The sequence below is a fragment of the Vicia villosa genome, unplaced genomic scaffold (genome assembly GCF_029867415.1).
Source record: "Vicia villosa cultivar HV-30 ecotype Madison, WI unplaced genomic scaffold, Vvil1.0 ctg.002996F_1_1, whole genome shotgun sequence".
NCBI lineage: Eukaryota > Viridiplantae > Streptophyta > Magnoliopsida > Fabales > Fabaceae > Vicia > Vicia villosa.
In genome coordinates, this window is record NW_026706086.1 from 150540 (window position 1) to 294718 (window position 144179).

Genomic DNA, 144179 nt, shown 5'->3' on the forward strand with positions numbered 1-144179 from the left:
CAAATTTTCATAAGGGTGGATACAGATTTTGAAATATGGATTTCCTCGTATCAGTGAGAATCCCTAATAGTCACCCTACAACCTAGTGTAAGGTGGGAATTCCAAACAGTCACCATACAACCCACAATGCAAAATGATTCAAACAAAGGATATAACCTAGTGTAGTATAAGTTGTTTCTAGTGGATGTAACCTAATGGATTTTAACTAGAATCGTTTAAGAAATTACATTGCATACATCAAAAGCAGAAAGAAAGAAAAAACAATGAATGAGAAACTTACAAAATGTGACAGTTGGAGTTGCTTGTCTTGAATGAAAAGGAGTAGAAGTTGATGAAGTTGCTTAGTTTTAATATATGAGAGTAAATATTGAGAGAAAATGTTGAAAAATTGTTGGATCCGGATTTGTGAGAGCTCTGGTGTTTGATAAATGGTTTCCCCGTCGTCTTTTCTAGAGTGACCAATTTTTTGTAACAGTGAAATGTACTCCACATAACCCTTTAATATTCATTCGTCTTCAGCTCAAACTTGTTGAACTAACTGTTTCCTTCGTTGTCAATTGAGGGTGAAGAGTACTCAAGTTTGACAACTTTTTTATTGTTCGAGTGTTCTAGGAGATTCTTCAATATGAATTTCAGATCATCAAGAGAGATGTGCTCAGTTACCTAAAATTCAAGTAAGGAACTTGCGTCGTTGAAGTAGATAAATGGGACATTCCAATATATGATCATTCGAGTGTAATATGATTTTGTTAAAAATATGATATGAAAGACTCAAATTTATACATGTTATAGGCACATATGGACCTTAAAATTCAATCTTGTCCTAGGGAATATTTTGGAGATGTACTTCTGAATACACCCTATTTCGTTGTGTGAAATTTATGAAATTAAGGTGCATACAAAAATGCATTTCTAGATGCACCCGACACTGTTCATATAGAACCAATTTCAGAAACATAGTATGTTTTAGAATATATAATCGATAAATATTTTGGAAGTTGAAACAGAGATGGAAACCTATGGAAATGTATATATTTGACATTATTAATATTAATATAATATTATATATAAAGCATATCTAACCAGATAAATACATCGTTGAATAAAAACTAAAATTAATTGAAACACGTGTCACCAGCTAAATCTATATCTATGGGTGGTTTCGCCTTTGACTTTTGTTTATTTAATTATTTTTCAATCTCACTCAACTTGGTGAATTCTTGCATCCATTCCAAAAAATGATTCGGCCGAGTCTCAACTTCTCTTGTTGAGTGAGTTGTCCACTCTGGTGATGCCAATGGTATAGGGCATCCTGGTTCCAAATAGACTTGAACAAAGTGTCACAATTTTGAATTCCTTCCAATACACAAAATACAATCATTAGAGTTTTTAGGCGAGGTAGGGTGCAATGGAAAAATGTTTATGAGGAACTGTATATTGTCATATCAATACACACCTTATTATACTCACTTGCTATAAGATGACTCATTTCATGGAAGCGCGTTCATTTTTCTTCTGGTGTCGGTCTGCTAATGCAGGGAATAAGAGATTCGTGGATTGAATTAAAATTTTCGTTTTTTTCTGTATATGCGTGTGAATGATTCTTTATGGCCCTTCAATTCTTTGATAAGTTATTTGCAGACAAATGTATGATCCTCATCTCCTTTACCAAGAAAAGCAGAAACAACTCAAAAATCGCAGTTAACGTTACCCTCAACATTGACCATCCGTTCAATGAATTTGTGCATAAAAACTGGCATCTCGTTGATGGATTGGAATTTTGGTAAAGGTGATTAAGGAGGTGGTTTGTTAATGCAAACTCTTTTGAAAACACTTTTTTGAGATTTTAAAGTTGGATAATCTTGTTTTTTTGTCAACATGTTCAAAATATGAAGGAGGCCACATCGTTGAATTGTCACTCGGTGTTGGTTTGCCCTTCTTAGGAGCACCTTTTGTTTTTAGTGATTGAGACGGTGGTTTCAAATATGTGATTTCTAAATAAGAAATCTTCCTCATTTTCTCTTTGATGTGGAGTTTCATAAATTCATTGGCTTTCAAAAATCTCTCTTGTATCACTTCCCATTCAGTCAAGATAGAGATATTCTATTTACCGTCCATCATCACACCATGATCATCAAACTTGAATCTTTTCTAGGAAGTACAAATCTCATCCATTCGTATTAGGCTATCATGTTTCACCTTCTTTGAAATTAGACAAGCACATGGGAGACCATACATTTTCCTAAGTGTGCAACCACACTTTGAGCTATCTGAACCTACATTCTTAGCTCGTTTGGCTATGTGAAAAATAAAATTCAATCATGCTCGTGATATATTGTCGACCAACTGTGAATAGAGATTGTTGTCGTTGAATATGTGTTCCAAAAATATGATGTTGCGACCAAATAATATTTCTATATAATTATGATGATTTTGGATCATTTGATTCACATTGTCTCAATCTCTACACAAATTACCCTTATTATTTCTCAACCAATTCTTCAATGTAGCATGGACAGACTCAACTTGGTTAGTTGTTATATTTCTAAGGCGTCTAACCTGATCGGTCCAAGCACAAACAATTTTTTCCTTCACCTAGTCTAGAATTGTACTTTCTACATATTTCAAAAAAAATTGATATTTCTCACATACCTTCCTAAAAAGTATAGCATCATCGGCATATAACTTTGACCATTTTTCCGTCTTCGTCATTTATTAGTTTGGTTCCTCTCACGGGTTTAACTAGAATTCTCACATTCTTTGTGATGTGATACCTACAAAGTAATGCATATGAAGTAGGAAACACCTTTGTAACTGAATTCATTAATGTGGTATCACGGTCGGTGACAATGGCCTTCGGCATGTTTTCTTTATCATTCAACATTGTCTGGCGCACTTCTAAAGCCCAAGTAACGTTTTCCTCTTTTCTCTCCCCAAAAATGCAAACCCAACAAAATATTTTTCTCAGTAGAGGTAACACCTACAATTTCTAATAGTGGAAGCTTATACTTGTTGGTCTTATACGTTGAATCAATGGTGAGTATAGTGGGAATCGTGTTAAACAACTTCATGGAATCAATATGAGTCCAAAATATATCTCAAACGATTACTATATCCTCGCACGCTCGGTGCCTAGATACATAATCGTTATCATCCAGAAGATTCAATAGTAGTTGCATTTTAGTTATAACACCCCTTAACGCCTTGTTGTTAAGGATACATATATTGTATACTTGCTTGATATTTGAAATATTTCTGCTTCCTTTATGTTTCAAAGTTGCAAGTATATTTTTAGGATGCACCATATTCAATGTCACGTCCGAAACGATTTCCTTCTCTTCAAGCATAAGGCGACATACAATGGGATGGTCGGCTACCTTGTCACACATGTCATGGTTATGTAAACCGCAAATCACATTAAATCTCCAATTATTATTTTCCAAAAGATAACCATGTAACTTAAAGGGCCACTCATATTTCCTCGAGTCGGTGTCATCTCGTTTGAACTTCTAAAGAGGAGTTTTGTACTTATCACTTCTTTTGCATCTCAGTGTAACAAATGCAATTCTTCTATCTGAACCATTATCGGATCTTCCGATTAAAACATCAAACTCTAATTTGGATGCCTTTGTGCGAATCATTGAAGCATATGATCACGAACCTCAAACTCGTGTCCATTTGTAAATTGGTTGCGAACATCTACCTCCTTGAAATCAACACGTTTGATATCCATAGACACAATAGGTTTGGGGATAACATCAGGGTGCACAATATCTAAGGAAAACAATAACAGAAAATAAATAAAAAAACCGCTCGAAATACATGATCTTTACCTTAAATTTCAACTTCTTTTGCTCCTTTTGATGTGATGAAACACAATAATGAAATTCTAGAGTGCAAAACTTGATTAAGAATTGAAGAATTTTTATAAGGGTTTTAAGAGAAAATAGATGTCTGATCATGAAAAAGAATAGCATGCAGAGTCCTTGTTATATAAGGCGTTTTTTCACCATTTAAGGTGGGATGAGCAATTCCTTATATTTTAATATCTTAGTTTCTAAGGCCCAAATGTATGAAGCCCATCACAATAAATTGAAGGTCCAATTTGATTTAACAAAGTCCACCAGGCAATATAACAACCTTAACATAACAATCAAAGGACTTTTTTAGTCCACCTTCTAAAATACCAAGAGTTTACTGGAAGGATCATTCTAGTACTATATTTTTTTGTTAAAATGCAATATCTAGATTACTCAATAGTTTATTTTGTCAAATTTGAGCATATAGTAAAGTGATTTGAGATATAATTAAATGTCTCGTTACTGTATAGTGTAATAAGTTTGATGTTATTTAGTTTTAGAGCTAGTTAAGCCCAATTACAGCTAGAAAAAAAATATTAAAAAATATAATTTAAAAGATTATAATCTCAAAGGATTATAATTTAGAGTAATCACAATGTCAAAATTATTAATTTAAATTATTTAATAACCTTTTTATTATTCTATAGTTATTAGTTTTGTATTTATTGGTAAAAAAATTATTTAGTGCGTTTTATCTGCATATTTATCTTTTCATTCTTTTGCTCCAAAAGATATTTCTAAACGAATATTTTTGAAAATGATAAAATTGAATGAACAGAGTGTCTAAAAAGAAAACACATTGAGAGTATTAAAAAATTGCTTTCATTTAATAATTGTAGGTTAGGATTGATATGATATGGAGTTTTTAGATAAAATATAAAAAATTTATTTATTAATTTATTTTTCAAATATTTTGAAAAGCTCTTATGATTTTCGAATTTTTTACAAACAACTGATTTTATGAGCAGTGAATATCTACTTTTACTGAACTTTTTATATTTGTACTAGATTTTAAGTATAAATTCATACATTATTACCGTCTTTTTAGAAATGTCTGATAAAAATTCATATTTTCATTGTATTTTTATTAGGTATTTAAAAAAAATTATAAAAATATATATGTTATTCTGTTAATTTAAAGCCGGTAAAAATGTATGGTTTCTGCTGGATTTGATTTTTGAAAAAAAGAGGAATGGTTTTTATCAGATATTTTGAAAATTTTGATAAAAAATATATGGTTTTTATCATATATTTTGAAAAAATCATTAAAAATGTATGGTTTCTTTCGCATTTCTTGAAAAAATAAAAAATATGCATGTATTTATGCTAGTGATTTTGGAAAAACTGATAATGAAGATTGTTTTTTATCAATCGGAAATTTCAAAAAGCATGAAATTTTCTAGATTTTTAAAAATTCAGTAGTTTAAATTTTATCGCTTCTTTTTTAGTGAGGACCAGAGGAACGGATGACACAATTGCTTGTAAGCAGTGTAATAGGGCCGAAGCTGTTACAGCGAGGGTTTGTAACACTCTAAACCTCCAACATTTAATTTATAAAATAATCAAAATGATTTTTCTCAAAAAGGGTGTCATATTTTTTCTACATAAACACATTACTCAAATTATGATCAATAGCAGCGGAAATTAAATAATTAAAACCCAATTTCATTGTCTCATCAAAATGATATTCACTTTAACTCAAATGAATATCAGTTTAGATAACTTAAAAACTCGCAGAATAAAATAAGCAAACGTTCCCAACCCAAGTGTTACAGTATCAGAGTGACACAAAGGTGACTAAACAACACATAAACGAACAACAAAGAAGGCCACTAGCCATCTTCCACACAAGCAGCATCTAAGGCTCCTCAGTCTCTACCTGAGTAACTGAACCATAGGCGTAAATCCAACACAAGAAACAACCAGGGGGTGAGAATACATTCATAAATGTTAATGGTGCATAAAACAGCGTAGATAGCCCAATAATATCATTCATCAATCACATAGATTAATTCACAATAATAATCAATCACAAGTGCGTTTATGTGATACAATGTAATTCTTCTCTCCTACTCTAATGCATGTGGTACCAAGGTTTGGATGTCAGAGTTATGTTACTGATTAATCCAGCGTCTCAGGTTACTCTTTGAACCTGATTCCTCTCTTAACCCGAGACCTGTCATTGGTTCCTCTCTGAACCAGTGACCCTCACTGGACCAAAGTCATACCTATCTATAATATACATGATGCGTGAAATGCAACAAATCATATTAATACAATAATCATCATATGTTCTTCTCTTAATCCACAACATCAATATAAGGCCACCACAGTAGTTTCTCTCTGAATTGCACACCTCAACATGATATATATATATATATATATATATATATATATATATATATATATATATATATATATATATATATATATATATATATATATATATATATATATATATATATATAATTACAACTTAACATAATACATTTAATTATATAATTACTCAACAATACTTACCAACAGGGTAAAAATAATCATTACACAATCATTAACATTCAATAGGATCAACTCATAACGCAACAGAACTCGTAAATAACTCTTACAAATTTTATTCAAAATTTAAGGGTTGCATGGCGTACTTTCTTAACTCAAAACAACTCTAAAACAAAATAAACTAAACTGTAACTCGTTAGATAACTCTCAACTTACTCTAAACATAACGACTTTAACTCTAAACACATCAATAACTCAAATACGACTTATTTGATTCTCAAACATAACCTTAATACATCCTATAACTCAAACTCCTTAAATTACTCTAAGGATTTTCGTACAACTCTACCTTTATTCTAAAATTATCTCACTGCCATTTAGCAAGGGCTTCCCAAAACCCTCGCTTGAACTCTGACAACCATCAAAGGTTTTCAAAATGAACAAGAAAGCTCTAAAACACGAAAAACGATACATAGGATACTAAATTGAAAATGACTTGAAATTCGCCGAACAGGACCATGAATTTGCTGCCGCGCACGCCACCGTGATGCCGTTTTCGGAGATCCCGTAATCACGTGTCGCGGCTACGACACCGCCGGCCTCTAATTTTCAAAGTTTTTTTATTTTTTAACTTTTCGATCTTTATCTCGACTTTTTTCGAGTTTTTGAGATGTTTTAATTTTCTTTTCCCTATTGAACAAATCAAAACAAAAAATCGCCTATTGGAATCACAACGACCACAACAAACATAAATAAATATAACTATGAACAATATAACTCAAACATCACAAATTCAACAATTGACTCTTTCCTTACTCTAAGGTGTCATATATTATTTATTCATAACTCACTCTCTCCTTAACATAAGGTATCAACATATAATTCGAATCTCAATCAACAAGGTATACACAAAATCAAATTATATTAACCGCCCTAGAAAGGTTTTGCATAAACCTTCTTTTGACTCAAACATTATCAAAGAGAAAAGAAAAGGAAGAGGAAAGGAGTGTAAGAAAACCTCTTTATCCATCTACTTAAAACACACATACATGAACAATTTCCACCCCTTTACCTCGAATTTACAGCAAGATTGAAGTTTTGGCTATGGGGTTCTGTCTCTGCTCCTTCTAAAAGCTCATTCTAGGGTTTCTCTCTTTTGCCTCTTTACCACCAAAAACATGTATTGTCTCAATTCTCTCCCAACCCCTCTATTTAAAACAAAAACCTAGTTTTTATTTTAAATAATTCTAACTTTCTCCCCAACTATCCTTTATTCCACCTTGTTACTCTATTTTTAATTCATTTCTAATTTTCTCCCCATAACTATAAATTCTCTATTTTCTTTATCATTTTTAATTAATTTAAATATTATTCTTAGTTAAAACTCAACCATCCACTAATTAATTAATACTTAATTAATTAAATAAAAGCACATCAAAACTCAAATTATTATTTAAATTAATATTAAAAATATTAAAATTAAAACATGGGTGTTATAAGGCTCGTGCGACGTGAGATGACATCGAGGATTCGCATATCCAGACGAAAATAGTAGCCCCAATCGATTCTCAATTGAGGCGAATGGTGGTCTATCAGTTTCGTGCACCATGCAGTGTTGACGTAGAGGATTTAGAGATGTTGGTGGTGGATCAGAGACTTTAGTGATCATCTAGTTGGTGAGGATGTACAAACAGTTGTTGAGAATGACTTGCAGATGGTGATCGATACAGAGGTGTCACATCGTTCTGAGACGGAGGATCTGACTACTACAGAGGTCACTCTACAGATGGCTACTAAGGTGCCTACTACGTGTGATATGGAGGTTAATCTTCCGGTTGAGACAGAGTTTACTGCTCCGGCTTCGACAGAGTTGTTTGTACACAAGGATGAAGGGTTTTTTGGATATGATGATCATGTAAAATTTAGATTATAACAGGGAAAGGCATGTATATGATATGCAGGTCATGTGGCTTTATTTATTGTTGATATGTTAAAAATAAATTATGCTTATGACTTGGTTTGTTAAAGGATCAACTGCCGTTGGAGGTGCCCACCCACAGGGAAGCTGGAGAATTTCTTAGATGCCCTGATTATATGGGAGGTCAGGGTGATTGTCAGATAGTGCAGTCTCATTTCACTAGTGGACTGTTCACTGACAATGCTCGACGGTAAGCTATTGATAACCTTTGTGGCATAAGGAGACATCTTCCTTCAATCTTCCATTTAGTGAGATGATGATCACCTTGGATGATGTCTCATCTCTATTCCATTTTCTCCTGGAAATTAATTTCTTCATCTCTCCTGTCATTAGCTAGTAGCTAGCACATATTAGTGTTGTACAAGACTTTGGAGTTATTGAGGAGCAGGTTGTTAGAACAAGATTTGTTGCTACAATAAGTCTCTATGTTTTGACGATAACAATACATATATTTTGTATGTAACAATTTAGTTTCTAATAGTTTCTTGAGTGTGCAAATATTATGTTCCAAGAGATTCTGGATTTTTGTCCATGAAGAATTATCATAAACAAGCAAAGCGCCTAAGAAACACCATTTGCATCTGTTTCTGAAGAAACAACAGCAGTTCTGAAAAATACTGAATGTTCATCAAAAAGTGGAGTTACGGTGTGCTTCTCAGATAAATTGTTGCTTCAAGAAGTCACTAGTAATCATAAGAAAGAACTCTGTTAGAGCTTCTGCTCCAAGATCAGAATTCAGCGAGCGAGCTTTCAAGTCAAGTTCAAAAGTCAAGATTCTGAGTACATCAAGTGTTATGACTCTTATAGGATTCTGATACGAAGTCTGAAGAGACCAATCTGAAGACGCAGTTCTGAAAACTCTGAAAACTTGAAGCTCTGAAGATTCATGTTTCTGAAGACAAAGAGTACTGAAGACCAGGTGCTGAAGACGTGGTTCTGAAGACTTTGAAGACTTGAAGTTCTGAAAACTCAAAAGCTTGTTTTCCTTCTTCCAACTCATGTTGTCAGCCTCTGAAGTTCAAGAAGAATATAAGATAAAGCTATAAAGTACGATGTACAAGGTACAGATGAATGTTTCGTTCCATTACCATAAAAGGACGGACAAGACATACTGCAGCGTTCACATCTATGCTTGATTATATTCGTTGTGAACTAGTCGTTGGAAATCAAAAGGACCTTATTGCCCTCCAATGTCTCTTTTGAGAAACTATAAAAAGAAGACCAAATCATCCAACAATGTTGACGACAACTAAAAAGGTTGTTGTTGCAATTATCACGATGCTAACTTTCATACTGTCATAATGGTTGTTGTCATTGCAGTTGTTACTTGTTGCTTGGATTGAATGTAATTCAACCAACACAGATGGATAAGAATCAACGTATACAGAAAAAGAACAAACATTCATAAGTCATTGATTATGAAGCATCTATCAAAAGAGAAGCTGAAGCTCACGCCAATTCAAAATTCTATTGAGCCAATTAGTTGATGTTGATGCCTAAGTTGATATGCAGAAGCCAATCTGAACAAAGAAGATGAAGAAAGAAGTTTATACAAGATGCTACTCACTCTAATCATATACATCTTGATAAAAATTAGAAGAAGCAAGGAGTTGTTGCTCGTGACTTGCTGATTGGTAAAATAGCAAGTGTACTATTTTGCCTCTTGTAATAATAGGGAAAATTCCCCGAATATCGATCTCAGGGACTGCGTAGGAATAATGAGTTCAATTCAAGGTTCAATTAAACAAAAACTTCAATTGGGTTTTGTTTGGTAATTATCACTTAGCGAAAAGTAGAATAATCAGTAAATAAAATTGACTCTGTAACAAATATGAGTAACATGCTAGGGATAGTGGATGATTGACTCTGTAACAACTCTGGAATTTCTATTGCAGCAACTTATTTTCAATAATCAATTACCGATTCTTAAGGTTGTTTTATCTTAAGTCCTTCGTGAAAAAAACATTTGATCCTTCATCCTAAACCCTAAGTCCTTAGAAATCTACAATGAAATCAAGCAATTAAGTTATCAAGAATATCCGGTTGCTATAAGGTATTTCTAGTCCTAGGTAATATCTATTATAGCATATTCTCATGAAATCATTATCAATGGTGGTCTAACCTAAATGATAATCATACATCAATTCCAATTTGTCTGAAAGGAAAGGCATTAGAAACATCAAGAGAATAAATTAACAACGAGAAAACATGAAAGTTATAGCAATTACAAACTCAGAGTCATTACAAAGTAAAATCAGAGCCACCCCCTAGCATTGGGGGGTTTAGCTACTAATAGTATTCAAAGAAAACAAAATAATGAATAGAGACATTACAAGAAATTGGAGGAGATTGAATCTTCAATTGCTTCCGTTCATGAATATCTTCTTCTCTCTCAAACCCTTGCTTTCTCCAATCTTCTATTTTATTATTTTCTCTCGTATGTCAAAAGTCCTCTTCTCCTTACACAAACTTCGTTTAAGTATCTTCAGCATCAGTCTCAATGTCAGCAAAATGTCCAAAGTACCCTTAATACAAGACAGAGTAAAACAGATCAAAAAGTGAAGTTTTTGTCTGCATCCATCTACATGGGCCGTGTTGATTTACACGGGTGCCCGTGTCGATTTTCTGACTCACATGGCTTTGTGTTTTGCATCAGGCCCATCAACACGGCCAGTGTTGATTCACACGGGTGCCAGTGTTAATTCACACGGCCAGTGTTGATTCACACGGGTGCCCGTGTCGATTTTCTGACTCACGTGGCTTTGTGTTTTGCATCAGGCCCATCAACACGGCTAGTGTTGATTCACACGGGTGCCAGTGTTAATTCACACGGCCAGTGTTGATTCACACGGGTGCCCGTGTTGATCCACTGACTTCAGCATTTTTCATGAATTCCTGAAGCTTTTGAACACGGGCCATGTTGATTCACATGGGGGCCCGTGTTGACCTCCAGATTCTTCAAAAACTTCCATCTCTCAGCCTTCCAGAGTCCCCAAAGTTTGACCATTATTTCCTATGATCACACGCATCAACCTGAAACACTAACACTACCAAACGAAGGCATAAAGAGGATCTTTTAACATAAACTCTAAACAAAATTCAATGCAATACCATAAATTAATAAACATGATAAACTTAACTTAAAAGCAATAACAACAACCAAATGTGTTACCAAAATGATGAATTTGTGCCGGATGAAAGACATAAACTTAATAGAAATGGTGACCGATCACTTGCTCAACAAAGAAGATGAAAAAGAAGAAGAAGAAGAACACTACAAGATGCTATTCAACATACAAATTATATATATCTTTGTAGAACAATGTAATGAACACAAGAGCTGTTGCTCAAATTGTGTTATAGTTTTAGAATTCTTCATGTAAATTGTTTTAACATAAGAGTTCTTGCTCAGAATTATGTTAAACAATATGTGCTTAATTTATTGTGTAATCTGCTTAAGAGAAGCAATCATGTAAACACGTATCTTATCAACTGTATGTTGATGGTTCCTTGAGAGATCGAGTGAAGTTCAGAAGCTTAAGAAGACAATGGCAGTAAGTCATTATGGAAATCCTCTTAGAAGACCGAGTGAAGGTCAGAACTCTAATGGGGTAAATGAATGTTATATCCATCGAGATCACTGAACGGTTCATTTCTTGGTGGTTGGTCACTTGCGGTTGCTTGTGCATTGTTGTTAGTCACTTACGGTTGCTTGTGCATTGTATTGTGAGTCACTGGCGGTTTCCTGTGCAATTGTAATCAGTCTGGTTATAGTGGATTAAGACCTTGAGTTCAAGGCGAAATCACCTCGGAAGGGTGAACTGGATTAGCTTGAGAATTTCTCAAGTGAACCAGGATATATCGAGTGTTGTTTGCTTCTGTTTATTATATTTTGATCATAACTTAGTCAGAATCTATAATAAGAATCAAGTTTCGAAGAAAGCTTAATGCTTCTGAGAAACGTTAAGCTTCTGATAAATAAGAATTGAAAGCTTCTGATAAACAAAAGCTTCCTAAGCTTCCGCGTAAGAATCTAAAGAAAGGAAAATTTATTGAAAACCCAATTCAAACCCCTCTTTCTTGTGTTTTTCTCCACCTTCACAGGTGATATAGGGCTTTAAGGTTGAAAGGGGTGCTCACTTTCGCCTATTTTGGCTCCAGGATAGGTATGTCGACCTAGTGCATCAATCTATGCATGAGACAGACGCTATAATATACATGTTACATCTTGTAGGATGTACTGTCTTAGCTTATAAGTCTCATGTATATATTGATGTGAAGTACATATGGTTGTTTAGTAGCCTTCCCCATGTCAGTTGGGTTTGGTGATGTCCTGCACTGATTTTTTTATATGATTCACTTAAAGAGACGATTGCCTTTAGACTAGGCATCTTGGCGATTATATGAATCTATTTCAGGTATAAATTTTTTTGTTACTTATTAATTTGGTTCTTATTTATGACATTTTTTTTATTTGTCTATGGTTCTTGTACAATGTTGGATATGCAAGCATTTTGGCTCCATTTATGAGCGGCGGGTTCTTCCTACCACTCATGGCTCTATAGGGGTCAAGAGATGGAAGTCCGGGATTACACACCCATGAGGTGTTATGGAGTACAAGACATCCCACGACCAATGTAACACCCTAACCCCGAAAACTCTTTATTTATAAAAGATAAAAAAATTATTTCTCCAAAATAGGTGTTTCACATGCTCGACAAACATACTCTTCCAAAATAAAACATAAAACAGTGGCAGAACTCAATGATAAACTTACATCATTTGTCTCAATAAAATTAAAATACTAGATTAATCAAATAATCCCAACTGTAACTCAAAAATTATGATAAAACGTCTCAAACCTAGTGTTACAGATCAGAGCACCAAAAAAACTAAATAGCACAAAAAACGATAGGGGTGAGAATAAATTCACAAATGTTAACAGTGTAATAAACAACATCGATAGTTACCAACATCAAACACACATATTAATTCACACCCACAATAATTACAATTCAATTAAGAAATGCTATGTAATCCTCCTCCAAATGCATGTGGTACCAAGTTTGAATATCATAATTATGTTACTGAATTATCCATGTCTTTAATTCCTCTTCGAACCTAGTTTCTCTTAGAACCTGAGACCATCATTGGTTCCTCTCGGAATCGTGACCTCGTTTACCTATCTCTGATATACATGAATGAATGAATCCAAATTATGAATTGTTGTAACTCGATAATACCAATTGATCCTCCGGTTACCGCTACTTCTTCGACATAACCACTTTCTCCAAAGCTTTCACTCGGTTGAATCTAATTGTGAATTATCGTGACTTGAGACTCCCAAACAATCCTCCGGTTACCGTTACTCCTTTGACAGAACCACCTTCTTCGAAGCTTTCAATCGGCTTAATCTGAATTGCAAAGTCTTGTGCGAAACCCCCAAATCAATACCTTGATCTTGGAGGACAAACCCTCACATTTATTCTTAATGAAACCTGTTAGGTTTTATCTAGTTGGCTGAATTTTGTTAAAACAAATTTTTAATAGTATGTTGGACAAAATTCCGTGACATGTTAGTACGATATCACAACCTGTATTGTTTCTATTTTTAGAAGATCTGTATGTTACAATTCATAAGATTTGATTTACGTTTTGTATGGAACAAGTTGCGCATATGAAGATTGGATTCCCTGAATATTTGTTTCAAGCAAGAAATATTTGATGATTTGGTTCTCAAGATTGGATGTCAAAACATTAATATTTTGCACCAGAATATTTGATTTGATATGATTTGATTAGCAGATTATTTTGGCTATATTTATTATCCAAGCCCAAGCGCTTCTCTAGTTGTAAAAAGGAAGTCTCTAAACCTAAGTAGATCACGAGCCGCATATGTAAAAGTGTCAATTATTAGGGCATTGTCTGTTCATTGTTTATTATGAACCACTCTTGTATTGTTTGGTACTATGGATGGACTGTTAGTTGAGTTGTAATTGTGAACTACTCATAAGCTTTTAAACAATAGTTGATTCTGTTTATTGGAGTGTTTATCCTCTTTGCTTGTCATTATTATTTATCAAATGTTGTATGATTGAAGGGAAGTGAGAGGGGTCTCATATTTAGGAGTGTCTTAGATTGAAATAGAACGGGTAGTGATTAGGTGCGAAGTTTATAAAATCAGAGGTTGTTTAGAACTTCAAACAAATACTATTATAATGGATTTCCTTCCTATCTTGGATTCCCCCCAAATGTAGGCGACGTTGCACCGAACTATGTTAACAATTGACTTGTGTTATTTACTCCCTATAATTTACTTTACATTGTCAATTGTTACTTTTGTTGTTATGATGTCTTGACATTGCATTCGACATCCTGGTGCCTTGACAACGTATGTGACGATTGTTCTTTCATGTTGTGCCATAATTTCAATTGGTATCAGAGCAGGCACCCTGTTCTGTTTTAGGTGAGCTCCAAGGAAGTTATTTCCTGGTACTATGGAATGAGATGGTATGTGTTTTGGTGTAGTTTGCTATTTTTTTTATTATTTGCCCTTAAGGGCAGTAATACTTTAGGGGGAGCATGATGTTTATGAGTGTGGTAATTTTTTCTCTTGATCTGGTGTTTATGGGGAGTTTGCTCTTGATCTGGTGCTTAGGGGAAGCATGATGTTCGATCAATTGTGAAATGATCAACTGTTCAGGGGGAGATGTTTGTGCTTGATGTCATACCTAATGTCTTGACATCCTGACTATTATAATTTATTTTTCTCTGAAGAAGGTTTTATTTGTGAGGGTTTATTTCTCTCCGTTGTTCTGTGAGGCTGAGTTCTAAATCTTTTCAGCTACGTATGCCTCTGATGTGAAGTGGTGTAGTTCCAATTTCTTTTGCGCATTATTTTTGAAGATGTTCTTATGAGATAATGTTGATGTTTTATCCCTCTTGTTCCTGGATGTTTGTGTTATAAGTTGGCAGTTGCAAGATGTTTTTTTCTTTGCAAAGGCTGTTTTAGCCAAAATTTGTCAAAAGGGGAGATTATTAGGTTTTGTTTTGTTGGATGCATTTTGTTAAAACAAGTTTTCAGCAAGATGTTGGACAAAATATCATGACACGTTGGTACGACATCACAGCCTGTATTGTTTATATTTTTATAAGATTTGTATCTTGCTATTCAGAAGATTTGATTTCCGTTTCGTGTGGACCAAGATGCACATATGAAGTATTGGATTCTTTGAAGATTTGTTTCAAACAAGAAATATCTTATGATTAGGTTTTCAATTTTAGATGTCAAAACATTAATATTTTTCACCAGAAGATTTGATTTGACATAGTTTAATTTGCAGATTATTTTGGCCAGATTTATTATCCAAGCCAAAGTGTTTCTCTGGCAATAAAAAGGAAGTCTCTAAATCTAATAAGAGCGCGAGCCACATATGTAAAAGTTTCAATTATTAAGGCTTCGTCTATTCATTGTTTATTGTGAGTCACTCTTGTATCGTTTGATGCTAGGGTTGGAATGTTAGTTGAGTTGTAATTGTGAATCACTCATAAGCTTTTAAGTAGTAGTTAATTATGTTTATTGGAGTGTGTCTCCTCTTTGATTGTCATTGTTGTTTATCACATGTTGTGTGATTGAAGGGAAGTGAGAGGGGTCTCATATCTAGGTGTGTCTTAGATAGAAATAGCACGAGTAGTGATTAAGTGCGAAATTTGTAAAACTAGAGGTTGTTTAGAACTTCAAACTAATACTATTATAGTGGATTTCCTTCATGGCATTGATGCCCCCAGATGTGGGTGACATTGCACCGAAATAGGTTAACTATTGACTTGTGTTATTTACTCCCTCTAATTTACTTTAAATGGTTAACTGTTACTTTTGTTGTTATGATGTCTTAGCATTTCATTCGACATCCTGGTGTCCTAACATCGTATACAACATATGTTCTTTCATGTTGTGCCAGGATTTCAAAACCCCCAAAGATTCTCAACCCAGTTTACAATTCAACAACCTAAATTGGACGTTATCAACATAATTTAGCTGGCATCCAAACAAAGAATGATTATGTGTAATTTTTTGTGCGTATGCATAGATGTGAGGTTGAAGATGAATATCAATCTTTGTATGTTTATGGTTTCATCTTCTTGAAATGATGCATGTATGAAGTATTTATATGTGTTCAAGTATGAGGCAGAAATAGAAACTAGAAGTTTAGAAAAGAATGCAATTTTTCAAGAAATATGCAACATATGTTGACACATACGAGTCATGTGCTGACACATATTAATGCATGTGTTAACCTATATTAGGTTATGTGTTGGTTCATGAGAAACAAAAGCTACAGGCTTTAAAATTGAGCAGTATATGTGGACACTTAAGTCGTATGTGTCGACTCATAGAAGAAAATTTTCTTCTATGTGTCGACACATGCAAACAAAAGTTACAGTATGTATCGACTCATGCAAACAGGGCCTACAGACTTTAATAACGATCCACATGTGTTGACTCATAGTATGTATGTGTCGACACATAAACATGTTTTTCACATAAAACATGATTGGACATCATGCAAAATATCTAATAGGAAGGCGCACTCATAAAATTCAATAAGGAGAAGCCTCTTTTATATAGGAAAAAATTTGGCTCAAAACAGAAATGATTCATGGCCCATTTTAATGACTTATTCGATTCATCGTAGTTGGTAATCGATTAAGGGCTTTCAAAATACGACAACCCTAATCCAAAAAAGAAAACACTAAAACGGCTTTACGGTGTAATCAAATAAAAACTTTTCTAATTGATTAAGAGATCCTTTGTCTTGCTAATTGATTTAACTAAGTTCTTAATCAATTAGGCGGTGTAAATATGTTTCCCATTGATTAGAAATACTTCTTAACCAATTTCATATAAGCCTTGGTAGGTTTTAAATAAGTTTTATGATTTCAAAAAGGGTTTCGAAAAACTTTTATGGGTGTGTGTGTGTGTGTGTGATTTCCTCAATAATTCCAGACTTAATCTCAACCTTTTACATTTTAACTAGTCACTCTAAGATGCTAAGCGCAAAATCATACGAGGTTTCATCCTTTTACAACTTCATATTTTCAAGTTCTCTTGCTTGATACAATGTCTTAGCACTTCAATTAAAACTTGAATCTTCTGACTAATGAGACTTGAGGTATATTCTTGATCAGATGCCATCATCAGAAGTTATTAGGAAGATCCTAAAGTCCCACATTGATTTGAGATAGAGCATTAAAAGAGTTTATATAGAGTGACACTCCTCACCTTATTAACCGGTTTTGTAAGGGTGAGTTAGGTCAAACTCTAATATGGTATCAGTGCCTATCGATCGGACCATGGGCCGCCCACCGTTAATATCCATGCACCAAGCCCAAAAAGAATTCTGGGTATGAGGGGGTGTATTAGGAAGATCCTAAAGTCCCACATTGATTGGAGATAAAGCATTGAAAGAGTTTATATAGAGTGGCACTCCTCACCTTACTAATCGGTTTTGTAAGGGTGAGTTAGGTCAAACTCTACTAGAAGCTTTACTTGACTGTTGAAATTAACTCCCCCATGTTATAGATAATTCTCAACATCCAAAAGTTACTTGACTAATGGAATTGTTATCTTCATAATTGCTTCAACAGTTATCATTATCAAAACCAACTAATGATTATATCTCCAAGGCATAAAACCACAAATTTGATTTTGGATGGCATTTGATTGTCTCCTAATGGTCTCCCAGAGGTTCCTAAGAAAACCATTGACGTCTTAGTTGGTGAAGGAATTTCCGATTACCAAGTAATCAGGATTTGTCATCAAGTTGGAAGTAGAGTGGAAACGTCGGAGGACATTTCTCATAAGCGGTGTCAAATGATCTAGTAAGATATTTTCTTTAAGGTGTTGTTGATGATGAAGACGATAATGACAAACTATGATACGCCTATGGTGGAGGCCGTACCTACAAATATTTCGACGATCAAGTCAATTATAGTTATAAATGTGAGATTTGAGATTTGAAAATAGTGTGTACCTTAGTTTTAGTTGTTCTTTAGACTTTATAGTTGAATTATAAGGTTTATAGGTCGTTAGAATTTTATTTTGGGCAACTATATCAGAAAACATATGTTAGAGGATCTAGTTGTCCTTGTTATATAACACTCTAGAAGAATCAACCAGCCCTGATAAGAGGATCCTCTAGGACATGTCCACATTCTGGTCCGCCTTGTATCCTGAAACTTTAGCGGTATGTTTTCCTTCAAATTAGACCTAAACTCATACCAAAACAATTAGGTTAAGAGCATCATTGTCTTTTATATTTTATATTATTTTTGTATTTCTTGTATTCACAAAAACGTGATGAAGAAGATAAGATAATGGTAGAGGAAGCTTCTTCGAGTTTGAATGTCTTTCTTTTATTTCAAGCTTCGTTGTTGATTCAATGGCGTTAATGTCGTTCGATTGGAAAACTTTAGGCCCTGGAATCTTATTTGGGGGAAACTCCATCAAAAAATAGATATTAGAGGATATAGTTGTTTTTAGTCAGAAAGAGTCAATCAACTCTAATCAAGTGTGCCAATAGGGCATCTTGACCTTCTGGTCCACCTTGTTTCTTAAAACTTTAGCAACCTGTTTTCCTCCAAATTGAACCTAAACCCATACCAAAACAATTATATTAGAGCATTCTAGTCTTTTATATTTTATATTGTTTTTTTATCTCTAATACTCACAACTTTTGTTATTAATTCTTATGGAACCCTAACTTCTCTCTTCTTTGAGTCTTCTCCAAAACTCTAGTACTCTTTGTCACTAGTCCAATATCCACACCAAAAAAAATTATGAATCTCTTTTTATTGTTAAGAGAGTGAACCTATAAAAAAATGAAAAGGTAATAATGTGAATGGTGAAACTTGCATGTATAGGGAGCATGAAATTAGGTGTGATGATGAAAATTTCAGAGCAAGAACATGACAAAGATGTAATACAACATATTTTTATAATAAAATACTAATAGTGGATTACACATCAATACCACACCCTGCTCTCCATGTTCACCATTTATACTATCTTATCTTGTTTGGTCTACACACATAGAAATCTATTGTATACATAATTTGTTGTAACTAAAAAGTCAAGGTTGCTTAAGATAGAGACATATATATGCTACAATATGTTTCTTAACATTTTCTTTAGTGCTCTTTCTTTTTCATGGGACCATTTTCTTTTTCTTAAAAACATGTCTTACATGTAAATGGCCAACACTACACAACACTACACTCTTCATCTTGTAAACACTACATATGTTTTTGTGTATTGCAATTTTGTTCTTTTTCATATAACTTCAAATTTTTTGCACTCTTTTCTGGTTTTCAACTAAGCAATTATTATTATTGGTGGGTTTTCATTTCATTTTCATACAATGTCGTCTAACACCAATTGATTGTTACACTGTTGGGTGAAAGTGATGTTTCCATCTAAATTTTTTTCCCTCCCTTTCTCCTCAAATTCATCATATAGTATATAGTTTTTGTTAAACCTTTGTTATTCCTTAGACACTGTGATTACCTCGTTGACAATTGATACATATGTGTAATAATCATTTTCTGTTCATTAACTAACTACTTTGAATTTTCAGCTTAAATAATGATATTATCAAAAATGTGTTCTAATCTATTGTATTTTATTTAACATGAAATTTTGCATATAGTATAATATATTGACCGATTAATCTAGAAGACCAATTTCATTGTCTATTGGCGATGACCCAAATTCTAGTTGAAGATTCTGCATGGATTAGTTCAACACAAAAATTAACTTCAAGACGACTAATCTAAAAGACCAATTTCTCTATCTCCTGGCAATGGCCCAAATCCAGATAAAACAGGGTTTGTATAGATTAGTCCAACACAAAAATAGTTAACCCTAACAGAATTCGAATTTCAAACTTTGAGAGGAGCATACGTTTGAGTATAAATCTTCACCAGCTGGTCAACCTCGAGTATTGACTATTAGTCTCTAGATATTGTGATAAAACTATGATTTACCTTAAATAATTAACTAACCATGTTAATTATTTTGAGCTTAACATGAGGAATAAAAGTGGCCTACAATACATGAAGACTTTGCACCTTTTTCCCTATAAAGTATAAACACATTTGTTAACTTCTTCACTAAAATCATTGCTTTTCTGTTACTGCATAGCTGTCAGATGTGAAACTTTCCTTCTCCTAATTATTTATTTATTATATCATAGTAATAATAATAATAATCATCTCTCACCACTATTTTACTTGTGTTGTATCCATTTTTAGGTAATGTAGTATGAGTTGGTATAGCATGATATTTTAGCAGCCTTTTTCTCTTCTTTTTATAATAATATCTTTATTTATTATTAGTGAAGATTTTATGAGATTATCAAAGATTCATACCAAAATCTTACTCATGATTACTTTTCAATGGTTATGTAGCATGCTAAGAAGGGTTTCTAATTAACAATAATTTTACTATCAAAATATCAAGAGAAACTTTAGGCTTTAATCCTCAAAAGATGTCATCAATATACTCATTTCTCATGTTTCTACCTATAAAGTTCATTGCAACTTTTTCTTTTCTTATTTTCTCTAAAGAGTTTCGTGGCGAAATTCAGGGCAAATAATTTATAGGAAAGTAAAAATTTGTAGATTTGAACTTGCGCCTCAGTCTCGTCCCAGTCTCGCAGCTAGTTATTATTTGAGTTGAATTTACTAGTAAAAAATTGTAGATTTAAACTCGTGCGTCTGCAACTACTTACCATCTGAGTCGAACTTACGGAACCGTGTGTATATCCTTACTATAAATACTAATGTGATGATGAGATACATAGATATTCATGTTAAGGAATGTTGTGAAAACTAATGTGAAAAGAATAGGAGTGGTTGGAAATAATTGCTCACACTTGTCCCACAAAGCACTATTCATGTGATGACTTAAAGATTTGGATTAACAAAACAACCTAGACTAGATGAGATATAATCCATTCTTAAACATTGATGTCACTTTTTATGTTTTAAAAGCAAAGCACTTATTTAACATTCTTGTTCTGCTTATTCAGACAGCAAGGCCCATTATTCTTTTTTATTTCTTTAAGTTTGCTTCTTCTGACAAGGTATGTATAGTATTCAATAAGTTAAGCATCAAGATCATATAGACATAGCAACAACATAACTAGAAAGAAAGAAAAAAAAGTGTACTAATAGGTTTAATATTATCATCATACATACATACATACATATACATATACCTTTGTCTTTACATTATTAGTTATAAAAGCTAACTGTGGTGACCATCATGTTTCTGTGAAGCATATTACCTCTTCTTTCCTTTGAATTATCTTTTGTTTTTCTCTTAACAAAGATAGAACAGGTTTTCATAGAGGTATGAGTGATTTAAACGGCGAAAGATCGAAGACGTGGAACATATACACGGCTTCGAATCCAGGTCCGTCGCATTCACAGACAGGAGGAGGAGGGGTTGATGAGGAAGGTCCATGGAAAAGCTTTGGAACATCAATGAGTGCAATATCTTTTGGATTTGTTGCCACTGCGATTTTGATTTCGATGTTTCTAATAATGGCTATATTTGAACATTTGTTTAAACCAACTCAACAGTTTTCTTCTACACCTGAATCTATGTTGCCAACTTATCAGGAACAGCAGCACTCACTGCCAACCACAAAACAACGAAACGCGCAATCGGTGAGTCTCTTTATCATATATTTCATCATGTTTTAACATATATAACACACATTGTATAATGTAAGTGTGTGTTTGTTGCAGGTTTCATCATCTTCTTATGCTTGTGATTTATCAGTGTTGATGCCAGGGGAGCAATATCCTACCTACATTGCTCAACCTGCTCCTCTGCCATGTCCAAGAGAAGGAGCTTATTGGCCTTCTCATCAACATCATTTTGTATTTAATAATTAGTACTAATTTTTCTAACCTATAAATATTGTTGATGGATTTATCTGTAAACATTACAGACATTAAGAGATTATTATATATCTGAAGTCTGTTGTTTTCAAGTTGGATGCTCTTTAAATTTGTGAAACTTCAACATAGTTTTCTTTTCAAATTCAATAAGCATCCATCAGTTTATTGTTAGACTTCACTTGACAGATTGTGTTTTCTTTTTACTCATATCCTAATCTCAGTTGTAAGTCTTGTTTTGTGTGAGAATAGTGTCGAAGTCATGCTTTGAAATCGAAGTTGAAATCACTGAGAGTCGATGCTTGTTTTGACACTTGAATTCAACCAGAAGTAAGAATATTGCCCAAAGTTAAACATTAAGGTTGCTTCTAAAACATAAACAGTGAATCGAATAAAAGATACGACGTGAATTTTTAACATATTAAATTGATATATATTAGCGTTTACAACAGAATTTCTCTAGGTGATCAAATGAAAACAATAGGAAGATGATTCACCAGAGACCAGTGGAATTAATTCAGCTAGTCAATTTTCTGCACTGTAACAATCTACATTTCAAGTGGAATTCCAATAGGGGGAAAGCTCTTGCACTTATGCTTATCCCTTCGCATTTTCTTCATCAAACAAATCCCCTCATTGTATGAATCTTTTCGTGAAATTCACGTTTCGTATAATGGCTGTCAACCTACCCGATTAGGAAAACTAAAACCAATTTATCTTGATGTCAAATACCCTTCGGAAAAATGAACACTTAGTTCTGCTGATGAATGCGAGAAAGACCGAATGAATAACAAAGTCGGCTACTGATCATCCAACATGTCGTCGTCATCGTCTGGTAATATCATAGTCAACAAAGAATACTTAACCCGTAAAGAGATTTTTCCCTTCTCAACCAAAAGTCTTGCTCCAGTAACAACCCAATAGCCAGGAGTCTCCTGCGGTCCTCTGGTCATCTCAGTTGTGTCAACAAATTTTAGAAGCCGGGGAGCTTGGACAGGAACAGGAGGGCCGCCTGGATACACAGCTGAATTTATATTAACATCTGCTGGACGTGGAGGCGGCTTCTGAAAAGCTCCTGTGAAATGTTGGCTAATAAGAGTCGATATGAGTCCTGACTTGGCTCCGAGCCCAGGCGAGCCATCCCACTCGGGATGTTTTACCTCCCTAGCTCCCAACACGGTTGAGAATTTAAGTCTTAGGAAGAGTATATTTTTAAAGCCGTAATTCTCGACTTGCAATTGTGCTCCGGTTACTATTGAAAGATCCTCCTCGGATTCCACAGGAGCAGTGCACACATGAGAGAAATTCTTCCATTGAACCTTCTCATAGAATCTCTTATCGTATGACTTCCGTTGAAGATTTTCATTTGAATCGTCTTCAAGCTGGAAGATTTTTGGAAGAGATGAAAGGTGTTGCATATGGATGGCCAGCCGATTGCTTTTCTTACCTTCAAGATAGAGACGGAGACCTGTCACTGGCCTCTTTCCTACATCAACCTGTTATAACATCAAAAGTATTTCTGGCTTTAGAACAAATGTTACAAAACATAGAGAACCATATCAATCAATGACTATAAACATTAGAATGTTCAAGATTTAGTTATTTTCCTCCGACGCAAACCGAAGGACGTGAGCATGATTTTTTGTCATCAGACAAGGCACTGCCAGTTTGCCACTGAATACCTAAATGTGCAGAATACAGAAGAATAATCATTTACCGGTATGGTGTTCACATAGAGCCTTGGCCCCATGAAGCTAAATTGTAAAGATGCAGAGTTCCGTTGCTTCCATTGCGGACCAAGAGGAAGTTCACTGAATACAGGTGCCCACTGCCTTGGCAGCTGGAATTCCAAGAATTGGTGGAGCTCTTCAATTGGTGGCTTATCTGCAAGTATCAATGCAGAATGATGAAACATTTCAAACTGGTTCATATAATTTGCATACAATCAGCATAAGAATTGGGAAGTTCGAACGGAGAGAATGGAATAGTTATAAATAAAATTAGCATAATCAGGTTATTCACATAGAATGCACGCAAATAAAAGTAGCAATTTTGCTCACATCGTAAATAAAGATTTATGGCATGGCTCAAGAATCCACTCCCCGGAACACCGTTTAATAGAGAGGTTATTGGAATAAAGGACATTGAGATCACATCAGGCTCCAACTGAACGGTCTGTAACCATTCATTATGCGATAGAGTTTTGTCATCACTTCCACCTCTTCTCTTGCAAAAGCTTACAATATCCTGCAAAAAACAAAAATAACATAAGAGTGACCGCTATTGTAAAGATAAATATTAAAAATTTATTCCAGCGTAAACGGTGTAAGCACACCTCCTTATGTGAATAAGAACTTGATGGACTAATATTAGCAAAAGTTAGCCTCTGCGTCCTGGTTCCAAACTGTAAGGAGAAAAAAAATTAATAAGGTATTGGATAACATACAGAAAGGTGAAAGAAAGAAGAATAACAATGAACTTCAATATTGGGATTCTAAACATACTGTGAAAAAGAAAAGCATAAATTGCACACACCTTGTTATTTGGGAAAACTTGATCGGAAGCTACGTTATATTGGCCATTAGTATCCAGAAACCTTTTATCTGCCATTTCTTTCAACTTTTTCTGAACATCAGCAGGTTGGAGAGTTGATGAGTGTTGCTGCTTCAAATATATTACATCTTTTCCTCCCATCTTCATACCAACAATAATATGGGTGCCAAAGGTATCGATAAACCTGAGTTGATTGTGAAAAGCAATAGTTGGCGAGAGTCTCAAGTCCAAATAGGATTAAAAAATAGATGGGAGCTGGGTAGATTTAATCCTGATTGAATTAGATAACCTCTAAGACAATCAATTAAAGTTGCACTCTTTAGTGTTGAGCATATGACTCATAGGCAGTGTCTAGAGGGGAAGGGCGAGGAAGCCGGACGAGTGTAGAGGGTATTGATGTAAATTTGGACGGTAATATTATATATATGACTTGTAACACTGTTAACCTAATTCATTCAAGTAATAATACAAATATTGCAGACGTAGGCCCATTTGGCTGAACTACGTAAACAAAAAATTGTGTTTATTGTCTTGTGATTTTTCATCACTATTCTCTTTAGTTACTAGTTGCTATTCTAACATTTAGTTAGCCTCAATGTAATTGATGCATTCAGTCAATACAAAGATTTGAAACTGTAAAGTATAAACTAAATTAAGATTGAATCGAAGATTACAGACCCAAATCATACCTAATTTAACTAGAACCATTTGTCAAGGTCATATTCTAAATTTAAATGCAAGAAAATCAACTGAAACCAAATAACAAATACGGCAACATAAGTTTTATTTATCAAATGAAAATTGGATTGTAGTTAGGACATGCCAACAATGCCCAGCCTAATTATTATCATAAGCCCGCCTCAGATACTTAGTGAAAAGAAGGTTGATAAGATAAAGCAGAAGTAAAATTATGTTGGCTAAACAACATTGAATTTCACCACATTAAATCGTAAAACAATCACCACATTAAATCGTAAAACAATATTGCATTCTGTTTCCATTTATCAAGATTACATTAACAAAGCTCAACTCACCTTGCTAATGCAGGTGGATCCCAAGCTGATGGTACGGCTTTTCTAACATGATCGCAAAGTACCATCTGAGACTTCTCTAATGCAACAGTGTAAAGTGTAATTAACACCCCATCAAAAGCAAGGGTCTTGGTATGCGCTGCATCTTTCTGCCAACTCCCAGAAAATTCAAACATTGAATTGAAAAGCCCCGAGGGGATTTTGCCGGTCAAAGACAACTCCTGATTGAACTGCTCTGTCATCTATAAAGAAGCAACGCACCAAGAGATGAAAATAAACTAGTATAATGATGCATGACAATATTCATGAGTCGCGAAATATTTCTACTCAACGCAACGGCTAAAAATTTCATTCAGAAACTTTACCTGTTGAAAAGACAGAACATCAGACCTGAACCTAGTGCGTTCCCCTTTATCACATTTTATTAACTTCGAAACATTCGGTAACGAAACTCCACCAGGTAAAACAACCTCTCTTACATCAAGTTCATCAATCTCAATCAAACGCGATTCAACAGAATCCCCTTTACAAAACTTGAGCCTTATATCAGAAGATATATCATATCCGCGCCCAATCGATCCAATCGCAATCTCAGCCGCTCTACGAGCCTGGTCTTCTCTAGGTGCCATAACAACTCAGCATAACACTCTCACTAAAATCAAAAACAAATTCCAAAATTCAGCACATCTCAATTCAAAAAATTTGAAACTTAACCAACACATAAATTCATAAAAAAAATCATCAATTTCACTATCTAAAAAACACAATCATTCACATAAACTTGAACTAATAACAGGTAAAACCAAAATGAATAATAACAATAATAAATTAATAACACTGATAAATTTTCCTAAAAATGATTTATAATAACCCTACAAAAAAAAGAGAACTTGGTTACTATAGATAGAAATTCCATACCCCACTGTAACAACACATGCAAAAACAAACATGTACTTCAAAAAAAAGCACTTTTAGTCAAAACTTCTAATTAAGTAAAATTTGCAGATTTAAGCAAAAAAAACATACACGGTGCATGAGAGCGAAGCTGAGGTAAACACTGTTTGAGGATGGATCAAGTGCTTTGTTTTTGTCTGAAATTTCCAAACCCTAATGGAAAAATTTGATTTTTAAGGGAAAAAAATTGAACTAGATGGAGAGAGAAAATTGAAGTATGTGAAGAGAGACAATAATAAATAACACTGCAAAAAAAAAAAGTAAACAGAAGATTTATTTTTATTTTATTTTAAAAATTAAATTAAATTGAACTTTTTTTAATGAATTGTGAAATTTTTTTTTGTATATTTTTATTTTAAAATTTTTTATTGAAAATGCTAATATGTTTGGAAATAAATAAAGTAGTGATGATAAGATAAAGATGAGAAATCTTGAGTTGACTTTTTCAAAATTGATGAGTAATAAATTAATAATGAGGAGCACTACCAAGCACTCACATAATTATATATTTTTAGATTGGTAAGCTTTTTTAGAAACATAAAAGTTTAATGATGAAGTAGAAAATAGAAAATGAGACTGAGTGTTAGAATTGAGTTGCAGTCTCTGCAAATGACGATATTCGGAGAATATCGAATTCGATTTTTAAAAAAATAATATTGGGTTAGTACACGTGCCTCCGTAGCATAACCGGATTAGTCGATCTACTATGTAAGTCGGAATCGGTGCGAAAGAAAAAAAAATGAAAATTACATTATGCAGTAACTATTACCATTTATTTTTAAAAGGAAATAAAAGAAAAAAGAGATAAAGAAAAAAAAGAAAAGAAAAAAAAAAAAGTACATGTATATTTTGAATGTGACAAGCCCATTGTTTATGGTACATGGTTTTATCCAAAAATTAAGGTGTTGTGTAATTAATGAGGTAAGGCAGAAAGAGTGTCAGAGAAAAATAATAATAGCTCTTTGTTGATATTTAAAAAAATAGTTTTGGAGTACCTTAATTTTTTTTATAAATAATAAATGGGTGTGTAGCAAATTAATTATTTATTACAATTTTAATATTTTGTTCATATCACTTATGCAATTATTTTTAATATATTTTATGAGTAGTTTTAATTTATTTTTAAGATTATAGTATTATTTATGTAAAAGTAATGAAAATCATTCAAATACCATTCACATTATAAACCTTTATATGGTATCAACCACTCCATAGCTTAAGAGCTTCATAATCCAAGAATAACAATTCCTCATCATGCTTTCCACAACATCCTCCAACAATGGCAACACATTTTAGATTGGCAATGTCATCGTTCTCAACACTTAAAACTAAATCAAACTCAAGAGAGCAACAACTACCCAGCATGGCATATCCAAATGAATGACTATTCATACAATATAACTTCACTTACTTCATCAATGATACAAAATTGTGCCTTACTAGACAAGGCAAGATCAACTCATAATACCTGCTTTTATCCCATCTTTTGATCATAGGATCATCATATATTAGGCAATGTGAAGACTCCAAAACAAGCTTGGGATACTATCAAAAAGATATTTTCTAGCAAGATTTGTGTAAAAAATATCATATTTCACTCCTTTTTTATTAGTGTTGTCTTTGTAAGAAGATCAGACACGATCTTGAGAGTTGTAAAGTATCGGTGCAGAACGAATACTCGGAGCACCATTTTTAGATCTGGGAGATTGTAAGTCAAATTAGAGTAAAGATTTTGCAAGACTTCAGTGTTAGATACTATGTACAAGTCAACGAGGATTCAAATTGAAGATTTTTATTTTCAGCATTATTCGAATTGTAATTGAATTAAACAACTCTATCAAATTTGTCAAAATTACAGTGGAAGAATAACAAATTTTCAATGGAAACCATTGGAGACTGAATTGCTCGTTTCATTTATTTTTAATTGAAAATTTCTTTACCCACCTCCCTATGAGGGTCAGCCCCAGCGAAAACCTCACTTTACCCCTGCTTCGAAAATGCATTTCCGAAGTTTTTTTTTTTTAATTTTTCAGACTTCGGAAGTGCATCTCCGAAAATACCAAATGGGGGGTGTTTTCGGAGATGCACTTCCGAAAACACCTTTTTTCAGATTTTGGGGGGTTTCGGAAATGCACTTCCGAATTATGTAGAAACTGTTTTTTTTTATGTTTTTGGAAACTCTCTCGTATTTTTAATTAAAGGAAGACGGCAAATAAAATAAGCGACATATAAACAGAAAATACTAATATGATAAAAATAGTAATATATACAAGTCGATCCGATCCAAATCCAAATAATAATAGTGTGCGAAAGATACAATCTGAAAACAAAAAAAAAATAAACCCAACCACTACTGGGTATGCCTAACCCTCTCTCTCTGGGACCTCCTCTGCCGCCTGTATGCCGCCGCACGGTCCACATCAGTGACGATCATCTCCATCACGATGACTGCCTCTGGACCGCCCTGATGAACGACACCTCGATCCAACGCGTCCCGCCCAAGCATCTCTATCCGCTGGCAGATCGGCAGGAGATCAATGGCGTGGTCATCCTCGGCCTGCTGGTTCTCCAGGATCTCCTCGTGTGCTGGCCTAGGAGCGCCGGGAGCGTCGGGTGTCAGCAGAGGATGTGACACCCGATAGAACCATGTGACGTATCCCTCCACATGGTGCCAGTCCTGGGTGACCCGAATGCGACGATACTCCTCCGGTACCACATGATGCTCCCAATCCTCAAATATGGCAGTGAGCTGCACTCGGGTCACTGTGTCGGGAGCAGCCTCAAAAAGTGACCTGGGTATCATCTGCACAAATCCAAACTGCCGCATGCACCACTCAGGGAGATACCGGACCATGATGCTGGTCCCGCATGCCAACCAGCCAGAATATAAAGATATGCCGTCAAAGGGGACAACCTGAGTGTAGTCGCTGAATGGCCTCCAGGTGACGTCATCGTGCATCGTGCGGTCCAGGTACCCACGGTATGATCCCACCGCATTGTTCCCCCTCTGGAGAACGTATCTGGCGGCCCTGGGCATGGCGTCAATGTACTCAGGATCAATGTGAAAGTCGTGGATCCGGGAGAAATAAGAGATGATCCAGCTCTGAAACACAAACACGATAATGTAACGTACCGTAAGTAAATACAAAACATAAGTAAATACGAAACATAAGTAAATACAAAACACAAATACGAAACATAAATAAATACGAAACAATTAAAATGAAACGTACCGTGAGTAGTGTGCAGGATCCGGTCAACTGCCTCGTCCTCCAGTTGGAGGCCTCATTCAGCTTCTGGTATAGGTATGCCAGAGTAGCTGCCCCCCAGTTCCACTGGTGAACGGTGGTCAAGTCCATGAAGTAGCGGAGGTAGGTCACGTCGACGTACCTCGCACTCTTGTCCACAAAGATCGCAGCGCTTACCACATGCATGTACCAGCACCGGAGAGCGCAGCCACGGTGATAATATGTAAATAGGTCGTCACCCGCATCCTCGGCTTCGGCCGCCACCAGGTGGTGCTCGAAATAGCGACTCAGTGTGGTGAACCGGATATGAGGCCCAGATGTCGTGATGCACTCATAGTCAGCAACTTCGGGCTCCATACCCAAATAGAGCGCCATCCACTGACTGGCTTCGACCCTCTAGATCCGGGAGTGGGTCAACAGCGCCCCCCTGATCGGCAGGTGGAGAAGACACTGCACATTATGCAAGGTGATCATCATCTCCCTAACCGGTAAGTGGAAAGAAGACGTCTCCTTGTGCCACCGCTCCACAAAGACCCCCTGCATGTCGTGGCTGATGGTGGAATACCCCGTCATGCAGAGCCCACTAAGCCCTGAAGCTCTCACCGCGTCGTTAAACCACTCGGCAGTCGGTTTAAACAGACTGAAAACCTTCTGGGCGTGGTTCACCATTTTCAACGGCTCTCTCTCCTGTTACAAAAAAACAAATAAAAAAGTATGTTAAATAGACCGTTAAGAAAATATTGAATAAACGTCTAAATTATAAACGGTTAAATAATGTAGTCGGGCAAATTATAAAAAATACCTCTCCCTCCCAGATACGTCGAGCGACGTGCTCGCGGTAGGTAAGCAGCATGGAAGTGTCACTGGGCCCTCCCGGGTAGCCCTCCTCCTGCTCATCCTCCTCCCCGAGTGGAGGGTCAACATCCGGTACCTCCTCCGCCTCGTGGTATGACACTGCCACCTCTTCCTCCTCTCGCTGGCGGGAAGAAGATACCCGAGCCAGACGACTCCTCGATCCAGATGTAGAGGTACTCTCGTCCATCTCCACGGGAACTCGCACACGTCGTCCCCGGCCCTGCCCCCGTCCCTGTGTCGACGCCAGCTGCACCGCCGCCCGCTCGCGTCTAGCCGACGCAGTCTGGGTCTCTCTACCATGTCTGATGCGTGCTAGGTTGTCTGACATGTTCCTGAAAACAATTGAAATCGATTAATATGCGAGACAACATAAAGAACTAAAAAAAAATTGCACTTCTGATACAATTCGAAAGTTCATTTCCGAAACTGGGAATGGAGGTGTTTTCGGAAATGAACTTCCGAAACACCCCTGCAAGGAAGTTTTCTGCAACTTCCATGGCAGACCGCCAAAACAAAGTTCAAAACTATGTTTACACATTCTAAACAACCTAAATATCAGTACCAACCTAACCTAATACATTTTTTGCTATTTGTAAACACCCTAATATGAATTTTAATCATAGATCTAAAACTCAAAATGCTTACCGATTGATGAGATTGGAGGGCTTTTGAATGTAGTATAGGAAGCTTATTGGAGCCTTTGATGTAGCCTTGGAAGTGTTTGCACAAAATTTCTCTGGGGTTGTGTTTGATGTTGAATTAGGGTAAATGAATGGGGGAGGGGGGCTGTTTTGCTTAATCTGCAAAACGCGCAATATTTCGGAAATGAACTTCCGAAATGGTGTTTTCGGAAATGCATTTCTGAAATAAGTCGAATTTTAAAATAAAAAAAAAGGCGCTTTCGGAGATGCATCTCCGAAAACACCTTTTTCTTGCATTTCGGAAATGCATTTCCGAAGTCAGGGGCATATGTGGTTTTTCACCAAAGGTGACCTAGAAGGTTGAGAGGTGGACAAAGAATTTTCCTTTTAATTTTGTACATTGATTGAGTGTTATGTGTATTCCATCCAAAAGCATATATTTTGTACATGTGTTTTAGATCGTGCAAACAATTTTTAAACTCTTGATCTTTTTTAAATGAACAAATATTTTAATCGGCAAGTTTGTATTATGATAGTCTTGTCCAACCGTAACTTATAATATTAGATTGGTTGATGTTGAACATGTGGCTCCATACACAAGATATGAGTGAAATTATGGAGGTTTGAAAATCTAATGTTTAAAACAAAATTGTTTTAGAAATTAGAGTTTGAAAATATTTTATCAAAAACGTTTGAATAAATATGCAACTGAAATTAAAAGAAAAGAAATTAAATGAAAAATAAAGGAGATAAGGGAAGAGAAAATGACATCAAAAAATTGTAGAAATTCGGTCTAATGAAGTAATTCACTCCTCTTCCCAAGAACTGATATTGAGAATATCTACTATTGCTTGAGAGATTGTAAAAGTTTAAGCCACAAATCCATTTATAAAAGGAAATGAAGTTTCAAGCTAACTTCCAATAATACAACTAATTGTGGTTTAGTCTCTAAAATAAATCATGAACAGACGTTAAGCGAATAGTCTTCACACCAAACAGATATTTTGAACGAGTTCTTCTCAAACCGAATCAGAGTTTTGAGTTGGCTATCCTCCGAACAGAATCATAGTTTTCTACGGGATCAAACTGAGATTTTTACCGAACTGATCTCAAAAACCGAGTGAGATTTTACACCAGGTTGATCTCAGACCAATAAAAAATTTGACTGGGATGAGCTCAAGAGTCGTTGTGAAGATTTTTCATCGGTCAATCTTCACGAACCCAAAAGAGAGCTTTTCTTCAATGGTGGAGCTCACGAACCAAACCAACCGAGAGGAACCATGCGAAACTAAACCAAATCAATTAGAAATCTAAATCACAAAGTAGAGAGAAGCAAACAAATGATATACATGACCAATACTAGAATCAACTTTAAGAGGATCAATCAAAGTCATATATGATTTAATTTCAACTTTTAAAGACACAAAGTGAGAGACGGCGTGCTGATAACAATTTAGTGACTAAACAAAATGATTTTTCTTCTTCAAGAGAACCAATCGTCAAACTCAAAGCAAACACATTGTCAATGGAAATCAATAGTAGAAGCATATGTGAGGAGTTTAAAGAGAATCATAACAAACTCTAAATATCATATTAATAATAGAAATTACATAGTAGTAGAAAAGAAGAAAAAAACTAAGACTTTAATAATTAAATAGATCTTTTATGAATTTAAAAAGTAAATTTCCTCTTATAACGAAGACTAAAGGAAGTAATTTATAAAAATAAAATTATAAATGAAAATATAAAAATATAAATAATCTAAGTGTGTGTTTGGAGAAATGAGAAAACACACTAACAAGCTATGGTGAAAGAGAAGCTACAAATAAAAAGACATATTCCTCATTCCTACGATAAGTGATTTATTTGGAAGAAAAAAAATGGTGTCCCAAAATGAATATTCATTTCAATTTTCAATATATTTTTTTCAATTTTATTTTCTAATAAATAAAAATTTATCATTTCTAATACATAATAAGAGAGTATTATAGTAAAAACTTTATTTCTCTTACTTTTATATATTTTTCTTAATATAAAATGATGAGTTTAGCCACTTTATTGTGAGACGGGTGGGACGGACAGAGTATTATCTAACAAATCCAAGAGAATTTTCTCTAACCCAAATGGATTTGTTCTAATGGCCAAAGTTAAATAAAAGACTAACTTAATTGATATTAGTTAAATTGAAAGAGTATTTTGCTATTTTTAAATTTTTTAAAAACCAGACTGATATATAACAAATTTGGAGATGAACAAGCCTATTCACTCTTAAAACAATGACCAAAAATTAAAGAATATATTTTGGCATCAAGCAGCATATTCAACTCCTAACCAGTCGTGTGATAATAAACAATTAATGATTTACTTATGATGTCAGCATAAAGTTAAGATCCACTTGTTTATTACCAATACTAGCAATTTACTGCTAGTTCTATCTTAAGTTAGATGCGAATTTCGTGAAAAACATCACATGACAACACGTTCCAAGGTACATCAACCGACAATAATGGTTAAAACTTTCCCTTCAATTATTTAATTTTTGTCACTTCGTATAAAACTACTATGTTTTATCAGTTAAAAAACCTTGGAAAAATGAAACTCCAAAATCTCAAATTCTAATCTACCTCTTGACATGACATGTTGTTGACACTACACGACAAGATAGTGAGTCATCATTATGTCAAAAAAGATGTTCACTTCCTTGCTCAATCAAACAACTTAGTCAAATGTTTTCATTATATACATACATACACCTATGTAGGTTGAGGTTCACACTCTTACCCTTTACATCACAAAAATGAATGGTTATTCAAAGATTGGTAGTACTAGCCACAAATCAAGATCTATAGATTTTTCAGATTTTTTCTCATTTTCTCAGACACCAAAACCAACCAAGATTAGCAACACTCTTGAAACAATTAAACATGTTGAAGAACCTAATGATAACGAGGATATCAAGAAGAGGGAAGTAGATGAAGGAGAGAGATTTGGAGTGATATTAGGTAGGAGCTGTTCAGTTTCTTCTTCTTCATCTTCTTGTGCTGCATCTGGGTTTCATGCAACAGTGAAGAGAGCATTTTCAATAAAAAGATCTTCTTCATCAGTTTCAGAGAGGTACTGTAGAATCCATGATCAGAACATGGTAACAGAAGCATCAGATGAGTTAGTCATCATAGATGATGCAATCAAGAAGAAGAAGAAACATAAAGGAGGCAAGATCCTTAAAGTCTGTAAGCGTTTGTTTGGATTCTAGTAATACTAGTTCTGTAATAATAATTGTATTACTATTATTGTAATCTTGAATCATAATGAGATTTGAAAGTCAATTTATTAACTAACTGTTTCATTCCACTTTTTAAAAAAGTTGCTTATAATTGTTTTAGATATATGAGGGATATCACATGAGAATGAGAATGTCATATTTATATGAGAATGTGAGAATGAATCTGAACCATTGGATTTTAAAATAAATGATAGAGATTATGAGTGAATCTTTTTTTTCTCTCTCCTACATCATTTATTTTAAATGTAGGAGAGAAAAAAAATTCATCCATAATCTCCACCATTTATTTTAAAATCAAATGATTCAGATTCATTCTCATATTCTCATATAAATATGTCATTCTCATATGATACGCCCTCTTAGTTATAGTATATTTTATGACGAGCTATTTATTATGGTCCTACAAAACTCGAAGGATTAGTCTCTGCTGTCGCATGCAGAGTATACCGGGTTTATACCAAAATGAAAAGTTGCTAAAAATAGTACTAAAATGAAAAGAAATATGATTTTCCACAATAAATTACCTGTCCGTTTAATTTGGAGAGAAGTTATTAGAAATTGAATTGAGAAGAAAAAACAAAGAAAATAGAAGGAAGGTTATAACAGAAATATACTAATAATAAATAGGAAAAGGCGAAAGCAAAGAAATAGCATAACTAAATTTAATCAATTTCTATGATCTTTAGATATCTAATCTGTATCCTTTTCTTTCACCCCAAAATCACTCTCCATTTTTATACTTTTTAACCGCAAACAAAAACAAACAACAATACATGGAGAAAATGGAGGATGAATCTCCCAGGAATAAAGTCAAATTCCTCTGCAGTTATGGCGGGAAGGTTCTTCCCCGACCCTCCGATGGAGTCCTTAAGTATGTAGGCGGCGAGACTCGCGTCATTTGTATTCCTCGCGATGTAACTTTCGCAGGTATGATTATTCTATTCTATTAGAATGACAAAAGAAAATGTTTTTTTTTTTATAGTTAGAGATATTATAATGATAATGTGATAATGTAATAATGTAGTAATGTATGTAATCAGATATGATGAAGAAGGTGAGTGGCGTGGTTGATGGCGAGGTGGTGTTGAAGTACCAGGTGATTCCTGAAGAACTTGATACATTGGTGACTGTTAGAACAGAAGATGATCTGAAGCATATGATTACGGAACTTGATCGGCACGAGAGTGGTGGATCGCCATTGCTGCGCGCGTTTCTGTTTCCATTGAAGCCGTTGATAGTTGACAACCAGAGTCAAATGCAAATGCAACAAGTAGTATCGCATCCACCTCCTATTGAACCATATTTTTTAGAACAGCGTTACCTTGATGCCATCAATGGAATCGTACGCCAAAGCCCCGGCTCCAAATTTGCGGCTTTCTCTGCGTGTTCTTCACCAAAATCAACCTCCCCGGAAGGATGTACACCCGGGGAATCGCCATTCCACCATCAAGGTATGCCGCAGTTACCGAAGGGTATGGTTTCGATGCAAAGAGTGAGAAGCTCTCCGAGTTTATCCAGCCTTACAAGCACCTACAATAATACGCAACCGTTACAGCAGCCGCCGCAACCGCATAATCATGGTATTAGTAGAAGTAGGAGTAGTCATTATCAACACCAGCACCACCCTCTTGTTGGACTTAAACCAATACAAGAAGTAGGGATGGGAATGGGGATGGGAAGAGTATCTCCATCTCAGATGAGTATGAACATGATGACAGATAATATGAGTAGTAGCAGTAGCAGCAGTAGGGGTATGAATTACTATTACACCAATGCAAATAGACCCCATAAAGCTTATCCATACCATGATGATTCAGTTGGTCATGTTGTGGTTGAAAGAGTTCAATCAGTCCCCCGGAGTCCCAGACCGTACTTAGGTGAATGACACTATTACTTCATTCCTCTCCCACTCTTTTCTCAATTACATTTTTTCATTCTTTAGTATATATATATGTACATTAGAACTAAAGTGTGGTGAGCTCTTGTAAATCAGTAATTGTAAATAGTAATGTTTTACATTTTACATTTTACAAATTAATAGATTAGATTGTTGACTTCCATACTATCATTATTGGGTTCAAGAATTGGATGCTTATGTTGAGAATCTAAGCTACTTGATTCATTCCTGATTAACATGCAAACGATCATTCATGTTTTAGGAAGCAAAAGAGTAGTATCATTTCACCTGAAATATGCAGGGTTGTATCTTCTTAGGTTTAGGAAAATTTATCTTATTTTTTCTCATATCAAATTACAACATTTTCAGTCTGTAAACTCCATCCACAATACCTTGTAATTCACAGACAAAATTTCCCAAAGATACAGAAACGTGTGCGTCAATGAGCACCTATAATAAACAAATAAAGTCTACTTATATTAAGAGAACAACCGCTCGCACTCAATTGACAAAAATCCCTAGAATTTAGAACAGGAGAAGCATAAAATTAAAATATTCCTATTCAATAATCTCTATAACTCATTTAGAGTCGGTAAAATCAGCATCAATCACATCTCCGTCAGGCCCCTTGCCTGAAGATTCTGAAGGTCCAGACTCGCTACCAGGTGGTGTAGGTCCTGCTTGGCCTGCAGCTCCAGGTTGGTTATATAGAGACTGGCCAAGCTGCATGACTTCCTGGTTGAGGGCAGCCAAGGCATCTTTAATTGTTTGAGTTGAACCGCCGGTAATAGCTTCTTTAAGTTCTACAAGTTTAGCTTCCACCTTTTCTTTAACAGGGGCAGGAACCTTCTCTCCTAGCTCTTTCAATTGCTTCTCAGTCTGGTAGACAACAGAGTCGGCCTGGTTCTTGGTGTCTATTGCATCCCTCTTTTCTTTGTCTTCTTTTGAAAATCTCTCTGCTTCGCTGACCATTCTCTCAACCTGCAAATCATTCAAGAGATAAGCATCAGAACAGTTATCCATTATAATCATATAAGGAGGAGTCATTCACAAAATCATCCAGTAATGGTAACAGAAGATACCTCATCACCAGGCAAAGTGCTGGCACCGGTAATGGTGATATCTTGTTTCTTCCCTGTGCCCTTGTCTATGGCAGCAACCGATAGGATACCATTTGCATCAATGTCAAATTTCACCTCAATTTGAGGAACCCCACGAGGAGCGGGAGGGATACCGTCTAAGCGGAAGCTACCAAGAGATTTATTATCCCTAACAAATTCTCTCTCACCCTGAAGGACATTGATTTCTACACTTGTCTGCCCATCAGCAGCAGTAGAGAAAACCTCTGATTTTGAGGTGGGAAGAGTAGTGTTTCTTGGAATAATCTTGGTCATCACACCACCAAGAGTTTCCAAACCCAATGACAGTGGAGAAACATCCAATAGCACAATGTCACTGACATCTCCAGCCAAAACACCAGCCTAAAATCAACCAAAATTAAACATGAGGGTAGTGATAAAAATAATAATCAACAATTACAAAATAATACCAAACAAATATTTCAATAGCATTTCAATCAAACAAATGTTGTTTCCCACTTTACAGCTTAATTTAAATTGGAAAAACTGCAACATTGGACTATGAAAAAGGCTAGTCCTACCTGAACAGCAGCACCAAGGGCAACCACTTCATCTGGATTAACAGTCACATTTGGGTCCTTTCCAATCAGCTTCTTAACAAGCTCCTGAACAGCAGGAATACGTGTTGATCCACCAACAAGAATCACCTCATCAATATCCTTAATCGAGAGCTTTGCATCCCTCAATGAATTTTCAACTGGTGTCCTAAGTCTGAAACACAATTCATACAAATATTACTATATATGAATAGTTTAAGCTAGAATATCTGTTTGTTACAATCAAGCTCAGGGACAGGGTATTTCAAATTAAAGGGTGAAAATAGATTCAGTAAGTTATTGTTACCTGTCAAGAAGATCTGAACATAATTCTTCAAATTTAGCCCTGGTAAGCGTAGTCTCAATATGTTTGGGGCCATCTGCTGTGGCAGTTATGAATGGCAAACTGAAAACACAAATACCAATAGCTCAGTAATTCGCATAAATGTTACAAAGCACACTCGAAAACTACAAGAACTGGGTACAAATTGCTCCTTGACAAAGCAAATACCTGATGTTTGTTTGACTCAATGATGAAAGCTCCATTTTAGCCTTCTCAGCTGTCTCGGTAAGACGCTGAAGAGCTTGTTTGTCTTTCAAAAGGTCAATACCTTCATCTCTCTTGAAGTCACCAGCCAGCCAATCAACAACTCTCTATAACCACAACATGATAATAAAGAACAATCAGCAAACATATAAGGATGTACATCACCCGTTAACCAACTTATAACAATGAATAATCCAAAAAGTAAGTAAGAACAAGTCCAACCTTATCAAAATCATCACCACCCAAGTGTGTATCACCAGAAGTAGACAGCACCTCAAACACTCCGTCACCAACCTCAAGCACTGAAACAAAATCAAACACCAATAAACACACATATCCCAAACCCTATCAAATCAAAAACTCTATGAAAGAGAATCTTCCAATTACCTGAAACATCAAAAGTACCACCTCCAAGGTCAAACACCAAAATAGTCTCATTGTTTTTCCTTTCAAAACCATAAGCCAACGACGCAGCAGTTGGTTCATTGATAATTCTAAGAACTTCAAGACCAGCAATCCTCCCAGCATCCTTCGTAGCAGTCCTTTGTGAATCATTGAAGTACGCCGGCACCGTAACCACAGCCTTTGTTACTTTATCATTCAAAAACTTCGAAGCATCATCCACAAGCTTCCTCAAAACCTATATAAACATTTCAATTATCATCAAATACATAATCACATAACTAACATATGATAAACAATTCATGGAATAACAGTTTGAAGCTAGAATTGAAAGCTACCTGAGCAGAAATTTCTTCGGCTGCGAAAGATTTACCGATGGCAGGACAATCGAGCTTAACGTTACCGTTATCGTCTCTGATAACTCTGTAAGAGACCTGCTTTGACTCTTCGTCAACCTCAGACATCTTCCTTCCAATAAACCTCTTGACGGAGAAAAACGTGTTCTCGGGATTCACAACCGCCTGCCTCTTGGCAATTTGACCGACCAACCTATCACCGTTCTTGGTGTAAGCAACAACAGACGGAGTCGTTCTCTGACCTTCCGCGTTGGTGATAATAGTAGGTTTTCCACCTTCCATGGCGGCGACGGCGGAGTTCGTGGTTCCCAAATCGATACCGACGACTTTCTCATTGACGACTCTGAGAGTGAAACCTTTCTTAAAAGTTTTGGAACTCAATTTAGGGAATGCGGCGCGGGTGAAAGGAGAGAAGTTTGAATTGAGTCGGTTACCGAAGAATAGGGTTTTGGAATTACCGGAAACGGAAGAGGGTTTTTTGAGGGAAGAGAAAGAAGCGGTTCCGAGACCGTGTATTTGAGCAGAGGAAGCCATGAAACCCTAACCCTAATTTGGAGGATAAGTAGCGAGAAGTAGAGTGGATGAGGGTGAAGAGAGAGTAACTAGTAAGTAACGAAAAATGAAGAAAACGGGTTTATGAGATGAGGGTTGGTTTATGATGTTATAGGGAGTTACACGTATTCTAGAATCATCTCATGCTTTCTGGTTTGTTTGTGACCTTTAGATTAAATTTTAATCCATGGTTCTTATTTGATGTAGAGGGCAATTTGTTTCTTGTTCCATCACTCGATATTATTTTTGTGTCAAAGAAATTATAATATTTTTCACTCCTTTTGTAACCAATTATTATTGGTAATGTTATTTAAAGTATTATTTACATTTATTATTAGTAATATTAGTAGATAGGAGTATAAAATTCTTGTTGGAAGATAATTAATGATATATGCATTTGAATATGGAAATCTTCTTTATGTTTTTTTAAGAAAGATAAGCGAGGTTAAAGTTAAATAAGAAGATGACACAAAAAAAATAGGAACTAATCAGAAAAAAAATCTAGTTTAGTTTAGAAGAAAATGTTTGTTTCAAAGTCAAAATATAATGGAGCAGAGACTTCTCCCTTAAAGAACATTAGTGAGAGGGATAGCTTAAGTTTCTCAAGGACAGACAACCAAAGGATATTTTTAGTCTAGCATGAAACAGGGGACTTCTGAGGTAAATCAATTGTGGTAGTGTTAGATGACACCCAAGTGAACCAAACTCCTGTAACAAGTGAGGCAATTCTTATATGTGGAGGCAACAGTCTATACACTTCTCATTCCTTACAGGAATTTGAAACCTCTACTTCAGATGGTTCAAACTTTGTAGATGCTACCAATGAGTAAGAGAATTATATAGTTAGGTCTTGGGCCAATTTCGCACACCAGGAGGATTCAGGGGATCTTTCAAAAGGAACAGAATACTTTCAAGACATTCAATCTCAAATGGATATCTCAAAGTCTCGGAAAAAAAAAAACTCAAACAAAAGACCTGGCCCAAGAGTGTTTATGTTACCAGATCCAAAGCTGGTACTTTTAGGCATGTTTTATGAAATGCCTCTATTGGAATGCAATAGGCCTAGTTAATGCCTCGACCATATTAGCTTTAAAGTCCATGATTGTGCAAAAAAAAAAAAAGTCCATGACTAGTGCTCAAAAGCCCGACTTTTGCTTTATTGTTGAACCTTGGACAAGGTTTGAGAACTTTCCTCCAAGATTCTTTAACTATCAAAAATGGTGTAACTACGATTTATACTTCCACAGTTATGTCAAGAGAAAAGTCGTGTGGGGTGAACTTTCTAACCTGCTTGGATATCAATTGATGTCATGGTGTTTTGTTGGTAATTTTAACTCCATCTCAGTTTCTCATGACAATAGAATGAGTCACACTCCTAATAGAACTCTCATGTTGGATTTCTCAATATGGGTCAACCACAGTAGTCTAGTGGACCTTTAAAGCAAAATGGCTTATTTAGTTGGTCTAATGGCATAAGTGGAAAGGTATTAGTGGAGAAAAGAATTGATAGAATCATTTGTAATCAATTAGAATATGAAAATATTGTTGAAAGACAATGATATACATTTTTTTCACACAATTAGAATATGAAGACTTATTCATTAGTGTTGTCTTTGTAAGAAAATAAGGCACGGTTTTGAGAGTTGCAAAGATAAAGCTAAACAAGAAGGTGACAGAGACAAGATAGGAACTAATGAGAAAAAAATCTAGTTAGTTTAGAAGAAAATGTTTGTGTCAAAGCCAAAACACAATGGAGCGGAGACTTCTCCCTTAAACCACATCAGTGAGAGGGATAGCTTAAGCCTCTCAGGGACAATCAGCCAAATGATATTTTTTAGTCTAACAAGAAACAAGGGACTTTTGAGGTAAATTAATTGTGGTAGTGTCAGATGACACCCAAGTGAACCAAACTCGTGTAATAAGATAGGCAATTCCTATAAGTTGGAGCATCTGTCTAGACATTTCTCATTCCTTACAAGAATCTGAACCCTCTACTTCATATGGTTCAAAATTTGTAGATGCTACCAATGAGCAAGAAATTTTATAGTTAATTCTAAATAGGAACCTAACACCAATGAGATTGTAGTTTTATTGGCTAGGTCTTAAGCCAATTTGGCATACCAGGAGGATTCAAAGGATCCTTCAAAAGGAAAAGAATACTTTTAATCCATTTCTATCACATATATCTTCAATATGGGCACAATATCTCGGTGGTGAAAAAGCTATTCTCCTTTTTGCCACAATTTTTGGTTCAGCTGGTTCTTATTTTCAACTTTGCACAGGATTTGCCATTTTGCCTATTTGTGCAGACTATATCATTTGTTGCCTTCAATAAGGTTTGTTAACTATTACTGAATAGCATATGCTGAAATTTATAATATTGCTACAGAATATCAATTGATTACCTGTATTTTAAATTGTTTTATTTCAAACATCATCTATTGGAATCTTTTTTTGCAAAAACATCAAATTAATCTACACCTTGGACTACGCATCTGATTTATGCATTTCTTGCAGGTGATTACCGCACAATACTTTGTTTGGTTCTTTAGTTTGTTGCCTCTAATACTCCCATGGAGCAAAATGAAGCTAAAATCGGGTGGATTGTCTTGCATTCTTCTGTGGATCGGAGCTTAGACCCATTGGTTAATGTGGGGCTACCTTCTCGAGTTCAAGGGTAAAAAGTCTTCTTACAACTTTGGATAGCAGGCTTAATGTTTCTTGCAGCCAACATACTCATTTTGGTCATGATTATTCGTCAACATAAATATTCTTCTGTTTTCAAAGCTATAGACTTAACCCATTCCAAACATACAGCTAAGCTCGAGTGAGTGACCGCGACTATTGCAAACAAGTTTCTATTTTCAACCTTGCCATTGTTACACATCGCCCTTAACGTGCTTTAGTTTTGAAAGGTAAGTTATGCAAGGTCATTGCTATAGCAACCGATGATTATGTTGAAACATGTGCTTTTTTTTTAATTGAATAATATGTGAATCAATATATTCTTATTCTTTGGTAACACTGGATACCTTTTTTTTGCAGTACATAATCTTTAAAAAATGAATTTATTTTTATTGCTTTCATAGCTTTCTGTTATTTATCCGCACTTGTAGAATTGTAACACCGTAAACCATTTATTAATAAATACATGGTTAATAATGTGGATGTTGGTGTAACCCACTTAGGTATAACATGAACAAATATCAAATCTGTCAAAATGGTATGACAGGTATAATAGTGCTCATTTACTGGTTTGTGCCGCTATCAGATAACAAACTTAATCAAAAAGTTGTTGAACTAGCTACATACACATTATCAATGGTTTATCATCAATAATTTGCGAAATAGTGGTCTTGACAACTGGATTTGAAAAATTGAAAATGCTAAATTGCTCCTTGCAACTTTTCCATGACCAAGCAGCTGAGAGGGAAAAGGTTATTGTAAGTTCAAAAATAAAAGATGAGTAACAAACTGGAAAACATTAATTATCTACTTCTGACGGAATATTTTACACAATCTGTGTAATGAAACCCCAAATTTGTAGCAAAAAATGTACCAGCTAGTTCATTCGAATCACTTAAATTTAAGTGCATGATAAATCATCATTGCAATTGCGTCACTATGTTAGCCGCAGTATAATTGTTGCAAAATAAATAAGAATTATTTTACCAATAGTCCTAACTATGGTTGTGACAAATATTCTATGAGACTCTATTTAGTTATCATTTAACTAACAAATTTTGAACATTATGTGGTAACCACCTTAAACGTTTTCAAAACCATGTCACTGACCCACGTCCATATTGTGCTACATCTAGGCTTCTTCATTCTTGCTTCTGAAATCATACTCCCAGCTGTTTGCCTTTGTTTTCTAACCAGCTTCTCTATATATGTTATACATAAGAACATGAATACCACAATCAGCTGCTCCAATATCGACCAGCTTTTTCCACTCTCAACTCAAAACATTAATACTCTTAAAAATTCTACATGCATTAAGTATATCACCTCACACATTCACACCCCTAATTGTAAATCCACTCATCTTCTCCTCCCTAAACATCTCAGCCTCCTCCACCATGCCATATCTAGAGGTCCACAACACACATTTAATTATTAGGTAATTAAATAGCAAGGCTATTATGTTCTGTTATCCATAATTTTAAGATTTTTTTATTTCACTGTCCTAACTAACATTAGGCAATTAACTAACGAGGCTAGCCTCAATATGATCAAACTGGAACAACAGTATCGTGGGCTAGAACATTGGTGCTCATAATGTCACAGAGTGGATTCGAGGTGTTTTGAACTTGATTCCTAATTCAAAGAGAAGATGTTGCATCTAAAGAAGTTTTGAGATGGGTAAAGCTAGGTTGCAGTACTATACTATTGTGCTGGATTTAGAAATAGTTGGTTGTTTCTTAGCCATCAATTTACCATGTTAGGCCCTAGAAACACACAAGCCCATGAAGTAGACCTTTTTTCTTGTCGGACAGAGCCTCAATCAACATCTCAGCTTGCCTGCTAAATGACGGGAAAAAAGGTGGGATTGGTTTGACAAGAAGACCGCGTTAGATGATTCCTTTGAGTTAAAGTAGGATTCTCTTGACTGTTTGCCAATGTGAATCAAGGGAGTGTGCCATAAATTGGTTGACCTGGTAGACATAGGAGCATATGTTAAGTATTGTAATGGTGACATATTAAAGAGCTCCCCAAATGGACATGTACTGAATGAGATCAAAGAAAGTGTCAGACCATTCTTTAGAGAGCCTGAGACCAACTTCCATGGGTGAAGTTAGAGGTTTAGCTTCATCCATATTAGCCTTTCCAATAACACATCTAAATCACCTAACATGTCTTAACTATCTGTTAGCCGGGAATTTCGACGGACAAAGGGAAGGTTTTTGAAAAGGAGGTATTTCAAAGAGAAACGTGAAGTCCAGCCTTTGAAGGCTATTTGAAATATCAATTGTCTGAAGTTTTTTTATCTATGTCGAAATGTCGTTTAAGTGTATATCCTCAAAGGCGAAGATAAAAGACTTAGAATATTTTTGGAGCTTTCAGGGACCAAGCTTCGACAGTCACGTTGGTTGAGTTTGGCGCCTCAAACGAAAGAAGATTCAAATTCAAATTATTTGTCTTATCCAAAAAGGACGCGTGGATGCCTTAGAGATCGAGGAGCATGCAAGCGAAAATGTGGCATTCCATTAAGAAAAGGTCGTTAGGGTCGAATTAGTATAAATTAGGATCTTAATGTTAGATTTTAGGGTGTTCAAATCTATACAAAAACTCAATCATACTCAAAGTATCAAAGTGTATCGAGAAACGAGTGCTGCAAATAATGTACATAATAATTACCATTTATTTTCAATCGAATTACAAATTCATTTACCAGTTTATATTTGCTTTCGTTAGAATTCCTTTTACTTTCTTTACCCTTTTTTCGAATCAAAACCTTGAACATTTCTACACTTTACTTTATACAAAACGCATCTCTTTGAACTTACAAATTGACCACAGACAAAGAATAAACACAATCCAAACATCAAAACTCGAAACTTAGACTATGTCCTATGATCAATCTAGTCGATCCTACGAGCAACCAGAATAATAATTATTTCGGAAGACTAACGCTTGTTTACGAATTTTCACCGTAAATACTATCAAAAAAGTCCTTTACATATTTGATCAATATCATATAAATGACTATGAACTCAATTCGGTTCAACAACTATTGTTGAATTCCATATATGCCCAAATATTGTCTGAAATATTTGTATAGAACTAATATTTGCCTTAGCCGATAGTCTAGCCTCTTTTAAGGTTACTCTTTTGTTGGTGGCTTGAGTTAAGTTAATAGCTTTTCCCTTCAAATTTCGCATTTAGGTGATGTTAATTAATATTATAGAAGTTTCTACTCCTCTTTAGTTTTCCTAGTTTCTTTTGAAAATTTTCCCATTATTCCTAAAATCCTTCATTTATTTCAAATTTTTTGCCTTTCCATTTTTGGGTCAACGAAGTTCCGTAAATTTTGATGAGCTTCATATACCCAAAATTTTGGCTTATGATTTAATGATCTTTTGATAACCAACTGCTATATCAATAAAGCCATTTTTCCTCAGAATTTTAAATCATTAATATGTTTTCTAAAGTTTCCGAGTCAAAGAAAAAAAACTCTTCCCCTTTGAGGCATCAGCTGTTGAAAAAAAAAAAAAACTTGACAAAACATGGTGTTAACATGTCTACCAACCAAAAAAAAGTCGTATATATGCAATTGTAAAGTTTTAATTAACAAGCAAAAAATAAAAATCATATCATCTAAAAAAATTGCAACTTTTTAGTGTGGCAAGCATGACTGCACAGCTATGGCGGAGGTTTTTCTGTTACATGAGAAAAACAATAACAAAAAACTACTCTACAGAAAAAGATGCCTAGAACATTAAAGTTGAAAATAAATCAGGACAAGACTTTTGAATCCAATTAGAGATCCTCTCCATTTACCTCTTGAATCCTAACAACAGGAATCGAGCTTCTGACTCGAATCTTGGCCAGAATGTCCGTCTCCGGGTACCACACAGTTGATCAATACTCAATGTGTATTTTGCCATCTCATTGTTGATGTAACTGATAGAGATGGTTTACAGAGTCACATGAACTATAAAAGATAATACAAATTGCAGAGCGATTTCAGACGTAAAATTTTGATCTAAAACAAACACTTATCATATGATATCATGAACACTATCAAGTTTCATTCTGTATTAGATAAGATGTATCAAAAGGGCCTAAGAAATATACATGAAAACGTTCACTCCTGAGCAAGAATAGAAAACAGCTCCTTTGACAAATAAGAAAAAATGAGAATCGTAATATTATAATATATATAATCCTCGGAACTCTTTTTGTAGCACTCTTTCTCAGATACACCCGATAATTTACAGCCTGCAAGTGAGCAACAAGGGAGGGCAAAAACAAAACTTGCTAGGTGTGCAAAGCCATAAATAAGTTCTGTTTCCGGGCATGTTCTGGAATAAGCCGGTTGATGACATCAGGTGGAATACCAGAAAGTTCTGCACCAATTAATGAACATATAAGTCAGAAGATTCTTGATTCACTAAAAATTGTAAAAATATTAGTGTATTAGTGCATTATCACGTCATTTTTAAGACAATTATATTATTGGCTTACTGCCTTAAATGGAGTTGTTTCTTCAGAACTTCAATTTTAGATTGTGCTCATTTCTGAGCTAAGGTAGTACTTAGACTCACCCTGAGGTTTGAAGTTAAACAGCGGAGGCAGTGGGCGGCCATTGGGAAGGCGGGTGCTTGGGTCCCTCAATTCATCAAAGAAGGGGTGGATGCAAGCTTCCAACTGCAGACACAATATGGCAAGCATAAAAAAATTTATCCTCCAAGACAAGACAAGAATACAAAACAAGTACAAAAAGTGGGGATGTTAAAACTTACAGCAGTGCATCTCAAATTAGGAGAGTACTGAAAGAACCTACAGACAAGATCCACCGCTTCTGGAGGTAAACGTTTCTGAAAGACCTGTCAAATCAGGATAATGTAGTAGTCAAGCCTTCTTGCAAACAAAAACCCTTTTAAGTAATGTAGGCTGGACATCCACACACATTCTTTTGTATTTGAATAGCTTTGCACCCATGTGCATTACTGGGACTAATTTATAATAATATCAATTCAACCCAACCAACAGCCATTAATGCATATCCCTGATTTGGAAAATGTAGCCTAGAACAACTTTGACTTTTAACAAAGTACTGTTCAGCTCTCCTAGCATCTCCAGACAGTGAACTAGGACATGTGATCAATATCTACCTACACTAATCTAGCATTAATCGTTATCATTTTACCACAAGCCATCTCCCTTGATCATATAAGGAACAATCAACAATCAAGATATTAATTGTTACCAAGTCAGAATTCACTACAAGTAGGAAAACATGCAAATGTCTTCAAATGAACATTGTTAGCAAAAGTGTAACTGAAAACATGCAAATGTCTTCAAATGAACATTGTCTACAAATACAGGCTCAACATATATTAGGATCTAGCTTGCCAACAAAGAATATCTATAAGAAAATAAACCTAAATCCTGAATTACTAATAACTACAAGCATTTAAGAATAAACATCAGAATGCAAGCAAAGCACAAGAGAGTAAACCTTGTGCCATGGATGAGGTTTTATCTGCGGAAACTTAAATTCAGTATAATTTGGGTTCATGCACTTTATCTCTTCCCTTGTAGGAGTTCCCAAAACCTGAAATGATAAAAAAAATGGAATTGTAATTTTGAGTTATTTCTCTGGAGAAAAGTGAATTACAAAATCGATAGCATCAATACATTACAATAAAGGAACTATAGAAATCTAAACAACAAAATGTATATCTAAAGTAAAATTAGCTTTTTTTTTACTCTATCAGGGTCAAACCAAGAAGAGTTAATCAAGCTTTGATAATTATCTTTACAATCAATACTAGAGATAACTGCACAAAATCAAAATAAATATCTCTTCCACTGAGTCAGAATGTAGAGGAACAAGTCCAATTCTCCAAAACATGTACAATTTCTGGCAGAACCAACTGAATTTGTTGTAGATATAAAGTCTGGTTCAAATGGTTCACACATTCATTAAAAATGAAAGAATTACACAATCTTTGCATGGCCAAATCAAGACTAATTGAAAAACATTGATGGCAAATCCTCATCTTGATGATTTCAACTAGCTGATTAACTCCACTCTCCAAAATAAAATGATTCACACATTCATTAAATATGAAAGAATTACATAATTCTTGCATGCCAAATCAATGACTAATTGGAAAAACATGGATGGTAAATCCTCACCTTGATGATTTCAACCAGCTGATCAACTCCACTCTCTCCAGGAAACAAGGGCTGCAATTTAAGCTGAATTTCAGGGAAACGAGAAAGACAACAGAAAACAAGGAAATGAGAGGAGGGAAAGTGTCAAATCACCTGTCCAAGAAGTAATTCAGCCATTACACAACCAGTTGACCATATATCTATGGCAGTGGTATATTCAGTGGCACCAAATATAAGTTCTGGGGCACGATAGTATCTTGAACAAATATATGAAACATTAGGTTCTCCTTTCACCTGATGAATTAGAACAAGAATGAAACTTGAGGGGTAGAAAAGTAACTTCCATCAATCATCCATTCAATTGGCTTTATATCTTACCAACACTTTTGCACTCCCAAAATCACATAGCTTCAGCTGATGAGTGTGTGGGTTTACCTGTCAAGAGAGCACGCAATTGAGAACAACCAATAGTAACTGACTAAATGATGCGGACATAAGTATACTGCTCTACATTATATCATCTTCCAGTTGGATTAAGCAATTTCAATATGATTGCTAGAAGACAATGAGAAGGAACATATATGTCCCTTAAAAGGTCTATTAAAATTGAATCCTTTAGTTCAATGAAAATCTTCAAAAGCAGGCAAGCACTTCACCAAAATGATAAATGAAAATCAAACCAAACAAGCTGTAAAAACAATGTTCCATTAATTATTTATGATCATCTAAGTAATGCCTCCTTCCCATGTGGATTTATATTGATGCGAGAGTGTTGAAATGTTTCAACTTTCAAATTAGCGTGTGAAAAAACAAGGTCATAATAATCAAGCCCATCATGAGGCATTTAGTAAACTTAACGAGTCCAGTGTAACATAAAATTCAGTTATTCAGATAATGTCTTACAAGTAGGTTCTGAGGTTTGATGTCACGATGACAAATTCCAATGCAATTATGTATGTAAGCAAGAGCCCTGCATATCTGCAGCCAAAATCAGAGAAAAGAACAAACAAATTTGTCAACAGGCATACTAGGGATTTGAAATGTATAACTGCGTACTTTTTTTATTTCCTTCCCTTCTTAAAAGTCTACTACCCATTTACAAAAAGTGTTATCCATTATGACTATTTTAAATTTTTTTTATGATTCTTTTAAAAAGAATTCCATATGTGAAACCCAAACTCAAATTATTCAGACAAAGTAAATCTAAATTTAGAAGCGTAATATATGACAGAGACAGAACAACCAGGCAGAAATTAAAAAAGCTAGGTTTTCATGGGCTGATCATATATTATTTATATAAATCTTACTACGTGCATAGTGAAGTTTTTAAATAATAATTCAGCAAATATTTTGGGAGACTGTGACTTGCTATAGTATAAATATAATGCATTTCCAGCTTTCTGTTCCCAAACTAGACTAACAAGAAAGCAATTAGATACCTGGTACGTATAAAGTTTCACGTATATTAAAGGCATTCGCTGGTTAATCCTGCTATAGTTCCTCGCAATACGATTCACGGTTTCAGGAACGTATTCTAGTACAAGATTCAAGTAAAGCTCTTCTTTGTCGGTCGTCGAAAAGAAACAATGCCTCAGGGCGACAATATTTGGATGGTCCAGCATTTGCATAATCTGTAGCTCTCTATTCTTGTAACGCTTGTCCTGGAGAACCTTCTTGATGGCAACAATCTCTCCTGTTTCTCTACATTTTGCCTGATAACAGCATTAATTAATTAGTTGAAAGAATGAAAAAGATGTCTACATGATATAATAACAATGAGACATTTGCAAAAAGATATCAAAAGAAAATTAAGTAGTTCTGCTGCCTCACTTGAAAAACAGTGCCAAAAGAGCCCGTCCCTACTACGTGTTCCGCGATATAACTAACATTCTGTCAGCTCCAAAAAGAAAAATTATCAGACTTTCTTAGTTCCCAATACTGCAAATATAATACAATAACATAACCACAAGAGTTTGCCAATACCAAACCTGTTTAGATTGACCATTTCGTCCACCAATGCTGGTTCGTATTACATGTCCTGTTTCAGCACCCACGCCATCAATGATATCAGGCTCACTCTCCTGTAAAATATAAAACAGTGGCAACTGAATTGACTTGAAAAATAAACAAACAAATCATCAAATTGCAGCAAACAGACAGTAAGTGACACATTTTTCAAAATTAATTGACCCTTTGGTTTTTAAATAATAATATTAATTATTTGTTTCCAATTGTGTCATCTAACTAATAGTAGTACTACTTTTAATATCTTGAAGCATGGTAATCAATACTAATTTTCATTATTCAGAATTATCTTCTAGTAATTCGTTTTTCAGATTCATAGAAATTAACAACCAACCAGAATAGGAAATTATCCATTATGGAAATTACAATAACTGTTAAACAAGTTTCTTTTTACATAAACTATTAACTTGAGTTAAGTCTGCAACTTACTCTGTCATCATCATCATCATCATCATCATGGCCATGCTCAACCTTGTCTCTGAGCCTCATCTCAAGCATCTCTCTCCCAAGCCAATCAACGGAACTCGACGAACCTCTCAAAGCAGACCTAGAACTACCAACACCACCATTTCCATTTCCACTACCAAGGCTAGCAGAAGCCATATCACAAACACTATCTATGCACGCACCCAATTTCCTTCAACCACCACTCACTCAGTACTGTGTTTCGAAATTCAATCGAAAACACTTGAATACTAGTAAATTAGCTACTAAATAAAGCAAAACAGGAATTAGATTTGATCAGATCTAAGAATTGTGTAAAATTGTGAGAAAAAAGTGAAGATGAGAATGAAAGTGAAAATCACCTGGAAGTGGAAGTTGAAGGAATTGTGATGGTGAGAATGGGAGGAACGGAGTTGCATTTCAGTTTCAGTTTGTGATTCCGACGATCGATCGGAGATCGGAGATCGGAGATCGGAGACAGTGAAGTGAAGATGATCGGAAATTCAATCTACTTTACTCTCTTTCTCTCGATCTTGCAATTTTCCCTCTTACTACTATTTATTCTACTTTTCTTTTTACATGTTTTTATTTTTATAATAATAATTATAAATAATTATAAATAAATATCAATAAAAGAATAAACCTTTTTTTTAGTTTTGAAAATGTAAGTGTATGGTAATTTGAAATCTCAAAAATAAATATCATATTTATCTTTCAAATTGTTAAACTTTAAAGTGTTTTTCAAGTCAAAATAAGTAGTGAATGTTCGTTCGATGAAATTGTAATGTTAATATTAATTAAAGTTTAAAAAAATAATACTTTATTCATTAAAAAATATCTTTTTCTTTGTCACTTGTAAATATTACTCAGTTTTTTTCCATTTCTTCATCCTTCTTCCTTATCCTTTTTCAATATATATATATATATATATATATATATATATATATATATATATATATATATATATATATATATATATATATATATATATATGAGAATGATATTACTTTTATGGTATTAAATAAAAATTATATATAAAAAAGAAATATTTAATAGGACATAAACCCAAATATAAAACAAATTAATATTTTTAATCAAATTAATATTTTTTATAAATTAGCTAGTATTGATGATTAGATTATATAATTTTTTATAAAACAAATTAATATTTTTAATCAATTAAATGTTATTAGCAATTTATTAGTTAATTAAAATTTTCAAAATTAAGTTTTTGTTTTTTTGGACATGGGAGTGTAAGATGTCACTCTCTCTTTCTCTTTCTCTTTCCCTTTCATGTTGCAAACAATGGGTTTACTATAATTTATAAACACTTATTTCATTTTCTAATAAACCAATGTGGGACTTCATTCCTTACTCAATGTTTATTTCTTCCTACAACCATATCATATTTTTTGTTTACTATAATTTATAAACACTTATTTCATTTTCTAATAAACCAATGTGGGACTTCATTCCTTACTCAATGTTTATTTCTTCCTACAACCATATCATATTTTTGTTAAGGGTTAATAGTATTTTTGCCCCCTGCTATATAGGCGACTTTTGGTTTTGCCCCCTGTAAATTTTTTTTTGTAAAAGCACCCTTGTCATTTCAAGATTCTGTTTGTTTAGACCTTGGGAGAAAATGACACACTCATGTGCCTATGTGTCATGCTATGTGGCAACATTTTTTATTTTTTAATTTATTTTTTAATTTCAATTATGCTGACATGGATTTATTATTTTTTATTTATAATTATTTTAAAATCCATGTCATATATTATTTTATTTTTCTATTATTTAAATATTATAAAATTATGAAAGATGCATGTATTAGGAAAAATACAACAAAATTTTTGTAGTGACTTGAACTCGAACGCACGTCCTCCTAGCCTTCAAAGTGCAGGTGATTAGTTTCTTAAGTGAAATGTATATATATTGTATGATTCCATATCATATTTTATATTTCCATTATAATTTTTGTTTACACTATTATATATTTAAAATTAAATAATATTACATTATTATATAGATATTATTTAATAAACTGAAATAAATTTAAAAGTAATCCATAGTATATATTTGAATAAATAAACTATAGTATATATTTAAAAATAAACAGAAATTAATTTTTAATATATAATAATAAATTGAAATTAGTTTTTGATATATAATAATAAACTGAAATTAATTTGTAATGTATAATATATATTTGGATAAACTGAAATAAAAATATTTGAACAAACTGAAATTAGTTTTTAATATATAATAATAAACTAATATATATATATATATATATATATATATATATATATATATATATATATATATATATATAAATAAATTGAAATTAATTTTTAATATATATATTAATAAACTGAAATTAATTTGTAATATATAGTATATATTTGGGTAAACTGAAATAAATATATTTGAATAAACTAAAATTATTTTTTAATATATAATAATAAAGTGATATATGTTTAAAAATTATTTGAAATCAATTATTAATATATAACTATAAACTAAAGTTAATTTGTATTGTATAGTATATATTTGGGTAAACTAAAATAAAAATATTTGAATAAACTGAAGTTAGTTTTTAATATGTAATAATAAACGGAAATGTATTTAAAAATAAATTTAAATTAATTTTTAATATATATTAATAAACTGAAATTAATTTGTAATATTTAGTATATATTTGGATAAACTGAAATAAAAATATTTGAATAAACTAAAATTATTTTTTAATATATAATAATAAAGTAATATATAATTAAAAATTAATTGAAATGAATTTTTAATATATAAAAATAAACTGAAATTAATTTATATTGTATAGTATATATTTGGATAAAACGATATTAATTTATTAATAAATCAAATAAAATAACACTTGAATAATCCAAGATATACAATTCAAAAGCAATAGTTTTCATGAAGACCAACGTAGCCTAGTGGTTGTGTATCTTGGTTGGTATATGGAGGTCTTGAGTTCAACTCCTTGGTTGCAAAATTTTATAGTTTTCCATGTTTTCAATTTTGAAAACTTAAAATAATAATAAATAAATTGCTTACGTGAAATTAAAAATAATTATAAATAAAAAACAATATTCCATGTCAGCATATTAAATTAAAAAAATAAAAAAATGTCCAGTCAGCGTGTGCCAAATAAGCATTAGGCGTGTGTCTTTTTCCTCTAAGGTCTAAAAAAATAGAATCTTCAAATGGCAAGGGTGCTTTTACAATTTTTTTTTACAGGGGGCAAAATCAAAAGTCGCCTATATGGCAGGGGGTAAAATGGTATTAACCCTTTTGTTAATTAGTCATTTTCATCTCATTTCAATCTTATTCCATCATCTCATTCTCTCCCTATCATCCAAATCCTCTCAAAGTTCACCATTCGTTATTTGATCTCAACTAACATTACAATCACGGTGAGTGGCGAAGCCAGCGCCCCGCTAGGTAGGTCAGTTGTCCAGGCTCGTGGCGTGGGAATTGGTGGTTGTAATCGCGGGACAGTGATCATGTTTAGATGTCGAATTCTTACGAGTTCTTTTATTTTTCTTTTTCTTTCACTATTAAGCTCGATTTTCAATGCAGAATTGTTGTTGTGTAGTTATTCGTTGTTGTTGCATATTTTGGTTTATGAATCGGTGAAGAATTGTTGCTGAAGGATGGGTACTAAACCTTTTGCATCATTGAATAAATTCAACAATTCTTCACTGATTCATAAACCAAATGTTCGGTGAAATGCCTAAACTATGTTCTTTTGTTTTTTTGTCTTGAAATATCTTGGTTGCAGATCCAAGTTGTTGTTATTGTATTGTGGTCGATTGTGGTTGGTAAATTGATGGAGAATTGGTGTCTAAGTTGAATTTCTTACTTTCTTTCTTGCTTCACTTTTGTTTTTGATTTGTAGTCTTGGTATCCATTTCGACCCTCCTAATAATATAGGGTCTACGCACCTCTGAGAAGACCGCATTTTCACGAACACTTCAGAACGGTTGACCTAGGATGGAGACCACGTGTTGGACTCCACTACACACCTAGATCCTGGCAGTCTCCACTTTGGGCTTGGGCATCCAAGTTTAGGACGCAGATCTTGGCCCAGCATGAGGGGTTATAAATATCCTCTTTCACTAGAGGGTCTGGTATTCATTCTTTTTTACTCAAACATTATACTTGCATTCCATTTTACCCGCTTACTTACTTTGGCTTCAGAATATCATGCAGGTACACCCCCCCCCCCCTCAGTTCATAGTAGACCACAGTTGTAGGCCTTGACGATCCATTCTGACCAGTTACAATCAGAACTTAAAGAGGACACTTTTGTGGTCCTCGAGCCATGTCTAATTTTGGTTTAAATTCGGGTTCAAGTTCAAGTTCTGATTCAGTAAAAGGAATTGCGTGTTTTAAACAGTATTCTTTGATTTGTCGTCTTACGTTAAGAAGACACTCAAGTTCATCTGTCAATTGTTCTAGGTCTTCGCCTTTTGAGCGAGTGCTTGGCATACAACCGGAAAATTAAGAAATAAAATTGTTGCCTTATTCTATACCGCACAACAAAAGATTTGCAATATTGACTAAATTAGTCCCCGACAACGATGCCAAATACTTGATCGTGACTTTAACGTATATCCGATTCACTGACTGCAAATGCACAGCCTATTGCGTAGTTTTAAAAGATATCGAACTCACAAGGACTAACAGTCAAACTAATGCTATCGCATTATTACTATGTTTAGCTAAGGCAAATGATTTTTATCGAAGAGGGAAAATAAAACCTTTTTTAAATAAATAATAGTCTAGAAAATAAGAGATTAAGAAGAAACCAGAACATTTGTCAAAAAAAGAGAGAGACCAGAACATGAATTCCATACGTCTCTGGAACTCCGTAACTTGGTGACTTGTCTGGACTTCATAGGTATTTTGTAAGAAATAATAGTTTAAAGGCCAAATCTCACACTCTCGTGGTCTTGAATAAAGCCACGTTCCCTAATCATGAGATTTCGCTCTTGTTCGCCCATTCTAATTAAGGATCACGTTTTGAAAACTAATTAAGACCTAATTGATTCCTAAAGCGCTCTCGCTCTCTGTAGGATCGATGCTTAGTTTTTACTATTTGGTTCGACCCCCACACTCGCGCAGTGTCGGTTTGAACCTTAATAGATTTCTCACTCTCGTGACAAAATCGTGGTAAATAACCTATCACTCTCGTGACAAGGTTATCTAAATTCAGAATAAAAACTAAAGTCAAAACATGACAATTAATTAGCCAACAAAATTACTGAGTCCCGTCGAAACGACGACCCTCACATACCCGACTCTAACTTATTTAGCCGGACATGGTTTTAGTTAATTTGACTTTAAACATGATTGAAGTTAAGGAAGAACTCATAGAATTTAGACGAAGAGCATACAAAATATAATTAAACATAATGCAATTAAAAAAACTTGAATTAAAACAGAATTAACTAAATAATTTGATCTCGGTGTACAAAATAATGCCTCTGGAATTTGACAGTGCTTCGCTATTACGTTTCAAGATGATTCTAACTAAAAACTTAGTCCTATTTATAGTGTTACAGTCAAATGTATGGTGGGAAAACGTGTGCTAGCAGTTGAGAAAAAACAAGGGAAGTGGGGGGAGAATTGGTCTGCTTCTGAAATAGAAGTGTTTCTTTCAATTTCTGGTGTCAGAGCAAATGGCGACCGCCGTCTCAGCAGAATATCAAATTTTTTGTGTTTTCTCCGTTCTTTCTGCTCCTTTCTGTTTTCGATGCACATTTCTTCTCGAACAAGCAAAGTACCTGAAATACAATAGAAACATTAATAAAACATGATAAATATGCAAAATAAAACAGTGATAGCATGTAAATCGAGTTGTAAAATGTGATACTTTTTTAAGTTATCAACCAGAATAGCTCGTTTTGTAATAGTAGAGGAATCAATTGTTTAAAATAGGAGGATCAAAAGTGCATTTAAGTCTTCTTTAATTATGTGTGTTCAAATGCTTTTAATTTGGGGTTGTTTCCGAATAAATCTTATTTGCATATACAATAAATAAAATAGTATATTCACTTTAATAAACATCAACCTAAAAGTGTTGGTTTCTTTATTTAAAAAAATTAAAATATTTGGCTTTTTTTATAATTTTTTTGGTTCAATCTTTCAATTTTTTTTAGAAAATTCAACTCTCATCTCATTTTAGAGATTTTTTATGACGTATCAAAGTTATTAATGTTGTAAGATTGGACAATTTATTCTAATACATCTTGTTAAAAATATTGAAATGATATATTATTTTGATAAATTAATAAAACTAATGAATTAAATAAAGGCATTAACATAAAAGAAGGAGAACATTTAGATACAGGTGGTTTTTACTATTTTCCAATAAAAAATGCCAAATATATAATTTCTTCCTACACGCGGTTTTTTATTTATTTTCACTTCCTAAACAATATTTAAGTACACTTGTGATATTTTCATTAGAAAATAGTAAAAACCACACCTAAAAAATTTAATCTAAGATTTTTCCATTAAAAAAATCCAAAATTTTCAAATTGGTTTTTCATCCTTTTTCAGCTTCACATTCAAGGGACGGACTCTTGTTTTTTCTTTGTCTTTCATTCTGTTTTTATTGTGCATGTTTTATCAATCATTCATCTTTAATAGTTCATCTTCATTCATTATACTCCTATAATCATGAAAGAAGACACATTGTTTGTTTGATTCCTTCTTCGTTGTATTTGTGAATATTTCGGTTACAACAAAATGGTTTAAATGTCAAACCTAAAATTTTGTGGGAGATATATTTGTCTTAATGTTACTATTTTCATTGATTAATTTTAATTTAAAAGACGGCGTTGTCCCTCCACATTTTCTCTGCTGTTTTTTTTTTTCATTATTCAATTGAGTACCTTAAACATCTCTCAACAATAAAAAATTTGACTTGGGTTTTCTTTGTGTGAGTCATTAGGTTGTGGTGATAAAACTTGATCAATAAAAGGATATTTCAAGCCTCATTGGTTAGATGTTACAAAGTTTCAACTGAAGTGTTAATCAAATGTTGAATCACGCAGAGGAACTTGAAGTCTTAAAGTTGTGAAAGTGAGAAAGTGAGAAAGTGTGAAAACTCTCCTTATCCTACGATTAGCATTTTAGAGTGGTCAGTTTATTTTTAAAAGATCAATGGTAAGTCTTGAGGTATTAAGGAAAATCAAACACAAACACACACAAAATGTAATTTCAAACCTCTTATATTTTTATTAAACTTCATAAACAAATTCAGACAAGTATGAAATCGATTAATAAGTGTTTCTAATCAATTAGGAAAGTTAACCCAACACTTAATAGATTAAGATATTGGTATTGGTCAAATCGATTCATGAAAAAAGAAATATCATCTAATCAATTAGAAAACCCATTAATCGATAAAGTATATAGTCATTTTAGGGTTTCCTTTTATGGACCAGGTTTGTCATTTTTGAATGTATTTTGATATGTTAAAACATATTTTAATCGATTAACTCATTTATTTGACCTCATGTATTATTTCTTTTTTTTAGCCAAATCTTTTTTCTATATAAATGAGGCTACTCCTCGTTTCATTTTTACACCATCTTTTTTTAATAGAAACCTCTATACTATTTTTTACTCTTATTATTTCTAAAAAAAATATTCTTCACTAAGTTTTTCATAATGCCAAAAGAGTGAAAAGTACTTTTGAGATTTGTTTTGTACTAGTGATGTACTTAATTTGTTTTATTCAAGAGTGTGAATCTTGTGTTTAATATCTTTATATATAATTTAAAGGTTGCAAGCTAAAGCAGGAAAAAAACTTGGGTGAAAGTTCTTAAGCTAAGTTTGAGTAAAAGCTTTGGTTTGTTGTTAGAAGGTTTGTGAGTTGATCATGTGTAAAGGCTCCAAGTTTGTTGAAGGTTATTTGGGTAATCATGTAAAAACTTAGGTTTGATTTTAGGGAAACTTTTGGTGACAGGAGAAGGCCAAGTGGTTAGGCCGAACCTATATAATTCTCTGGTGCAATCACTTTATCCATTTTCTCGTTATTTTTTTTGTTATTTATTTTATTTATGTTGTGAATCTCTCTTCTTCTTCATCTTCTTCATGTATTTCTACTACTACCTCTCAGTTTGTTCATATATTAATATAAATGTTTCTAAGATAAAGTTTTTAAAAACTATCATAACTTATCATCCAATCTCTATTACTCCCCAAAATATTCCAATATTTTATCCTATAAATAGGTGTTTTCTCTTATTCATTTTCTTATTATTCCACCTTTTCTTGTGTGCATATATTTAGGTGTTTTTAGAGCAAATTTTCATCTTTATCTCTTCATCATCATCAGTAATGGCACCTAAAATAAGCCTCATCGTCCTAATACTCCAAAATTGCCTCAACCCAGGAGCAAGAAACAAACTTCAACAACTATTATTCCCAAAGATAATATTTTTAGTCTTGCTACTTGGATGTGAAAAGACTACAACTTTATCCATGCTTTCACAGAGGATAGTTTGAAGAACGTTGTTTTTGAAGTACCCCAAGAATGATTTCCCACCTTGGTGAGAATGTTCTATACAACCTCAAATATGTAGATGGAACTCTCAACTCAAAAGTAAAGAAATATCCAATCCGACTAAGTTTTGAAGAACTCATACACATTTGCAATCTCACTTACAGTGACTATGAGTGTGATAATAATGAAGAAAGTAACAACTTTAATAATATTGACTCTTCTATTTCTTTTTAGATTGATAGAGCATGTGTCATTCCTATTCCCTTCATTATTTTCATAATACACATGGATATTTGTTTAATTCACTAAATTAGTTCAGTCCACCTTTCAAGACCAACCTCACCGTTCATCGATCATTTGTTGTTTTATAACAAAACAAGTATATGTTCACAAACTTAATTTATGTTAAATTGAATTTTTATAAGCATATGAACTTATAGTATAAACATGCACGAGTTCGCTTATCACAAAATCTATAATTAAAACTTTAAACAACACACACATTAACTATGTTCCTGATGATTGATCTATCGACAACAAATAAAAAATATAAAAATTCATGCTTGAAAACTTATCAATAACTTATGTTATGGAGAGATCTTTTGATTCAATTTTTTTAATCAAAAAAGGGCATAACCCATTGAATAAATGGAAAAGAATAGGTACAAAAACGTGGGGTACAAAGAGCCAAAACCTCAAACCTATCTAGTTCTAAAACTATGTAAACCTAGTTTATTTCTATTAAAGTCTGAATATACAACCAAATGAATATCATTCAACTAAGTAAAATTAGAGGCACATAAGCCTAAGTTAGCAAGCTTACCTGCACAACCTAGGTTGATCAAAGTCAACACTTTGGTGATAATTTTGAACTTACAGTTTGCCATGGCAATAAGCCTAAGTTGATCAATACTTTCAGCCTCCTTAATTTTAGGGATAAGCACCACTGTGTTGGAATTATAGTTTGGAGAAAACTAACCCTTAGAAAAGAATAGCATAGTTACACGAATGACATCCTCTTTAATCAGCTTCCAAAATGTTTGATAGAAGATGAGACCAAAACCATCTGGGCCAGTAGCATTTTCTCTATTCAAACTGAAAATAGCTTTATGAATTCCCTCTTCTGACGACAACACAATTAAAAGGTTATTAGTTTGCTCATTGACCAACTTAGGAATCACCTCTTCCACTAGAGACTTTTCCTGCAAAACACAAACATTGACAAATAAAACTTTGTAGCGATTACTACATGCTCAGAAATCTGCTCATGGTTAGTAATAAGCATGTCTCCCACTTTAAAGGAATGGATAATCTTTGTAGCATTTCTTATTTTGATAATTTTGTGGAAAAACTTAGTGTTTCTATCGCCGTCAGCATGCCATTGAACTCTTGCTTTTTCTTTCCATGACATTTCCTCTATGTGAAGAGATTTATCCAATTTAGATTGAGCATCTTTTTCCTGATTAGCCAAAGCATACGTTTGACCGCTAAGGACAATCAAATCCTGAATATGACTAAGATCCTACTCAACTTTTTTAACCTTGTCATGCACATTCCCAAAGCATCTTTTATTCCAATCTTTGAGGTTCCTCTTCAAGATCTATAATTTTTAGATAAGATATACATAGGGAAACCCACCAATTTACTTTTCTAAGAGGTTTCAACCACTTTGGAATAGTCTGGGTGAAGAGACCAAATATGAAGAAATTTGAATTGAGACGATCCTAGCTTCATTACTATCAAAATGCAGAAGTAGAGGGTGATGATCTGATCTACACTTTATTTGAGTGGAGCTGGCAATTTGAGCACAAACATCAATCGAATCTTGATTGCAGATGGTCCTATACAACCTCTTCTGGGTGTGACTAACTCCATTTCTACCATTGTCCCAAGTGAACTTAGCCCTTGAAGTTGGGTTGTCAAGCAAATGATTTGTATCAAACCAATTATCAAATTCCTCCATAGGACCTCTAGCAGGGGAGAAATTACCACTATGATCATGAACACCAATTATTGAGTTAAAGTCCTCAATAAAACACATGGAAAATTGTGAGCAAGCAAAATATTTTAAAAGTAAAGGAAACTTGTTGATCGCCAAAATCCACCACATCAGGGTTTAAATTCTTGTCTCAAAGACACCACAAGTTAGGACTATGATTGACTATACTAGATCAACAAAAAAAATTCCTGGTCGTTAAAAATTTTTGACTCAATACACTATCGAAAATTTTACCTTTTAACTAAATTTTCGGTACAAAATAGTAGATTTTGAAAATTTTTAAAAAAATTATCTTACCTAAAATTTTAAATGAACTACCAGAAAATTCGTACCGGAAAGTTTGTTCGAAAAAGTTTTTGACAAAGGATATTTTGGTATTAAGAAAAATTGGAGGGCGTCAGGTATAATTTTGGGGTGTAAGTTAAATGCTACTAAACCTAATATAGTTATCGGCCCATTGAGTTATAAAGGCCCAATATTCCTAACCCTAACACAGTTATCGACTTTGTCGCTGCAGCTCAATCGGATAGTAGCCGCGGTTTCTTCATCATCATCTTCATTTTTCAGACAAGAGCACGAATTTGCACGAAAAAGGTAAGCCAAAACCCTAATTCTCCAACTGTTATTTTTTAAATAAGATTATTATTATTATTTCTCTGTTTTACGCCAAAACCCTAACGTCGTTACTTTCTTATACGCTGTTCAGAACTTTTGAAAAACCATGGCTTCGAGATTTTGGACTCAGGTATGCTATTTTTTTCATACTGTTGTTAATTGCGTTATGCGATTGAGAAATTTGTTCATCTTGTTGTTTTTTGTTGAAATTGGAATTTTAGGGTGATAGTGATTCGGAAGAGGAGGAACAAAGTGATTATGATGAGGAAATTGAAAATGCAGCAGTTGAATCTGCTGCAACTCAAGGCAATAAAAGCAATTACTACCTTCAGGGTAATGCAACTGACAGTGATGATGAGGATGGTCAGAAGCGAGTTGTTAAATCGGCGAAAGATAAGCGGTTTGATGAAATGGCTTCTACCGTTGATCAGATGAGGAATGCTACTAAGATCAATGATTGGGTTAGTTTGCAGGAGAGCTTTGATAAGATTAATAAGCAGCTCGAGAAGGTTATGCGGGTTATTGAGTCGGTGAAGGTTCCTAATCTTTATATCAAGGCTCTTGTGATGCTGGAAGATTTCTTGGCTGCGGCTTTGGCGAATAAGGATGCTAAAAAGAAGATGAGTAGCAGTAATGCTAAAGCGTTTAACTCGATGAAGCAGAAATTGAAGAAGAATAATAAGCAATATGAAGAGTTGATTAACAAGTGCAGGGAGAATCCTGAGAGTGAGGAGGAGAAGGATGAAGAGGAGGAGTCTGATGAAGAATATGAGAGTGATGGTGAGATTATTGAGCCTGATCAGCTCCGGAAGCAGGAACCGAAATCTGATTCTGAAGCTGAGTATGAAGATGAGAAGCCTGATGCTGATGGTGAAGGGGGTTGGGATCAAAAGCTTAGCAAGAAAGACAGGCTTTTGGAGAGGCAGTTCATGAAAAACCCTAGTGAGATCACGTGGGACACTGTTAACAAGAAGTTCAAAGAGGTTGTGGCGGCTAGGGGGAAGAAAGGAACTGGAAGGTTTGAACAGGTTGAGCAGCTTACGTTCCTAACAAAAGTTGCTAAAACACCTGCTCAGAAGCTGGAAATTCTTTTCAGTGTGGTTTCTGCCCAGTTTGATGTTAATCCTGGCCTTAGTGGGCATATGCCCATCACTGTGTGGAAGAAGTGTGTACAGAATATGTTGGTCATTCTTGATATTCTAGTGCAGCACTCAAACATAAAGGTTGATGATTCAGTTGAACTAGATGAGAATGAAACTAAGAAAGGGGCTGACTATGACGGGCCTATTCGTGTCTGGGGCAACTTAGTTGCTTTCTTAGAGAAAATTGATGCTGAGTTTTTCAAGAGCCTGCAGTGCATAGATCCTCACACACGTGAATATGTTGAGAGACTCAGGGATGAGCCCTTGTTTGTTGTTCTTGCACAGAATGTCCAGGAGTATCTTGAAAGGATCGGAGATTTTAAAGCTTCCTCTAAGGTGGCCTTGAAGAGGGTTGAACTCATTTACTACAAATCTCAAGAAGTTTATGAGGCAATGAGGAAATTGGCTGAGATGACTGAAGATGCAGGTGAGGAGAGTGAGGAGTCAAAAGGTTTTGAGGATACAAGAATTCCCACTGCATTCGTTGTTACTCCCGAGGTTGTAGCACGGAAACCCACCTTCCCGGAGAATAGCAGGACTTTAATGGATGTATTAGTATCACTAATATACAAATATGGAGATGAGCGCACTAAAGCACGTGCAATGCTTTGTGATATATATCACCATGCTCTTCTTGATGAGTTCACAGTAGCCCGTGATCTGTTGCTAATGAGTCATTTGCAAGAAAATGTTCATCACATGGACATTTCAACACAGATACTTTTTAACAGGGCTATGTCACAGTTAGGTCTATGTGCTTTCCGGGCTGGGCTGGTTTCTGAAGCTCATGGCTGTCTAGCTGAACTCTATTCTGGTGGAAGGGTGAAAGAATTGCTCGCACAAGGAGTCTCACAGAGTCGTTATCATGAGAAGACTCCAGAACAGGTACTAAATCCATTGTTTTTTCAAATGAATGTTTCACATAATAATGACTTTGCTAATGTAGTTATCGCTGTCAAGTACTTATATATGATGTTTAATGATATAACTTTAATTGGTCCGACTTCCATGTTCTAAAGAAATCCCTGTTTGATTTTTTCATCGAAAATATTTGATGTTGATCTGAATCGCAGTTAGGGCTCAATATTTATCATTACATTCGTATTGAGTATGGTTATTCAGTTTTGAAGTTAGATTAAACACCAATTTGATTTGACTACGGCTGATTTTCATATGAACAACACATCTCTTTTGTTTTTTGTTGCTAAGTTTGCTTTCTTCGTCTGTTGTAATTTTTAATTTTTTCCCTAGTACATATTTCCCTAGTTAGTTTCTTTCATCTGTCTTGGAAATGTGAAAGTTATGTTCAACATAATAGTTCAATCTTTTTTAATCGTCTTTCAGGAAAGGTTGGAAAGAAGAAGGCAGATGCCATATCATATGCATATTAATCTCGAGCTCTTGGAATCTGTGCATCTCACATCTGCTATGCTGTTGGAAGTTCCCAACATGGCAGCCAATGTTCATGATGCAAAGCGAAGGATCATCAGTAAGAATTTCCGTCGCTTGCTTGAGGTCAGTGAGAAACAAACATTTACGGGTCCTCCTGAAAATGTTAGGGATCATGTTATGGCTGCCACAAGGGTTCTTATTAAAGGAGACTTCCTCAAGGCTTTTGACATTATTGCTTCTCTTGACGTATGGAAATTTGTGAAAAACCGAGACACCGTGCTAGAAATGCTGAAGGACAAAATCAAGGAGGAGGCACTTAGAACTTACCTATTTACTTTTGCTTCATCATATGATTCCTTGAGTGTGAATCAGCTCACAACTTTTTTTGAACTCTCTCTTCCTCGTGTTCATAGTATTGTCAGCAGGATGATGGTCAACGAGGAGCTTCATGCAAGCTGGGATCAGCCATCTGGGTGCATTATTTTCCGAAATGTCGAACACTCAAGACTGCAGGCTTTGGCTTTCCAGTTGACTGAGAAATTATCTATCCTTGCAGAGAGCAATGAAAGAGCTACAGAAGCAAGGCTAGGTGGTGGTGGGTTGGATCTGCCTCCAAGACGGAGGGATGGCCAGGATTATGCTGCCGCAGCTGCTGGTGGTGGAACATCTTCAGGTGGCAGGTGGCAAGACTTGTCCTATTCTCAAACAAGGCAGGGTGGTGGACGCGCAGGATATGGTGGAAGGGCATTGTCGTTCAATCAAGCAGGTGGGAGTGGCGGCTATTCAAGAGGACGAGGAACCGGTGGAGGTGGCTATCAAAGTTCAGGGAGGAGTCAAGGGGGTTCAGCATTGAGGGCCCAGGGAGATGGATCTACCCGCATGGTTAGCCTTAGGGGAGTTCGAGCTTAATGTTGCATTTACTCGCTACTACAACTTTGTTTTTCTTTTGTTATCTCTTTTATTATGCACTTCATCCAAGTTTTTCGATGAAAATTTTATAAGGATTTATTCTACATATATGTTCTCAATTTCATTCCCTCATGACACCTCTCAATGTTTTTTTGTTGTACTACCAATTTATTCTGATTTTTAGCGACATCAATTAAATGAACGCTTGCTAATTTAACTTCATGTTATTTTTTGTGTGGTTTCTCATATGTTTATGCACTGCAGCAGATAGATTAGTTGATTTTAGCATAATTTTCTTGAATGACTTTTTTATTTAAGATTTTTTAAAAAATCAATTACAGTTTTCTAATTTTTCATTTTAGGGACAAAATATTAAGATAATGAATAAGGATATAAAATGAAGAGATTTTTTATATTGCTTGAAAAACCACAGAAAATGGAGAGAGAAATTAGAAGTTTTCTGAGTATAATGAGAGGCAGTTAATTGTTCTGTGTGTTTATTTGTATGTAAGTTTAGTTGAGTGTTGCCAGAGTACTAAGCACAATGCATAAGTTTTCTGGTGTATACTTGTAGCATATATCAAGAGTATAATGAGAGTTCAATATTAATCTAAGGTAGAATTAAACTCTACCAATAAACAGGTTACTTATTAAAACTTTCAACTTTTTTTAAGCTGTACTACAACTTAGTAAATTAATTAAGTTATAACGCTGCAAAAAAAAGAACTCATATTGCAAATGCCTATTTATCGCCTTGATCTAAAAGTTGTACACTGTCATTATATATGCAACAAGAATAAAAGGGTTCCCCCACTTTAAAGCAGTTGAACGATCATGAAGATGTTTGTCTGTAGAAGGTACAAAAATGATTAACTAGTCGATGTGAAAATAATAAAGATTCAAGCAAAAATGAACCAGCATGTACATTACTTGCAAATTCAAAAACCTTCTCTGCCTGTAAAGATTCAGCAGGATAGCATTATTGGAAGTGATTTCAATCTTCACTTTCATGTGATGAACTGGTTTGAAAGTATATATGTCTATACTGTGAATTTCACTCTCTGCTGTATTGGAAGTATATATGTCTGATAGATGATATGTTTCATACTTTTGCAGTTTGTGTGCTCTATTTTAAGTTATCATCTTCAGTATCCTTGTTCTTCACATTACTTTCTGCACTACCTGTTGTATCCATATTTGAATTATGTATGCTCTGTACATTATCTTTGTTCTTGAGATTATTTTCTGCATTACCCGCTGTTTCCATGTTGGAATTTTGTGTGCTTGGTACATTATCATTATCTTCAATATGTCCATTTTTTATGCTATTATTATTATGTACATAGTCCTCGTTTGCGGCACTGATTTCTTCAGCCAATCTTTCCTTATTTGTCTGTGTATCCTCTTCGTTGCCCTTTAACTCAAATTCCCTAGCAGTAGCGTCGTTGTTCTCCTTGTAATTCTGTGTAACGCCTTCCCTCACATTGACAGTTTCAGCTTCATCGGGTAGCTTTGTGATATTTGAAGTCTGCATCCTCTCTTCAATGCGAATATTTTCACTTTCTTCACTCTTGACAGTACTGTCTGCAGTATGCATAGATATGTCACTTATTCCGGCTTTATCTGATGAACTAACCATATCTGCCGCTTGCGTGTTCTGTTCACCATCATTATTCGTATTGGTGTCATCACTATCATCTTTCTTGGTAATATTCTCTTCACTGTTTTTCTGCTCAACAGTAATCTCCATAGGCCCCAGTGTAGATTCGATATTCTTGACAATGAAGGTCAAAGATCTAACATCTCGAGCCCTTGATAAATTGCTGCTTGGTGATGCCTATCACAAGAAACAAAAAGTTTGAATATTGATTGTCACAGAGATGGGGTGACTCTTCCAAATGAAATGACCACAAAAATGTTTACTAGCTACGTTGTGCAATCAAATAAAGGTCGGAATCTATGCGCTCTAGCGCCTTTCCGTTGTGCTATCAAATAAAGGTCGGAATCTATGCGCTCTAGCGCCTTTCCGAAACTTATCTTGTGCCCATAAGACTTATACGCTACGCTATTAATGACCATCCTTTGGATATCCACATTGATTTCTTTTCATATAACCTCATTATTACTACCTACACATCTCCAGTCAAATTAGCATTAAAATTTTTCAGTTATTAATTAATGGTTCAGAAACATTTCTAAAGTATGGTTTAATCTTAACATAGACTGACCTGCACAATTTGCACCACCCGTCGTTGAAGATCGTCCCCAGACACTTCCTTGTAGGTGCCTTTAAGCAAGTGCCACAAGTGAGATTCAAAGTCATCCGAACAATGCTTTTCAATCATACATTGCGCGACCGCAGACCGACAACCGACTGCATAAAACGGACAATTCACAAGCTTCATCGGACACGCAGTTATACAATGCCTATCCATATCCCGTCTCATAATGCTACTCGAACACCTCTGTTCACACGGAATAATCTTGAAAGGACAAGCCGAATCATGCTTCTTCAAAAGACCTGCACAAAACCTAGCATTGCATCCCTGATTCTGACATATCAGAGGTCTAAAATCGCAAGCGAGAACATGATTGCTAAGCTCTTGAGAAGCATTAAAACTCTCCGTGCAATGATACAAGTTCTTAAAATCAACATTCTTAAGCAGAGTTTCCGCAATCACTTCTCTCCTATCAAGAGTCCAAAAACCATTCATATCAATCTCCTGAATAAAATCATCGATCTTATCCTCTCTCTTTTCGCTCAAAAGCCAGGCCGAAACACGGCTAAAGAAATTCCTCTTGGATCCCGCGAAATCGTCAACGAAATTGGAAATAATATCAAACGGATGATCGGAAACTTCGCCGTCCGGTCCATCCTGCAAGATAACAGACTCAGCAACAAATGATTCACTTCTCATGGTAAGATATTCAATCATTTCCTTTCTCAAATCAACGGTGACGGAACCAGGAGTTTTGAAGAGACCTCCTGTTGTGTTATCAACACAAGCAGAAGCTAATCCTGGAAGGAACATTTGAGCCAGTTTGTGAACTACTTCTGTATCGCAAAGATCGCAATGAAACAACGGACCTGCTTGTTTTTCATCTTGAATCTTGTTAGGTCCAAGGTCCACATCAATGGTAGGTAAATCCATGGTTGCTAATATCTACAGAATAATCATGAAACCTAATTGAGTAATCGAAATGAAGAAAGAAATTATAGAGAAAGAAATTGGAGAGAAGGAAATTGCAGAGAACTTACCGACATGGATGATGATGAAGTTGAGAATTGAGATCTGTGATTGAGAAATTGGGTTTCGGGTTTTTAGGAAGCCATAATCAAACACCATTCAAACTTTTTTTTCTTTTCTCACCGTACAATGTTTTCTTTTACTATTATTATTCAATGCTAAATATTTTCTTAGAAGTGATTTTCCGACTATTGGACATAACCACAATTATGTGTGATGAAGTATTTGAAGTTTTAAGTTTGTTGTGCGAGGAGGTTATATGTGGAATATTAGATCGAAAGAATCTATTCTGATTTGGGGTAGAATTGGTTGTATGATAGTTCATCGTTGGAAAGTTCTTGGTCATCTATGTCAATAGTAGAAAATGTTAAGCTCCCTGATTTGATGGATTTGAATGGTAAAGTGGAATTTTAATTTGATACATATTCTTGTCGGAGAAGCATAAGCGAGAAAAGTGAAGGAACGAAAAACATTAGAAGGGGGTGTTGAATATGGTTTTCAAAAACAATGCTTTTCTAAGAGATTTCTCTTTTAAAAACCTCACTATTGATAAGAAAGATAAAAATACAAGAAGGAAAGAACAAGATATGTTTATACTAGTTCATTTATAAAAAATTAAACTAATCTAGTCCACCCGTCAGAGTGATTTTGCTATCAAACAAAGTCTTAATACAATAATCTCAAGATTATTACAATGCACAAGCTAATCGCGAGTGTCTCACTTACAAACTCTAAGACACATTAATTAAAGACTTTTTAAGGATTCTGACCAACTGGTCCCTTAAGGTACAATCGAACTACAATTTGAAAAGATTTTGTTTACAAGATTACACTTCCACACAAGCTGAAGATAATATTTTGAGAATATGGACTAAAGATAATAAGGAGCTTTTTTCTTTAGTCTTCAAAGCATATTTATAGCCAAATAAAATAATATATCTGTTGGAGGACATTTCTGGAATTTCCTGAAAGCTATAAGCTTGAAACAACGTGGGAGACAAGATCGTGTGACGCGTCCGTCCTTTCATGATAGTGGAGCAAAACATTCGATTGTACTATGTACCATGTACCACGTTAACGTTACCTTATATCCTTCTTGGACTTCAGAGGCTTCTGATAAGCATGAGTTAGAAGAAAGAAAATAAACCTTGGGTCATCAGAACTTCATGTCTTCGGAGTCTTCAGAGTGTTCAGAAATTCGTCTTCAGGATCTTCGGCACTCGGTCTTCAGTACCCTTTATCTTCAGAAACATAAGTCTTCAGCATCTGGACTGTTCCTCAAAACTTCTGTCTTCAGATCTTCAGAACTTGGTTTCTTTGATAGCGTATCAGAGTCACAACTTCAAAGCCTTCTAAAGTGGTTTGCTACTGTTCAACAGAACTTGTGTAGCGCAGAAGCGGAACTTGGTTTCTTCTAATGGTTTGGCAGCGGCTTTCATCAGATTTAGAACCTGTTTGTTAAATACTCGAAATAACAAACATTAGAGTGCCAAAATTGTTCATACAAACATACTCATTGTTATCATCAAAACTCAGAGATATTATTGCAGAACCAATTCTTGTTCTATCAAAAAGTTCTTAAAACTCTCTTATTTGAAATTATTCAGGTGGACAAAATTGTGTGGAAGTTTGAGAAGAATGACATGTATATATTTCGTAGTGCCTATCATTATTGTATAGAAGAGGCTATTGAAACAAATCATCTCAAGGTCCATGAGAATTGACAACTCCTTTAAAAAAAGAAAAATTCCTCCAAGGGTAAAAAAAATCTTTGGCGTCTTTGTAGAAAATGTGTACAAATAAGAAAACAATTGATAGATAAAGGTGTTCAATGTCCACCCTATTGTGATGTTTGTGAAGAAGGAGTAGAAGACGATAAACAACTTATATTCTATTGTCCAAAAAGTAGCGTGTGTTAAGAGCTAGTGGAATTATGTCCTGCTATTCAACAAGATAATGGGAGATAACATCTCATTCACATATGTTATTTTCTCTCTTTTGCAAGATATAAGTCAAAATCAACAGACTTTGGTATCAACCATTATTTAGAATATTTAGAAAGGCACGAATAATCATATTTGAAACTATATTGAAGAGTCAGCGAAAACAATTTGTGAAATGGAGAAATGTTCAACATCTCCAAGCGAGTAGCTCTATCCAAAATGAAATCTCTATGAATAATATTTGGAGAAAGCCTTTGTCTCAAATGTAAGATAGACAAATATTTTTTAACAACTTGTTACTCCATCTTTTACTAGCTTTTAAATTTGTATTAATATTTTAACATGTATTCAACAATTTCTTATTAATGGTAAGAATTAAGTCTTATTCTGGTTAAAAGAAGAAGTGTTTTAAACTTTTTATTAAAAAAATTTTAAAGACATTTGTTAGAAAATTAAAAGAGAAAATCTATTTAATATTTTAATTTATTTAAATATAAATTATAAAAAAAACAATATGACATTTGATGATTGAATGATGGATAGGTTATCTAACCAAAGAGTTCACCATAAATTATACCGAGAAAAAAAAAAGGCCAAAAAAAATATTTTTAAAAGAATATTTCACTGTCTTTTTAAAATAACATTTTTAAATTTACCCTTTTAAGTTGTATATTTAAAGTACTTAATATTTTCTTTATTTTTTATACTAGACATGTAGACAAAAATAGAGAAGAGGGAGGATTTTTTCAAAACAAATAAAAGTTTTATTTGGTAGAAAATGAATATTTTACTAATTGAGCATATGGTTTGGCTTTTATAAATAATTGTTTTTTTATGTGCAATGGTTTAAAAATACCACCGCAAGAACATAATCTCTAAGGTCCTCAAAGGCTTGGGAGGATGAATTGCTATGTTGAAATTCTTCATCATACAGAAGTTTGTCATGGATGAGTCGTGGATGAATTTGAAACTTTGGATATATGGTTTCCAAAGATCTTCATATGCGAAGATACATAAGTTAAATAATGTATATCTTCACATGTGAAAATTTAAGGGCTGGAAAATAATGTATAATGTTGGTGATCCAAGGGCGGAAAAAGTCAACAAAATTAAAATCCTAAATCTCAGGCCCTACAGGTACCTTCATTCCCAACTAAATTAAAATCAAAAGGTTGGTGGATGACATGCTTAATTCTAGTATAATTTGACTAATTGTGAGCTCTTATTCTAGTGGCATGATTTTAGTGAATAAAAAAGATGGAGAATGTCAGTCTTGTGTATATTACAAACTTTAAGCAAGATTATTGTACTTGGAAAATTTCAAACTCCTATCATCAATGAACTATTGGATAAACTGGGAAGAGATATATTTTTTTTCTAAATTGATTTCACGCCAGGCTATAGTCATATTAATGAAAGAAAAGGATACCAAAAATGGAATTCTGAACCAGTGAATGGGATTGCAAGTTTATTATGATGCCTTTTAATCTCCTTCTAGGCTTATGTGAAGAAACTTGTTTTGGTAACAGTCACTAGTGCAATTACCAGCCAGATAAAAGTAAAAAAGAAAAGTGAGAACTGGTAGACCATTCACATAATCAAGAAACCAGCAACATCATATAACAGCTTTGTTATGCAACACCATACTGTACATTGATATTTTATAGAAAATTAAAATCCACACAGTAATAATTCCCCAATACTCTTTGATAGTAAACACACCATGTCGTTATCCAAGACATTTCAGCGTTTCAGCTCTACACGAAACTTCAGTGCCAACAAAAAAAACCAAGGACAAAATCCCGCTAAGTCGTCCATGAAGTGTTCTGTGTAACTAGAAAATCACCCAGGAATAGAGCAAGCGCCGACTTGTATTTGGAAAACAGCTAAAATAATGGATTGTTTATATAAGTTACCCATACCCTTAGCTAATATGCCATCGTATATATTGAGGGAATATTTACACTAAAACTATTTAAGATAGAACTTGCCAGGAAAATCTATCCATAATTCTTCAAACAGGTAACAGCTTGAAAATGAGTCACTGTGCAGCGTGATTCCACTACTTTCATTTCTCTTTTTTCTCAGAGCCATCTTCAATTAAGTTATGTCCAAATATTTAAGCCAAATCAAATCCATCACAGTACTTCCCTCCCATGTATTGTAAAAGCTTTTTTTTAATCACACTAACTCCTTCACTTGTAAGAATCCGTCGACCAAAAAGAGACAGAATCCGGCGGCTAGCAAATGTATGCATGCTCCAAAATTGTATGTCAGCAAGCTTAGCACTGCAAGGAAAAATCATCAACTTTGGCACAAGTAATTGCATGAAAAGTAAATTAAGCTTACATTTACATGAGCATGTGAATGAAACGGACTTGGTAAAGATAATTCAATTATTGAAATACTATAACAACTTCCGCAGCAAGGAATCAATGTAATGGGCAGTGCCCACAAGAAAAAAGAAAAAGAAAAAACCATATCATATATCACATGCAGCTACATCACTAGACTATATAGGCCTGATGAAAGGAATGTGTCTCACCAATCTAAATACTCTAGGTCCCAGAACTTGCTTTTTGGACCCAAACTTGTTTCTGCAGAGTAAAGAGATTTATCATTTAGTGAACCAGAAAAGAATATGCGGTGTTTTAATGCAGAAATCAAATTTAGGTACCTCGTTGGAACCATAAGCAGAGGTACTAGATTTTCTAGGATGCTTCCCCTCACTAATCGAATAGCCATCAACATCCTTCACTCCATGTATTGGTCCACGGCGACCAAAAGGCCTAGTGAAACCTAAACAATCAAGAGCAGTGAAATTTAAGCAAACATTAACCATTATAAACATCAAAAAAAAAAAATCTAGATTCTGCTATCCAAAGCCAGAAACCAACCATTTTCTGATGAATGACTGGCACGGAAATTTCCAAGAGATTTTACCTCCCCACTTCTTGCACTTGGTGTGTCATGTTTAAACTCTGGATGACCTCCTGTTTTGTATGTAATACAATAAAATTTTCAACTTGTGAAGAACATGTAACTGTAAGAAGGCGGTAGCAGACTTTCCAAAAAGGTAATATTTTGTACATTAATTTGTCAGTAGTTTAGCTAATAAAAAGTGAGTTTCAACCTTTTCCCCCTTCTACATAAGCATAAAGGATTAGTCCAAAATTGCAAGATCAAAGCATGTACCTTCCAAATGATCTACATGTGAAGAAGCTGAGGATGACAAAGATTCATCACCTACATTGGAACGACTTGTCCAAACACCACGGTCAGGTCTATCCCTATGTCTAAAACGCCTCTCTTGTCTCTCACTAGAAACGTGTAGACCATGCACGGTAATCCTATTCTCTGGCGCACCATCAGTGCCCTTCAAAATCAATTGCACATGTACGGGGCGAGCAGGTTGTTTTTCTTTTTCTAGATTTGAAGTTTGGATCTGCCGCTCGGAATAGGCTCTGGAAGACTGACTTTGTCGCAGATCTCTGTTGGTGAGTATGCTTTTGATAATCCTTCCACTACCTTCATGCCGCTGATTCTGTTTCAGAACCGTAGAACTATGAACTGCTTTAGTTGAAGATGCTATGTTATGATGCTGCGACATGCTATCTGAATCAGATACCTGCATAATAAGAAGCAATCAAAAGCAAAATAGACTCGTACAAGAGACCTGTAGTAAAAACATGAACCAGACAGATGAATCCACCAAGGACACTAGCAATGAACTAAAACCCAATCCATGCCCGAACTGATAAGGAATTACTGATTCATCATATTTCATTGAAATACTTCATACGTAATGCGGCAATTAGACAGCAGATTATAGAAAACAAATCATATCAAACCATTTGTATCATTATATCTCTGGTTCACATTTTTACTAGTGTTCTTGTAAAGCTCAGTGACAGTCACTGATTGATTTGCATGTGAGACTAGTCAGAAACATATTTAACCTTAGATTTCTGATTAAGATTTTTAACAGGAGAAAGATGAAATTACAACCTGAATTTATCAACAATTCCACTTATTAATACAATAATTTCAAGATTAGCTGAAATTTGCATGTTTTTTAAAATGAGGCCGGCAAAATTAAACTTATTTTAAATGAAAAAACAACAAGATAAGAGGGTGGAGTGATTTTTAGTTCTAAGAAAGTAACAAACTCAAGTTGCTTCCATTCAGAATAATAACAATCAACTTTACATTCAACCTAAAGTCAGGCTGTCTATTGGTACATGCTGACCTTCATAAGGAAAGGAAACACTCTGCAACTTATGTCAACCTTTTTGCAAGATATGCCAAGCATAAATAGAACAAATTTATGAAGATAATAATCAGAAGTTTACAGTAATTACTTCTCTTTCTTTCCCTTTAAGAAGCAGTACTTTCTTTTTCCCAGCATCATTACTTCCGGCAATTCCTGAAATGATGGACAAGGTGATAAGAAAATTCCCATAACTGATACAATACAAAAAAATTAGCAGTTACTTTTTAATTATAGAATACTCAAAATATCAGAATTATTAAAGAATGAAACACCTCTAAGATATTAACATCAGAAACTTGAAGGGAGAGGGAAAACAGGGGGAAAATTGCGCATGAAAAGTTGAACATGAAAATTTGCGTAAACCATAATATAACCCAAAAAAAATTGCACATGAAAAGTTGAACAAAATATCAACCTCACCATTCTCATCATAAGTTTGATTTCCATCTGAAGAAGCTATATTTGAAGATTTATTTGAAAGATTTTGATCACCATGCCTGGGAACCAAAATATAAGTTGATTTGTCCTTTACAGTAGAATTTTTCCCTGCATCCCTTGCAACATACTGTTCACCATAAAAGCAAAAGTTTGACATGTTAAAACACAAAAGAGTCGGAACCAAGAATCGGTACTTCGTATGTATGTGCAAGTAATTGCGACTGGAGAAGTATCATATAACTCATGTTGTTTCCATTACTTTAAAAGTTGAATAAAAAACATTTTAATAGGAAATACATCTCTCAAACTTTCCTCTGCGATAAAAAAAATTGCTTGGAAAATTCAGAAGTCTAGCAAAATGCAAAGTTGAAAAAAAAAAAGATAACCTAGTTTTTACTAACATTTGAACCTATGGTTACTTATTCTCATGTTAGTAATAAAATAAAATCGATGATTTTCTTAACACTAGAGCTATTCAAAGTATAATCAAAGGATCATAATATTATCTTCAGCAAGAAAACCTTAAACACCAACTAGAAAATAAATAATATCATTCAATTCTAGCTTTCTAGTAATAGATTTCTCCAAAGAGCAATAAATTGAAAATCTTTTCCAGCCAAACCATATATCCATAGATTCAAAGTAATGTGCAATAAAAAATCAGGTAAATGGAAAGAATTATTTATCCCAGATATAAAACACATGTGATTATTTGCAATGGTAACCAGAAAAAATTCTCTGATGAAATCATAAAGGAATAATAGTCAAAGCTAGCTATAAGCATAAATGCACAATACCATTGTGGTGGAAACTCTCTTTTTTGCGAAACCGCGTCTAGTTGGGACAGAACTAGAGGTTCCATTTGAAGGTGTGCCAATTCTTCTGCTCACTTTTCCATTAGACAATGATCTCTGCACAAATTCCAATAAGCAAGGAAAGGATGGTGCTTTTAGAAATAACAAAAACAATTGTTATTTATACAGACTTGATAAGAATGAATGCACCAACTCTTATCTACATCACAAATAGAAAATACACATACACACATGCTTAGAGGTGCGGGTTAAAGGCCAACGAAAAACCGAGTAAGTTTCTTTAACATATCAAAATCATAAGCAAAAATACCCGTGGTCCCTTGGAAGCTCTTTTCTGGCGCACAAAGTCCATCAGTGGTGTAACTATAGGATTATCTTTCCCAGCACCTGTTAAACGATACAAATCCAATAAATAAAGTAAAAAAATATACTATACCGATTCATTCTGTGTATACCGCTTTTTTGTCTCTAAAATTCAAAATCATATTTGTCCGAAAAAATAAAACCAAAATTATAGCTCACTGCAAATTTTAAGCATTAACTTACGAACCAGATCGTTCTGCCTCCCTTTTCTCCAACTGTATCTCAGCACTAGGGAGATTCTCAACAGGTTTGGCAAGTTGTTCTAGAAATTCCAGATACTCGGGATCTAGATGTTCACCATGTAAAAAATTATATTATATTCAACAAAAGGACTTTACGCATAACTCCTATTGAGGTACATCTATCTATTGATTGTAATTTATTTCAATCCTTGTCTAAATGGTACCTTTATATATGGTTCCATCACGACCATCCTTTTTAGACCACTGCTTTGGAACACGTTGCGAAGGAGCGTACTCAACAGTGACTTTGAACTGTGTTCCTGGGAAGGAAAACCAGTGAGACAGAGAACCATATTGCCACATATAATATCAAAGCTCCAAAGCTTCTGGTATAAAATAGTTAAAATAAGCATGTAAACTATATTCTGTTTAGGAGCGAAGCGAATTCTATTTAGAAGGTGATTTAAAAGGCAATGGAAGATTGTCAAAATCGCGATCTAGATCTTAAAATCTTACGATTTTGCGATCCCACTCACCCTCAACAATCCCGATCTTAAGTAGAATAGTGTGTTGTAGCCAAATTGTGAAGAAAAAAAATCGTTAAATCATCGATTATATGCGATATTGACCAAATTAGGCCACGATCGACCATTTTCCGGTCACCACCATTACAACCAAGAAGGATGACAAGATGCCGAGAGAGGCGCAACAATTACGGTTTGGCGGAGGCCATTTTCTCTCAAATACACTTGCCTAACAAAATATCATGTAAAAAACTTCAAATATATAGTATTATTTTTCATTTTAGTAATATCTTATGATTTTTGTTACGATCTTATGTTTTACGATCTTGCTACTCCTTCCTATCTTACAAAATAATTGAGTAGAATCTTCCAATCTTAATTACGATCTTATGTTTTAAGATCTTACTATCCCGCCCCGATCTTGACAACCATTACTTCCAACAAAAAACATAAGACACCGACATGACGCCACTTCATATATATTAATTTATTTATTATAATTAAATAAAATATAAATATTATCAATAAAAGATCAAAATTGAAAATCAAAATATATACTCAAGCATCTATATTGAGAAGTTTATTTATTCATTTACTATGAAAAAGTATAAAAAAAAATGCTGTAATCGAATTTTTTAACTCCTCGATGATCAGCCATGTTAGATGTATCCAAGGTGTGTATAAGTTGTGTCTACTAAGCAAAGAAAAATACTTTTTTGGGACATTTGTCTAAAATTGTCCGGCCCTTTCCCTAGGAGTGTCATGCGGGTGTCGTACAATGGTCAAAAGAGTGTCGAAGCAAAGGAAAGATAATTTTTTTGGTACACTTGTTTGTGGATTATCCAACATGTGTTGTAGAAGTATCCGACGTTTGTCGGACACTACACACACTTAATTCTAGAAGTGTTTATGCTTCATTCATAGTAAATAATCAAGAAGTTCAAATGATATGATTGGTTACCCTTTTCGTTGACAAAGACATGTCCATTGAAGAAATCAGCAAACTCCATAACATCCTCAGGCTTCTTGAAGTCAATGTAAGCTCTACAAAATGAGGCCTGTTTCTGGCTGAAAATACATTTAGAAAGAGACTACAAAATTAAAAAACATATAAACTATAATCATAAACATAAATTGCATTGCATCAATAGAAAAAACACAAGAATGGAGAATGCGAGACCTGATTTTGGCAGGACGGAAAGAGAGCCAGTTGTAACGACCGGCGAAGGCGGAATCAATTAGCGGCAAAAGAGAAGCTTCAGTGATGGTAGGAGGCAAGTGGCGCACCACCACCTTGGTCCGATCCGACATCACAAAAACCCTAGAAAATCGTTGGATTTGATACACAGATTACAGTTAGTTACAGTTTCAAAACAAAAAAATCAATCTTATAAGTAGGATCACATCTTCTCCGTTGATTGATTGTGAAATTCGAGGAGAGAAAATCAACGAATGGATCGATCAATAATAAATTGTGTGCCCTAATTTGAGAGAAAAACCCCAAATTGCCATAAGAAGAGAAGAGGAAGGGTGTGTTTGGTTTGGTTTGGTGTAAATAAAAGAAAGCGAGTTGCGACTTGTTGTTGTTTGTTGAAATTGGAAGGCAGTGGAATTGAAATACTAATGGCACATACGGTCTGCGCTTTGCGTTTCTTTCTCTTTCGCTTTACACGACATCACATATATACCCTTTTGATATGTTTCTATTTTTTCATTTTGACTTTAATTTATCAACAAATATTTAATCAGTTTCAATTTTGACATTTCACAAATGAAACACATCAATTTAGTGACTTCTGATCCCTTATGGTGTTAATTATATCAAAACATATGAGTTATATAAAAAACATGTCAATGAGTTATATAAAAACATGTCAGTTTCGCGCTAGTTATATATCTTTGTTCTCACACGTTTAGTTGATGGTGTTTTGGTAAAAAAAAATGTGATGGTGACTTATTTTGATTGATAATCGAAACTAATTTATAAAATTGTATCTTTTAAAGTAATTAATTTATTTCTGATAAACACATAAGGATAAGACAACAACAAAAAATATAGAAGACGGAGATGAAGAGAGATATGTAATGGACATAGCAGAAACAAAATAATTTTAAGAAATAAGAGATAGCGAGTGTGCCAAAAATTTATACATGTTCAGCCTAACTACTTTACTTACTCTTGTCCCAAAAAAATTCCTCTTGAGAGTTTCACTAAAATCACATTTGAACTTATTACATTATTTGCCTACAAACCTTCAACAACAAACAGATTGAGCTTTTATATTTGCTAAGCTCAATAATCAACAGACAAATATTTTACATAAGCTTAGCTTATGAACTTTCGAAAAAATTATTTTATAGAGGTCAGACTAAAAAACCTATTGACAGGGCTTTTAAACTTGTCAAGCTCAATAACCTACACCAAAGCTTTTATTCGATTTAGGTGAGTCCTTAAGCTAAAAGGCATATATTTTATTAAGGGGCGAGCCCCTTTGCTTAGGGCGAGTCCCTCAGTTGAAGGTGATTTTTTTTTATTAAGAGGCGAGTCCCTCAGTTGAAGGCGATTTTTTATTAATAGGAGAGTCTATCAATTTGGACGATTTCCTTAGTTGAATGCGACTTTTTATTAAGAGGTAAGTCCCTCAGATGAATGTGACTTTTTATTAAGAGGCAAGTCATGTAATACCCCTATTTATTTAATTAATTAATTATAATTTATTTGTGTCATGTTGTGTGCTAATTGGTGTTTTGGTGTATTTGGGGACCCTTGGTGTAGGGTGGTAAGCCTTAGAAAATATAATTCGAGGTGTTGGAGGTGTGTGATCATATGGTAGATAGGGAGAATAATTGGAATTATTTTAATTAATATAAAAATAATTATTTTATTTAGTAATTTAAAAATATAATAACATGATGCATAGAGGAGTAAGGGGCTGAATTGGCAATTGAGAGAATATTGAGGATATAGTGGATAGTTAGAGGAGTAAGTGAGGGTAGAAGTGAAAAACCATAGAAAGGATTATTTTTAAAGGATAAAATAGAGAGAAGAGAAGTCAATTTTTGCGGTACGTGAAAAGGGAAAAGAGAAGAGTGCTAGGGCAAGAGAAGGCTTGAGAAAAATCATCCATCCATAGAGCTTAAGGATCAAAGTTGCTAGGAATAACAAGGTAAGAGTGGGGTTTGATTATCTAAGGGTTTGTATAATGGTTTGTGGGTAGGGAATTGATTGCTTGCTAGAAATTAACCCTCTCATAAGTTCTAAACATTTCAACTGTGAAATTCTATTTAGTTGATGAAATTAGGTGCAATTAGATAATAAGAAGTTGTATGATTATGATGATGTATATCAGTGTGAATTGGTTTCTGTGGACCATGTGATTGTATGTGGTATTGATGTTGTGGGGTGTTTATATCCCTTAATTCACGTGTCATGTGATATGATATGTTTTGGAATTGTCGGAGGTAAAAACTTGGGGTTTGGGGTCTATTGCAAGGCTGGAAACATAAGAGAGATCACATAAAATCGTGTGGAAAAATCGTTTTCTAGGCTCTATTACGGCCAGTAGCAGCTAATACGGATGGTCGTAATAGCCCTATAGATTCTGGTATCAGAAACATGCAAAAAATGAAATTATGGGTTAGGAGCACTACAGGCCGTAGTGGCCATTATGGGTGGCCGTAGCAGCTCCCTAAATTTTATATTGTGAAATCGTTTTTATCATAGCTTTTGATTTGTATGTCCAAATGACGTCTTGTTCGAAGTGTTAGAAAGCTAACGCACTGAACTATAACATGATAGAGATAGGTGAATTGTTTGAGTGTTATTATCATATCTATTATGCATGTGAAGTTGATTGTTCATATGTTATTTTTAATTATGACACGCCGGGATGTTTTACCTCATGATTTGTTACTCGTAAGTCCAAATCGAGTACCTTTTGAAGTGTTGCAAAGTTGGTGTAATGTAATTTAACTTAAAATTATTTTCTATACCAAAATTTAAATTATTTGATGTGTGGGCATGCATTTCATGCATAGTGAGTTTATGCTGTTTTGTGAAACGCGTGCAAAGGCATTGATATTGCTTGCTATATCGTTGTCTTATTGTTGTTATTGCATGTCTTGGCAGGTGTTTAGTGCATGGTGGCCAATAGTGGCAAAGTACATTGACTATAGTGAAGTTCTTTGTGCAAGTTGTTGTGTTGTATGTATAATATATTGCATGCAATCATGGTGTTGAACAGGGGTCTGTGTTTAATGAGCCTCAGTACCATTGTGTATATTGGGTTCAAATAGCTAATTCATATGGTGATAGATTAGTGAAGCACTACTTGGTAACAATTTTGGACAGTAATCTGTTTGGTGAGCTTCGATCTTAGGTAGGGATCAAAGCGGTGAAACTGAGAGTTCACATTTTGGTAACACATGCATTAAGTCGAGTGTTGAGTTCCATTATATTGAATTTGTATGGCGTCGTTGTGTTAGTGGTGTGGAATGTATGGTTAGAATGCATGTTGTGCTTGTAATAATTTGTTGCTCACTTATTATTATGTATTCCTTTATATAATTATGTTATCTCACCCCTTCTGTTTGAATGTCATCTCTACGTGGGTAACGCATAGGTAACCCGCAGTGAAGGTGTGGATGATAGTTGAAGAGAGTGCTTTTCTTTATTTGCTTTCTTTGGTGTCAATGTCTACTCTGATATGTAACACTGGGGGTCGAACGCTTGCGTGTTATGTTTATTTTGCTGTATATTTATAATGTCTCTTTTGTTGCAACATTGATAATTACTACATTGTTATATTTTATTTTTAAATAAGTGTTTGTATACTTGTTAATGTTTTTCCGCTGCAATAAGTCGAAGTTTTTACAGTTATTATTAATAATTGGTATGTGTTACATATTATTATACTATAAACAGGGTTGTGTTTGTATTGATGTGACATCCTAATTGAGTGACGTTTTTAAATTGCAATGATGTTTATTTAATAATTATTTGGGAGAAAATTAGGGTGTTACAAGTCCCTCAGTTGAAGGCGATTTTTTATAAAGAGATGAGTCCCTTAATTGAAGGTGAATTTTTATTAAGAGACGACTCCCTCAATTGGGGAGAGTCCCTCAACTGATGGCGACTTTCTATTAAGATCCGAGTCCCTCAGATTAGTGGCGAGTCTCTCAGATGAATGCAACTTTTTATTAAAAGGCGGGTCGCTCAACTTGGGGCGAGTGTTCACCTCTATAAAATGCCTCTTAGACAATTATGTGGTAAAGGGATATATCAAATTGTATTTTGATTGGACTTTAAGACGTCAAAACGTCAATCAATATTGAAAGCTTTGAGTTTTTTTAAGGAAAAAGAGTGCGGGTGGCATTTAATGTGTCTCATGGTGTCCTTCTTTGGAAAAATCAATCTAGCCTTTTTTTACCTACAAGCGATTTTAGGTGTAAAGGTTTTCCCACTTCTCATGGCAGTTGTTGTAACACCTCGTTTCTCGTATTTAAAATTTTATTGAGTTTAATATTGATTTTAGGAATTATTTGTGTGCTTGAGCATTTTATTGGGAATAGTTGTGTGAAATATTATTAGAATTTATGGTTAATTTTAATTAATTAAAATAAATAGAAAATAGATGTTTAAATACAATTGGATGGAAAATATAAACTATGAGGAAATAATGGAAGTAGTGATCATTAGAAGTAAGTTGGGGCCAAAGTGTGATTTTAAAAATATTAAATTAGGTTTTTGAATAAAAAGGGATTAGTGGAGCTTTTGAGTTGTCACATATGTGATATTGGAAAAGAGTGAGAAAATATTATTTTAACCAACTACTACTTAATTCCAATTAAATAATTAACACTCAACTTAATTAATTAATTATTTTAATTATCACTAAGTCAGGGTACTATCCTTCCAACTAAGGCCACACACCCTTTAACCACAACAACAAAATATCAAAATTCACAACATTCACAACAAAACATCAAAACCATATAAATTTTAAATTTGGGGGTGTTACAGGTTTCGCCCACACGAGGTGCATGTTTTATATTAGTAAGGTGTGATGGGATAATTCTAATATCCAACTGCTAAACTTTTGGGTTTGACTTAGCTAAACTAATTATAATATGATTATATATGTTTAGAAACAAGAGTTGAGAACAATCCATATGATGAATTAGAATAAGGAGTTATTCACTCAACTGATAAAACTCGAGAGTTGTATTAGATACAATTGAAAAGAGTTCATATCTAAATAACAGTGTTTTGTGTAATTCGTCTACGCAGACTTAAAACAAAGTAAAATATGGATCTCGATCCGATAGAAAATCTTTCAACGGGATTTTCCGAGTCAAATATTGAGGGTCATTTGGGTTGAGTAAAAATAGTGAGGGCATTTTAATAAAAGTCCTTATTAAAATGATTTTGATACAATCTTTTTACACGTTTTGTATTTAGAATTTATTTTGCATTTTATCTTATATTTTATGTGAAATATTCTTATGAAGGATGTAAGGATCAAAAAGGAGTTTCTGAGTTGGTACATAAATTGAGAATTGTTCTCAAGCACGAGAAAAATTATATGTTCTCAAGAAACTAATTCCTAACAACCGGATATAACTAGATTCGAAGAACGATACTTATGAGAAGCATCAAATCGAATGTCTAGATATATCATTTCTCATATTTATAGTCGTCACGGAGAATGATATAATCATCAATCTTGAGGATTTTATTTTAAAATACAAGATACGAGAAATGTAAAACTTTCCAAGGTATTTTCTATACAAGTTAGGAATCCAAATAAATCTAAAATAGTTTTGAGATTTAAAATTTGGGATTTTCTTATAGACCAAACAGTTGATCACAAGTTTTATTTGAGATTGTGTTGAATATGTAGATTATATTCATTATGAATGAATTTTAAATATATTTACCACATCATGTTGAAAAGAAAAAGGAAAGTAGTTTGTGAATGCTAAATATATGAATTATAAAAGGAACGAGGTTCATTTTATATTCCTTTGAATTTTGGCAGAAAAACACGATTCTAAAGGAAGACAATGATTTTATGTGTTAAAAGAAGAGAAATGTTAATAGTTATCAAAAGAGTCAAAGTATAAGAAAGAAGTACAACTTTTTCTTCATATGATTTGTTATAGAAAATCAAATCGGTTACTTCTACATATTGGATATGTGATACTAGATGTTAATCTCACATTTATACGAATGTGAGGAGTCTTTTAAGAAGTAGGACATTGATTATAATTTGAGTCAGCTTATGTCTAGAATATAATTTTAGTCAGCTTATAAATATATATATATATATCAAAGTCATGATACAAAAACATATTAAGGCAATATTGATTGGTTATTAGGGCTTACTCTAACAATCTCCCACTAGCACTAAAGTCAATCAGATATTAACCCATTAGTGAGATCTAGTATTCTGAACTTGCAAGACTAACTCAATATCATCGTGAATGAGATCAATGGGATCTACAATACAAGAAACATAATTTTCTTCCCAAGAATTAGCAAAATGATCCAAATCATATATTTGACCTTTGTACTAGAAACGACAACTGTCTGAAATCTGTTATCAACTTATATAGTTGTTATCCAAGCATAACATTTATTTATATTGTGATATGAATATATAGTTCATAAATCTTGGAATAACACCATTGTAACTTATTTACAATGATTATTCCCATATACTTTCAAGAAAAGGAACATGAGATCCTTTAAACATATCCATAGACCTTCTTGACAGTGATATAGTGATGAACACTTCAATCATTTTGGTACTTATTATTTATGATCATAGCATATGGTGCGTCTAGTTCAGTACATATCACGTTGTCCTTCTTCTCATCCAACGAGGTAAGACATTGTCCATTAGACAAAACATCATGCCACACATGCAATAATCTTAATGTAAGATTTATGCATATTATGTGTTTTAACACCTCGTCAGAATATGTACTTGTGCTATGGTTGAGATTCATCAACCATTTATCTCTATAGATTCTGCTTAATAACCTTTTAGGAAATCTCACCTAAGCATTTCATCAAAACCATTTCTTTAACTATATCATACATTGGGGTTGTAGGGAATTTGTTTTGATGTCTACATATTATACTAGATTGATGTATATACCCCCACTAACCTTCTTGTGTGCACAAGATTTAAAATTGAAATGTATTATTCTAAGTTTTCTGAAAACTTCATTAATACAAGGATTTATTTCCAAGAAGTTTTCCTTAATCCGTAAATGGATACAGACAACATACATACTTTTTTAGTATTTTGTGCCACGTGAACCAATTGTCCAACAACAACTCCTTTGTTGAATTGGTTTATGTTCCATTATCATAAAGATATTTTATGGTGCTTGAATTTCGTTAAATTCTATATCACTCTCACTGGTTCCTTTAGATACATATTATCTCTAATGGAAGACTCTAATTCTAGCAACAAAATAATTTTGTCCCCTAACATGTTATATAAAATGCGTCCCTTATTTCCATTGGGATACATCCATAAATACATCTTCATCTAGATTGTGATAAAGTTTACTTAATAAACCTTACAACCCAGATGATCATACATATTAGGAGTAATATTTATACTGGATTGACCCACCATGAGAATACTACATAGTTTGTTATGTAAGTATCATAAGTTATTCTTATAGTGATAGTGGGGTATACCACCCTTCGACCTGAAATCACTATGAACCCTAGATGTGTTGTCGTGTACTTTGTTGCCAATTAAACATTGTCCGTAACAGAATGACTATAAAGATGATCGATGAGTACTTTACAAATCATACTGAGTGACATGACTGACTTAGAGGAGATTTTCCCCTCCTACATATACGAGAATAATATCTGTGGGTCCCTTGATGAGTATGTTTGTAAATTGCATGGTCGTGCTCAAATAAGTTGATATAAGATATTAAGCTTATTTGTTGTTATCAAGTATACTCGGGAATCAAGGAATAAAATATTAGACTATACAAGGGTGTCACATATGCCTTGTGTTCAATATAGATATAAGAGCAAAAGAGTAATTGTACACATAATCATTATCACATGAATGTCATGTCAGATCACACGACATTCTCGTCACTTGGGTAGCAGTGATGTATGGCTAGATATCGCACATTGTTTATAATATTAAATAAGTGATTTAATATTATTGTAAACGCTACGAGAACCTACAGAGTCACACACATGGAGTATTTATTATGAAATGGATGATTAAATTAAATATGATTTAATTTAATTATGTATTAATAGTATTTAAATTATTTAATACATTAGCACATATATAATTTATTTGATTAAATATGAATTAATTAAATAAATGAAGATTGACAGTTAGTTAAATTAAATATAATTTAATTTAAATTTATTTCATTTAATTAAAAGAGTTTGATTAAATAATATAATTTAAATTAGATTGGGCTTATTTTGGAAAACAAAAACGTTAGGGTTTTAAAAATTCTCTATAAATTGAAAAGCTCTTTCCCCTACCAAAGCTACTTGTCAATTTTCTTAGAGCAAAAACGGCTAGCACTGCCTTTCATTTTACACTTGCGCGGACTACGTAGAGACGCCAGTATTTTCCCCAGTTTGTAATCAAAAGATAAAACACGCTTCAAGAGGTAATTCTAGAATCCTTATTTGTGTTTGATTTGTGATTAATGATTTAATCAAGACCCGTTTATCAGAATTATTCCGCTAAGAGAATAAAATCACAATCGTTGAAATCAACCCAAAGATCTACAATATCCACACCGCGTTCACTAGGTGCAATTTTAACCCGTCATACACAAATACAAATTATTCGCTCTTGTATGTAATATCTCTTCGATCTTACTAACTTTAACATTTGAGTGGTAACTTAGTATTAAGACCCTATTTCATTTACCACACACCTACACCATTGTAATAAAGAGTTTCTATGACAACTTTCATCATCACACCTTCACTATCTAGTTCCACACATAAATATGAATATTTTTTTTATATAAATATAAATACATTATTTTACTTTTAAATTTTTAAAGATTGATTTTTTTTTTTATAATCAATAAAAAAAAAAGAGTGATTCAATGAATGGGTAAATAAGAAAATAAAATAAAAAATATATAAAGAGGTAGACGGCATTACTCTGGTTTCTCTTTCTTCCTCCTTTGGACTTTGGTTGGTAGTGTAGTCACCGACTGTAGTGTCGTGGCTCACCCTCACCCTCTCCTCTTCTCTCCTCCGACTCCGTGACTCCGTAAGTTAACTAACCCTCTCTCTTCTATACTCCCTCATCTTACCCATCCTCTCGTAATCGTTATTCTTTTTCTTCTCAATTTCGATTCCTTCGTCTAATTTCATCATGCTGAATGATTTGTGTGGGTCCTACTAACCTAACTAGGGTTTGTTTTTGAAAAATTGCAGAACAAGATGGGAGAGAGGATCCCATCTGGGAACGGAAATGGGAATGGGAATGGAAGTTATTTTCAGTTCCCTCCTCCCGGTCCTTCTCCTGTCCGGTCTTCCGATCATCGTGAAAGGTTTTTCTCATCAATTCACGGTGTTTTTTCTATTATTATTATTATTATTTCTGTTTTCATTTTATTCATCTTTAATTGTTTGCAGATTTTTGGCTGAATTATTGGCGGAGAGGCAGAAATTGGGACCCTTTTTGCAAGTTCTCCCACAATGTACCAGGCTCTTGACTCAAGGTTTGTCAATCATATCATATTTCTCTTAATTTCATATCTTCATTTATAGTTCACCAAGCACAGACACCGGAAACACGACACTGATACAATTTGAAAATATAAATAATACACAGAAGCCATGCAGAATGGTTCAAATAGTTTTGATACTTGTTTGGTTGGTCTGGGCTGGCTGATTGAGTGTCATTCTTTAGTGCCGTTTTTTATTCGACTTTGCTTCATTCATTATGTATGCTTGGGAGACCTCGTCTTTGCTCGTGTATTTGTTTAAGTTTTTGTAGTTTCTCTCTCTCATTCTAATGTGCATTGCAGATTTGTTTAAGTTTTTGTAGTTTCTCTCTCTGATTCTAATGTGCATTGCAGAAATCAGACGGATATCCGGATGTAATCAAGGTTTTCCGGAACATGAAAGATTTGAGCAAGACAGTCCATTCAGGCCATTAGGTCAACATCCAAATAGTAGGCCAATGGATATGGAGGGATGGCCTGCTGTACCTAGAGAGGTAATGGTACTTCATACCACTCAGAAATCTCTATTAAACGATTCATGAATTCTTTAGTTATTTCATGTTTATTGATCATGGTCTATTATTTGTTTTCAAGTTATTATTTACTTTTTTGCGGGGAAAAATAAACTTGTAGCAATTTTAATTCCGTGCAGCGCACAATCCAACATTTAGCAGTTGAGGTTTGCTGTTTGTTTGCAAAGCCGTGCCATTACCTTCATGATTTTATAGTTGCATAAACATATGCTTTTTAAACACAAACGCCAAGTGTGATCTGTTTGCTTTTTGTTTTTCTTATTTCATTTTCTATAATTAAACATTTGAGCTTGATAAATGACCTGTATCAGTTTTAACACCAGAGTTCTTCTATCATGTGAAAGAAATCTATTAGGTTTGTGCCACTGGTTAGGTTTGTATTTTCTAATTGCTCCTGGCCATTTTAAATGGGTCTTTTACTACACATGGTGATGCCGGTCTTTAAAAGATATGCATGAGAAGCATCTGCCACGCATCAGAATGCACAAATGTAACTTGTTTTCAAGATATTTCACCATAAAAAGCATCCAGGATTACACATAGAAGAACTAGTAATTCAGCACTGTGATTTACAGTTTTGAAAATTGATCTTAGTTTTTTATCTTTTAATCCTGCGGGGTTTTAAAAAACGGTTTGCCACCACGAAAACGGCCGTGACAAAACGGTTTTGGCAGATACCATTATCACAGTCTTCTATACTGAAGAACAAATTGTGGTTAATTCACACCGCGACGACCGCAATTAGTGTCGCGACACCCGTATTGACCGAAATCGCGAAAGCCTTCATGCGACTGCGACCAGTTTTTAAAACCCTGATTCTGCCATCTTAACCTCAATTTCTTTAAAATTCTTAGAAGTTATCTATGATGTAAAAACATGGTTGCTATCTGTTGCCAGATTTTGGCTCTTTGGAGCTTCAAAATTGTGAGGGTCTTAACATATGCTCCATCGAATGATTAAATGCTCACAATTGGGCAATGTACCTGGTACAAAAAATAGTTCCGTTGCATTGTGTGGAAAATTGGTGGCAAGAGAGTTTAAGTTTTGATCTAAACTTGTGACCATTTTTTAAAACCCTGATCCTGCTTTCTTAACTTCAATTTCGGTAAAATTCTTAGAAAAAGTTATTGTTAAATATCTTCTAAATAGTACTAAAGTTCTACATGCAGGACAATGGAAATATCCAAAGAATGGGACCATTTCAAGCACCACCAGTGGGTTGGCATGGGGCACAAGGAATTCCGACGACTCCTGTAGTGAAGAGAGTTATCAGGCTTGACGTCCCTGTTGACAAATATCCAAATGTAAGTCCAAATCATGTTTTTTCACCCCAGACCGTATCAGTTTATCTTCTCAGCAATGTAATAACATATATTTTTTACTCAAATCACAGCAGTATAATTTTGTTGGTCGGATTCTGGGACCTCGCGGGAACTCATTAAAAAGAGTGGAAGCGATGACAAAGTGTAGGGTTTACATCAGAGGCTGCGGCTCTGTGAAGGATTCTATTAAGGTAAAGTTGGTATTTAATTATGCACTCTAAACAACTGTAAAAAGGGAAACATGATTCCACAAAGCTCCTACCATGGATGTCACTGCTACAGAGGTTGACACCTTTACCTTGCATTTGCAAGAGGCCAATTCCATGACTTGAAGCAGCAACTTCAGTTGTTGCATTTAGGGTCTCCTTCAAATTGAAGAATTATTTAGTGCTAATTTCAGCAATTTGATTTGATTTTTTTAATCATTAGTTTTAGTAAACTTTTAGTCACTCATATGCACAGAGTAATGTGATGAACATACAACAGATTATCTATCTTAATATTCTAAATAAATTTAGCCAATTCTTTTCCATTTCAAGTTGTTACTTCTTTCTCCTTGGATTTCTGCATTTGATTTCTCTTGCTAATCAGAGCCTTACCCTGCCTCACTTTTCTTCTTTCCTATATTTTATTATTATAGGAAGAGAAGCTTAAAGATAAACCCGGGTATGAGCACCTTAACGAGCCATTGCACTTGTTGGTGGAGGCAGAGTTTCCCGAGGATATAATCAATTCACGCTTGGACCATGCTGTTGCAGTACTAGAAAATCTTTTGAAGCCCGTGGTACAAATTTATTTTCACATTTAATTGCATTAATTGTTGTGCCTCACCCTTTTTTTAGGGCTAGTCCTTCTAATACGTGGCAACCTGCCAGGATGAATCACTTGATCACTATAAGAAGCAGCAATTGCGGGAGCTAGCTATGCTTAATGGTACTCTGAGGGAAGAAAGTCCCAGTATGAGCCCGAGTATGAGTCCGAGTATGTCACCTTTCAATAGTAATGGAATGAAACGTGCCAAGACAGGAAGATGACCTCAGTATGTTAACAGTGGATCTTACATTTTTCTCAAGCTAGGTTATTAGCATCTGATTTAGAATTTGTGGCCGTCTTTCTGCTGATTTTATTCACCAGAAACACCTTTGGGACTGAATCTCCTCTACCAGCTTGCAGGGATGGTCATTGGTCTATCCGCTTAATTTCTCTATTCTATTTTGGCGTCTATTCTTTGGTGTATTAACCGCAAGAGTATTGACCGTCGTATTGCCGTTATAGAACAGTATTTATTGCTGTTATAGTGCAGTATTAACTAAGTTGCCGTGCTACTTAGTAGCATACTGCTGGTTTGATACTTTTTTTATAAAAAAAATTGCATTGTCAAATTATTTAATTTCTTGCATGTGTATATCTAAATATGCATGGTGTTGACTCCTCTTGAGCTAAATAAAACAAATGTAGTAGTGTCTTTGATTGTATTGTGACTTCAATAATGTTGACATTATTCAATGATTGTTATTTCATTTTATTATTTTGAGTTTGCCAGTGACTTTTGTTGTAGTTTTATGCACTTGAATTTGATCTAGGAATATGAAAAGAAAGCTCTATTTATCATCAAACAGCTATAAAAGCAATCTATTGAATTGATATGTCTTACAATATTTTCTTTGTTGATGCTAAATTCAAGCTGCTAGCATCAGGGTCCTATTTGTTAGAACTCAAGGAGGGAAAATGAAATAATCTGTATTGTATTGAATGAATAAGAGAATAGAGATAACAGCCCTATAGATAGGAGCTGAAGATGGTTAGTTATTACAGAGTGGAAACTAACTATTGGTGTGTTTGGAACAAAGTGTAGCTTCTATGCTACCGTGAATTTTTGCCGTGCTTTTACATTTTCTGCCGCCAAACCAAACAAGCACTATATAGAACTATATTCTATAGCTACCTCTAATAGCCACCTAGAAATAGAGGGTGTCTTGAGTAGCTCTCTTTTATTGAACACTCTTAGTTTATCCCTAAGAGGAAGGAACTTAGCAGAAGATAAAGGTTTGGTTAAGGCATTTGCCTATAGATCCTGGGTAGAAACATGAACCACAACCAAACTTTTGTTGAGAACCTTTTCCCTAACAAAAAATATTCATCTCCACGTGCTTTGTCCTGTTGTGGAGCACATGATTGTGAGTTAAGGTCATTGTATTGAGATTATCACACAGAATCTTGGGAGTCTGAAACTGACAGTGAAGTTCAGTCAGAAGGGATTGAGTCCACATCACCTTAGGAGCCAACTAAGCCATGCTCCTATATTCAGCTTCAGTACTAGATCTGGCCACTAGTCGCTACTTCTTAGACCATCAAGAAATGAGATTAGGCCCCAGAAACACACAAGCCTCAGAAGTGGACCTCATCTCACCAGGATCTGCAGCCTAGTCTGCATCACAAAATCCTAAGAGAGGGAGAGATTGATGCCTGGGAGCAGGTTGAATGAGTAAACCATATTGAAGAGTACCACTGAGGTACCTAAGAATTCGTTTGACAACTTTCCAATGTTCTTCCAAGGGATTGGACAGAAACTGAAAAACTTTGTTAACATCAAAGGACAACTCAAGCCTGGTTAAAGTTGCATACTGAAGTGCACCAACAATAGATGTAAACAATGTTGGATTTGCAATAGTGTCGGAATCAAATTTGAATAATTTGCTGCTAGACACCATAGGGGTAGGCATGACATTTGTAGTAGAGATGTACATCCTAGCAAGCAGATCACTCACATACTTGGCTTGAGAGAGGAGTAAGGCCCCATTAGCTAGGTGAGTAACTTCAATCCCTAAAAAATAGTCCAGCTGTCCAAGGTCTTTAAGAGCAAACTTAGAATTGAGACTTTTGATGAGTTGGGCAATAAATGTAGGAGAATTTCCTATGGTGATGATATCATCTACATACACCAAAACCATAATAATGAGATTGTTGGTGTGTAGGAAGAAGAGACTAGAATCACATTTTCTATACTGAAGTCCATGCTGCAGAAGAGAGCACGTGAGAAGTTGAGCATATCAAACCAGGCTCTTGGAGCCTGTTTTAGCCCATATAAGGCTATGTGCAGTTTGCACACCAGAGATCTGTCAAAAGCCTCAAAGTCAGGAGGTTGGACCATATAGACCTCTTCCTCATGAAGGCCATTGAGGAAGGCATTGCTAACATCTATTTGCTGCAATGGCCATTTATTCGTGACTGCAAGAGTTAGAACAATTATGATAGTAACAGGCTTTAGCGTTGGAGAAAAAGTCTCTGAAAAATCACTTCCAGCTTGTTGGTGAAAACCTTTGGCAACCAATTTGGCCTTGTATTATTAATGGTGTCATCAGGATTCTTCTTCACACAAAAAAACCCACTCGCATCCAATTGACTTCTTAGTTTCAAAGGGAGTCACCAATGACCAAGTCTGATTTTTCAAAAGAGCCTGATACTCATCCTGCATAGCCTGAAACCAATGAGGAGTAGCCAAAGCTTGCTTAACTGTAGTAGGTTCTATATGAGTTAGAAGCAAGGGAGGGTGAATTCTAGGTTGAACAATGCCACTTTTGGCACGAGTTTGCATGGAGTGAACATTAAGAGGATTAATGGGAGCAGAATTTGTGATTGAGACAGAATTAGAGGCAGAATTGACAGGAGAAGCAACTTCAGCCAAACAAGAGAAAATAGGATGTGCAGGAGACGAATTAGGTGGTGGATAATGATGAGGGAAGTCCATGAGACTTACCCATGCAACAAGCAGGGCACAAATCAGTGGGAGGCTTTTGAGGAATGAGAGTATGACATAGTTTTCGAACTTCATTTAGGGTGTGATGATGATGGTGACCAAGTCTTGTGTGCCACAAAGCATACTTGTTATTGGATATAGAGTTAGAATTAGGCATGCTTTGATAAGAATTAGGATTTTAAGAAGTAGACACATATGCAGTGGGAGAATATTGAAAGACAGAATTGGAAACACTTTTATTTATATGTGAAACATCATTACAAGTGGAGAGACAATTGCTAGTGGCAGCTGAGTTACAATTATACCTAAGTCTATTAAAATTTGAACTATGTCTATTACAATTTGAACTAAGGTTATCAGGATAATGAGACTGAGACACATATGAGACAGGATTGGAAAATCTGTAGAGTCCATCAGCTCCAACAGTGCCACTCAAAAGGACTTCAGAAGAATCCTGCGATTTGACAACACATAATTGAGGATGAAATTCAAAATAATCACGATTTTCCCGAGCAAATTTGCTGACACAGATAAGATTTTTAGTTAAATGAGGAATAATTAGAAGATTATGCAATATAAAGGAAGAGTGAGAGGGATTTGATACAGGAAAATTCATGGAACCTACAGAGTTAATAGACAAACCTTGATCATTTTCCATGAAGACTTGTTTAGTTCCAGATAATGAGGATGCATCAGAAAGATTTGAAATCTCAGGCGTGACATGATGAGACGCCCCTGAATTTGGATACCACCACTGATTATTGAGGTTAGGGTCTGAACCTGTGAGAAACGCTTGAGGTGGAGGGTGTCTGAATGGCGTTGGTTTTTGGAGCAGCAGCATATCCAAAAGCAGGTGGATAAGGAGAATGAGGAACCATCATGAAAGGATTGAAGGAAGTTCGTGGTGAAGGATAGGAGGGAGCACCTGAAGAGGAGTATCTATGGTAGCATACAGAGGCCTCATGTCCAGGTTTGTGACAGATTTGATAAGGGACTCTACCAAAACGACCTCCACCACGTCCAAAATGGCCACCACCGTGACCAAACCGACCACCACGTGAGCCATAACCATGGTTTTCAGCATTTGTAGTGACGTGACTCGTTCCAACCAGAAAATTAGGGTTCGAATCAACACTAGAAGCGGTGCTGAAACCGGTGGTGCTTGTGTGAGATTGACAGACACAGGTTCAATGATAATAACTTTCTGATTCTTCTTAAGGCGCAACTCATGTGCTAGGATACTCAATTCAAGCTCATCCAACAAACACATATCCTCTATATTGTTTATCGCAACAACAACAAGATCGCCGATCAAAACCAGAGATTCGCTGATTTTGTGAACACAAACAACAGATTCAACAATCGCGCGCGATTCTTTGGTGAGGCGACATAACTCCAATCGAAGTTGACGCGCTTTGGTGGTGAGCAAGGGGTTGAAGTAACGTTGAACTTCAAACCACACTTGCCATGAGAATGAGCAATCGACGAGTTTAGGAAGAAGAGAATCAGAGATAGTGGATAGAAGCCAAGTGCAAATGAGCGCATCTTGCTGTTCCCAATCAAGGAAGGCCGGATTCGCATTGCCGTCGTTAACTGAATCTGCTCCAGGAAGAAAGCACGGAGGAACAAGCGGCGCCGTCACGAAGCGTTGAAGCTTGTGACCGCAGATAACTCCTTCAATCTGTTGTTTCCATTGCTTGAAATTCTTCTCATCCAATTTAAGAGAGATGAGATGTGAAAGTTTGATGTGAGAAGAGGGAAAAATGCCCTCAGAATTGAAAGGAGAAGCCATGGAAGCGCTAAATGGAAAAAGAAGCTCTAGATACCATGTTAGAACTAAAGAAGGAGAGAAAATAAAATAATTTGTATTGTATTGAATGAATCAGAGAATACAGATAACAACCCTATATATAGGAGCTAAAGATAGTTAGTTATTACATAGTGGAAACTAACTAAATATATAGAGCTATATTCTATAGCTATCTCTAATACTATTTACCTAATAACTTTGCAGGAGAGCGTTTACCGGTCACAACTAGTAGTTGTGTGGTTGCAAATGCTTGCAAAGCGATGGAAAATTCAACAAAGGTTTTTTTATATTCAAAAAATGTTACCTTGAATTGCTCAACATTTTAGTTTCATTGCAACGTAACTAAGTTATTAATCTCGGATAGAGTGGAGCGGGCGGCTAACCCCAAAAATGAGTTAGCGGAATATTTTATTGATTTTTTAAAATTGACTATTCTTAAACTAAACATATAAATAATTTATATAAAATTATAAATGAATTTAATTAAAATACGCCGACCGTGTAAAAATGTTTTTAGTCCCTATAAATATGTTAATTTTGACTTTTAATCCCTATAAAATAAAGATGAACTTTTAGTCCTTATAAAATTATTTTTAATTCTAAAAACTAAAAGAAACAAATCGATTAGACATACACCATATTATTATTATTTTTTTAATATTTGATCCGTATGACATACTAATAGATATGACAAAAAAAAAACATAATACAAATTGATCATAAACCTTCCTCTTAAACATCTTTTGCCGCTAGACATCTTAGCCTACATTTCAAAAAAACAATGACATGAACTTCACTACTCTGCTCAGAAATCCCACGAGATAGTAATTTAAATCAGTGTTTTAAAAACCGGACCGGTCATCGAACCGGTGAGGGTACTGGGTCACTGGTTTATCGGTCGAACTACTGGGTCACTGGTCGAACCGCACGACTAAACCGGATTAAACCGGATAACTCGGTTGAATAGATCTGTCATTATATAGGTATAAAACCGGTCGAACCGGATGATTCAGTCTCTAAAAAAATATAACTACCTTTTAAATTTTTTAAAAATATCATATAATAAATTAACAATTTCATAACTTAAATTCAAATTTTAAACAAAGGTATCACACATAACAAAATAGTAAAAAATTACAAAGTTTAATTGCAAACAAAGTCTAATTACAACATAATCTAATTGAATAGTTTATAACAAAATAACTCCAATATGTACCAAATTTAATTCAAAATAGGATCCTCCTAAAAAGAAAATCAAATAAAATTCAATATGTTTATGCTATTTAAGAAAATTTATTAGCAAAGATAACAAATAAATAATAAAGTTTTTAATTTGTCACTAACGAAAAAAACTATGTGAGAATGCTATTTAAGTAATACACTGTTAAATATATTTAAAAAAAAGTTTAAAAGAAATGTTAAAAAAAAAGTTTTAAAAAAAAGTTAAAAAAAAAGCAATTAAACCGCCGGTTTTCCGGTTTTCCCGGTTTTCCCGATTTTCCCGGTTTTCACCGGTTTTCACCGGTTTGATGGCATACCCGATCTGACTATTGAACCAGACCGGTTACCTGGCCGGTTCCCGGTTCAACCGGTCCGACCGGCCGGTCCGGTCCGGTTTTTAAAACACTGATTTAAATTATGTTACTTGGATTTATGTGCAAACAGGGGCCAGCCATACCACACCTTCCACATCTTATGCCTCATTTGCTAGTGTTTCCTCACGATTTAACCCGCCACTCCCCAAATTATATCTTGCACTATGTCGTATTTAAATATTTCAGAAATACTCTTGAGTGTAGTGAACAAAATTTCTGAATAAAATTTTCGGTAGAGTAGTGAAAATTTCTGGAAGTTGAAATTTTTGGTAAAGTAGTTATTTCCGGTAGTGTTTATGAAATTTCTAGTATTTGTAAACTATCGGAAATTTCAAATTTACCTTAGAATACCAAAAATTTCAGTTATACTAAAATTTCGTGTAGTTTTCTCAGTTGAATTTATTCAACGATCAGAATTTTACTGACATATTTGGAGGATTCTGATTGCACCGACAAATTTGTGTGGTCTATAAACAATCTTCATTTGTATAAATAGGAGCATATGTTATATAGAAATACATCTAAAAAAATGCCTCTTCTTGAATTTCTGACTAAGGCGAAAGTGTATTTCAACGAAAACAACCCTCCTGTTGAATTCAAGCTTCCATATGGCACCGCATCCCTCGCTAACTTGGCAGACAAGCTGAATGAGTTGGTGCCTGATACCGATAACTTAACAGTAATAAAAATTGAGTTTCGTGAAGATTGGATTGATAGTAATGGAAGGGTGAAATACAACATGATTGAGTTGAAGACTGACGAAGATGTCAAGGCCATTTGGAAATCATTTCGCCGCAGGATAAGTAAAGGTAAGATCGAGTTGGATGCACAGATAACAATATCCGTTAACCACATAATGACGATGTTGAAACGTCCAGAATCATTTAGGAGTATCTAGATTTTCATGTTTAGTGTTTTTTAATTTATATTTGTTGTACTGTTTTATGTTTTGCTCATCTTTGAATCATGTAATTTCCAAAAATATTATGCAATAAATAAGTATGGTGATAACAAGTCAGTGTCACAAAATATACACATAATACAAAAAAAATATAATACACCTACATAGGCTCCCACGGGCTATGTTGGCTATCCTAGATAAACCTGTAAAAACCTAACCATCCAGGTTTATCAAACCCATGAGGTTATCTGCAAGAACAACAATCAACTGGAGGCAGCTATCCTGGTCCCTGACGTGAGATGAAGGTTGTAACACCCTTCTAAACCCCGCGGAAATTAAACAAATAAATCAGAGTAACATGCACAAGGGCGTCACAATTAATAAATAAAATAAACCGCATCGGTCATAAGTCATGCATTCACTGAAGAAACATCTTAACATAACTCATAAATAAACTATCTCAAGTTTTCACAGCGGAATAAGTCACCAAACTAGCATTACATCATCAATGCTTTAATCCTCAAATAAAATAAACAAAACAAAGCTAATGTCATAAACTTAAAACGGCGTTCCCCAGTGTTACACCTATCAGAGCATGACCCGACGCTAACCGACACATTGACTCATGAGCTAATTCTCACCGAGTCGAAGCCGCTATCCTCAATCTGAAAAATATAGTGTAAGGGTGAGTCTCATTCGCAATTAACAAATATTATTGCATTATATATAACAGTACATCAGCAGTTATATTACTCACCCAACTCATTTATATCCAGATCATCCATCAACACACAAACACATACCATCAAAACAATACAAGAGCATACATATAGTCATGTTATTAAATTCATGCAATTGAATGCAACTGACTCTATGCATGTGGTACCAAACATCACCAGTGGAATCATCCACCGACCGATCTATCATCATCCAGATACGGCCCTGCCAGCACAAATTCCACACAATGGGAATTCTGCCATTCACTGAATCCTCTCATCATCTAGGATTCAGCCCTCATCAATGTTTATGAATGCATGCAAACATATATATAACATACTTTCATCATCTCCATTCTATGAGTAGCATCATCTATACTCATTTCATCATCATCATGATCATCATTATTAAGCATGTTCATATATACATTAACATCATTCATTACAATCAATTATCAGTAAACCACAAAATCACATCACAAGGTTTACTCATTCTCAAACAGTACACAAAACAGGCCTACAAATCGAAAGTTACGCATCATAGAACTTTCCAGAAAAATCACAAAACAAAAATTTCACATACAGAAGCCATACGCGTATCATCAAGTCCATACGCATCCATACGCGTATCACCATCCTTCATACGCGTATCATACGCGTTTCACCAGAATCCAAAATGGCCTAAAATTAACCCCATACGCGTATCAACCCTGCCATACGCGTATCACCTGAATCAATTTCCTCTTGAAAAATTCCCATACGCGTATGAGCATCCTCATACGCTCCTCATACGCAAATAGCCAGTACAGTGTATTTTGGGACAGGGCAGCAGCGTATCATACGAGTATAGCCCTTGGGGAATGTCCCTCATACGCGTATGACTCCATCCCATACGCGTATGACACTGTTCCATACGCGAAAAACCAGAAAATGCCCAGAATTCTGCAGTTTACGTAACAGTCCAATTCTCACTCGTTCCTACTCATATCAGTTCACGATTTTGAGTCTAAAACAGTCTAATTTTACTTTTTCATTCACAGGATTCATTCAATACAGATTAATTTATCATCACATATCAATCTACACATCAAAATCCCAAAATCTAAATCAATTCTTAGAACCCAAAACCTAACTCCGACATACAAACAGAATTGACTCAACAACACAACTATTCATACACTATTCATCTATAATCACAATAAGAGATGATAATTGGAAGAGTCCCCCCTTACCTTAGCCAAATTCTTGATCTTTGGTCTCTTCCTCCTTGTTCTTCTTTCACGTTCTTCGTGTTCCAACTTCTCTATTTTCACGTTCTATTCTTTCCTTTCCAATTCTAATTATTTTATGAAAATAATTATAAAATTAGTAAAGGGCCTTCCTATATCACACCCCCTCTTTTACTATTTCTCACATGGCCCAATTGCCATAAACCATTATTTTCACAAAATCCTTAATAATTCTAATTATTAATTCCATATTCCAAATTAAATTAATATTAAAATTATACGGGTGTTACAACTCTCCCCCACTAGAAGAGTTTTCGTCCTCGAAAACATACCTTAGGTAAAGAGCTCTGGATAAGAATCCTTCATCTGGCTCTCTAGCTCCCAGGTAACATTTCCTTCAGCTGGTCCTCCCCAAGCTACTCTGACTAAAGCTATTTCCTTGCCACGCAATTGCTTCAGCCTTCGATCTTCAATCCTCACAGGTAAAGCCTCAACTGTTAAGTTGTCTTTCACCTGTACATCATCTACTTGGATCACATGGGACGGATCCGAAATGTATTTCCTCAACTGAGACACATGAAATACATCATGCAAATTGGCAAGCATCGGCGGTAAAGCAATACGATATGCCACTTCTCCCACTCTTTCAGAAATTTGGAATGGTCCAATAAAACGCGGAGTCAACTTCTTCGACTTCAATGCCCGACCAATTCCTGTCATAGGAGTAACTCTCATAAACACATGGTCTCCCTCTTGAAACTCAAGTGTTTTCCTCCTCTTGTCATGATAACTCTTCTGACGACTCTGAGAAGCTTTCATCTTCTCCTGAATCATCTTAATCTTCTCTGTAGTCTGTTGTACAATTTCTGGTCCGATCACAGCACTCTCACCAGATTCGTACCAACATAACGATGTCCTACATCTCCTACCATACAAAGCCTCGAACGGAGCCATACCGATACTCGAATGATAACTATTGTTGTAGGTAAACTCAATCAAAGGTAGATAACTATCCCAAGCACCTCCTTTTTCGAACACACAAGCCCTCAACAAATCCTCTAACAACTGAATCGTCCGCTCAGTCTGTCCATCAGTCTGCGGATGATAAGCAGAACTCAATCTCAGCTTAGTACCCAAAGCTTTCTTCAAACCTTCCCAGAACTTAGACGTAAACTTCAAATCTCTATCTGACACAATACTTGAAGGAATACCATGTAGACTAACTATTTTCTCAATATACAACTGAGCCAGCTTTTCCATCGGATAATCCATTCTCACCGGTATAAAATGTGCAGACTTCGTCAGCATGTCCACCACGACCCAGATAGCTTCACAATTCTTGACAGTTCTCGGCAAACCCGAAACAAAATCCATCGATATGCTATCCCACTTCCACTCAGGAATAAACATCGGTTGCATAAACCCAGATGGTTTCTGATGCTCAATTTTTGACTTCTGACACGTCAAACAAGAATACACAAACTCAGAAATTTCTTTCTTCATTCCAGGCCACCAAAACAACTTTTTCAAATCATGATACATCTTAGTAGCACCAGGATGAATACTCAACCCACTACGGTGTCCTTCCTCCAAAATACGTTTTCGGAGTTCAGCAATATCAGGAACACAAACTCGGTCACCAAACCTCAGTATACCATTCTCGTCAATTCTGAATTCACCACTCTTGCCTTGATTAATCAAAGTCAACTTATCGATTAATTCAACATCAACTTTCTAACCCTCTCCGATTTCTTCAAGAATACCACTAGTTAGTTTTAGCATACCCAATTTGACACTAGTAGGAGTACCTTCACACACCAAACTCAAGTCTCTGAATTGTTCAATCAAATCCAATTCCTTTACCATTAGCATAGACATATGTAAAGTCTTCCTACTCAATGCATCAGCAACAACGTTTGCCTTACCCGGATGGTAATTCAAACCAAAATCATAATCTTTCAGAAATTCTAACCACCTTCTCTGCCTCATATTCAGCTCTTTCTGATCAAAGAGATACTTCAGGCTCTTATGATCACTGAACACCTCAAATCTCGAACCATACAAATAGTGTCGCCACAACTTCAAAACAAAAACCACATCTGCCAACTCTAAATCATGAGTCGGATAATTCCTTTCATGCACTTTGAGTTGTCTCGACGCATAAGCAACTAGTTGTTGATTCTGCATCAATACACCACCTAAACCCATCAGCGATGCATCACAATAAACCACAAATGATTCCGTCGGATTCGGCAAAATCAAAATAGGAGCACTAGTCAACCTCTCCTTCAATTCTTGGAATCCTTCTTCACATTTTGCATCCCAAATAAAGGCCTGACCCTTCCTGGTTAATTTAGTTAACGGCAATGCTAACTTTGAAAATCCTTCAATGAACTTTCTGTAGTAACCTGCAAGACCAAGAAAACTACGAACCTCTGACACTGACTTCGGAGCTTTCCACTGAGATACAACTTATATCTTTGTAGGATCAACTACAATACCATTCTTAGAAATCACATGTCGAAGAAAACTGACTTCTTCTAACCAGAATTTGTAACACCCCGTTAATTCTTGTTTATTAATTTAATTAATTTTTTTTTAAATAAATTATTAGAATTAATAATTTTTGGGAATTATTTGGAAAATGATGGAACATTGGCATTGGGCTTAGTGTGGTAGTTAGCAGAAGGGGGGGGGGTGTTAACTAAGCAAGCCCATTAAGATATTTTATTTTTCATAAAATAAAGGAAATTGGGAAAAGAGGAGGTAGAAGCAAAAGGGACAGAGTCTGAGAACTGAAGAACACGTGAAAGAGAGAAGAGCCAAAGGAGAAGAAGACCTTCGAAGATTCGACTCTGAGGTAAGGGGGGATTCTTCGGGTTAGTAAACCTTATGCGATTGTAGGTAGTAGGATTAATTAGGATTGTTGTTTAATTCAATCGTACGTGTCGGGTTTGGAAACTTTTGTTAGGTTTTGATGAACTCGCATGATTTAGCATGATTTCGATAATACCCATGATATATGCTGTTAATATATGTCTAAAACTTGTTGAAATGTGTGATGGTGTGAAAATTGATGATGATTCTGTGTTATGTTCGTATGTACATGAAATTGGGGAAATGGGATAGGGTTTTTTGCTGTCAAAATGGTGAATTTGGCTGTGCAGGTACGTAGAAACCGGTTCCCATGTGGGACGAACCGGTTTCCCCTTATAAAAACAGAGACGTGAGGATTCTGGGTTGCTGGGAACCGGTTCCCAGATAGGGACAACCCGGTTCCCCATAGTAAAAACCTGAAGCGTGTTTTGGGAAGCAGCCAGGAACCGGTTCCCACGTAGGGACGAACCGGGTTCCGCTGCATATTTTCTAAAAATGTTTTATTTTTAAAAATCCATAACTTTTGATCCGTGTATCCGATTTGCGTGCCATTTTGGGCGTTGCGAAGCTAATTAGATGCTTTATTTGATAAAGTGATAAAATGGGCAGTGGCCGACTTTATTTTATTTATTCGATTAAATTGTTGATGAATTGAATTATGGTAAATATTAACATTAACATGATGTATATGTTATTATGTTGCTGTGGTGTACGTATATAAATGATTGAATGATGCTTGTACATGTACATACTTGTTGTGACGTTATTGGTAAGATGTGATAAAGCGATGTTAAGCATCGGATTGATGATGATATAAGTATGTGACATGTGTGCATTCATTCATAAATCATTTGCATTGGACTCGTTGATGAAAGGATCCTTGACGGCTAATTCCCATTGTGCGGAGATTAGCAGGCAGTCATCGTGTGCCCATGTGGGGTGTGAGCGATGAGGTTAGTCGTGTGCCCATGTGGGGTGTGAGCGACTAAAGGGCAGTATCGAAGAGAGAAGTCTTGTGAATGTGATTCACGAATTTTGGTACCACATGCATTAGCGTCAGTCCATTCATTGCATTATAGTCTGATATAATTGAATGTTTGTGTGGTGTGATAGATGATGCTTATGTACTGATGCTTGTTTGTTGTAATAAATTCCGATTGCATATATGATTGAGTGGATGATAATTACTATGAGATTTTATTGCTTATGACTGCATAATGCTTATTAATTCGAATGAAACTCACCCTTACTTTGATGATTTCATATTAAGGATGTAGCGGCTTCATTGGGTGAGGATAGCTCGTAGGCTAGCCCGTAGTTCGTGTCAAGTCATGCTCTGATTGTAACACTGGGATCGATAGTCTTAGCGTTACTTGATATACATTGTTGCCATTATTGGTTATGGATTATGTATTGTTGATTTGTTTGGACATGTTCCTTAACATTGTTAAAATGAGTTTCCGCTGTGCTAAACACATGTTTGATATTTGGTTTAATTCTAATAAAGCATGACAAACGACTTGGTATTTTGTTTATTTTATTAATTGTAGCATCCTTGCTGAAAATTTACTCTGATTTTTATTATATTTCCGCAGGGGTTTAGAAGGGTGTTACAGAATTCACACTTCGACAGTTTGGCAAAAAGTTGCTTCTCTTTTAACAGTTCTAACACAGTTCTGAGATGTTCCGCATGTTCTTCCTCATTCTTAGAATATATCAGAATATCATCTATAAATACCACCACGAACTTATCGAGATAAGGATGAAAGATCCTGTTCATATACTCCATAAAAACACCAGGTGCATTAGTAACTCCAAACGGCATTACCGAATACTCGTAATGTCCATACCTTGTTCTAAAAGCAGTCTTCTGAATATCATCATCTTTCACACGAATTTGGTGATACCCAGACCTCAGATCAATCTTACTAAATACACATGCTCCAACCAGTTGATCCATCAAATCATCAATCCTCGGTAATGGATACCGATTCTTGATAGTAACCTTGTTCAATTGTCTGTAATCCACACACAGTCTCATCGAACCCTCTTTCTTCTTCACTAGCAACACAGGCGCACCCCACGGAGAAACACTAGGACGAATGAATTTCTTCTCAAGCAATTCTTCTAACTGCTTCTTCAGTTCAGCCAACTCAGACGGCGACATACGATACGGTGCCATCGACACTGGACTAGTTCCCGGAACCAAATCAATAGAAAACTCTATTTCTCTTTCTGGTGGTAATTCATTCACATATTCTGGAAAGACTTCTGGGAACTCACATACTACAGGTAATTCGCTACTCGTCACTTTTCCTTTCACATTCATCAATGCGAACAACATGAACACCGTTGCACCATCTCCGATAACTTCATTCACTTGCCTAGCTGTCATTTCCAGATCACCAGAACTAACCTCTTCAGGAAAAATTACCGTCTTCGCAAAACAGTTGATATGAACACAGTTGAATTCCAACCAGTTCATTCCCAGGATTACATCAAGTTGTTTCAACGGAAGGCACACTAAGTCCATCCTAAATTCTCTACCAAAAATGTCAACCGGACAATTCAAGCATGCAGACGAAGTAGTTACTGAACCCGACGCAGGAGTGTCAATAACCATACTTCCATTTATATCAGATATCTCTAGATTCAACTTCTCAGCACAATCCAAAGAAATAAAAGAATGCGTTGCTCCAGTATCACTAATCACAACTAAAGGTGTGCCATGAATGAAACACGTACCTTTTATCAATCTGTCCTCTGGAGTAGTCTCTGACCCGGTAAAAGCAAAAACCTTTCCTCCTGATTGGTTCTTCTTTGGCTTGGTGCAATTCGGACTAATGTGACCTTCTTCACCACAGTTGTTACTGTAACACCCCGTTAATTCTGGTGTATTAATTTAATTATTTTATTAATTAAATTATTAGAAATAATAATCTGTGGGAATTATTTGGAAAATAATAAAAATATGGTGTTGGGCTGAGTGTGATAGTTAGTAGAAGGGGGGTGTTAACTAAGCAAGCCCATTAAGAATGTTTTATTTTATTTTTCATAAAATAAAGGAAATTGGGAAAAAGAGAAGCAGAAGCAGTAGAAGCAGATTTTGGAACTGAAGAACACGTGAAAGTGAGAAGAGCCAAAGGGGGAGAAGAACTTTGAAGATCCGACTCTGAGGTAAGGGGGGATTCTTCGGGTTAGTAATCCTTATGCGATTGTAGGTAGTAGGATAGATTAGGATTATTGTTTAGTTCATTCGTACGTGTCGGGTTGGGAATTTGTTAGGTTTTTGATAATCTTGTATGAATTGACATGATTCTGTTGATACTTGTGACATATGATGTTAATACATGTCAATAACCTATTTGAAATGTGTAATTGTGTGAAAAACAATGATATTTGTGTGCTATGTTCGTATGTACCTGAAATTGGGGTTATGGGATAGGGCAAAAGCTGTCAAAATGGTGATTTTTGCTGTGCAGGTACGTAGGAACCGGTTCCCATGTGGGACGAACCGGTTCCCCCTTGTAAAAACAGAGAAATATGGATTCTGGGTAGCTGGGAACCGGTTCCCATGTAGGGACAACCCGGTTCCCCATAGTAAAAACCAGAGACGAGACTTTTGAAGCTGCCAGGAACCGGTTCCCACGTAGGGACAACCCCGTTCCTGCAGCACTTTTCTAAAAATGTTTTATCTTTGAAAACTCATAACTTTTGATCCGAATACCCGATTTATGTGCCGTTTTGAGCAGTGTGAAGCTGAGTTAAAGGCCTATATGATGAATAGGTAGTATAGATGTAAAGTCCAAGTTGTTTATCTGTGATTATGTATTTATTGGGTGATGACTTCCGTGTATGCGTGTGTTATGTTTGTGTGAATGCTAAGAATATATACATGCTTATCGGTGATGATTTGGTGATGATTTGGTGACGATAATGAAACGGTGTGTTACACCGAATTGGTGATGTTGTAAGCATGTTATATGTTGCATTCATTGGCATACATTTTCGGTGATGGATCCCGGTGATGAAATGGATCAAAATGGTGGGCATAATTCCCATTGTGTGGAATTTGTGCTGGTTAAAACTGTATCTCGGTGATGAAAAAGATCAGTTGGATGGGTTTATCCCATGGATGGTACCACATGCATTAGTGTCAGTTCATTCATTGCATTATATTATGATATGACTGAATGATTGTGTGGTGTGATAGATGATGTTTATACACTGTTGCTTGCTTGTTATAATAATTCTGATTGTATGTATGATGAGTGGAGGATAATTGCTATGATATTCTATTGCTTATGATTGTATAATGGTTATTAATTCGAATGAAACTCACCCTTACTTTGATGATTTCAGATTAAGGATGTAGCGGCGTGTGATTGGGTGAAGATAGCTTATAAGCTAGCCCGTAGTTCGTGTCGAGTCATGCTCTGATTGTAACACTGGGATCGATTAGTCTTAGCGTTACTTGAGATACTATGTTGTTATTTTGTTTATGGATTATGTATTGATGAGCTGTTTGGATATGCTCCTAACATTGTTTGAAATAAGTTTCCGCTGTGATGAACACATGTTGAAGTTTGGTTAATTTTAATAAAAGCATGACAATCGACTTTGATGTTTTATTTATTTAATAATTGTAACATCCTTGATGTGTTATTACTCTGATTATATTATATTATTTTACCGGGTGGTTTTAGGAGGGTGTTACAATAGTGGTATCAGAGCATAGTCGGTCGTTAGAGTCAGAGTCTTAGTGTCAGTGTTCCCTTGTATGCGACTAGTGTAAGGTAAACACTGTCGATACTTTTATTTTGATGAGATTGTTTTGTGATTTAGCAGAACAATGGCTGGAAGAGGTGGAAGGAACGATGACGCTATCGCAGAGGCTCTAGGCATGATTGCTGGTGTATTGGGGGGGAATGCTAATGGAGCTGCGATTGGTGCTGACAGGCAGTTGAACAGCTTTCAGAGGAACAATCCTCCACTGTTCAAAGGTACTCATGACCCTGATGGTGCTCAGAAATGGTTGAAAGAGATCGAGAGGATCTTCCGAGTGATCGATTGTGCAGAAAATCGGAAGGTGAGGTACGGTACTCACATGCTATCAGAAGAAGCTGATGACTGGTGGGTTACTACTAAGACTGAATTGGATTCAGATGGGATTGCGATTACTTGGGCCATATTCAAGAGAGAATTTCTGAGGAAGTATTATCCTGAAGATGTTCGGGGAAAGAAGGAGATTGAGTTCTTGGAACTGAAACAGGGTAGTATGACAGTGCCTGAATATGCTTCCAAATTTGTGGAATTGGCTAAGCACTACACACCCTACACCAACGATGCAGCTGGAGAATTTTCTAAGTGTATCAAGTTTGAGAATGGTCTTCGTGATGAGATCAAACAGGGCATCAGGTATCAAAGGATTCGCCGATTTGCTGATTTGGTGGACTGTAGCAGAATCTTTGAGGAAGACAGTCTTAAGCTGAAATCATCTCACTCTCGCGAGTTAGTTGATAAGAAGGGTAAGAAGCCTATGGACAGAGGTACACCATATGGTAGGGGAAACCCAAGAGCTGGTAACTGGAGAAGACCTAGTGGGGGAGATTCTGGTGCTCCCTTTAGGTGCTTCAACTGTGGTGAAACTGGACATAAGAGGGATGAGTGCAAGAAAGAAGAGAAGAAGTGCTTTAAGTGTGGCAGAGTAGGCCATGTTGCTCCTGACTGTAAGATGAGAACTGTGACTTGCTATAACTGTGGAGAAGAAGGTCATATCAGTACACAGTGCACCAAGCCGAAGAAGAACCAGTCTGGAGGGAAAGTCTTTGCTTTGTCTGGATCAGAAACTACTCCGGAGGATAGACTGATTAAAGGTACGTGTTTCATACATAACACACCTTTAATTGCGATTATTGATACTGGTGCGACTCACTCGTTTATTTCATTGGATTGTGCTAAGAGGCTAAATTTAGAGATATCACAGATTGGTGGAAGTATGGTTATTGATACTCCTGCGTCGGGTTCAGTGACCACTTCATCTGCATGTTTGAACTGTCCTATTGATATATTTGGTAGGAAGTTTGGAATGGACTTAGTGTGCCTTCCACTTGAACAACTTGACATTATTCTGGGGATGAATTGGTTGCAATTTAACCGAGTTCATATCAATTGTTTTACGAAGACGGTCATCTTTCCTGAAGAGATGAGTATCGAAGAGTTGGCAATGACTGCAAGACAAGTAGGTGCAGCAATTCAAGACGGGGCAGCCGTGTTTATGCTTTTTGCGTCGATGGAAGTGAAAGGAAGAGTAGCGAGTAATGAATTACCAGTGGTCCGAGAATTTCCAGAAGTTTTTCCAGAAGATGTCAGAGAGCTACCACCTGAAAGGGAAGTAGAGTTTGCTATTGAGTTAGTTCCTGGAACCAGTCCTATATCGATGGCACCTTATAGGATGTCAGCATCTGAATTGACCGAGTTGAAGAGTCAATTAGAAGAATTGTTAGAGAAGGAGTTCATCCGTCCAAGTGTGTCACCGTGGGGTGCACCGGTGTTATTGGTAAAGAAGAAAGAAGGATCTATGAGGTTGTGTGTAGACTACAGACAACTGAATAAAGTTACTATCAAGAATCGGTATCCATTGCCGAGGATTGATGATTTGATGGATCAGTTGGTCGGAGCTAGTATATTCAGTAAAATTGATTTGAGGTCTGGGTATCATCAGATTCGTGTGAAGGCGGACGATATTCAGAAGACTGCGTTCAGAACGAGGTATGGTCATTATGAATACACTGTGATGCCTTTTGGGGTTACTAACGCACCTGGTGTTTTCATGGAATACATGAATAGGATTTTTCATCCTTATCTCGATAAGTTCGTTGTGGTGTTCATTGACGACATTCTGATATATTCCAAAAGTGAAGAAGAACATGCAGAGCATCTCAGAATTGTGCTGGGGGTGTTGAAAGAGAAGAAGCTTTATGCCAAACTGTCGAAATGTGACTTCTGGTTAAGCGAAGTAAGTTTCCTGGGTCATGTAATTTCCAAGAACGGTATTGCCGTAGTCCGACAAAGGTAGAAGCCGTGTCACAATGGGAAGCTCCGAAGACCGTTACCGAAATTCGTAGCTTTCTGGGTCTTGCAGGTTATTATCGGAAGTTTATAGAAGGATTTTCAAAGTTAGCTCTACCGTTGACGAAGTTGACTAGGAAGGGTCAAGCATTCGTTTGGGACTCGGAATGCGAAGAAGGATTCCAAGAATTAAAGAAGAGGCTGACAAGTGCTCCTATTTTAATTTTGCCGAATCCGGCAGAATCTTTTGTTGTATATTGTGACGCTTCATTGATGGGACTTGGAGGTGTACTAATGCAGAATCAGCAGGTAGTTGCTTATGCATCGAGACAACTTAAGGTGCATGAAAAGAATTACCCGACTCATGACTTAGAGTTAGCAGCAGTGGTGTTTGTGTTGAAATTATGGAGACATTATCTTTATGGTTCACGATTCTAGGTGTTTAGTGATCATAAGAGTCTGAAGTACCTATTTGATCAGAAAGAGCTTAATATGAGACAGAGGAGGTGGTTAGAGTTCCTTAAAGATTATGATTTTGAGCTGAATTACCATCCGGGTAAGGCGAATGTTGTTGCTGATGCTTTGAGTAGGAAGTCCTTGCATATGTCAATGTTGATGGTACGAGAATTAGATTTAATTGAACAATTCCGGGATTTAAGTTTGGTATGTGAAGGCACTTCGAATAGTATCAAGTTAGGTATGTTAAAGCTGACAAGTGGAATTCTTGATGAAATCAGAGAAAAGCAGAAAGAAGATATAGAACTAGTTGACAGGTTGACTTTAATTAACCAAGGAAAAGGAGATGAGTTCAGAATTGATGAGAATGGCATCTTGAGATTTGGCGACCGTGTTTGTCTTCCTGATGTTACTGAACTGAAGAAGAGTATCTTGGAAGAAGGACATCGTAGTGGATTGAGTATTCACCCCGGTGCTACTAAGATGTACCATGATTTGAAGAAGTTATTCTGGTGGCCGGGAATGAAAAAGGACATAGCTGAATTTGTGTATTCTTGTTTGACTTGTCAAAAGTCAAAGATCGAACATCAGAAGCCGTATGGAACTATGCAGCCTTTATTTATTCCTGAATGGAAGTGGGATAGCATATCCATGGACTTTGTATCTGGATTGCCAAGAACAGCTAAGAACTATGAAGCCATTTGGGTTATTGTGGATAGACTGACGAAGTCTGCTCACTTCATACCGATGAGGATGGATTATTCGATGGAAAGGTTGGCACAGTTGTACATTGAGAAAATAGTAAGTTTGCATGGTATTCCTTCGAGCATAGTATCAGATAGAGATCCAAGATTTACATCCAGATTTTGGGAAGGGTTACAAAAGGCCTTGGGTACTAAATTGAGGTTAAGTTCTGCTTACCATCCGCAGACTGATGGTCAGACTGAAAGGACGATTCAATCATTGGAAGACCTATTACGTGCTTGTGTATTGGAAAAGGGTGGAGCATGGGATAGTTATTTGCCGTTGATTGAATTTACTTACAACAACAGCTACCATTCGAGTATTGGTATGGCTCCATTTGAAGCTTTGTATGGTAGAAGGTGTAGGACACCACTGTGTTGGTATGAAGCTGGTGAAAGTGCAGTGATTGGACCAGAGATTGTTCAAGAGACGACGGAAAAGATTAAGATGATTCAAGAGAAGATGAAGGCTTCTCAAAGTCGTCAGAAAAGATATCATGATAAAAGGCGGAGAACACTTGAATTTCAAGAGGGAGATCATGTGTTTCTTAGAGTAACTCCTATGACGGGTGTTGGTCGAGCACTAAAGTCAAGGAAGTTGACGCCGCGTTTCATTGGTCCGTTTCAGATTACGGAAAGAGTAGGAGAGGTTGCTTATCGTATTGCTTTACCGACCACACTTGCAAACCTACATGACGTATTCCATATATCTCAATTGAGGAAATATATTGCGGATCCGTCTCATGTAATCCAAGCGGATGATGTGCAAGTGAGAGATAATATGACAGTTGAGGCGTTGCCTATGAGGATTGAAGATCGGAAGATAAAGCAACTACGTGGTAAAGAAATAGCTTTAGTCCGAGTAGCTTGGGGAGGAGCTGCAGGTGGAAATGTTACGTGGGAGCTAGAAAGTCAGATGAAAGACTCTTATCCTGAACTCTTCGTTTGAGGTATGTTTTCGAGGACGAAAACTCTTTTATTGGGGGAGAGTTGTAACACCCCGTTAATTCTGGTGTATTAATTTAATTATTTTATTAATTAAATTATTAGAAATAATAATCTGTGGGAATTATTTGGAAAATAATAAAAATATGGTGTTGGGCTGAGTGTGATAGTTAGTAGAAGGGGGGTGTTAACTAAGCAAGCCCATTAAGAATGTTTTATTTTATTTTTCATAAAATAAAGGAAATTGGGAAAAAGAGAAGCAGAAGCAGTAGAAGCAGATTTTGGAACTGAAGAACACGTGAAAGTGAGAAGAGCCAAAGGGGAGAAGAACTTTGAAGATCCGACTCTGAGGTAAGGGGGGATTCTTCGGGTTAGTAATCCTTATGCGATTGTAGGTAGTAGGATAGATTAGGATTATTGTTTAGTTCATTCGTACGTGTCGGGTTGGGAATTTGTTAGGTTTTTGATAATCTTGTATGAATTGACATGATTCTGTTGATACTTGTGACATATGATGTTAATACATGTCAATAACCTATTTGAAATGTGTAATTGTGTGAAAAACAATGATATTTGTGTGCTATGTTCGTATGTACCTGAAATTGGGGTTATGGGATAGGGCAAAAGCTGTCAAAATGGTGATTTTTGCTGTGCAGGTACGTAGGAACCGGTTCCCATGTGGGACGAACCGGTTCCCCCTTGTAAAAACAGAGAAATATGGATTCTGGGTAGCTGGGAACCGGTTCCCATGTAGGGACAACCCGGTTCCCCATAGTAAAAACCAGAGACGAGACTTTTGAAGCTGCCAGGAACCGGTTCCCACGTAGGGACAACCCCGTTCCTGCAGCACTTTTCTAAAAATGTTTTATCTTTGAAAACTCATAACTTTTGATCCGAATACCCGATTTATGTGCCGTTTTGAGCAGTGTGAAGCTGAGTTAAAGGCCTATATGATGAATAGGTAGTATAGATGTAAAGTCCAAGTTGTTTATCTGTGATTATGTATTTATTGGGTGATGACTTCCGTGTATGCGTGTGTTATGTTTGTGTGAATGCTAAGAATATATACATGCTTATCGGTGATGATTTGGTGATGATTTGGTGACGATAATGAAACGGTGTGTTACACCGAATTGGTGATGTTGTAAGCATGTTATATGTTGCATTCATTGGCATACATTTTCGGTGATGGATCCCGGTGATGAAATGGATCAAAATGGTGGGCATAATTCCCATTGTGTGGAATTTGTGCTGGTTAAAACTGTATCTCGGTGATGAAAAAGATCAGTTGGATGGGTTTATCCCATGGATGGTACCACATGCATTAGTGTCAGTTCATTCATTGCATTATATTATGATATGACTGAATGATTGTGTGGTGTGATAGATGATGTTTATACACTGTTGCTTGCTTGTTATAATAATTCTGATTGTATGTATGATGAGTGGAGGATAATTGCTATGATATTCTATTGCTTATGATTGTATAATGGTTATTAATTCGAATGAAACTCACCCTTACTTTGATGATTTCAGATTAAGGATGTAGCGGCGTGTGATTGGGTGAAGATAGCTTATAAGCTAGCCCGTAGTTCGTGTCGAGTCATGCTCTGATTGTAACACTGGGATCGATTAGTCTTAGCGTTACTTGAGATACTATGTTGTTATTTTGTTTATGGATTATGTATTGATGAGCTGTTTGGATATGCTCCTAACATTGTTTGAAATAAGTTTCCGCTGTGATGAACACATGTTGAAGTTTGGTTAATTTTAATAAAAGCATGACAATCGACTTTGATGTTTTATTTATTTAATAATTGTAACATCCTTGATGTGTTATTACTCTGATTATATTATATTATTTTACCGGGTGGTTTTAGGAGGGTGTTACAGTTACAAGTCACAGCCTTCTTCTTACAATCAGGAGCAATATGACCCACTTGGTCACACTTGTAACACTTCTTCTGATCATTCTTACACTCGTTGCTACGATGTCCCATCTCACCACAATTATAACATCTGATACGAGCACCGGAATCTCCCCCACTAGGTTTCTTCCAATCAGTAGGTTTACCTCTACCATATGGCTTACCTCTGTCCATATGTTTCTTTCCCTTTCTGTCAACTAACTCGCGAGAGTGAGATGACTTCAGCTTGATGTTATCTTCCTTGAAAATCCTGCTACAATCCACCAAGTCAACAAACCTCCGAATCCTCTGGTACCTGATACCCTGCTTGATCTCATCACGAAGGCCATTCTCAAATTTGACACATTTTGAGAACTCACTGGCTTCATCATTGTTGTAGTGCACATAGTACTTCGCCAGTTCTACAAACTTTGCAGCATATTCTGGTACCGTCATATTACCTTGGACCAGTTCCAGGAATTCCACTTCCTTTCTGCCCCTAACATCTTCAGGGAAATACCTTCTCAGAAATTCCCTCTTGAATATAGCCCAAGTGATTTCTATACCATCAGCATCTAGTTCAGCTCTGGTCGACATCCACCAGTCATCAGCCTCTTCAGACAACATGTGTGTGCCATACCTCACCTTGAGATTCTCAGCACAATCGATAACTTTGAAAATTCTCTCGATCTCTTTGAGCCATTTCTGAGCACCCTCAGGATCATGCGTGCCTTTGAACAATGGAGGATTGTTCCTCTGAAAATTCCCCAGTTGCCTATCAGCACCAATCCCTGCTCCTACAGCTCCCCCTCCAAGCACACCAGCAATCATGCCCAGAGCCTCAGCGATAGCATCATCATTTCTTCCATCTCTTCCAGCCATTGCTCTGCTTAAATCACACACAATTCAATCTGAATAAAAGTATCGACAAATAACTCGTATTAGTCGCATACACAAGAAGGACTAACACTAAGACTCTGGTCACAACGACCAACTATGCTCTGATACCACTATTGTAACACCCTTCTAAACCCCGCGGAAATTAAACAAATAAATCAGAGTAACATGCACAAGGGCGTCACAATTAATAAATAAAATAAACCGCATCGGTCATAAGTCATGCATTCACTGAAGAAACATCTTAACATAACTCATAAATAAACTATCTCAAGTTTTCACAGCGGAATAAGTCACCAAACTAGCATTACATCATCAATGCTTTAATCCTCAAATAAAATAAACAAAACAAAGCTAATGTCATAAACTTAAAATGGCGTTCCCCAGTGTTACACCTATCAGAGCATGACCCGACGCTAACCGACACATTGACTCATGAGCTAATCCTCACCGAATCGAAGCCGCTATCCTCAATCTAAAAAATATAGTGTAAGGGTGAGTCTCATTCGCAATTAACAAATATTATTGCATTATATATAACAGTACATCAGCAGTTATATTACTCACCCAACTCATCTATATCCAGATTATCCATCAACACATAAACACGTACCATCAAAACAATACAAGAGCATACATATAGTCATGTTATTAAATTCATGCAATTGAATGCAACTAACTCTATGCATGTGGTACCAAACATCACCAGTGGAATCATCCACCGACCGATCTATCATCATCCAGATACGGCCCTGCCAGCACAAATTCCACACAATGGGAATTATGCCATTCACTGAATCCTCTCATCATCTAGGATTCAGCCCTCATCAATGTTTATGAATGCATGCAAACATATATATAACATACTTTCATCATCTCCATTTTATGAGTAGCATCATCTATACTCATTTCATCATCATCATCATCATCATTATTAAGCATGTTCATATATACATTAACATCATTCATTACAATCAATTATCAGTAAACCACAAAATCACATCACAAGGTTTACTCATTCTCAAACAGTACACAAAACAGGCCTACAAATCGAAAGTTACGCATCATAGAACTTTCCAGAAAAATCACAAAACAGAAATTTCACATACAGAAGCCATACGCGTATCATCAAGTCCATACGCATCCATAAGCGTATCACCATCCTTCATACGCGTATCATACGCGTTTCACCAGAATCCAAAATGGCCTAAAATTAACCCCATACGCGTATCAACCCTGCCATACACGTATCACCAGAATCAATTTCCTCTTGAAAAATTCCCATACGCGTATGAGCATCCTCATACGCTCCTCATACGCAAATAGCCAGTACAGTGTATTTTGGGACAGGGCAACAGCGTATCATACGCGTATAGCCCTTGGGGAATGTCCCTCATACGCTTATGACTCCATCCCATACGCGTATGACACTATTCCATACGCGAAAAACCAGAAAATGCCCAGAATTCTGCAGTTTACGTTACAGTCCAATTCTCACTCGTTCCTATTCATACCAGTTCACGATTTTGAGTCTAAAACAGTCTAATTTTACGTTTTCATTCACAGGATTCATTCAATACAGATTAATTTATCATCACATATCAATCTACACATCAAAATCCCAAAATCTAAACCAATTCTTAGAACCCAAAACCTAACTCTGACATACAAACAGAATTGACTCAACAACACAACTATTCATACACTATTCATATATAATCACAATAAGAGATGATAATTGGAAGAGTCCCCCTTACCTTAGCCAAATTCTTGATCTTTGGTCTCTTCCTCCTTGTTCTTCTTTCACGTTCTTCGCACTCTAAGTAACCATCCTCGCATTGTGAAGGATGTTGTATTGAAATTGCGCAGACTATAATCTCACGGGCAAAGCTAATGATGTGACTCTAAAACCATCTATCAAACCCATTAGCTAGAGCCCCAGGTACTGGACGAGGGATGTCTTGAACAAAACCCAACGATCGCAGACACCTCTCAGGCATGTGTCTAGCCACGTGGTTCACCCAGCTCATATGCCCTGAAAATGATGTCGAGTTGTTAAATAGGCTACGAGAACGATACTCCATGTATGGTGTCTAGACGACATCATCTACTGTCAACGTATCAAGCCTCCTCCTGTACTTCATAACACCACCATGAACCGCCTGTATGACCTTCCGTCTCCTCGCTAGTGGAGCACTCACTGGGACACGCTGCAGTCTCCTATCACAGATGTGGGGGAAATGCTCATATATCCAACATTGAAGAAATAAAAAATGATTAATATGACATCCAACAAATAGGCTCAGGTAAAAATGTAAACATTAAAAAAGAAATGTTAGTATACCTGTAATAGGTTCAAGTAACCAGCTAGCTGTCTGGTATCAGGCTGAGAAGCAAGTCCAAGTGCCGTGTATAGCATAATCAATGCCGCCACTCCCCAAGTTTAGTTTGGAGTGTCTAGGCTATTGAACAACCAAAGGTAGCAAACATCTATATAAAATCTAGACTTGTTCCCAAATGGAAGATGAAAGGATGATGTCTCAGGGTGCCACCGCTCAATAAAAGCTGTCAGGAGGGAGGTGTCGAGCATGGTAAGTGAGCATTCAGTGAAATCCAGCAGGCCAAAGTCGGTAACAATAAGCCTGACATGCTCAGACATCTCACCCTCTACGAAGTTCTTCAACTTCGAGCCATGGGATGCGACCTTCAATGTCAGACGCTCTTGTAAGAAACTAAATTAAAAAAATAATCAATAATCTTTCAAATAGACAATCGATCCAAAATAATCAACAATGAATAATTTGCAATAAAAAATATAACATGTATTCCTCGCCCTGCCATATACGGAATGCAACATGGCCACCTTATCCTATGAGCACGGACCTGTCAGTAGGTCCTCCTGAGGATTTTGGGACAAATGACCCAAGACCTAGACCACGCGGTGGTCTTCCCTACCCACGTAGGATCCTGGCAGTCTTACATTTTGGACCTGAGAATCCATCCTAAAATGATGATCTTGGACCAACGTTAAGGCACTATAAATACCCTCTTCATAAGATGGTCAGGCATTCTATTCTCATTCATAACTTCGTACTTGCTCTCTTCACTCTGAACCTTACTTTGGCATAAGAATGTCTTGCCGGTACACCCCCTCTTTTGCACCGACCACAAGCTCAAGTGTTGCATGCCAATGAAGATTCTTTTAATATTGGTAAGATCAAGTCACTATGCCCGCAACATAACCGTCTTTATCTCTAGTGCTCACTGAAACAAAAAAATAAGGCAAAAATATGAACTACCCCTCTAAAAAATACCAGAAATTTTTGCAAAAATACTAGAAATACTTTCTATTTAGTGAAATTTTTGATATCGCAGAGATTTTAAAATTTTGATGGTTTACGATAGATTTTGTGAAATAGTGAATTTTTTGATTTAGCCATTTTGATGTTTTGATATACTTAGGAGGTGTAGCACACAAAAATCTTCCAGAAGAACATATTTTGCAAGTTTAACAAACTTCGTGACTTTTACGTAGTATAAGGTACACGAAAATCTTCCAAAATACCAATGTATGCAAGTTTAAGCAACTTTGAGACTTTAATATAATATAGCACAAGAAAATCTTCCAAAATACCAAAAGTTGCCTGTTATACGAACTTCTTGACTTTTATGTGGTAAAGACGACGAAAATCTTCAAAAATCCTAAATTTTACAAGTTTAACAAATTTTGTGACTTTTATGGAGAATATCACACAAAAATCTTCCAAAATATTAAAATTTGCAAGTTCATCAAACTTCGTGACTTCAATGTAGCATAGCACACGAAAATCTTCCAAAATACCAATGTATGCAAGTTTAACGAACTTTGTGACTTTTATGTAGTATAGCACACAAAAATCTCCCAAAATATTAAAATTTGCAAGTTTAACGAACTTCGTGATTTTTAAGTAGTATGGCACACGAAAATCTTCCAAAATACCAAAATTTGCAAGTTTAACAAACATCGTGACTTTTATGTATTGCTGCACATGAAAATCTTCCCGAAGACCAAATTTTGCAAGTTTAACAAACTTCGTGACTTTTACGTAGCATGTAGCACACAAAAATCTTCCAAAATACCAATGTATGCAAGCTTAACGAACTTCGAGAATTATACGTAGTATAGCACACGAAAATCATCCAAAATATTAAAATTTGCAAGTTGAACGAACTTTGTGACTTTTAAGTAGTAGCATACGAAAATCTTCCAAAAGAACAAATTTTGCCCATTTAACAAATTTCATGACTTTTATGTAGTATTTAGCACACAAAAATCTTCCAAGAGACTAAATTTTGCAAGTTTAACAAACTTCGTGACTTTTATGTAGTATAGCACACAAAAATCTTTCAAAATACCAATGTATGCAAGTTTAACAAACTTCGTGACTTTTATGTACTATAGCATAGCAAACGAAAATCTTTCAAAATACCAGAATTTGCAAGTTTAACTAACTTCGTGACTTTTATGTAAGCACACAAAAATCTTCCAAATGACCAAAATTTGAAAGTTTAACAAACTTCGTGACATTTATGTAGTATAGCACTGAAAAATCTTCCTAAAGACCAAACTTTGCATGTTTACAAACTTCGTGACTTTTATGTAGTACAGTATACGAAAATCTTCCAAAATACCAATGTATATAAGTTTCATGAACTTTATGACTTTTATGTAGTATAGCACACGAAAATCTTCCAAAGTACAAAAATTTGCAAGTTTAACGAACTTCGTGACTTTTATATCGTATAGCACACAAAAATCTTCCAAAATACCAAAATTTTCAAGTTTAACAAACTTTGTGACTTTTATGTAGTATAACTTACAAAAATATTCAAAATACCAATGTATATAAGTTTAACGAACTTCATGACTTTTATGTAGCATAGCACACGAAAATCTTCAAAAATACAAAAATTTGCAAGTTTAACGAACTTCGTGACTTTTATGTAGTATAACACACGAAAATCTTTCAAAATACCAAATTTTGCAAGTTTAACAAACTTCATGACTTTTATTTAGTATAGCTTTCGAAAATCTTCCAAAATACCAATGAATATGAGTTTAACGAAATTCATGACGTTTATGTAGGATAGCACATGAAAATATTCCAAAATACCAATGTATATAAGTTTAATGATTTTTATGACTTTTATGTAGTATAGCACAGGAAAATCTTCTAAAATACAAAAATTTGCAAGCTTAACGAACTTCGTAACTTTTATGTAGTATAGCACACAAAAATCTTCCAAAACACCAAATTTTGCAAGTTTAAAAATTTTGTGACTTTGATTTAGTATACCTTTCGAAAATATTCCAAAATACTAATGAATATAAGTTTAACGAAATTCATGACTTTTATGTAGTATAGAACATGAAAATCATCCAAAATACCAATGTATATAAGTTTAATGAACTTTATGACTTTTATGTAGTATAGCACACGAAAATCTTCCAAAATACAAAAAATTTGCAAGTTTAACGAACTTCGAGACTTTTATGTAGTATAGCTCATGAAAATTTTCCAAAATACCAAAATTTTCAAGTTTAACAAACTTCGTGACTTTATGTAGTGTAGCACACTAAAGTCTTCACGAAGACCAAATTTTACAAGTTTAACAAACTACGTGACTTTTAAGTAGTATATAGCACACGAAAATCTTCCAAAATACCACTGTATATAAGTTTAACGAACTTCGTGAATTTTATGTAGTATAGCACACGAAAATCATCCGAATTATTGAAATTTGAAAGTTCAACGAACTTTGTGACTTTTATGTAGTAGCACACGAAAATCATCCAAAAGAACAAATTTTGCCATTTTAACAAATTTCGTGACTTTAATGTAGTATAGCTTATGAAAATCTTCCAAAATACCAATGTATACAAGTTTAACGAATTTCATGACTTTTATGTAGAATAGCACACAAAAATCTTCGAAAATACAAATATTTGAAAGTTTAACAAACTTCGTGACTTTTATGTAGTATAGCACACAAAAATCTTCCAAAATATTAAAATTTGCAAGTTTAACGAACTTCGTGACTTTTATGTAGTATAAAACAAGAAAATCTTCGAAAAGACCAAATTTTGCAAGTTTAACAAACTTCGTGACTTTTATGTAGTATAGCTTACGAAAATCTTCCAAAATACCCATGTATACAAGTTTAACGAACTTCATGACTTTTATGTAGTATAGCATACGAAAATCTTCCAAAATACAAAAATTTGCAAGTTTAACGAACTTCGTGACTTTTATGTAGTAATTAAAATTCTGGTATGACAGACTCAGATGTCAATCCCGATGTCAAGACATCAGATCTGTTATTAATGTAGGATAAGCAGAATAAAAGGATCCCCCATTAATTAATTACTCCTAAATAAGAGTCAATGAAACCTGGGATCATACACGTTCAGTAGACATAACAAGATTATAATCTTTATATGGTTCTGTTTAGGAACAGCTAACACTTCTGAACCTGATGTCATAAACAAAGTCATAACATTCATAACTGAATAAACAATGCAGAAGATAAATAACACAGTTAATTGTTTACCCAGTTCGGCCTAACTACCTACTCTGGGGGCTACTAATCCAGGAAGAAGATTTCACTATCAGTAGTACTATTTTATGTAAACAACCTCTGGTTTACAGATAAACAACCTCTGGTTTACCTAGTCACTACCCAATGCAACCTTTATCTCAGATATCCATCCAAGACAAGAGAACCTCTGCTCACTCCCTAGTGATACCTAACTGTTACAACCATGCAACAGCTATTTACACAATTAACAATGAACACATACTTGATCTTGCTTCACAGCTTCAATCAAGTTTACAATACTCAACTCTTACCTACATGTTTCGAGTGAGGACAAACACTTCTCTAACCTACAAGTTTCGAGAAGGACTTGGCAGCCATCCCACAACCTGGGTGGTCTACCTATAGAAACCCTAATGACTACATCGTTAAAAACAAGGTTTTCTATTACAAACTAGGTTACAAAGTTTCCTATTTATAACCTGATCCCAATTGGATTTGGGCTTACAAATCGCAACACTCCTTGCTGTTACAAATATGCAGAAATATTCTGCTACAAATAAGGTCTTTTAATCATGAGTTTCCTAATTTATATCCTAAATTAGAAACTGCTGAATCTTCAATCTTTTGATCTGATTCTTCCTGAATCTTCAATATTTTGATCTGAGTCTTCAATTACTCTTTTTACCTTTTAATATGCGCCTAATAGGATTACAAAATATTCTGTGAATATCCTGTATCTGTTAAGTACAAACTGAATCTTCCTTCCAGTTCTGCAGGCGCGATGTCATGAGTTGATGTCATGACATTCCATCTAACATCTTGCTCATACTTGTTTTGTTCTTTTTAAACTTGCAAGATTCTAATTATGACCATTTGCTGCTATTATATGTTTTAGCCAAACATTAGACAATAATACAGAACAGACAGAGCATCAACAATCTCCCCCTTTGGCTTATTTTGGCTAAAACTATTCTTGTAACAATCAGCAACAACTTCAACTTTCTAGACAACAAGGACTTGGTCATGTTTGCTTTCAGTAGCAAAATCAGCATCAGTATCTCTCCCCCTTTTTAGCCATAATATGACAAAGATCGACACTATGTCATACATTGCAACTGAATATAACGATTAATCCTGGGAGATAATTGTTGTCTGTGTCAATAAATCCACTCCTAGCTCGAGTTCTCAAGGGAACCAAGACTGGATTCTTGTCGTTATTCCTTGTAACTCAGAACACAAATCACAATTTGTGTTCATAACTCAGATCACAAATCACAACGAAAATGATTCCTATACTGAAGGTTGTATATAGTGGAACACTTTTATTGTTATTGCAGAAAAACCCATGGTAGAGACCATCAACATCCCCAGCCCGTGTTTTTCTTTTTCTGAGGAGGTTTTGGTACAGCAACCCATCACAATACCAAACCCAGACTCGACTCACAAGAACGCACACGAACGACATTTTGAGAGAGTTTGATTTGTGCAATTCACGGAGATGCTATTAAATAGAAAATGGAGATTATAGGAAATAACGATGGTCTTTGGTCTTGTTCAATGGTCAAACGGTTAATTAGGAAACAGTTCCAAAAGCTATTACTCTTTCCAAAGCAGTTTTTGACTGTTTTTTCTAATAGGAGTTATCTTGAATTACCAGTGCATGCATAGTCATTAATTGTACTTTACATCGACCACTGATGTGTAGATAAACTTCAAGTCAGATTTCCTTGTTTGACTTTGAGGATTCAATGTCTTTAAACATGTCATGACATCATGTCAGACATTGTCACTTTTCTTTCCTTCAAGCACATAGCCCAAGATTCCGTAAAAGATTAAGATATAGCATCATTTGGACTAATTAACAGTCTCCCTACTTACTCACTAGTCATAGACAAAGACTTCTGTTGTTCTGGACACCTTGAGACTGTTAGACACACAGCTACCTCATTAGTGTAGAGAAGGAATAGTGGTTACCAGTTGCACATGGTTAGCTTGAACCATTCACAAATAACTGACAAAAGTATCACATTTTCTTCATGATGTAAAAGTATTTTTAACCAAGAAACTTTTCTTGACAAAAGAAGTTACTCCCCCTATCTAAGATAGTCTGAGCTTCCCCAATGGAATAAGCTTGAAATGATGAATGGAAAATATAAGACTCATCTTCATATCTTCAAGAGCTGCAACCTCTGTTTAACAATCCTGCTGAACACACTCGCTATAGCAAATTTGTTCCTTACAATAAATACTTACACCAGAAGTAGAATGTCATAACATTGTGTCTGACATTTGTACTACTAGTATTCTCCACAAGTTTCATCTCTTTTTTTTAACAGACCCTTGCCTAAGAACTTATCTCCTTCAAAAACGATCAACAGATGACCTCTTGATACTAGAAGCACACACAGAGAGGTTGCCACAATCTCAATAAACAGAACTGCCACTCCTTGAATTTTGTTGAGCATAACCTTACCATGTTTGAATCAGATCATGGTCTGCTTAAGACACTTCGAAATCCTTCTTGATAAGGTGTTTTTCAATCTCACACATTGATTAACATACTCCTTGAACAGAAGAGATTCTCCTTTATCCTTAGCTGTGTTGATCCGATCATAGAACTTTTGTCTTCATAGTCATCTTCATGAAGTGAAGTCTTCATCATGAAAGTAATTATGTATTTCCAGAACACATTACTAACATCCAGATCAGAACCTGCCCATTCTAATCCACATTATGTCTGAACTGTCACTTTAGACAATAATGTTGCTTTTTCAAACTTCTAATGTATATTCCCAGTCCTTCTTCCAGGAAATACGTACCTTGTGATGTTAGTACCACTTAAGACACAAGTTCATCTGAACTTAAACAAACTCTGACTATCCATAGAGATAACATTTTCTCTATAGAGGACTTGGGACACAAGAAACAATTTGTGTTCGCGACTCAAAACAAGACTCTTTATTCTTTACCAAAAAATTGCAAAGAATGACCTCAGACTTAACAATTCCTGAACACTACCCTTAAACCCTATGATTGACATAAATAGACAATCATAACCTAGACTCTAGACACTTATCATATTCGAAAGAAGAACATGAGGGAGTTAAACAAGACTCAACCAAAACGAAAAGAATTGATAAACCTGAGCAATTTAAACAACATACCTGGACTTTAACCAAAGTCTTTGTCAAGAAATATTATTTGAGAACGAACTGCACCAGGCGGACTTGTGCATAGGTTGGATCATGCACTTGGATCAGAACAAGTGATACACACCATCAATTCATATCGTCAGATGATAATGCAAAGAATATTCTTTGCTGGTCTTTGAGAATAAACATGATTTGAGTTATGTTCTGAGGTTTTTGTGTGACTTTGTTCTTCTTTCTTCAAGATTAGTCTTTGAAAAGACTTTGCAACTGGATAGAAGCGAAAAAACATTGTCTTTGATGATCTTCATACTCTTTTACTTACCCTGAGATATACAACTTTTAGGACATCTTTGATGTTCGTCCTTGAAGTTCCCTTCATTTGGAATTGCCACAGTTTCCAAGTTTAGAAACCTCAGTTTGCTTGCTACACAAGATCCAGATTTCCACACTCTGTAACTTTAAATAGAAGAAACTATGACTGTGTAACCATAAATTGATCTTCAATATACACGTCTGAGTTGTTTTATACAGACCTTGTAAATATCCAGCTCCCATCAAGATATTTAACATAATTAGTATGCCACATCAGAGACTCTTGCCCTCTTCTTTGATGTGTGAAGATAATTGAGAACTCATGGTTAGAAGAACTTCTTCTTAGTTCAACATCCAGGTTCTAAACCTAATAAGTACTAAGTCCCCCGTCAAAGTACTTACCATCTTTTCAGTTAGAATTTGCTACTCACACCAGGTCATTCTGACTGATTACCTTTTGACATTTATACTTTCTGTTCTTGGCAAATAAATAAAATAACCGAAGATCTTGAGATGTTGTAACATCAGATATGACGTCATCCTTCATGGTTCTTGGTTAACATTTTTAATGTCAAATTGCCAACACTCAGGTTAGTAATAGAATAATATAATTATCAGCAATATCCAGACACATCAAGGGATAAAGTAGCCAGCATCTCAATAACCTTTTCTTCAGACTTTCATTCTGATTTTGAGATGAAGGATGCCATAGTCTGTACCTATAGAGGAGATTCCCTCAGCTAGGTTTCTGGAACAGACTTAGTCATAGCATGACACTGAATTAGTCAGATCCACCTGACTTCCTTGATTTCAAATAACACTACCCTTTCTGTATAACAACTAGGGCAATATACATTCTTAACCATATTTCACTGTGATAGAGACGCATTATTCAGCTCCAACAACTACTCTATGGTTATGAATACTTATCTGGTTTCGTTGATCAGAGGAAACTCACAGATATAGGCTCTTCATAAGTACAACACAAAGGATTAGAAAGGAATACCTTCATGAGTTTTCTTAGTGGAACTTGAGCACATGTTAATCGTGTCCTGATTAACTTAGCCATATGTCTCCTCTTCTAGACCAGGAGTAGGTTCCAAACCAATGTTTCCACACTACATTAGTTTAGCACCAGAACATCTGTTCTTCAGTTGGTAGCTGCATACCAGTTCTTAATGTCCTAACGTCTAGTAGAACATTTGTTCCTCCTTCTAGGAACACTTCAACCTTGAAGATTTCAAGGTACACATTTGCAAATAATTATGAATATCATTGATCAGTTGACATTCATTAGCTCTAAAAAACCATGTCATTATGAGTGGACTTGAGAGAATACTCAAGTATCTTTGACACTTTAATTATAGCTGACAATACCTGCCATACATTCTGTTGACTATACATAACCCTAGGGTTTCTCAGAGACTATGCAGCGGAAAATAGTCATACCTCAACAGAATTCACACAATGCTTACTTTAAGTGTTAGTAGTAAGCAAGAAAACTACAGATTGATTGCTGCTCAACCTTGAACAATGCTTGCTTCTGCACCAAGCAACTGACTAGACCTAACAAAAATTTGACCTGACAAACTCCCAAAAATACAGAGATTACCTTATCAATATCTTCACTCCCGCATGAATGTTTTGAAACGGTTCTCCTATGTCCATAGATACCGGTCGAATTAGTTCTGAAATTCAAGTTCTTCACTCCCGCATAAAGTCTTTGGATTTAGCACTCCTTGTTCCAGCAACACAGCTCTTAGGTCAGGTAGGTCTAATCATATAGGTCCATCCTCCACTTCAAGGGACCATACAATATGAACATTCTTTGTTCAAACACTCTTCTACTTTTACCACAACCAGAATTTATCCCTTATGGATCTCATCCAGAAACAGACAGGATGCCTGCTCTGATATCAATTGAAAATTCTGGTATGACAAACTCGGATGTCAATCCCGATGTCAAGACATCAGATCTGTTATTAATGTAGCATAAGCAGAATAGAAGGATCCCCCATTAATTAATTACTCCTAAATAAGAGTCAATGAAACCTGGGATCATACACGTTCAGTAGACATAACCAGATTATAATCTTTATATGGTTCTCAAAGTCATAACATTCATAACTGAACAAACAATGCAGAAGATAAATAACACAGTTAATTGTTAACCCAGTTCGGTCTAACTACCTACTCTGGGGGCTACCAAGCCGGGAAGAAGATTTCACTATCAGTAGTACTATTTTATGTAAACAAACTCTGGTTTACAGATAAACAACCTCTGGTTTACCTAGTCACTACCCAATGCAACCTTTATATCAGATATCCATCCAAGACAAGAGAACCTCTGCTCACTCCCTAGTGATACCTAACTGTTACAACCCTGCAACAACTATTTACACAATTAACAATGAACACATACTTGATCTTGCTTCACAGCTTCAATCAAGTTTACAATACTCAACTCTTACCTACAGGTTTCGAATGAGGACAAACACTTCTCTAACCTACAGGTTTCGAGAAGGACATGGCAGCCATCCCACAACCTGGGTGGTCTACCTATAGAAACCCTAATGACTACATCGTTAAAAACAAGGTTTTCTATTACAAACTAGGTTACAAAGTTTCCTATTTATAACCTGATCCCAATTGGATTTGGGCTTACAAATTGCAGCACTCCTTGCTGTTACAAATATGCAGAAATATTCTGCTACAAATAAGGTCTTTTAATCATGAGTTTCCTAATTTATCTCCTGAATTAGAAACTGCTGAATCTTCAATCTTCTGATCTGATTCTTCCTGAATCTTCAATCTTCTGATCTGACTCTTCAATTATTCTTTTGACCTTTAAATATGCGCCACATAGGATTACAAAATATTCTGTGAATATCCTATATCTGTTAAGTACAAACTGAATCTTCCTTCCAGTTCTGCAGGCGCGATGTCATGAGTTGATGTCATGACATTCCATCTAACATCTTGCTTATACATGTTTTGTTCTTTTTAAACTTCCAAGATTCACATTATGACCATTTGCTGCTATTATATGTTTTAGCCAAACATTAGACAATAATACAGAACAAACAGAGCATCAACCAGTATGACACACGAAAATCTTCCAAAATACCAAAATTTCCAAGTTTAACATACTTCGTGACTTTAATGGAGTATAGCGCACGAAAATCTTCCCGAAGACCAAATTTTGCAAGTTTAACAAACTTCGTGACTTTTAGGTAGTATATAGCACACGAAAATCTTCCAAATACCAATGTATGCAAGTTTAACAAACTTCGTGACTTTAATGTTGTATTTAGCACACGAAAATCTTCCAAAAGACTAAATTTTGTAAGTTTAACAAACTTTGTGACTTCAATGTAACATAGTACACAAAAATCTTCCAAAATACCAATGTATGCAAGTTTAACGAACTTCGTGACTTTCATGTAGTATAGCACACGAAAATCACCCAAAATATTAAAATTTGCAATTTTAACGAACTTCACAATTTTTATGTAATATAGCACACAAAGATCTTCCAATATACCAAAATTTGCAAGTTTAAAAAACTTCGTGACTTTTATGTAGTGTTGCACATGATAATATTCCCGAAGACCAAATTTTGCAAGTTTAACAAACTTCGTGACTTTTACGTAGTATATAGCTCACGAAAATCATCAAAAATACCAATGTATGCAAGTTTAATGAACTTCAAGAATTTTATGCAGTATAGCACACGAAAATCATCCAAAATATTAAAATTTGCAAGTTTAACGAACTTTGTGACTTTTAAGTAGTAGCATACGAAAATCTTCCAAAAGAACAAATTTTGCCCATTTAACAAATTTCGTGACTTTTATGTAGTATTTAGCACACAAAAATCTTCCAAGAGACTAAATTTTGCAAGTTTAACAAACTTCGTGACTTTTATGTAGTATAGCACACAAAAATCTTCCAAAATACCAATGTACCTAGTTTTAACAAACTTCGTGACTTTTATGTACTGTTCCATAGCACACGAAAATCTTCCAAAATACCAAAATTTGCAAGTTTAACAAACTTCATGACTTTTATGTAGTATAACACACCAAAATCTTCCAAAATACCAATGTATATAAGTTTAATGATTTTTATGACTTTTATGTAGTATAGCACACGAAAATCTTCCAAAATACAAAAATTTGCAAGTTTAACGAACTTCGTGACCTTTATGCAGTATATCCCACAAAAATCTTCCAAAACATTAAGTTTTGCAAGTTTAAAGAACTTCGTGACCTTTATGCAGTATAGCCCACGAAAAACTTCCAAAATACCAAAATTTGCAAGTTTAACAAACTTCGTGACTTTGTGTTGCACATGAAAATCTTCCCGAAGACCAAATCTTGCAAGTTTAACAACCTTCGTGGCTTTTACGTAGTATATAGCACACGAAAATCTTCCAAAATACTAATGTATGCAAGTTTAACGATCTTCGAGAATTTTATGTAGTTTTACACACGGAAATCATCCAAAATATTAAAATTTGCAAGTTTAACGAACTTTGTGACTTTTATGTAGTAGCATACGAAAATCTTCCAAAAGAACAAAGTTTGCCCATTTAACAAATTTCGTGACTTTTATGTAGTATTTAGCACACAAAAATCTTCCAAGAGAGTAAATTTTGCAAGTTTAACAAACTTCGTGACTTTTATGTAGTATATCACGCAAAAATCTTCCAAAATACCAATGTATGCAAGATTAACAAACTTCGTGACTTTTATGCACTATAGCATAGCACACAAAAATCTTCCAAAATACGAAAAATTCAAATTTAACAAACTTCGTGACTTTTACGTTAGCACACAAAAATCTTCCAAAAGACCAAATTTTGAAAGTTTAACAAAATTTGTGATTTTTATGTAGTATAGTACAGAAAAATCTTCCTAAAGACCAAATTTTGCAAGTTTACCAACTTCGTGAGTATTATGAAGTATAGTATACCAAAATCTTCCAAAATACCAATGTATATAAGTTTAATGAACTTTATGACTTTTATGTAGTATAGCACACAAAAATCTTCCAAAATACAAAAATTTGCAAGTTTAACGAACTTCGTGACCTCTATGCAGTATAGCCCACAAAAATCTTCCAAAACATCAAATTTAGCAAGTTTAACAAACTTCCTGACTTTTATGTAGTATAGCTTACAAAAATATTCCAAAATACCAATGTATATAAATTTAACGAACTTCATGACTTTTATGTAGCATAGCACATGAAAATCTTCAAAAATACAAAAATTTGCAAGTTTAACGAACTTCGTGACTTTTATGTAGTATAGCACACGAAAATCCTCCCAAATACCAAATTTTGCAAGTTTAACAAACTTCGTGACTTTTATTTGGTATAGCTTTCGAAAATCTTCAAAAATACCAATGAATATAAGTTTAATGAAATTCATGACTTTTATGTAGTATAGCACATAAAAATCTTCCAAAGTACCAATGCATATAAGTTTAATGATTTTTATGACTTTTATGTAGTATAACACACGAAAATCTTCTAAAATACAAAAATTTGCAAGCTTAACGAACTTCGTGACTTTTATGTAGTATAGCACACAAAAATATTCCAAAACACCAAATTTTGCAAGTTTTAAAATTTTGTGACTTTTATTTAGTATAGCTTTCGAAAATCTTCCAAAATACCAATGAATATAAGTTTAACGAAATTCATGAGTTTTATGTAGTAAAACACACGAAAATCATCCAAAATACCAATGTATATAAGTTTAATGAACTTTATGACTTTTATGTAGTATATAGCACACGGAAATCTTCTAAAATACCACTTTATATAAGTTAACGAACTTCTTGAATTTTATGTAGTACACACGAAAATCTTCCAAATTATTGAAATTTGCAAGTTCAACGAACTTTGTGACTTTTATCTAGTAGCACACGAAAATCATCCAAAAGAACAAATTTTGCAAATTTAACAAATTTTGTGACTTTAATGTACTATAGCTTATGAAAATCTTCCAAAATACCAATGTATACAAGTTTAACGAACTTCATGACTTTAATGTATAATAGCACACGAAAATCTTCGAAAATACAAATATTTGCATGTTTAACAAACTTCGTGACATTTATGTAGTATAGCACACAAAAATCTTCCGAAATATTAAAATTTTCAAGTTTAACGAACTTCGTGACTTTTATGTAGTATAGCACACGAAAATCTTCGAAAAGACCAAAATTTTCAAGTTTAACAAACTTCGTGACTTTTATGTAGTATAGCTTACCAAAATCTTCCAAAATACCAATGTATACAAGTTTAACGAACTTCATGGCTTTTATGTAGTATAGCTTTCGAAAATCTTCAAAAATACCAATGAATATAAGTTTAATGAAATTCATGACTTTTATGTAGTATAGCACATAAAAATCTTCCAAAGTACCAATGCATATAAGTTTAATGATTTTTATGACTTTTATGTAGTATAGCATACGAAAATCTTCTAAAATACAAAAATTTGCAAGCTTAACGAACTTCATGACTTTTATGTAGTATAGCACACAAAAATATTCCAAAACACCAAATTTTGCAAGTGTAAAAATTTTGTGACTTTTATGTAGTATAGCTTACGAAAATCTTCCAAACTACCAAGGAATATTAGTTTAACGAAATTCATGACTTTTATGAAGTATGACACACGAAAATCATCCAAAATACCAACGTATATAAGTTTAATGAACTTTATGACTTTTATGTAGTATAGCACGCGAAAATCTTCCAAAATACAAAAAATTTGCAAGTTTAACGAACTTCGAGACTTTTATGTAGTATAGCACACGAAAATCTTCCAAAATACCAAAATTTCCAAGTTTAACAAACTTCGTGATTTTTATGTAGTGTAGCACATTAAAGTCCTCACGAAAACCAAATTTTGCAAGTTTAACAAACTTTGTGACTTTTACGTAGTATATATATAGCTCACGAAAATCTTCCAAAATACCACTGTATATACGTTTAATGAACTTCGTGAATTTTATATAGTAAAGCACACGAAAATCTTCCAATTAATTGAAATTTACAAGTTCAACGAACTTCGTGACTTTTATCTAGTAGCACACGAAAATCACCCAAAAGAACCAATTTTGCCAATTTAACAAATTTCGTGAATTTAATGTAGTGAAGCTTATGAAAATCTTCCAAAATACCATTGTATACATGTTAACAAACTTCATGACTTTTTTGTAGTATAGCACACGAAAATCTTCGAAAATACAAATTCTTACAAGTACTTTTATGTAATATAACACACGAAAATCTTCCAAAATATTAAATTTTGCAAGTTTAACGAACTTCGTGACTTTTATGTAGTATAGAACACGAAAATCTTCGAAATGATCAATTTTGCGAGTTTAACAAACTTCGTGACTTTTAGGTAGTATAGCTTACGAAAATCTTCCAAAATACCAATGTACACAAGTTTAACAAACTTCATGACTTTTATGTAGTATAGCACACAAAAATCTTCCAAAATACAAAAATTTGCAAATTTAACGAACTTCGTGACTTTTATGTAGTATAGCTCACGGAAATCTTCCAAAATACCAATGTATGCAAGTTTAACAAACTTCGTGACTTTAATGGAGTGTAACACGCGAAAATCTTCCAGAAGACCAAAATTTTCAAGTTTAACTAACTTCGTTACTTTTAGGTAGTATATAGCACACGAAAATCATCCAAAATACCAATGTATGCAAGTTTAACAAACTTCGTGACTTTAATGTTGTATTTAGCACACGATAAATCTTCCAAAAGACTAAATTTTGCATGTTTAACAAACTTTGTGACTTCAATGTAGCATAGCACACAAAAATCTTCCAAAATACCAATGTATGCAAGTTTAACGAATTTCGTGACTTTTATGTAGTAAAACACACGAAAATCTCACAAAATATTAAAATTTGCAAGTTTAACAAACTTCGTGATTTTTATGTAGTATGACACACGAAAATCTTCCAAAATACCAAAGTTTGCAAGTTTAACAAACTTCGTGACTTTTATGTAGTGTTGCACATAAAAATCTTCCCGAAGACCAAATCTTGCAAGTTTAACAAACTTCGTGACTTTTACGTAGTATATAGCACACGAGAATCTTCCAAAATACCAATGTATGCAAGTTTAACGATCTTCGAGAATTTTATGTAGTATTGCACACGAAAATCTTCCAAAGTATTAAAATTTACAAGTTTTACGAAAATTTTGACTTTTATGTAGTAGCATACGAAAATCTTCCAAAAGAACAAAGTTTGCCCATTAAACAAATTTCGTGACTTTTATGTAGTATTTAGTACACGAAAAATCTTCCAAGAGACTAAATTTTGCAAGTTTAACAAACTTCGTGACTTTTATGTAGCATAGCACACAAAATTCTTCCAAAATACCAATGTATGCAAGATTAACAAACTTCGTGACTTTTACGTTAGCACACAAAATTCTTCCAAAAGACCAAATTTTGAAAGTTTAACAAACTTCGTGATTTTTATGTAGTATAGCACAAAAAAATCTTCCTAAAGACCAAATTTTGCAAGTTTACAAACTTCGTGAGTATTATGAAGTATAATATACCAAAATCTTCCAAAATACCAATGTATATAAGTTTAATGAACTTTATGACTTTTATGTAGTATAGCACACAAAAAGTCTTCCAAAATACAAAAAGTTGCAAGTTTAACGAACTTCGTGACCTCTATGCAGTATAGCCCACAAAAATCTTCCAAAACATCAAATTTAGCAAGTTTAACAAACTTCGTGACTTTTATGTAGTATAGCTTACAAAAATATTCCAAAATACCAATGTATATAAATTTAACGAACTTCATGACTTTTATGTAGCATAGCACATGAAAATCTTCAAAAATACAAAAATTTGCAAGTTTAACGAACTTCGTGACTTTTATGTAGTATAGAACACGAAAATCCTCCCAAATACCAAATTTTGCAAGTTTAACAAACTTCGTGACTTTTATTTGGTATAGCTTTCGTAAATCTTCAAAAATACCAATGAATATAAGTTTAATGAAATTCATGACTTTTATGTAGTATAGCACATAAAAATCTTCCAAAGTACCAATGCATATAAGTTTAATGATTTTTATGACTTTTATGTAGTATAACACACGAAAATCTTCTAAAATACAAAAATTTGCAAGCTTAACGAACTTCGTGACTTTTATGAAGTATAGCACACAAAAATATTCCAAAACACCAAATTTTGCAAGTTTAAAAATTTTGTGACTTTTATTTAGTATAGCTTTCGAAAATCTTCAAAAATACTAATGAATATAAGTTTAACGAAATTCATGACTTTTATGTAGTAAAGCACACGAAAATCATCCAAAATACCAATGTATACAAGTTTAATGAACTTTATGACTTTTATGTAGTATATAGCACACGAAAATCTTCTAAAAGACCACTTTATATAAGTTAACGAACTTCGTGAATTTTATGTAGTACACACGAAAATCTTCCAAATTATTGAAATTTGCAAGTTCAACGAACTTTGAGACTTTTATCTAGTAGCACACGAAAATCATCCAAAAGAACAAATTTTGCCAATTTAACAAATTTCGTGACTTTAATGTAGTATAGCTTATGAAAATCTTCCAAAATACCAATGTATGCAAGTTTAACAAACTTCGTGACTTTAATGTTGTATTTAGCACACGAAAAATCTTCCAAAAGACTAAATTTTGCATGTTTAACAAACTTTGTGACTTCAATGTAGCATAGCACACAAAAATCTTCCAAAATACCAATGTATGCAAGTTTAACAAATTTTTGTGACTTTTATGTAGAAAAACACACGAAAATCTCACAAAATATTAAAATTTGCAAGTTTAACAAACTTCGTGATTTTTAAGTAGTATGACACACGAAAATCTTCCAAAATACCAAAGTTTGCAAGTTTAACAAACTTCGTGACTTTTATGTAGTGTTGCACATGAAAATCTTCCCGAAGACCAAATCTTGCAAGTTTAACAAACTTCGTGACTTTTACGTAGTATATAGCACACGAAAATCTTCCAAAATACCAATGTATGCAAGTTTAACGATCTTCGAGAATTTTATGTAGTATTGCACACGAAAATCTTCCAAAGTATTAAAATTTACAAGTTTAACGAACTTTTTGACTTTTATGTAGTAGCATACGAAAATCTTCCAAAAGAACAAAGTTTGCCCATTTAACAAGTTTCGTGACTTTTATGTAGTATTTAGCACACGAAAATCTTCCAAGAAACTAAATTTTGCAAGTTTAACAAACTTCGTGACTTTTATGTAGTATATCACGAAAAAATCTTCCAAAATACCAATGTATGCAAGATTAACAAACTTCGTGACTTTTATGCACTATAGCATAGCACTAAAAAATCTTCCAAAATACCAAAATTTGCAAGTTTAACAAACTTCATGACTTTTACATTAGCACACAAAATTCTTCCAAAAGACCAAATTTTGAAAGTTTAACAAACTTCGTGATTTTTATGTAGTATAGCACAGAAAAATCTTCCTAAATACCAAATTTTGCAAGTTTACAAACTTCGTGAGTATTATGAAGTATAGTATACCAAAATCTTCCAAAATACCAATGTATATAAGTTTAATGAACTTTATGACTTTTATGTAGTATAGCACACAAAAATCTTCCAAAATACAAAAATTTGCAAGTTTAATGAACTTCGTGACCTCTATGCAGTATAGCCCACAAAAATCTTCCAAAACATCAAATTTAGCAAGTTTAACAAACTTCCTGACTTTTATGTAGTATAGCTTACAAAAATATTCCAAAATACCAATGTATATAAATTTAACGAACTTCATGACTTTTATGTAGCATAGCACATGAAAATCTTCAAAAATACAAAAATTTGCAAGTTTAACGAACTTCGTGACTTTTATGTAGTATAGCACACGAAAATCCTCCCAAATACCAAATTTTGCAAGTTTAACAAACTTCGTGACTTTTATTTGGTATAGCTTTCGAAAATCTTCAAAAATACCAATGAATATAAGTTTAATGAAATTCATGACTTTTATGTAGTATAGCACATAAAAATCTTCCAAAGTACCAATGCATATAAGTTTAATGATTTTTATGACTTTTATGTAGTATAACACACGAAAATCTTCTAAAATACAAAAATTTGCAAGCTTAACGAACTTCGTGACTTTTATGAAGTATAACACACAAAAATATTCCAAAACACCAAATTTTGCAAGTTTAAAAATTTTGTGACTTTTATTTAGTATAGCTTTCGAAAATCTTCAAAAATACCAATGAATATAAGTTTAACGAAATTCATGACTTTTATGTAGTAAAGCACACGAAAATCATCCAAAATACCAATGTATACAAGTTTAATGAACTTTATGACTTTTATGTAGTATATAGCACACGAAAATCTTCTAAAATACCACTTTATATAAGTTAACGAACTTCGTGAATTTTATGTAGTACACACGAAAATCTTCCAAATTATTGAAATTTGCAAGTTCAACGAACTTTGAGACTTTTATCTAGTAGCACACGAAAATCATCCAAAAGAACAAATTTTGCCAATTTAACAAATTTCGTGACTTTAATGTAGTATAGCTTATGAAAATCTTCCAAAATACCAATGTATGCAAGTTTAACAAACTTCGTGACTTTAATGTTGTATTTAGCACACGAAAAATCTTCCAAAAGACTAAATTTTGCATGTTTAACAAACTTTGTGACTTCAATGTAGCATAGCACACAAAAATCTTCCAAAATACCAATGTATGCAAGTTTAACGAATTTTTGTGACTTTTATGTAGTAAAACACACGAAAATCTCACAAAATATTAAAATTTGCAAGTTTAACAAACTTCGTGATTTTTAAGTAGTATGACACACGAAAATCTTCCAAAATACCAAAGTTTGCAAGTTTAACAAACTTCGTGACTTTTATGTAGTGTTGCACATAAAAATCTTCCCGAAGACCAAATCTTGCAAGTTTAACAAACTTCGTGACTTTTACGTAGTATATAGCACACGAAAATCTTCCAAAATACCAATGTATGCAAGTTTAACGATCTTCGAGAATTTTATGTAGTATTGCACACGAAAATCTTCCAAAGTATTAAAATTTACAAGTTTTACGAAAATTTTGACTTTTATGTAGTAGCATACGAAAATCTTCCAAAAGAACAAAGTTTGCCCATTAAACAAATTTCGTGACTTTTATGTAGTATTTAGTACACGAAAAATCTTCCAAGAGACTAAATTTTGCAAGTTTAACAAACTTCGTGACTTTTATGTAGCATAGCACACAAAATTCTTCCAAAATACCAATGTATGCAAGATTAACAAACTTCGTGACTTTTACGTTAGCACACAAAATTCTTCCAAAAGACCAAATTTTGAAAGTTTAACAAACTTCGTGATTTTTATGTAGTATAGCACAGAAAAATCTTCCTAAATACCAAATTTTGCAAGTTTACAAACTTCGTGAGTATTATGAAGTATAGTATACCAAAATCTTCCAAAATACCAATGTATATAAGTTTAATGAACTTTATGACTTTTATGTAGTATAGCACACAAAAAGTCTTCCAAAATACAAAAAGTTGCAAGTTTAACGAACTTCGTGACCTCTATGCAGTATAGCCCACAAAAATCTTCCAAAACATCAAATTTAGCAAGTTTAACAAACTTCGTGACTTTTATGTAGTATAGCTTACAAAAATATTCCAAAATACCAATGTATATAAATTTAACGAACTTCATGACTTTTATGTAGCATAGCACATGAAAATCTTCAAAAATACAAAAATTTGCAAGTTTAACGAACTTCGTGACTTTTATGTAGTATAGAACACGAAAATCCTCCCAAATACCAAATTTTGCAAGTTTAACAAACTTCGTGACTTTTATTTGGTATAGCTTTCGTAAATCTTCAAAAATACCAATGAATATAAGTTTAATGAAATTCATGACTTTTATGTAGTATAGCACATAAAAATCTTCCAAAGTACCAATGCATATAAGTTTAATGATTTTTATGACTTTTATGTAGTATAACACACGAAAATCTTCTAAAATACAAAAATTTGCAAGCTTAACGAACTTCGTGACTTTTATGAAGTATAGCACACAAAAATATTCCAAAACACCAAATTTTGCAAGTTTAAAAATTTTGTGACTTTTATTTAGTATAGCTTTCGAAAATCTTCAAAAATACCAATGAATATAAGTTTAACGAAATTCATGACTTTTTTGTAGTAAAGCACACGAAAATCATCCAAAATACCAATGTATACAAGTTTAATGAACTTTATGACTTTTATGTAGTATATAGCACACGAAAATCTTCTAAAATACCACTTTATATAAGTTAACGAACTTCGTGAATTTTATGTAGTACACACGAAAATCTTCCAAATTATTGAAATTTGCAAGTTCAACGAACTTTGAGACTTTTATCTAGTAGCACACGAAAATCATCCAAAAGAACAAATTTTGCCAATTTAACAAATTTCGTGACTTTAATGTAGTATAGCTTATGAAAATCTTCCAAAATACCAATGTATGCAAGTTTAACAAACTTCGTGACTTTAATGTTGTATTTAGCACACGAAAAATCTTCCAAAAGACTAAATTTTGCATGTTTAACAAACTTTGTGACTTCAATGTAGCATAGCACACAAAAATCTTCCAAAATACCAATGTATGCAAGTTTAACGAATTTTTGTGACTTTTATGTAGTAAAACACACGAAAATCTCACAAAATATTAAAATTTGCAAGTTTAACAAACTTCGTGATTTTTAAGTAGTATGACACACGAAAATCTTCCAAAATACCAAAGTTTGCAAGTTTAACAAACTTCGTGACTTTTATGTAGTGTTGCACATGAAAATCTTCCCGAAGACCAAATCTTGCAAGTTTAACAAACTTCGTGACTTTTACGTAGTATATAGCACACGAAAATCTTCCAAAATACCAATGTATGCAAGTTTAACGATCTTCGAGAATTTTATGTAGTATTGCACACGAAAATCTTCCAAAGTATTAAAATTTACAAGTTTAACGAACTTTTTGACTTTTATGTAGTAGCATACGAAAATCTTCCAAAAGAACAAAGTTTGCCCATTTAACAAGTTTCGTGACTTTTATGTAGTATTTAGCACACGAAAATCTTCCAAGAAACTAAATTTTGCAAGTTTAACAAACTTCGTGACTTTTATGTAGTATATCACGCAAAAATCTTCCAAAATACCAATGTATGCAAGATTAACAAACTTCGTGACTTTTATGCACTATAGCATAGCACACAAAAATCTTCCAAAATACCAAAATTTGCAAGTTTAACAAACTTCGTGACTTTTACGTTAGCACACAAAATTCTTCCAAAAGACCAAATTTTGAAAGTTTAACAAACTTCGTGATTTTTATGTAGTATAGCACAGAAAAATCTTCCTAAATACCAAATTTTGCAAGTTTACAAACTTCGTGAGTATTATGAAGTATAGTATACCAAAATCTTCCAAAATACCAATGTATATAAGTTTAATGAACTTTATGACTTTTATGTAGTATAGCACACAAAAATCTTCCAAAATACAAAAATTTGCAAGTTTAATGAACTTCGTGACCTCTATGCAGTATAGCCCACAAAAATCTTCCAAAACATCAAATTTAGCAAGTTTAACAAACTTCCTGACTTTTATGTAGTATAGCTTACAAAAATATTCCAAAATACCAATGTATATAAATTTAACGAACTTCATGACTTTTATGTAGCATAGCACATGAAAATCTTCAAAAATACAAAAATTTGCAAGTTTAACGAACTTCGTGACTTTTATGTAGTATAGCACACGAAAATCCTCCCAAATACCAAATTTTGCAAGTTTAACAAACTTCGTGACTTTTATTTGGTATAGCTTTCGAAAATCTTCAAAAATACCAATGAATATAAGTTTAATGAAATTCATGACTTTTATGTAGTATAGCACATAAAAATCTTCCAAAGTACCAATGCATATAAGTTTAATGATTTTTATGACTTTTATGTAGTATAACACACGAAAATCTTCTAAAATACAAAAATTTGCAAGCTTAACGAACTTCGTGACTTTTATGAAGTATAGCACACAAAAATATTCCAAAACACCAAATTTTGCAAGTTTAAAAATTTTGTGACTTTTATTTAGTATAGCTTTCGAAAATCTTCAAAAATACCAATGAATATAAGTTTAACGAAATTCATGACTTTTATGTAGTAAAGCACACGAAAATCATCCAAAATACCAATGTATACAAGTTTAATGAACTTTATGACTTTTATGTAGTATATAGCACACGAAAATCTTCTAAAATACCACTTTATATAAGTTAACGAACTTCGTGAATTTTATGTAGTACACACGAAAATCTTCCAAATTATTGAAATTTGCAAGTTCAACGAACTTTGAGACTTTTATCTAGTAGCACACGAAAATCATCCAAAAGAACAAATTTTGCCAATTTAACAAATTTCGTGACTTTAATGTAGTATAGCTTATGAAAATCTTCCAAAATACCAATGTATGCAAGTTTAACAAACTTCGTGACTTTAATGTTGTATTTAGCACACGAAAAATCTTCCAAAAGACTAAATTTTGCATGTTTAACAAACTTTGTGACTTCAATGTAGCATAGCACACAAAAATCTTCCAAAATACCAATGTATGCAAGTTTAACGAATTTTTGTGACTTTTATGTAGTAAAACACACGAAAATCTCACAAAATATTAAAATTTGCAAGTTTAACAAACTTCGTGATTTTTAAGTAGTATGACACACGAAAATCTTCCAAAATACCAAAGTTTGCAAGTTTAACAAACTTCGTGACTTTTATGTAGTGTTGCACATAAAAATCTTCCCGAAGACCAAATCTTGCAAGTTTAACAAACTTCGTGACTTTTACGTAGTATATAGCACACGAAAATCTTCCAAAATACCAATGTATGCAAGTTTAACGATCTTCGAGAATTTTATGTAGTATTGCACACGAAAATCTTCCAAAGTATTAAAATTTACAAGTTTTACGAAAATTTTGACTTTTATGTAGTAGCATACGAAAATCTTCCAAAAGAACAAAGTTTGCCCATTAAACAAATTTCGTGACTTTTATGTAGTATTTAGTACACGAAAAATCTTCCAAGAGACTAAATTTTGCAAGTTTAACAAACTTCGTGACTTTTATGTAGCATAGCACACAAAATTCTTCCAAAATACCAATGTATGCAAGATTAACAAACTTCGTGACTTTTACGTTAGCACACAAAATTCTTCCAAAAGACCAAATTTTGAAAGTTTAACAAACTTCGTGATTTTTATGTAGTATAGCACAAAAAAATCTTCCTAAAGACCAAATTTTGCAAGTTTACAAACTTCGTGAGTATTATGAAGTATAATATACCAAAATCTTCCAAAATACCAATGTATATAAGTTTAATGAACTTTATGACTTTTATGTAGTATAGCACACAAAAAGTCTTCCAAAATACAAAAAGTTGCAAGTTTAACGAACTTCGTGACCTCTATGCAGTATAGCCCACAAAAATCTTCCAAAACATCAAATTTAGCAAGTTTAACAAACTTCGTGACTTTTATGTAGTATAGCTTACAAAAATATTCCAAAATACCAATGTATATAAATTTAACGAACTTCATGACTTTTATGTAGCATAGCACATGAAAATCTTCAAAAATACAAAAATTTGCAAGTTTAACGAACTTCGTGACTTTTATGTAGTATAGAACACGAAAATCCTCCCAAATACCAAATTTTGCAAGTTTAACAAACTTCGTGACTTTTATTTGGTATAGCTTTCGTAAATCTTCAAAAATACCAATGAATATAAGTTTAATGAAATTCATGACTTTTATGTAGTATAGCACATAAAAATCTTCCAAAGTACCAATGCATATAAGTTTAATGATTTTTATGACTTTTATGTAGTATAACACACGAAAATCTTCTAAAATACAAAAATTTGCAAGCTTAACGAACTTCGTGACATTTATGAAGTATAGCACACAAAAATATTCCAAAACACCAAATTTTGCAAGTTTAAAAATTTTGTGACTTTTATTTAGTATAGCTTTCGAAAATCTTCAAAAATACCAATGAATATAAGTTTAACGAAATTCATGACTTTTTTGTAGTAAAGCACACGAAAATCATCCAAAATACCAATGTATACAAGTTTAATGAACTTTATGACTTTTATGTAGTATATAGCACACGAAAATCTTCTAAAATACCACTTTATATAAGTTAACGAACTTCGTGAATTTTATGTAGTACACACGAAAATCTTCCAAATTATTGAAATTTGCAAGTTCAACGAACTTTGAGACTTTTATCTAGTAGCACACGAAAATCATCCAAAAGAACAAATTTTGCCAATTTAACAAATTTCGTGACTTTAATGTAGTATAGCTTATGAAAATCTTCCAAAATACCAATGTATGCAAGTTTAACAAACTTCGTGACTTTAATGTTGTATTTAGCACACGAAAAATCTTCCAAAAGACTAAATTTTGCATGTTTAACAAACTTTGTGACTTCAATGTAGCATAGCACACAAAAATCTTCCAAAATACCAATGTATGCAAGTTTAACGAATTTTTGTGACTTTTATGTAGTAAAACACACGAAAATCTCACAAAATATTAAAATTTGCAAGTTTAACAAACTTCGTGATTTTTAAGTAGTATGACACACGAAAATCTTCCAAAATACCAAAGTTTGCAAGTTTAACAAACTTCGTGACTTTTATGTAGTGTTGCACATGAAAATCTTCCCGAAGACCAAATCTTGCAAGTTTAACAAACTTCGTGACTTTTACGTAGTATATAGCACACGAAAATCTTCCAAAATACCAATGTATGCAAGTTTAACGATCTTCGAGAATTTTATGTAGTATTGCACACGAAAATCTTCCAAAGTATTAAAATTTACAAGTTTAACGAACTTTTTGACTTTTATGTAGTAGCATACGAAAATCTTCCAAAAGAACAAAGTTTGCCCATTTAACAAGTTTCGTGACTTTTATGTAGTATTTAGCACACGAAAATCTTCCAAGAAACTAAATTTTGCAAGTTTAACAAACTTCGTGACTTTTATGTAGTATATCACGCAAAAATCTTCCAAAATACCAATGTATGCAAGATTAACAAACTTCGTGACTTTTATGCACTATAGCATAGCACACAAAAATCTTCCAAAATACCAAAATTTGCAAGTTTAACAAACTTCGTGACTTTTACGTTAGCACACAAAATTCTTCCAAAAGACCAAATTTTGAAAGTTTAACAAACTTCGTGATTTTTATGTAGTATAGCATAGAAAAATCTTCCTAAATACCAAATTTTGCAAGTTTACAAACTTCGTGAGTATTATGAAGTATAGTATACCAAAATCTTCCAAAATACCAATGTATATAAGTTTAATGAACTTTATGACTTTTATGTAGTATAGCACACAAAAATCTTCCAAAATACAAAAATTTGCAAGTTTAATGAACTTCGTGACCTCTATGCA

The 144179-nt window shown here is 34.5% G+C and overlaps 11 protein-coding genes across 17 annotated transcripts; 6 read left to right on the forward strand and 5 right to left on the reverse strand.

Annotated features, from left to right (window-relative positions):
- The first annotated feature begins 21367 nt into the window (after positions 1–21367).
- On the forward strand, positions 21368–22397 carry LOC131640201 (uncharacterized). The gene is made up of 3 exons (XM_058910615.1): positions 21368–21479; positions 21728–22068; positions 22150–22397. The coding sequence occupies exons 2-3, from the start codon at positions 21751–21753 to the stop codon at positions 22297–22299; spliced, it is 468 nt and encodes a 155-aa protein (XP_058766598.1). The 5' UTR covers positions 21368–21479; positions 21728–21750; the 3' UTR covers positions 22300–22397.
- A 304-nt stretch (positions 22398–22701) lies between these two features.
- Positions 22702–27071, reverse strand: LOC131640200 (MACPF domain-containing protein At4g24290-like). Its single transcript, XM_058910614.1, has 8 exons — positions 26913–27071; positions 26252–26538; positions 25890–26128; positions 24838–25039; positions 24638–24706; positions 24363–24549; positions 24020–24186; positions 22702–23798 (listed from the first exon to the last, which is right to left on the reverse strand). Exons 2-8 carry the CDS (start codon positions 26513–26515, stop codon positions 23103–23105), a joined length of 1824 nt encoding a protein of 607 aa, XP_058766597.1. The 5' UTR covers positions 26516–26538; positions 26913–27071; the 3' UTR covers positions 22702–23102.
- A 7140-nt stretch (positions 27072–34211) lies between these two features.
- LOC131640197 (uncharacterized) lies at positions 34212–34933 on the forward strand. The gene has a single exon (XM_058910607.1). The coding sequence runs from the start codon at positions 34382–34384 to the stop codon at positions 34835–34837; it is 456 nt and encodes a 151-aa protein (XP_058766590.1). The 5' UTR covers positions 34212–34381; the 3' UTR covers positions 34838–34933.
- A 205-nt stretch (positions 34934–35138) lies between these two features.
- On the forward strand, positions 35139–37725 carry LOC131640196 (uncharacterized). Its single transcript, XM_058910606.1, has 2 exons — positions 35139–35794; positions 35908–37725. The coding sequence occupies exons 1-2, from the start codon at positions 35641–35643 to the stop codon at positions 36750–36752; spliced, it is 999 nt and encodes a 332-aa protein (XP_058766589.1). The 5' UTR covers positions 35139–35640; the 3' UTR covers positions 36753–37725.
- Positions 37221–40388, reverse strand: LOC131640195 (stromal 70 kDa heat shock-related protein, chloroplastic). The gene is made up of 8 exons (XM_058910605.1): positions 39727–40388; positions 39374–39626; positions 39209–39288; positions 38951–39093; positions 38747–38845; positions 38425–38614; positions 37847–38245; positions 37221–37745 (listed from the first exon to the last, which is right to left on the reverse strand). The coding sequence occupies exons 1-8, from the start codon at positions 40276–40278 to the stop codon at positions 37344–37346; spliced, it is 2118 nt and encodes a 705-aa protein (XP_058766588.1). The 5' UTR covers positions 40279–40388; the 3' UTR covers positions 37221–37343.
- A 6610-nt stretch (positions 40389–46998) lies between these two features.
- On the reverse strand, positions 46999–52168 carry LOC131640198 (shaggy-related protein kinase kappa). Of its 3 annotated transcripts, none has more exons than XM_058910611.1 (13): positions 51978–52168; positions 51601–51831; positions 51135–51227; positions 50977–51036; positions 50586–50858; positions 50050–50124; positions 49525–49581; positions 49300–49440; positions 49168–49218; positions 48485–48580; positions 47766–47849; positions 47568–47670; positions 46999–47369 (listed from the first exon to the last, which is right to left on the reverse strand). In XM_058910611.1, exons 2-13 carry the CDS (start codon positions 51772–51774, stop codon positions 47281–47283), a joined length of 1296 nt encoding a protein of 431 aa, XP_058766594.1. In that variant the 5' UTR covers positions 51775–51831; positions 51978–52168; the 3' UTR covers positions 46999–47280. The 3 variants fall into 3 exon arrangements, with proteins under 3 accessions (XP_058766594.1, XP_058766593.1, XP_058766592.1); XM_058910610.1 differs by having other exon boundaries at positions 51601–51878; XM_058910609.1 differs by having other exon boundaries at positions 51601–51881.
- Positions 52169–62638: 10470 nt separating this feature from the next.
- Positions 62639–66352, forward strand: LOC131640191 (eukaryotic translation initiation factor 3 subunit C-like). Its single transcript, XM_058910602.1, has 4 exons — positions 62639–62756; positions 62869–62907; positions 62999–64804; positions 65264–66352. The coding sequence occupies exons 2-4, from the start codon at positions 62884–62886 to the stop codon at positions 66218–66220; spliced, it is 2787 nt and encodes a 928-aa protein (XP_058766585.1). The 5' UTR covers positions 62639–62756; positions 62869–62883; the 3' UTR covers positions 66221–66352.
- Positions 66353–66947: 595 nt separating this feature from the next.
- LOC131640192 (uncharacterized) lies at positions 66948–69966 on the reverse strand. Its single transcript, XM_058910603.1, has 3 exons — positions 69480–69966; positions 68449–69384; positions 66948–68057 (listed from the first exon to the last, which is right to left on the reverse strand). Exons 1-3 carry the CDS (start codon positions 69483–69485, stop codon positions 67347–67349), a joined length of 1653 nt encoding a protein of 550 aa, XP_058766586.1. The 5' UTR covers positions 69486–69966; the 3' UTR covers positions 66948–67346.
- Positions 69967–72657: 2691 nt separating this feature from the next.
- Positions 72658–79677, reverse strand: LOC131640199 (regulator of nonsense transcripts UPF3-like). Of its 2 annotated transcripts, none has more exons than XM_058910612.1 (13): positions 79187–79677; positions 78968–79074; positions 77707–77802; positions 77488–77586; positions 77248–77324; positions 76920–77033; positions 76105–76249; positions 75764–75837; positions 74607–75039; positions 74309–74404; positions 74089–74210; positions 73957–74008; positions 72658–73699 (listed from the first exon to the last, which is right to left on the reverse strand). In XM_058910612.1, the coding sequence occupies exons 1-12, from the start codon at positions 79315–79317 to the stop codon at positions 73970–73972; spliced, it is 1533 nt and encodes a 510-aa protein (XP_058766595.1). In that variant the 5' UTR covers positions 79318–79677; the 3' UTR covers positions 72658–73699; positions 73957–73969. The 2 variants fall into 2 exon arrangements, with proteins under 2 accessions (XP_058766595.1, XP_058766596.1); XM_058910613.1 differs by having other exon boundaries at positions 72664–73699; positions 75773–75837; positions 79187–79676.
- Positions 79678–88154: 8477 nt separating this feature from the next.
- On the forward strand, positions 88155–91811 carry LOC131640188 (KH domain-containing protein At1g09660/At1g09670-like). Of its 4 annotated transcripts, none has more exons than XM_058910597.1 (8): positions 88155–88304; positions 88472–88587; positions 88673–88758; positions 89119–89258; positions 90455–90601; positions 90691–90810; positions 91260–91403; positions 91495–91811. In XM_058910597.1, exons 2-8 carry the CDS (start codon positions 88478–88480, stop codon positions 91651–91653), a joined length of 906 nt encoding a protein of 301 aa, XP_058766580.1. In that variant the 5' UTR covers positions 88155–88304; positions 88472–88477; the 3' UTR covers positions 91654–91811. The 4 variants fall into 4 exon arrangements, with proteins under 4 accessions (XP_058766580.1, XP_058766581.1, XP_058766582.1 ...); XM_058910598.1 differs by having other exon boundaries at positions 90694–90810; XM_058910599.1 differs by having other exon boundaries at positions 90467–90601.
- A 17114-nt stretch (positions 91812–108925) lies between these two features.
- Positions 108926–114528, forward strand: LOC131640193 (uncharacterized). Its single transcript, XM_058910604.1, has 2 exons — positions 108926–109380; positions 114256–114528. The coding sequence occupies exons 1-2, from the start codon at positions 109044–109046 to the stop codon at positions 114258–114260; spliced, it is 342 nt and encodes a 113-aa protein (XP_058766587.1). The 5' UTR covers positions 108926–109043; the 3' UTR covers positions 114261–114528.
- The last annotated feature ends 29651 nt before the right edge of the window (positions 114529–144179 follow it).

Coding starts and splice junctions, on each gene's coding strand:
- LOC131640192 (XM_058910603.1), bottom strand. Junction 68,058..68,448: donor GGGTGGTGCAAATTGTGCAG/GTCAGTCTATGT, acceptor TTCTTGTGATAG/GCATCACCAAGCAGCAATTT.
- LOC131640188 (XM_058910597.1), top strand. CDS start 88,478: ATGGGAGAGAGGATCCCATCTGGGAACGGAAATGGGAATGGGAATGGA. Junction 88,759..89,118: donor TACCAGGCTCTTGACTCAAG/GTTTGTCAATCA, acceptor TGTGCATTGCAG/AAATCAGACGGATATCCGGA. Junction 90,602..90,690: donor CTGTTGACAAATATCCAAAT/GTAAGTCCAAAT, acceptor CTCAAATCACAG/CAGTATAATTTTGTTGGTCG.
- LOC131640195 (XM_058910605.1), bottom strand. CDS start 40,278: ATGGCTTCCTCTGCTCAAATACACGGTCTCGGAACCGCTTCTTTCTCT. Junction 39,289..39,373: donor TGGTACTTTTGATGTTTCAG/GTAATTGGAAGA, acceptor ATTTTGTTTCAG/TGCTTGAGGTTGGTGACGGA. Junction 39,094..39,208: donor GTGGTGATGATTTTGATAAG/GTTGGACTTGTT, acceptor TTGTGGTTATAG/AGAGTTGTTGATTGGCTGGC.
- LOC131640201 (XM_058910615.1), top strand. CDS start 21,751: ATGAGTGATTTAAACGGCGAAAGATCGAAGACGTGGAACATATACACG. Junction 22,069..22,149: donor AACAACGAAACGCGCAATCG/GTGAGTCTCTTT, acceptor TGTTTGTTGCAG/GTTTCATCATCTTCTTATGC.
- LOC131640193 (XM_058910604.1), top strand. CDS start 109,044: ATGGACAGAGGTACACCATATGGTAGGGGAAACCCAAGAGCTGGTAAC.
- LOC131640199 (XM_058910612.1), bottom strand. CDS start 79,317: ATGTCGGATCGGACCAAGGTGGTGGTGCGCCACTTGCCTCCTACCATC. Junction 77,034..77,247: donor GAGCTTCCAAGGGACCACGG/GTATTTTTGCTT, acceptor GAATTTGTGCAG/AGATCATTGTCTAATGGAAA. Junction 74,405..74,606: donor ACATGTAGATCATTTGGAAG/GTACATGCTTTG, acceptor CATACAAAACAG/GAGGTCATCCAGAGTTTAAA.
- LOC131640200 (XM_058910614.1), bottom strand. CDS start 26,515: ATGGCACCTAGAGAAGACCAGGCTCGTAGAGCGGCTGAGATTGCGATT. Junction 26,129..26,251: donor ATGTTCTGTCTTTTCAACAG/GTAAAGTTTCTG, acceptor GCTTCTTTATAG/ATGACAGAGCAGTTCAATCA. Junction 24,707..24,837: donor AAGTTTTCCCAAATAACAAG/GTGTGTGCAATT, acceptor TTCTCCTTACAG/TTTGGAACCAGGACGCAGAG.
- LOC131640196 (XM_058910606.1), top strand. CDS start 35,641: ATGGAGAAAATGGAGGATGAATCTCCCAGGAATAAAGTCAAATTCCTC. Junction 35,795..35,907: donor TCGCGATGTAACTTTCGCAG/GTATGATTATTC, acceptor GTATGTAATCAG/ATATGATGAAGAAGGTGAGT.
- LOC131640191 (XM_058910602.1), top strand. CDS start 62,884: ATGGCTTCGAGATTTTGGACTCAG. Junction 62,908..62,998: donor CTTCGAGATTTTGGACTCAG/GTATGCTATTTT, acceptor TTGGAATTTTAG/GGTGATAGTGATTCGGAAGA. Junction 64,805..65,263: donor ATGAGAAGACTCCAGAACAG/GTACTAAATCCA, acceptor ATCGTCTTTCAG/GAAAGGTTGGAAAGAAGAAG.
- LOC131640197 (XM_058910607.1), top strand. CDS start 34,382: ATGAATGGTTATTCAAAGATTGGTAGTACTAGCCACAAATCAAGATCT.
- LOC131640198 (XM_058910611.1), bottom strand. CDS start 51,774: ATGGCTTCTGCTAGCCTTGGTAGTGGAAATGGAAATGGTGGTGTTGGT. Junction 50,859..50,976: donor CTTTTGGCACTGTTTTTCAA/GTGAGGCAGCAG, acceptor TGCTGTTATCAG/GCAAAATGTAGAGAAACAGG. Junction 47,370..47,567: donor GTTTAACTTCAAACCTCAGG/GTGAGTCTAAGT, acceptor TAATTGGTGCAG/AACTTTCTGGTATTCCACCT.